The sequence below is a fragment of the Peromyscus eremicus genome, chromosome 15 (genome assembly GCF_949786415.1).
Source record: "Peromyscus eremicus chromosome 15, PerEre_H2_v1, whole genome shotgun sequence".
NCBI lineage: Eukaryota > Metazoa > Chordata > Mammalia > Rodentia > Cricetidae > Peromyscus > Peromyscus eremicus.
Window position 1 is genome coordinate 62012323 of NC_081431.1, and position 133876 is coordinate 62146198.

Here is a 133876-nt window from a genome sequence, read left to right on the forward strand (position 1 = left end):
TCTCGAGTTCTTGGCCAAAGTAGCAGTGCCATGTCTGGGGTCCACCTCATGGAGTGGGCCTTAAATCTGATTTAACAAGAGTGGTTGTTTACTCCGGTGACATTCATGTCACTGTGTACCAGTGTATCCTGCAGGCAGTTCTCTGTTGTAGGTCTCGGAGTTTGTATCTGGGTGGTATTGCTGATCACTTTTCTCCTCCACTAGTGTGCAGAATACCTTCTAGTACCACGAATGCTAGTTAGCAAGGGTGAAGCTTCTAGTTAGGCATGAGCTCATTTTTCTATGTTTGATGACATAAGTGATATTTGGTGGCATAAGATGTCTACTTGGGGCATTGTCTCCCCCATTATATGGTGACTCTACTTAAATTCCTTTCATAAATGTAAATATTTTTAGGAAGCTTCTACAGTAGCATGTTTCCATAGAATTTTTCAAATGGTCCTTAACATTGGTTGTCACTCCCCATATTCCCCCCTGTACCCTGCTTTCCCGTTCCCCTCTCCATTTAGTCCTCCTATTCTAGTTTTCCTTTTGTCTATCCTTAGGACTATGTTGTATAGGTTTGAACATATTGGACTTTCTGAACAGGATGCTGATAGCACAGGCACTAAGACCAACAATTAATAAATAGGACCTCATGATGCTAGAATGCTTCTATATAGCAAAGGGTGCCATTGTTTGGGCAAAGCAGCCCCTATAGAATGAAGAAGAAAAACACCCTCTTTCAGGAATCTTTACCAGTTATACATCGGCTGGAAGGCGAGTATCTAGACTACATGAAGAATTTTAAAAAGCCCTGAGCATCAAGAAAATAAATAATCCAATTAAAAATGGGGTACAGAACTAAGCAAAAAAGTAAGCAGAAAGTTCCCAAAAGATCAAACACAAGTAGTTGAGAAACGAAGAAATGTTCAACGTCTGCAGCCATCAGGAAATGGAAATTGAAACAACTTTGAGGTTTCGTCTTACTCCAATCAGAATGGCCAAGATCAATAAACAAATGGCAGCTCATGCTGGTGAGGATGCCAGGAAAGGGGAAAACTTATTCCTTGCTGGTGGGAGTCCACACAGATACAGCCGTTGTGGAAATCAGTGTGGAGGGTCCTCAAAAACTGAAAACCCATCTACCACAAGATCCTGCTACTCCACTTTTGGGCATACACCCAAAGGACTCGACATCCTTCTGCAGAAATACTTATTCATTTATGTTCATTGCTGCTCTATTGATAATAGCCAGAAATTGGAGATAGCTTAGATGTCCATCAACTGATGAATTAATAGTGAAAATGTGAATCATTTACACAATGCAATATTACTCAGCTGTTAAGGAAGATAACATTATGAAATTCACAGGTAAATAGATGAAGCTAGAAAAAGGAATCATCCTGAACTAAGTAACCTAGACCCCAAAAGACAAATATTGTGTGTTTTCTCTTATATGTGCATACTAGCTCTTCAGTCTTTAATATGTGTGTACATTCTGAATAACCAACAGGGTTAGGTGTCTAGTAAGGGACTAGGAGAGAGGAGGGGGGTCTCTTGATTTGCAAAGTTGAAACACTGTCTTCTGCTCCCAGCTGACCTGAATTTATTCTCTGGCTTCACAAAACACTGCTCAGATATATCCTCCTTTGCAAATTCACTTCCTCTCCCCACTTGGAATGAATTTCTCTTCCCACAGTGGTCTTTGCAGAGGCAAGTCCTTGTTTCTCATGGTAACATCCTTACTCGCTTCTCTTCTTCCCATCTAGGCTGTCACTTCCTTGAAGAGGTGGATATTGTAGCATTTATCCCAACACTTTACGACAAGTAGATTAAACGGTTGCTTATTAAATTCAGGTTTTCTGGCAGAACCACTGTGGGCAAAGCATCCGCAGGCTATGCGCCCCACAAGAGCTCCACATGGGAGGCTTCATAGAAACAGACATGCTGTGGCCTGGCCCTTCTCTAGGCTCTGGAGAGTCTCTGACCCAACTTTGTTCCAAATGACCGTCATTGCTGCTCTCTGGGTTGCTGTTTTTGGTGAGTAGTAGGCAAAAAGTCCAGATGGACAACCAAGAGTTACTTACAAGACTTTGGATGAGATAGTTAAGCTAGTGGAGATCCAGTTTCAGCAACAAAGGATTTATTTTGCCATCTGGAGCTAGGTGTTTCTAGGTTTTGAAATAAACCTATATTGTCTAACAGTGATTAAACGCATTTCATGGCTTGGGATTGGTCTGGAATGGAGAAATGAGGAGAAAACCATTTTTTGGGGGGTGGGGGGGGCGCCACCCAGCTACCAAATAAATCACACATGGAGGCTTATTCTTACTCATAATTGCCCGGCCTTAGCTTGGTTTGTTTCTTTCCAACTTTCCTTAACTTAAATTATTCCATCTATGTTTTGCCTCTGGGCTTCTTACATCTGTAAATCTTTTTTTTTTTTTTGGTTTTTCGAGACAGGGTTTCTCTGTGTAGCTTTGCACCTTTCCTGGAACTCGCTTTGGAGACCAGGCTGGCCTCAAACTCACAGAGATCCACCTGCCTCTGCCTCCCGAGTGCTGGGATTAAAGGCGTGTGCCACCACTGCCTGGCACATCTTACTCTTACTCCACGACTGTTGTATGGCTGGGTGGCTGGCTCCTGGAGTCTTCCTCCTTCTCTGGATACTTCTTATTTTCCTCCCAGACTTCTTCTTTTATATATTCTGTTTGCCTACCAGCCTTGCCTACCCTTTTTCCTGCTTTGTTATTGGCCATTCAGCTCTTTATTAGACCATCAGGTGTTTTAGAGAGGCAAAGTAACACAGATTTCACAGAGTTAAACAAATGCAACATAAACAAAAGTAACACACCTTAAAATAATATTCTACAACATTTCCCCCTTTTGTCTAAACAAAAAGAAAGGTTTTAACTTTAACATGGTAAAACTATACACAACAAAAACAGTTATCAAGTAAGAATTACATTTACAATATTCTGTCCATATTCAGAGAAAATAATGCATTATCTATCCTATCTTAGTGAATCCAAAGTTTTACACCTAACTTACTTTCTATCATAACTAAGAAAAACCGCAACTATAACTATCTAGTCTTCAACTCCATCCAAGACCCAGAAAGATGTAATATTATCTAACAACAGAGACATTTGGCTGCCTGGACAGTCACCCAGTGTTCCTCTGCAATGTTGGGGCATCCATCTTCAGCCTACAGGCCCAGAATATCTGGCAAACTTTTCAGTGAAGCAGGAAATTTGAAGGACAGTTCTGCCTTGTACTGACAAAGTTTGTCAGTTGCTTTCCTCTGTGTCCTGCAGAATATCTGGCAGACTCTTCTGTGAAGCAGGAATTTTGAAGGACTGTCCTGCCTTGTTTGGGCAAAGTTCAACAGTCGTTTTCCTGTGTGTCCTTCACGTTCAGTATGCATAGCACATTGCCAGCAGTCAAAGGCAAGAACAGTTTCTTTGCCCAGGGGCTAACATTGCCACAATAAAAGCAAACTCCATATGGAGTTTCTTCAATGCCCATCATCTCTGAAATAAATTGGTGCTGCCAGGAGCAGATGTTTCTCATTGTCATGAAAAACCTTAGATTAACAAAACATTTTAAATGCCATATTCCATAGGCCTTTGAAGTGTTTGAAAACCACTCATCTATCTAAAATATATCTCTATATGATCTTAAAAACACACCTAACACATCTACAGATTTGATTGTTATAGATGACTAACTACTGACCTGTTTCTTGATTGTTGTAAATAGTTCATAATAATAGCTTTCAAAAACTAGAACTTTACCTTACATTTTTAAATGAACTGCGTAGGTACAATACCTTAAATAAGAGTAGACATATATATATACATTGTAAAAATAACTTTAAATTTGTATCAATATGCTATATACTATACACTATTCATTTTTAATAGGGAAAGTAGGATTAAGATTTTTATGTCTCGCTGGAGAGATGGCTCAGAGGTTAAGAGCACTGCTTGTTCTTCCAAAGGTCCTGAGTTCAATTCCCAGCAACCACATGGTGGCTCACAGCCATCTATAATGAGATCTGGTGCCCTCTTCTGGCCTGCAGGGATATGTGCAGGCAGAACACTGTATACATAATAAATAAATAAATCTTTAAAAAAAAAAAAAAGATTTTTATGTCTCAAGAATTCTATGCTTTCTCTTCTATATCACCCAGGCTAGACTTGAATTCATAATCTTTCTTACACATCACCATGTCTGGCTTATCATGTCAGTTCAAATGAAACAGTATGTTTCTCTTAAGGCAAATTTATAGAAATTTTTGGCTTTTCATAGATGCTTTCTGAGCAGAGATGGGTAATATAGGCTGATGAAATTTATGACTGTCTCCTTTTTAGAAAAATTATTTTATATAGTGGAGAAGAGATAAAATGTATTCCTTTTATCATCATTGTTATTATCATTTATCAACAGCATATGTGTACATCTCTCATGAACTCATGACATAGGAGAATAGTACATTTATGACTTTTTTTCATTAGAGGAGGAAAGAACTGTTTTCCCTCTACAATTATAGCACTGAAACACTAACATGCTGTGTCTTAGGTATGACATTTAGTGTTGCTGTCCTCTTGGTGTCTAGGTAAATGTGGTCCACCTCCTGATTTACCTGATGCCATGCCAGTAAGTGAGATGAACCAGACAGACTTCGAAAGCTCAACTTCCCTGAAATATAGTTGCCGTCCTGGCTACAGTAGAGCGTCTTCAAACCAGAATATTTACTGTAAACCTGATGGGAAATGGCAGATTGATATCGCCTGTGTCAGTAAGTGTCAACATTCATTTTTCTCACCTGCACATTTATCAGTGTCAGAACAGTGTCTCGGGTTATATAATTACTGAATCTTAAGTCACTAAGGAACTAGTGAATTCATCAACTAGCAATTTGAATGTACATATGTATGAATCTTCTGAAAAGCAGAATAAAACAAAACAAAAATAAGAAATAAGCTAATTGCAATGAAGATCACTATACTATGCTGGTTAGTTTTATGTCAACTTGACACAAGCTAGAGTCATCAGAGAAGAGGAAGCCTCAGATGAGAAAACGTCTCCATAAGATCAGACTGTAGACAAGCCTGAAGGGCATTTTATTAATTGGTGATTGATGGGGGAGGGCCCAGTCCACTGTGGGTTGTTCCATCCCTGGGTTGGTGGTCCTGGGTTCTATAACAAAGCAGACTTACTAAGCCATGAGGAGCAGGCCAGTAAGCAGCACTCTTCCACGGCCTCTGCTTCAGCTCCTGCCTCCAGGTCTTGGCCCTGCTTGAGTTCCTGTTCTGACTTCCTTCAATGATGGACTGTGATGTGAAAGCATAAGCTAAATAAATTCTTTCCTCCTCAAGTTGCTTTGGTCATGGTGTTTCATCACAGCAATAGTAACCCTAACTAAGTTTTCAGTAACTCACCAGGTACTTCTTTAAATAAATATTGGGACTAAGGCCTGGTGTGAGATAGTGAACACCTTTAATCCCAGCACTTGGGAAGCAGAGGCAAGCAAGGACCTCTCTGAGCTGGAGGCCAGCCTGGTCTACACAGCCATTTTCAGTCCCACCAGGGCTACCTAGTGACAGACCATGTCTCAAAAACAAAAAAAAAAGAAAAGAAAGAAAAATGTTGGGGCGAGTAGGATGGGTTAGCAGGTGAAGGTGACCTGAGGTTCATCCCTGGAACTTGTGTAAAGGTGGAAGGAGAGAACTGACCCTCCAGAATTGTCCTCTGAGCTCCACATGCAGGCTGTAGCCAACCCCCAAACGGCAATAACAACAACAACAATAAAAATAGTAATGATAATAATAATGATAAAATATTCTGGGGTTAAATGGCCAGAAAGTAGCAATCTTACCTCAAACACATAGTGAGCATTGCTCTTATACACAGAATCTGGAATTAAAAAAATACATGCATATACATACATACATACATACATACATACATACATACACACACACACACATACAATATATAAATACATACATATATTAGGGGAAGGAAGGTGACCACAATGGCTGGTGAATATGATTAAAATAAAATGCTATCCCTACGTGAAAGTGTCATAATGAAACCCACTATTTTGTATACTAATTTAAAAATTACGTAAAATCATGCATAAAATAAAGTATTTTGTGGACTTGGAAGAGGAGCTAATTCACTGTGAGCAGGGCATACATTCTGCACAGTCCCCAAGAATAATGACATACAATGTCTGCTTTCTCTTTTTTGTTCCCTTTTATAATCAAGAAAATGATTCTTGCTAAAATACACCAGGGTGATTAAAAGAGATCAAAATTTGTGTGAATCTTCTCTCCAGAACAAAAATTCAGTGTGTCAGATTCAGAGATAAATGTGACTCTAGACAAGTAGGTCTTTCTGAATGTGGAGGTAGACTTAGGTCTGTTAAGTTTTCAATGGTTGCATCTGTGAATGGTGGGACCACTTAACCATCATTTTAATTTTCCTCTAGAAAAATCATGCAGGAATCCGGGAGACTTACGGAATGGACAAGTGGAAGTCAAGACAGATTTCTCCTTTGGATCACAGGTAGAATTCAGCTGCTCAGAAGGGTGAGTGTAAGGTAATTTAGAAATAATTACAAGTTAACTTTAAAAAATAGCTACATTCAAAATTTAAAGTTTTATTAAGAGTATGTATTAACAATTCTCACTTCTACCCATTCTCCGTGTACCCTATTCTTTCCTATATTTAAACAAAAGAATTCACTTTTATCAATTTCTTTTGTATCTTTGTAGTGTTTCCTCATCCAAATACAAGCCAAGATACTAGCACATGTTCTTATATTTCCCTTTTCTGATAACAAATTTAGTTCGTGTTTAAGCTTTTTACATAGGGAAGGTGGAAGAGGAAACAGCAATGTATAAGACTAGATTTCATTGTATACAATGTGTGTGTGAAATTCTCAAGAAAAAGCAATGTAAAAAAAACCCCTGAATCCTGCTGGGTTTAATGATGCAAACCTTTAATCCTATACTTAGGAGGCAGACACAGGTGGATTTCTGTGAATTTAGGTAGGTGTTAGGGGACATACTCTAGTCTTTTGAAAGGGTTCGTAATCGCTGAGCCATCTTTCAGCCCTCTTACTTGTTTTTATAGGACTTTTTATGCTTGTTTTATATGGTTCAATTTTTCACTGCTATGTAATGTACAATCTTAATGTGCACATTAATTTAAATATGTAGATCATTTGTAACTGTCACTTGAAATGCATTTTGAAGTATTTTCTCCTACAATGTGTGATGATTTTTTAAAAATTGAATTAAGTTTTATTTATTTTTTTCGAGACAGGGTTTCTCTGTGTAGCTTTGCGCTTTTCCTAGAACTCACTCTGTAGACCAGGCTGGCCTCAAACTCACAGAGATCTGCCTGCCTCTGCCTCCCGAGTGCTGGGATTAAAGGCGCACACCACCACTGCTCATCGAATTAAGTTTTAAAGTTAGCATACAGAGTGATGAGTTCCATTATGACATTTTTGTACATGTGTCACTACGCTTTTTGACTTTTAATCTTTAACACACAAGAAATGGGTTCATCAGGCATCCTCAAACATATGGTATTATACTTTGTCCCTCTCTTCCCAAAACCCTCCACGATGACTCCTTAGCTGAGAAAACATTGTTTCTTCATTTTATTATCTGTTTGATCACCTTTACACAACTTTATTTAAAGTGGGAATTCCATTAAAATCTTTGACCTTCTCTTATCTAGATATGTCTTAGTTGGCTCATCCACTAGTTATTGTGAGATTCAAAGTAAAGGAGTTGCCTGGAGCGATCCTCTCCCACAATGTGTAAGTAAGTAAAGAATCTTTTTGACTTGGCTATAAGCAGAACTATGTTAGGGAATGATTCTGTGTGTCCTTCCTGACACTTGTACCCTCCACATACATTTACAAGAATTGTTATCACGCCCATCCCTGAACATTTCTTTCTCTTCTACTGATTTCTCAGTTGTCAAGTGTGGGTCCCCTCCAGACATCAGCAATGGGAGGCACAGTGGTGGTGATGACTTCTACACATATGGCTCCTCCATCACCTATAGGTGCGATCCCCGCTTCAAGCTCCGTGGCAATGCCTCCATTACCTGCACTGTAGTGAACAAAACAGTAGGTGTTTGGAGCTCAAGCCCCCCTACTTGTGAAAGTAAGTCCCAGAGCTAATTCTGCTTTCAATTGTTCACATGTTTTGCTTAGAAGAAAAAAGAAAGGGGAATTTATTGTGGGAAGTAGAACAATTTCAAGATAAATGAATGGGTGTGTGTGTGTGTGTGTTCATCTATTATTTGGCTAAGAGATATTCAATGCATTAGAGTGGCAAATAACACCATATCACAGTGATTTGGTAAAGTAAGAATTTCTCATTCATCTACAGTCTGTTCAAAGGTGTTGGCTACACTCAGACAATCTTCCCTGGAGAGCATCCTAGACATGCCAACAACTTAGAATAGAGCTCAGCAGTCCAGGTTCTTTGGTCACATGGCATTTCCATCTGGAAATGTATTTTTCTAATTTCTTTAGTAGAGGAAAGAAAAATAAATTCTATCCTTTGGCTGGGAGTGACTATATTACCACCTTTTATTCAGAACTAGTAATATGTATGTGTTCTTATATCCTATTTTTGAACTAGAGTATTTATCAGATCTAAGAGTTTTCTGATGAAGTCTTTTTTTAAAAAAAAAAAAATTACAGGGCATGCCATCTGCAAACAGGAATACTTGGACTTTTTCCTTTACTATTTGTATTCCTTTATTTCTTATTCTTGTCTTATTGCTCTAGCTAGGGTTGCAAGCACTGCAATTGAGTAAGAGTAGCAAGAGTAGGCACCTGAGTCTCATTACAGATTTTAGAGGAAATACTCTATTTTTTCCTATTTAGTATGATGTTGGCTATAGTATTGGAAGCATGTAGATACTTATATTCACATATAAGCACTAGGGAAACCAGGAATATCAAATGTGCAGGGTCGTCTCTTCAAAGGGAGACATGTATAACCTGTTTTCCACCCAGAAGGCTGGGAATGGATGCAGTGAATAGCCTGGTGACCTCTGCACTATCTGTATGGCCAGGTCATACCGATTCCCCAAGACTCTTGAGCTTGTTTATTTCAGCCAGTCTATAGCACTATTTCCCCCTAGATCTTTGTCATGAGCATTGTTTACCTTGAGCCTACTTGCTCTGTTAATTCATAGAACCTGTCTTTACGGAAGAAAGCACTTGTACTTTACAAGAGTTTCAGGGCAGTCATGTCCTTGTCTCTGTTGTACATGTGGGATTAAGTTATTTGCCACAAGGAAACTTTTCCCCAAATTGTTCTGTGATTAAATATGCCTAAAATAAATTACCTGGAGTCAACAGCAGTTACTGAGCGTTAAGCCACTCAAGCTATGTAAGTGGCCAGGCCCTTCCCCTGAGGACCTCTAACTGCCAGGTTCCACCCACAGTAACTGTCCTAACTGCTGGATCCAACCCCCACACTACAGAGTAAAAGCCCAATCTTTGGACCTGAAATCCACCAATCTCCACCCTGGAAAGTTCCACCCCCTTCCCAAGAAACCCTGTATAAGCCCCGTATCCTGTTCTGTTTGCTGCTGTTTCTTGCCCCAGCCACCATCCTGGTTTTTTTCCCCTCCCAATAAATCTCTTGTATGAGGTTTGTTGTGTGGTGTGACTTTGTGATATCCCTTGGCTTCTGGCTGCCAGGATACCTTTCTATCAGAGCTGTAACACTTACACTCAGTCCTGTTGAACCGATTGCCCCCTGTGGATTGACACTCTTCTGGCTGTGGTGTTTGCAGATCCCCCCCCTTCCCATCCCCCCCCAGCCGTGTGTGTGTGTGTGTGTGTGTGTGTGTGTCTCTTTCACACACACACACACACACACACACACGTATAGGTTAGTTGTTTATAGCCTTTGTAATGTTGAGGTGTGGGCCTTCTATTCCTACTTTCTTCGGGAATTTTATCATGCAGAGATGGTGGACTTTGTTGAAGGTGTAATCTGTATCAGTTGAGATGATCATGTGATTTCTGTACTTGTCTATTTACATGCTGAATATATTACCTTACTGATTTACTTATGTGGAAACAACATTGGATCTTTGGAATGATACCAACTTGGTTGTGGCATATGATCATTTTAATATGGTTTTGGATTTGGCTTATAAAATTTAATGAGAGGTTTTAAAGTCTGTTTTGATCAGGAAAATTAGTCACCATGTGGGTCTTTGGGATTGAACTCAGGTAGTCAAGGCTTGGCCAGCAAGTGTTTTTAATCCACTGAGCCCCTGACCTTTACCCTTTGGCCATTTTAAACATCTTGACTATGATATGTTTTGGAGGGAGTCCTTCTCTTGGCATGTCTGTTTTGGGTTCTGAATGCCCCTTGTATTTGAAATCTTTTCTCTAGATTTGGGAAATGTTCTGCTATCCTTCCATTGAGTAGATGCTGTCTGCTTTTAGTATTATTTTACTTCTTTCTTCTATGCAGGGGAATCTGAGATTTTTCATCTTGATCTGGGATGATTAGTGTTAACCATCAGCTGGACAGAAGCAGAATCACCTAGAAGACAGCCTCGCAGGCATGCCTGTAGGAAATCCCTTCATTGTGTTAACTGGGGTGGAAGAGTTGTTCGCTCATCCCTCTCTTATCCACAATTGCTGCTCTGGGCTTCTCCTCTCTAGAGACTGCAGCAGACTAAGGCTTCTTAACCTGGGGCTGGTTTTTGTTTGTTTGATTTACCTCAGGCCCATAGGGTAGCTCAGTTGTAGGAACAATTTTCCTTCAAGATTGTATCTGCTCTGCTGCTGCCTCCAAAGTCATATAGTCCTGTGACAAAAGGGACTTTTCTTCATGGCTGGCCCCATCTGCCAGAGGAATCCCTGTCTTACAGCTGGATTTGAGGCTTATGAGGGTTTTCAGCTTGTCTTGAGAGTCAGACTTGCTGATTTTCTGTCTGGCTTAGCTTCTGGGTGCCTTCTGCTCCCCTGCTCCACAGAGAACTGAGTAGCTGAGGCAAGGGTCTCTGTGTCAAGGATCTTTTTCCATCTCTTCTATTTTCTGGCATCCTTTTCAATTATTTTGTGGATATCTAAAGCTCTTTATTTCTAAATAAAGTCTATTTTTTTTTCTTATTCTGACTTCTTCACTGGCTTTTTCAGAGGCATCCCCTGTCTTTTTCAATAAAGTTCCTTCTACTATTTATGTTAATTTTCCAAGATACATTTTTTTTTGTGGTACCCAGGGCCTCATATATGCGTGGCAGGTGCCCTTCCACTAAGCTATATCCCTAGATCTCAAATTATCTGTGGTGTGTGTGTGTGTGTGTGTGTGTGTGTGTGTGTGTGTGTGCGTGTGTGTGTACATGCATGTACGTGCACAGGTGCATGAGTGTCATAGTACGCATGTGGAGGTCAGAGGACAACCTTGGAGGTTAGTGGTGACCTTCGACCTTGAGGCAGCCCCTCTTCCACCCTGAGACAGGGTCTCACTATGTATGCCTCCCAGGGACTGGGATTAAAGATGCACACTACCATGTCTGGCTTTGCTTCAAAGCGGCATACACCAAGATAACTGTCCTTCCAGCATTAGGGAAGTCTCCTCTCTTATTATAGGATCACTGAGCCTACAGATGTATGCTACCATGCTGGATTTTTATATGGGTTCTGGGGATTAGAACTTAGGTCTTTGTGTACACTTTACCCACTGAGCCATTGCCCCAATACCCTTTAACTTTTAAAATCTGCTTGTCTTTTCTCATAATTCTTTAGGAATCACCTGTTCTCCACCAAATATTTCACATGGAACAATTATTTCTGGATTTAGAACTACCTATAAACACAAAGACTCTGTTAGAATTACCTGCGTGAAAGGGTTCATCCTCAGAGGCAGCAGTTTCATTCATTGTGGAGCTGATGGAAACTGGAGTCCTCCCCCCATCTGTGAGCTCAGTAAGTATGGACTATGAAAGACTTTCACTGTCTGAAACCTAAAGAATGTGTGGACATACATTCATGTCTAGAATCATGTCTGAATCACAAAAATGTAAATTTGGTTTAGTAATAGTTACCTTGTTTTCTTGTTGGAAAGAAGGGTGACTTTAGTACTCCTTGCAAGGTCATCTATCATACATGGTTATTCACACTCCGGTCCTAAGGAGAAGCATTGATGTTGTAGACATAGAAGATTAGTATACTTATGTAGTGGTATTTGCTCCACCCATGACCTTGAGCTATACAGTCCAAAGGAGGTGGTGCTTCTTGCCGTTGTATGTGACCTCTTAAAAATTTTCCCCTTTTCCATCTAAATAAGAAGGTTCTAAACCTAATGCAAACTATATACAATAAGAATGATTATCAAGTATTGTCCCGGAAAAACAAAGGGTAATAACATAAACAAAAATGGAACTACAACTAACAAGAACAACATCAAATAAGAAACACATGTAAAAGTCAGAAAAGTTCAGATCATAGGTAAATGGCAAATTACTGAGATTACTCCAATAGCTGTCCTATCCTGAAGATTCTAACTTCAGTATCTAAAATGTTCTTAGCTAAGATATGAGAGGATTATAACTGTAATTATCTAGTCTTCAACCCCATCAAAGACCTGAGAAGGCTATAATATTACCTGAGTAAACAGAAAGTGCAAGTGAGCAACTTCTGAAAACTGCAAGAATTGACAGAGACAGCTGACAGCCTAAACAATCACTGTTGGGGCATTCATTTTTGGCCACAGGCCTAGAAAATGTGACAGACCAATGTCAGAAGCAGGAATTTTGAAAGACCGTCTTACCCTGTATTGGCAAGGTTCAGTAGTTGCTTTTCCTTGTGTTCTATTCATCTGGAAAGGACAGCATTCATACTGTCAGTAGTCAAGGCAAGGGCAGTTCTTTGCCCAGCAGGCCATTTTGTGCCAAGAAGAAAACAAACTTCCAAACGGAGTATCATAGAAGCCCAATATTCTCTTGGAGTGAGGAGAGAGGTGGCTCAGTGGTTAAGAGCACTAACTAATGTTACAGAGGACCTGGGTTGAATTCCCAGGCCACCTAGTGTCTGGTTACATCAGGCCCCCTTTGGGCCATATAGCGCAAGGTCATGGGTGGAGCAAATACCACTACAGACTTATATCATTAATTTTTGGCAGTTAATAGATAATTGGCTAGCAAAATGATTTTTGAAAGACAGGTAATAAAATGTCCCTTTCTAATTTTGTACAAAAGTGCTATATGGCCTAGACACTCTAAAACAATTAACTTGTGGATCTTTTCAATAGTGATAAACGTTCTAATGTTAAGTTGGAACTAGCCTTGGTTCATAAAAAGAATTAAAGCAATCAACCAAGTGTAGGCAATATTATTGCCCTAATTTGGCAGATGAGGAAACATTTTCAGAAGGTAAGTGACTTCTCAAGGTCACACAACTGCTAAGGGGAAGAGGCTTCTGATGCCTTACAAGGATATTCTTAGTGTTACACTCATGAAGCATTATGAGTCTTTATCTTGGAGACCTCTGTAACAGTGGTACAAGTAGTAGGGTAGATCTCTACCCTGGAGAAACATCTATTAAACTGGACAAAATAAATAGAAAAGCCATTCAGTGCATCTTGGAGCGTACTCAAAGGAGTTACAACAAATTGAGAAGCATTTGTGCAGCAAATCCATGGATGCTTGATAGAAATACTGAGAGGCCATTGTCTTGAACTAGCAACAACAACTCTTTGAGCACTCTTTCTGTGAACTCATAAATGGCAGTTCCCATCTGCTGTTGGGTGGGCTAGGCTGTTATTGAATCTTGTGAATTTTCTAAAGTTCCACCCTGTGAAAAGCTTAGGTTAAGCAGATGTCAGCTGCCAGACATCAGGTCTGTTCATCCACCCACCTTCTACTGCATAGGATGGAGACGCCAGGTGAACAGCTCCGTCTTGGAAGAGAAACGTTCTAGTAGGTTAGCCAGCAAACCACCACCTCCAGTTTCCCCATTTTACAGTCTTGGAAACAAACAAATATTGATGGATTTCATTCTCTTGACTCTGGGATGTACACTATGTGTACTTGGTGGTGGGTACAGCGGAATGTAGGACTCCTTACAGACATACCTCTTCTTCCGTTTCACAGCCCCTACACTACAGAAAGGGTTCTGGTGAAGGAACTGACTTAGTCTTTTCAGTTCCTATCTATAGCACAAGATAACCACATTATGGGAATCAAGCCCAATCTCAGAAAGACAAACATCATATGTTTTCTCTCATTTCTGATTTCTAGATTATATATCAATACATAAAATCCCGTGTGAGTATATGCCATAAAAGTAGAAGTGAAATAGGGGGCCAAAGGGGACTAACAGGAGGGTAGGGATGAGAAAAGGGAAGTAGGGGGTTTGAGGGAGTCTGCTCACTGTGTATACTATACACTTGTATGAAAATTCCCTTCTATAACACAGTACTGTGACTAGTTAATATATACAACAAAAATGAAATAAAAAAGAATATTCTAGAGTAGATTTAGAACAGGCTTCAGAGACTTTGAACATCCTACACCCCAGTAGCCGCCTGACTTTAATTGGGCCTGACTATGAAGTAATATATGCCTCCAGGGATTTTTTTAAACCCATACACAGGGACAATCAGATAATATTGAATGCTAGCCATTGTACATACTACTACAGAGGCAGATCAGCTAAAAGTACAATAAGAGAATCAAAGAGAAAAATTAGTTGTTCCAGGTAGGTAGTTAGGAAGAGTATGTGGATGCTCAAGGCTGTGCTTTCTGAGTTATGTCATTAGATGTCACATACTTGAGGGCAATAGATTCAACTTGAGCACTCCAGTCAAGACACAAACAAGGAAAATAACAAGTTCCAGCAGTGATGAGGGGAAAAGAGTATTCAAATCACTATTATTTTATATGTCCAGTTTTCAAGAAATAATGGTCAGATATGAAGAAATCACCAAGAGTAACTCACATGAAGCAAATGGTGGCAATAAAAACTGTCTTGAATTGGCCCAAATGTAAGACTAAACAGAAAATATTTTCAAAATTGCTATTATAAATAAGTTTTAAAACTAGAGGAAACAACCTTTAAAGAATTAAAGGAAAGTATTATGACAATGTCTTATCAAACAGAAACGTCAATAAAGATAAATTATTTTAAGAATGAAATGCAAGTTTGAGAATTGAAAAACACAGTAAATAAATGGAGAATTTACAAGAGGAGCTCAGTAGTAAACCCAAGTAAGATGAAGAGAGAATCGACTTTATAGACAGAAGCAAGAGAGATTGTGAGATTTGCCGCATAGAAAGAAAAAAAGGAGAAAAGAGGAGCAGGGCACAAGAGAAATAGTAACAAGCATTTCAAAAGGAGAAGAGAGACAAAGGAAGAGAAAATTATTCTGAGAAAAAAATGATCAACTAATTCCAAATTTGACGTAAATATTTAATCTGTACATCCAAGAATCTCACTTGAACTGAAGAAGGCTACATTTTCATATATCCTGGAGATACCATGTGAAAATATTGAAAAGTAAAAACAAACAGAAAATGCTTTTGAGAGGAAGCAGCAAGAGAAACACAGAGCATCAACAAAATTAACATCAGGGTTTTCATTTAGAGATGATGGAAGCCACACAGCAGTGAGAAGATAGAGTCAAAGTAAAGAAAAACATGAACCCACAATCCAACAAAACATTCCACATCCATATTGTTGGAAACAAGACAACAGATACGTAGCTGGAGTTTTCCTGTGTCCACCCAGCTCCTGCAGCTGCTCAGATCCAAGTAAACACACAGATGCTTATATTAATTAAAACTGTCTGGCCTAATGGCTCAGGCGTCTTGCTAGCTAGATCTTACAGTTAAATTAACCCATAATTCTTATTTATGTTTAGCCACGTGGCTTGGTACCTTTTCCCAGTTCTGCCTTCATATCTTGCTTTCTCTGTGTCTGGCTGGTGACTCCTGACTCAGCCTTCTTGTTCCCAGAATTCTCTTCTCTGTTTGTCCTGTCTATACTACCTGCCTGGCTACTGGCCAGTCAGCATTTCATTTATTAACAAATCAGAGCAACACATTCACATCATACAGAGCAATGTCCACAGCACAGATAAGATTACTACTTTATAAAATTTTATGTTTCATGTATTTATGATTGTGGAGAGAAAAGCAGAGTGTAACTGTGTATTTATAGCTTGCAGTCTCACTCTAGCTACCTCCTTATTGTTCTTGAGCTGGAGACCAAACCCAGGTCTTTATACACGGTAGGCAATCACTTTTACTACACTCTATCATAGACTTTTCATTTCTTCCTGTAGATTCCAGCTAATGTCTGCTGTTTTTATTGTCAAATATGTCTTTGTCTACAGCTATCACCCTGTGCTGTTATTGTTAACCATAGTACATTTCTACACATGCTCAATTATTTTCATTTTTATAGCATGCTCCTTAAAATCAGTTGTATAGAAGAAATGGGCTTACTTGACTCTTTGTATCCAGTTTCCACATCTGGGAAGTCAATCAACTGTGGGTTTAAAATATTTGAAAAAAAAATGTATCTGTACTAAACATGTATAGACTCTTTCTCTGTTGATAGCTCCTAAACACTCTACTGAAACAGTATTTACTGATATTGACATTATCATAGACAAATCAGTAGCTAAACTATGTGGGAGGAGGAGGTATGTAGGCTATGTGGAGAGACTGTGTTATTTTATACTACAGTCTTAAGCATCTATGAACTAGAGGTCTTTGGAAGTCTTGCAAACCCATCTCCATTGCTAACTAGGGATGGATGATTGTATCATCCTCTTACTTCTTAATTATCTATACAATGACCTTTCTTGTGCTCATGTTTTCCTGTATGCTTCCAGCCAGAGCAAATTGCTCTCTTATTTCTTGTAAAGATTGTCTTTTAGCAATAATAAATAATATCAGAATGGTTCTATAAAAAGCCTGATGTCATTACCAAGATTTGTGGAAAAATTAGAACTTTATACACTGATGGTGGGAATCTAAATTATTACAGACATTTTAGAAAATGATTTCAACAGTTCCTCTAAAGTATGAGCATGCCATTACTGTATGATTCACAGTCATTTTCCTGAGTATCTATCAGATATCAGATACCCACACAGAAGGTTTTACATGAAAGTTCAGAGCAGCATTGTTCTTAACAGCCAGCAACCCAAATACCCATCCATGGGTGATAAATTGGTAAAGCTATACAATGAAATATCATACAGAATAAAAAAGAAGTACTGATAAATGCTGGCATGGATTAATTTTGGAGTATGGTTTCTAGTAAAAGAAACTAGCTACAAAATGGGAAAGAAAACACATTGTGTGATTCCATTTATTTAAAAAGCTCAGTGTAGGAGTAATACTAAAAACATGGGGTTTCTTCATGAGATGATAAAGATATCCTGAAATTGGACAATGTAGAAAGCTGCACAACTCCACGAATATTAAAGACTGTCAATCTGTACTTTCTGAAGGATTTTACTCTATATCCCATGGTGAATGTTTGGAGATACAACATAATGAACATCAACTCCACAGATAAATGTGTATTACTTATAAACTAGCAGTACCAGGCAAGGGGAGAGGAAAGGCCTCAAAGCCTAGGCTCAAAATTGTTAGTGCTCTGTTTGCTCTTGTTCTGAGTTTTCCTGGATGAGGGAAATGACTTTTGTTCAGTTTCCCTAGTCAAGAAACCATACACAGTTATTTTTTGCTGTCTGTGATAGTTTTCCTGCCATGTTCTTTTAACGAGCCTAATGCTTCAATTTAGAAACGAAACTGTCTGAAGTACAACAGAAAGAAGAATTGTTGAGTGCGGTTGGCACAGCACACAGAGAGCAGTTGGTAGTGCCTTTGGTGAGAACCTGTCAGGTGCTGGGCCAATCTTGGCAAACATCCTTATACATTTTCTGGTGTGGTCAACGTGAGCTATGGAAGATTAGTTCCTGTTGGTACCCTTTGATGAGACATGCTCTCTGAGGGCTATGGAGGCCCTATTAACCATGTCTGTAGCATGAATCTTAAAGAGTCTTATTAATAAAATCAAACCTGAGGCCAGTTATTGGGGTGAACGCTGGTCGATCAGATGCAGAACAAGCCATAGCTATCTCACCTTGCCAATTCCTCTGCTGATTCTGTTTTCTCAGACTGGAAGCCTCTCTGAATGGCTTTCAGCTGAACTGTGCTACTCAAAACCTAAAAGCTTAACCAGCCAAATGCTTAACTAGCCAAAATGCTTCTAGTTTCTGGTCCTCATGCCTTAAATACCTTTTTGCTTTCTGCCATCACTCCCTGGGATTAAAGGTGTGAGTCACCATGCTTGGCTGTATCCTTGAACACATGGATTTCTGCCTCTGGAATGCTAGGATTAAAGGCGTGTGCTACCACTGCCTATCCTCTATGTTTAATATTGTGGCTGTTCTGTCTCTGACCCCAGATAAGTTTATTAGAGTGCACAATATTTTGGGGAACACAGTACCACCATACATGTCCTTTTCTCTTGTTCTTGTTTTATGAGCAGATAGTTGCACTAATATACCAGACATTCCACATGCTTCCTGGATACGAAATCCCAAGCCAACAAAAGAAGACTTGTTTCCAGTTGGGACTGTGTTATACTACAATTGCCAGCCTGGCTATGAGCCTGCTATAAGACAGGCTGTGATTTGTCAGAAGGATTTCACCTGGAGCCCGTTCAAAGAATGCAAGGGTGAGTTCTGGTTTCCCAAACGTGTGTGGGTATTAAATATCTAAGTGATTGGACCTTATACCTTATGTGAGTGTAATTTTATCACTTAGAATAAAATTTGAATACACTATTTTAACTAAAGTAGAAGCTATTTAATATCAAAAGTGGTCATAAAGTTTCAGGGGCTAAGATTATAAATCGTTCTGTAGGCCACTTTAGAAATGAACAAAAGAAACAGATATAGAAGCCAGACAGCATGCAGGTTTATGTTTCAATGTCACTGCTGGGGGATCTGGGGTGCAGCACCCAGCTCAACACTTGTCATGATGAGATTCTATAGTCCTTCCTCCCCCATGTGAAGTCTAGGGGTTCTGGCAGATGAAAAAGTTGATGAGACCATTATGAATTCAACAACCTACAAATTGGCATGTGTCTTATAGTTGTTGAGCCACAGGTATGTCAACCTAACAGAGTTCTTGCTTCAGGAAGACTGGTACTAACTCCTGACCCAGAATTCTTACCTCAGCAGTAAGGGGCGTGCTCCTTTTTACCTCTTTTTCTATTTTTGGAACAAAAGAGGGGCTCAGGTGAGTAATTACTATTTTATAGACCTCAGTAAAATTTCTAAGAAAGAAAAATTGCCTCATTTTTTTTCTATCTAGCAGAAGCTTGTCATTTTAGCAGTAAAAACACAGACTCAGACTACAGGGCATTTTTATGCTATGGATCACATTTGGAAAATGTATTAATGGATACAAACAACAATATGAAGTGGTTTTGATTGGCCTGTCAGTGGGGTGTCGCATTTCAGGGCTTGAAGACAAGATAGAAGAATTGGATCATTTGGTTAAAGAAAATGTAAAATAAGAAAAAAAAAAATCAATGACCAATGAATGGAACATGCAGGAACTCTGGAATTACTATAAAAAGATCAAACATACAAACGAAGTCTAGATGAAGAAAAGAAATACACATCAAAGGGACAGAAAATAGTTTCAACAAAATCATAGAAAAAAATTTTCCCAAATCTAAGGAGAGCCTATCAAGGTAGAAGAGGCATATAGAAAACCAATTAGACTGGACCAGAAAATAAACTCCCTTGCCATTTTATAGTTAAAAAAACCCTAAGTACACGAAACAAAGGATATTGGAAACTGCAAAAGAGAAAGGCCAAATCACTTAATAAGGACAGGACCATCAGAATAACAGCTAATTTTTCAATGGAGATTTTAAAATGCAAAAGGGATTGAACTGATGTTCTACAAGTTCAGAAATACAACACGTGCTAACCTAGGCTACTATACCTAGCAAAAGTATCAGTCATAAGAGAAATAAAAACGTCTCATGGCCAAAACACATTACAATGATTTATGGCCACTATACTCTCTCTACAGTGGACATTGGAAGGAATACTTTCATCTCAAGAGAAGGATTAAAAACACCAAGAGGTCATAACGAGTAAATAAATAATTCCAGAATGATTAATCTAAAGAGGTCTAAGAAAACACCACCATCACAACAAAATGTCAAGAATTAAAACACTGTTTACAAACAGCTCTTAATATCAATGATCTTGATTTTCCAATAAAGAGACAGACTAACAGAGGGGGTTAGGAAATGGGACCCATCTTTTTTCTGCCTCCAAGAAACACACTCTACTTCCAATGATAGATACCAACTCAGGGTAAAAAGACAGGAAAGCGTACTCAAGAAAATGGAACTAGAAAACAAGCAGGGCCAGCTATTTTGTTATCTGACAAAATAAACTTCCAACAAAGACTAGTCAGAAGAAATAAAGGGTCATTTCATACCCGTGAAAGGAAAATCTACTAAGGGATTGTTAGAATTCTGACCATGTATGCACCAAATTTAGATACACCCAATTTCATAAAGGAAATACTATCAGACCTAAAACTACAGATTAATCAAAACAGTGATAGTGGATGACTTTACTGCCTCACTCTCACCAATAGACAGTCAACCAGACAAAAACTAAGCAAAGAGACATTAAAATTAAGTGACATAAATAAAACAGACCCAACAGGCATCTATAGAATACATTAAAGAATACCTATTCTTCTCAGCAGGCCATAGAACTTTCTTCAAGAGTAGGAGACAAAGAAAGTCTCAACAAATATAACAAATTGAAATAACGTTCTATGTTGGGCAACAAGAGAATAAAGATGGATGTCAATGGGAATAAAAACTACAGAAACTCACAGAAATTAAAATACACACTAATGAATGATAATTGGGTCAATAAAGAAATTAAGAGAAACTTAAAAATTCCTAGAAGTAAGTGAAAATGGAAACACAATATGTCAAATCTACGGAACACAATAGAAGAAATTTTAAGAGGGTACCTTATAGTACTAAGTGCCTACATGAGTTTTTTTGAGAGCTCTCAAATTAATAACTTAATGCTCCACCTAAAATCCATGGCGAAGTAAGAATAAACCACACACAAAATAGAATGGAAAAGATACACCAGGGTCAAAATTAATAAAATACAGCAAGTAAACATACAACAATACAAAGACTCAATGAACGGAAGAGTTGGTTCTTTGATGAGACTTCTAAGATTGACAAACCTATATCCAAATCAACAAAAAGAAAGAGAGAGGACCCAAATTAACAAAATCATAGATGAAAAGGGAAACATAACAGACACTTAGGAAATTCAAAGGATCATAAAACCACATTTTAAAAACCTATATTCCACTCAATAGCAAAATCTACAGGAAATGGGGTGAATTTCTAGATGCATATCACCAACCAGAGTTGAATCAAGATGAAGCAAATAATTTAAAAAGACCTATTAAAAACCATGAACATAGGATCAATAGTAAAAAAAAAAACAACTCTCAACTGAAAAACAAAACAAACCAAACATAAAACAGGGCCAGGTAGATTCAGCACTGAATTCTTTCTACCAGACCTTCAGAGAATAAGTAATAACAATATTCTCTAAGTTATTCTTATATAATAGAAAATAAAGGAACTCTTCCATTTTTTTTTACTAATTTTCTATTATTCTGATACCAGAACCAGATAAAACCCAACGAAAAAGTAAAATTATAGGTCAATGATGAACATAAATGCAAAATTTCTTAGTAAAATAATTGTAAACTGAATTAAAGATCATATCCACCGTGATCAATCCACCATGATCAAGTTAGCTTCATCCAAAAGATGAGTAGATGGTACAACATATGTAACAATAAATGCAATCCACCAGTAAATAAACTCAAGGCCAGAAACCATGAGGTCATCTCAGTATCTGCAGAAAAGATCTTTGAGGAACTCAACATCTCTTTATGATAAAAGCCCTGGAGAAACTAGAGATTCGCAGGCATATCTCAATATCATAAAGGCATTATACAAGATGCTCACAGTCCACACCATGCTAAATGGAGGTGAACCCAAAGCATTTCCACTAAAATCTGGAAGCAGACCAGGCTTCCTACTGTCTCCATGTATATCCAATGTACACTGGAACTCTTAGCTAAAACAATAAGACAAGTGAAGGAGATAAGGGGCATATGGATGTATCGAGGTCCTTTAGGTACCAGCCCTAAAGGCCTCTTTCAGGGTCCAAAAAAGACATTACAACAAGCAAGGGAAACCTAATGATCTGAGGGCGAAGAAATGAATCTGCTCATACCGTACTTTGTTGCATGTCTCTTTATTCTTCTCCAGCTACTGTAAGGATTGCAGTTTATATACACTCACAATCAGCAATTCTTTGGCAATGATTTTTTTCAAGGTCATAAAAACAGATTAAGAGCTACACCAGGCAGTGACTGTCAGGCTTTCTTTATGACTCAAGGTGGGAGTGACTTGTAAAAGCCTCAGTGAAGTCTTAAAGGGAACAGGGTCAAATGAAGGGAGAGAGTTAAATCAATAGGAAAATCTAAGAAGGGAATTTGTGCTGTTATACTACATTCCTAAGTGTGGCTAGAAAATAAGGTAATTAATAAACTGAGGTGAAAGTAAGTACAAAGAGTTAAGAATTTGTTAGTGTGAGGTTAGTTTGGGGAAGCATTTCCCTTATCTGCTGGCAAGGTGAAACCAGGGTATGCTTGTTCCCTATCTTCTCTAAGGCTGTAAATCAACAATTACAGACATGTTGTAATTCTTGTTCTTAGGCATCTGTGAATGTCTCAAGTAAGGTCCTTTTTCCTGGACACTAATACTGACCAACTGTTTGCCAATAAAAATAATTGCAGGAAGGCAGACTTCTAAGTTTATATTGGGAAATGGAACAAAGATCTGGATGTTAGAAACAAAGGTTTTTTGGCCATGTGACTTACTTTTACACATAGCTGGGGAAAGTCATCCAAATATACCAATGCATAGGGGAAATTGTGCCCAATGAATGATCAATACACTGCTAAGCTGTGGGAATAAATTCCAAAACTGTAACAGATGGGAAGAGCTATGGCTTCACAAGAAATCTTAGAGCAAGAACAGTTGTCAATTCAGAAGGCAATAACTCCAAAATGCCTTGCATGATGGTTTCCTCCATCAGAATTCATGTTTCTGGTTAGTTGGCCTTCTAAATAACAGCTGAGCTCTCACTGCCTAATCTTGTGGCATGCAGCATGGATAGGGTAGGTATAAGTGTCCTTATTTGCAGATGATATGATTCTTATACATAAAAGACTCTAAAGATTCCAGTGAAAACACTTATAGCTGATAAGTGTATTCAGAAAAGTTGTAGGATACAAAACGAACGCACAAAATCAATAGCCTTATATTCCAGTGATAAACATTGAGAAAGAAACTAGGGAAACAATCCCATTCTTAATAGCCTCAAAAATTATCTTGGACTAAATCTAAGGAAAGAATTGAAAGACTCATACAATGAAATCTTTAAAACAGGGAAGAAGTTGAAGAAGACACCTGAAGATGGAAATATATCATTTGCTCATAGAACAGTAAGATTAATATTATTTAAATGTCCATCCTACCAAAAAATCTATTATTCAATATAATCCTTATCAAAATTCCAATTCTTCATAGAAATCAAAAACATAGTCTTAAAATTCATATTGAAATACAGAAGCTCCAGGAAAGCCAAGAATCCTGACCAATAAAAACATCACTGGAGGTATCACAACCCCAATTTCAAATTATACCATGGAGCTATGAGTAGTAAATGCATCGTGGTACTGGCATCAAAACAGACACATTGACCAATAGAGTAGAACTGAAGACTCAAATATAAGATCACACTCCTAAAACCTTTTGATTTTTGACAAAGAGGCCAACAGTACACATTGGCAAAAAGACAGCATCTTCAACAAACTGTGTTGGACAAACTGGATAACTCCATGTCGAGGAATGGCACCAGACCCTTAGTTCTTACTTCCAGATGCATCAAGGATCTCAATAATACCTGATAGCTTGACTCTGTTAAAGGGCAAAACAGTGAATATGTTCCAACTTACATGCATGGAACAGGACTTTCTGAACATTCCTCCAGTGGTATAGGCAGCAACACCAACACTTGACAAATGAGACCTCATGAAACTAGGAAGCTATACAGCAAAGGACACTGTCATTTGGATGAAGAGGCAGCCTATGGAATGGGAAGATAACTTTACCAGCCATTCATCTGACAGAGGGTTAATATCTAGAATATACTAAGAACTAAAAAACAAAACACTGAACACCATAGTTTGCTTTCTGTTGCTGTTATAAATGTTATGATCAATAGAAAACTTGAGGAAAGGGTTTATTTATATCACAGTTCTATGTCACAGTCCATCATTGAAGGAAGTCATGGCAGGAACTGGAGCAGTGACCACAGAGGAATTCTACTTTCCAGCTTGCTCCTCATGGCTTGTTCCACTTGCTTTCTTATATAACCCAAGATTACCTGCCCAGGAGTGGCACTGCCCACAGTGGGCTGGGTCCTCCCACATCAATTATTAATCAAGACAATGCTCCTAGACATGCCCATAAGACAATCTGATGGAGGCAATTCCTCAGCTGAGTTTCCTGTACCAGCATAAACAAATGTAACACATCTTTACACAGTTAAAGTAATATTCCACAACATTTCCCTCTTTTTGTCTAAACAAAAGGGAAGGGTTTTAATTTTGACATAGTAAAACTATATACAACAAGAACAATTATCAACTAAGGATTACATTTACAGTATCCAGTCCATTTGTATTTGGCAAATGCAGAGAAAATACTCCATTATTTACCCTATCTTGATGAGTCCAAAGTTTTGTACCTAATTTATCTTCCATCATAACTAAAGAAAACTGTAACTATAACTATCTAGTCTTCAACTCTATCAAAGACCCCAGAAGGATATGATATTGCCTGAGTAAACAGAAAGTGCAGAGCAAGCCACTTCCAAAACAACAGAGACAGCTGGATACCTGGACAGAAGTCACCCAAGGTTCCTCTGCAATGTTGAAGCATCCAATCTTTAGCCCACAGGTCTAGCATATCTGGCAGACTTCTCTATGAAGTAGGAATTTTGAAGGACTGTCCTGTTTTGTTTTGGAAAAGTTTGACAGTCACTTCCTTTGTGTCCTGCATATATAGTTTAGACAGTATACTGTCAGCAGTCAAGGCAAAGACAGTTTCTTGCCCAAATGACTAGCTTTGCCAAATTGAAAGCAAACTCTAGATGGAAGTTCTTTGATGCCCATCATCCTTTCTGAAGTAAATTGGTGCTGCCAGGAGCAAACGTATCTCACTGTCAATAAAAAGCCCAATGTTAACAAAACATTTTAAATGCCATATTCTGTAGGTCTTGGAAGTGTTTGAAGAGCATCTGTCTATCTAAAATATATCTGTTTAACTTTGAAAACATACCTAACATGACTACAGGTTTGATTATTATAGATGACTAACTACTAACTTACATTTCTTAATTATGCATTACATTTTTTAAATGAGCTGCATAGGTACACTACCCCAAATAAGAGTTAAAACATAAATTCAGTATAACAAAAATAACTTTAAATTTGTATCAACATATCAAAGCCCATACCAATGTGTAGTTGGATGTTTTTACTCTTTACTCTTTGGGGGCCTGCCAAATAATCCCAAATAATCACATACAGAGGCTTATTTTTTCTTATACATGCCTGGACTTAGCTTGGCTAGTTTCTAGCCAGCTTTTCTTAATTTATCCTATCTACCTTTTGCCTCTTGGCTTTTACCTTTCTTTATTTCCATATCTTTTCTTTCCTTCTTATTCCATATCTGGCTGTGTAGCTGGGTGGCTGGCCCCTTCTTTTCTTACTCTTTGATCTTACTCCTCCTAGATTTCTCCTCCTATCTATTCTCTCTGCTTGCCAGCCCCACCTACCCTTTTTCCTGCCTTGCTGTTGGCTGTTCAGCTCTTTATTAGACCAATCAGATATTTTAGACAGGCACAGTAACACAGCTTCATAGAGTTAAATAAATGCAACATAAAATAATGCAACACATCTTTGCATCATTAAATGAATGTTCTACATCATAAACAAATGTAACACATCTTAAATTAATATTCCACAACCTCAGTGTAAAATATTTGAGGTTAATAGTTGTCCTTTTTATCCTATATTCTCTCTAAATAATGACAAACATCTATAGCCTACCAAATGACCAAAAGTCACCCACCCCACCTACTGGGAATGTGGGTATTTTGTTCTCTAAATTGTTTCCTGCTGTCTGTGGGCAATGGCATCTTTAGGGAATCAGAGAAAATTGAGATAATGGTCAAATCCTGGGAAAATTAGCCATAATATTTGTTGTTCAGTCTCTGTGTGATGGGAAAGTGCAAGGCTTATCTGCAATCCTGGCTAGAATAATCTGTGAGGCTGGACTGTCTCAGCCAGCAGTCTTGAAGCCGTTCTGAATGCAGAACTCTGAGGAAACTGCAACAGAGGCACTCTGAGAGGCTGGATCACCTGGGCCACCTGTTTTCATTGGTGTCTGGTCCCCTTGGTCTGAAAATACACAAACTTTAAAAGGTAACATACATATATGCATTAACACAAATATGGACTGTGCATTGCACAGAAGCCAGGCAAAGATGATTTTTCTTTTTTTTCTTTCTTTTTTTTTTGTTGAGCAGGTAAAATATAGGTCACTTGTCTTATAGTTTTCCTAGTTATACTTTTTTATGTCTATAGCCAGAATTTTCAGGGGATCTCCCCCAGTCAAACCTGATTGCTATTAACCTTGAACGAATCCACAGCCTTTTGTTTCTTGTAGAAACAAAAATATAACCTCTCCCCCAACGCAATACATTTTCTGAGTTCCATTTTAAAGTTAAGGCATTCCTACAGTATGTAGGCTGTGTTAATTCTGTAGGCTGGTTAATTCACCAGTCACTCCTAAAATCTCATGTCTCTCAGCAGTTGTCATTTGCTTATTAATATTCAAAAAATTCTAAGTTAACACAACATCATACAGGATCATGACTCTCTGTGTGTTTTTCACCTTTACATGGCTTATCCTTTTCGTATTACTTTACTTTCTTTAAAGACTTTATTATTTTTAAACTATTTAATTTTTTTCTATGACTGTCTATACCCTTTTTCTTAAGCTTATGCACATTTTTTAAAACACGTAACCTGCATAGAGGTTTTCTCTGTCTGAACCTGCTTTCCTAAGTGCCTGCAGCTGTGCACTTGCAGTGTTCTCTGGTGTGTGAGCCAAACTTTAAATTGACAAGGGGTGGCTAGGCCCTGCACCAGTGGCTCTGGTGGCTGGTCCCGCCTCCTACTCGGGTCCATGTCAGACTGGCCCAGAGCCATGTGTTTTAACTGCGAACTGCATTCAATTGTCCCAGCTCTGGGATGCCAGTGCCCACACTGCAGCAGGCATTTTTACTTACCTTGCTGTTTCTACTTAGTGTACTGGCTTCTTTTTTTTTTTTTTTCAGCTATCTCAGGCCTTATGTGGAAATTCTTGCCCCATGTTGAAACACCAAATGTACCAGGCTTTCTTTTGGGCCACCAACCAAATCATGACACAGAGACTTGTTAGTTATGAATGCTCAGGCTTAGCTTAGGCTCCTTTCTTGCTGGCTCTTATAACTTAACCTGTTTTTCTTCATCTATGTTTTGCCTCAGGGCTTTTTACCTTTCTTTCCTTCTGTATATTGTAGATAGACTTTTCTGTCCCATCAGCCCACTCCCCGATAACCACAAAGAGGCTTAATATTAATTAAAAATATTCGGCCAATAGCTTAGGCTTGTCTCTAGCCAGCTCTTACAACTTAAATGAACCCATTCCTATTAATCTATGTGCATCCCCGAGGCTGGTTTACCTCATTTATGAACTTCTCAAGTTGCTTTTTTTGCATTTGGCCTGAGACTCTTTAGACTCTGCCCTTCTTCTTCTTAACATTCTTTCTGCCCTGAAAATTCTGCCTAGCTATCAGTCAATCAGCTTTTTATTAATAATGAGAGCAACACATTTTCACAGTGTACAGAAGGATTATTCCACAGCAGTGTATCTTACTTTCACTGCTGCTTATGTCTGTCTGTTTGGTGGCTGCCTGGCTTCTGGCCCTGATCATGTCCCTCTCTTTTCTCCCGTTCTCTCCTCATTCTCCTTTCATTCTCCTCTCTTCTCCTACTTATTCTCTCTGCCCACCAGCCCCATCTTCCCTCCTGCCTAGCTATTGGCCATTCAGCTATTTATTAGACCAATCAAGTGCCTTAGGCAGGCAAGGTGAAACAAATGCAACACATCTTTACATAATTAAATGCAGCATAAACAAATGTAACATATCTTTACATCATTAACAAAGGCAGCAGAAACAAATGTAACAACATATCTTTACAGAGTAACAATAATATTCCACAACAGGTTCTGTCTTTCCAGCTATGTCTAGGTTTGTGTCAAATTGACAAAAACTAACCAACACATAGGAAAAACAAACAACACAATTAAAAATTTCAACATTGAACTAAGCAGAGTTTCAAAAGAAGAAATACTAATGGCTGAAAAATATTTTTTAGAATGTTCAAAATCCGTAGGGAATTTTAGGCAAATTAAACTAGTTTGTGGTTCCATTTTACCAAAGTCAGAATGGTTAAGATTAGGAATAAGGAATAAGAACAAATGCTACTGTGAACATGGGGAAAGTGGATACTTACTCATTGATTCTTAGAGTCCAAGCTGGTACAGCCACTATTGAAACCAGTGTGGGAATTATTCAATATGCTAGAAATAGTTCTACCATATGATCCAGCTATTCCACTCTTGGGCATATACTCAAAGGGCTCAAGTCCTGCTACAGAGATACTCGCTCATCAGTGTTCATTGATGCTCTATTCATAATTGTCAGGAAATGGAGCTAGCCCAAATGTCCATCAACTGATGGATGGATAATGTAAATGTGATAAGTATATGCAATGCAATATTATTCAGCTGTTATGAAAAATAATTTTTTCAGGTAAATTGCTGGAGCTTGAAATCATTCTGAGTGAGGTAACCTAGACCTAGAGAGACAAGCATTGCATGTTCTCTTTCACATGTGAATGCTGGCTTTGTATCTTTAGATATATGTTTAAATTGTAGTACCCATAGTAGTTAGTAAAATAGGAAGGGTCCACAGCATGATATTTCAATGGAAGGGAGAAAAAAATGCAGTTGATGTAATGAGGGAAATGGGGCATAGTGGAATAGGAAAGGTTAAATGGGAGGGTGAGTGGGGGGCAGGATAGAGGAGAAAGTATGGGGAGAAACGACACTAAAGACTTTTTTTAAAAAGCCATTTGGAAACCCATTACTTTATAATCTTCCTAAAAACATACATACATGCATATATCAAGAGTTTAAATGGAATTACCCTGTAATGGGGGTTGCAGACAACAGTGCCTCTCTCAGGCATCACAGGCTATTAAATAAAAAGCACAGTGCCACATACTTTAATAGGTGTTGGTCGGTGGGGTGCCAAAGACCCCTAACAATTATAGGTTATTGCCATCACTCATACTTCAGTCATAGAATATGGAGAAATGAAGTTTGTATCAACCTAGATGCTTTATCCCTAGTGGCTATCTTTCATTGTATTGTAAGGTGATGTGCACACTACCAGGCAGGGGAGGAGAGAAAGGCAATCATTAGTATTATCCAGCTGTGAACTGTTGCAATACTGGCCTGGCAAGATATGCCCACTGGTGCAATAGAGGTATACATGCTATGGGAGTAACCAACCACCCTCTGCTTGTATTTAGAGACAGGAAACAGAGCTGTTAGCAACTGATGGCTGCTAGGAAATGGAGAGTCAGATTTTTGTTGTTTTGTTGAGGATGCAGCCTCAGAAGGCTACTCATGCTTCAGCAGATGGCCCTACACCTGTGCATGTACTGGAAGCATCAAGCTCACTCATTGTATTGAAAAAAAGAAATATGAATTTGAGAGGGGCTAGGGGAGCAACTGTTGTGGAGAGAATTGGAGTTGAATTGATTAAAACACATTAAATGCATGTTTGAAATTACCAAACAATGAAAGAATGACTTACTTGGAGGAAGTGATTGGACTTGAGATTTGTTTTTTTTTTAGAAATTCTACAGGAGGTAGAAATTGAGTTTTTGGATTTCCTTTTCTGTGCCCCAAACTTCTCTTCGGAGTTGCAGAAATTGAGTCATTAACTGTAAGAAACTCCTTCTTGATGATTTCATTGACCCTTATTCTCCATTTTTGTTTTCTAGAGATATGTTGTCCAGTACCAGACCCAAAGAATGTTAGAGTCATTCAACATACAAGAATGTATCCTGAGAATGGCTGTACTTATTTCTATGATGACACAGTATCATACAAATGCCATGATGGTAACACCTTTTTGGCTACTTGCAAATCAGATGGCACATGGTATCCCAGAACTCCATCATGTGATCAGAGTAAGAATGAATAGAACTATGTTTTGGGGGGACAATTTCTTTTTTTAATTTTTAAAAATGTATTTATTTTATGTGTATTGGTGTGTTACCTACATATGTGTCTGAGGGTGTCAGATCCCCTGGAACTGGGGTTACACACAGTGTGAGCTGCCATGTGAGTGCTGGGAATTGAATCTGGGTCCTCTGGAAGAGCAGCCAGTGACCTCTCCAGCCCCAGAGTTTCTTTATATTAATAGTGTGGAGATTATTAAAGGAAGTTTTATCAAGAGACCAAATGCAGGGAAAATGTAAGGACAAAGCTGGCTTGGGCAGCATAGTGACAAGGATGAGCTACATAGGAAATCCTGTTTTCTTTTTGTTTCATTGTTCCCTCCCACTCAACTAGTGATTTTCTTCATCTCTAATGCAATTTGGCTTTGAAATCTACTTTATCAGATACCAGAATAGCTATTCTCCCTCATTTTTGGTTTCCACTTGCTGGATAGATCTTCTTTCAAACTTTGACTCTCAGTCAGTGAATGTTTCTTGGAGACCACAGAAAGTTGCATCTCATTTTTGCAATCAGTAGTCAGCCAGATTCTGTCCTTCTCTGGATGATTTGAGAACATTTACGTGAAAGGTTATTATTAAGGGACAATGACCAGTTCCTGTGATGTTGGTTGTTTCTCTGGTTGGTTGAGTTACTGTTCATTCTTTGTGTTCTCCTGTATTTGTTTTAGGGGTTTGTTTACTCTGTTGGACATGACAGGTTCCTTCCTAGCTCTCCTGCATTCAGCCATTTCTCTCATGGTGTTTATTGTTTTCTGTGCTCTTGTCATTGAAAAATGTCTTCCTCCTCTGTATAGAGTTCCTTTTTGTGTCTTCTGTGGTAGTAGCGTGGTGGTATTAACTGCCTTCGTTTGTGCTTGACTTGGAATAGCCTTTGTTCTCTGTCAGTTTCAAAAGATAGCTGTTATGGTCAGTTTTAATTGTCAGCAAGAATCACCTGAGAGGAGACTCTCAGACTAGATTAGGTAGGCCTGTTGGTATATATGTCAGGGGTGGTGGTGGGGACTATTTTAATCATGTTAATTGATATGAGAAGACCTAACTTGAGTATGGGTATCATTTCATAGGTTGGGCCCTGGACTGATGAAAAGGTGAGAATGATCTGAGTGTGTATGTGTGTTTTAATCCCCCCTCTGCTTCCTGACTATGGCTGTAATGTGGCTAGCAGCTTCAAGTTACTGCTGCTTACTTCTCCACAGTGATGGACCTGGAACTGTGAACAAAAATAATCCCACTGTGGTAGTTTGAATGTAATTGGCCCCATAATCTCACAGGGAGTGACACTATTAGGAGGTGTGGCTTTGTTGGAGTATGCATGGCCTTGTTGGAGGAAGTGTGTCATTGTGGGGGCAGGCTTTGAAGTTTCCTATGCTCAGGATACTGCCCAGGGTTTCAGTCCATCTCCTGTTGCCTGAAAGATGTAAGACTCTCAGCTACTCCTCCAGCACCACATCTGCCTGCATGATGCCATGCTCTCTGTCATGCTATTAAATGGACTGAACCTTTGAAACTGTAAGTGAGCCACCTCAATGAAATGTTTTCTTTGTAAGAGTTGCCATGGTTGTGGTGTCTCTTCACAGCAATAAAAACCCTGAGACGTCCACCCTAAGTTGCTTTTGTCAGGGTGTTTTATTGCACGAGCAAGAGACACAACAGAAATAATGGCTTTGCTGGTTATAATCATCAGGTACCTATTTCAGGGCTTGAAATATAACATTCCATAGTTTCCCAACTTTTAGACTTGATGAGTGAAAAAAGACCTGATGTTTTTCTGATGCTTCTTTTGTTGTAGGTATGTTGGCATTGTTCCCTTCCAGCTTTTAATATTATCTCTTTGCTCTGTATATTTCATATCGTGAGTATAGTATGTAATAGAAGGGGCCATATCTTATGTTTGAATCTCCGTTTCTTTCTAAATGCCTCTTATTTTAATGCTTTTTTCTTTCTTTAGATCTGAGACCTTTCTGCTTTAACTTCATTGAGTAGATTCTCAACGCCTTCAGCATCTGTCTCCGTTCTTTCTCCTGGCCCGTGGATTCTTAGGTGTGTTCCCTCACTCACATCCCGGAGTTCCTGGATCCTATTGTCACAATCATTTCCTTTTCTTCTCATCGATGTTCATATGTGATACTCCCTCAACCTTGTCCTCTCTTCCTGACATCCTGTCTTCTACTTGTCAAGTGGGAGTTGGTGGTGCCTTCGTTGTTTTTCCTTTCATCCGTGGAGGTTTTCATTTATATTTCTTTGTTTTTCAAAAATCCCAGTTTATTTGCTGAATTTATTTCCATGTTATTGGCTTTTTTATACTGCTGTTTTTTCTCATCCATTTTGCTGACTTTTTCCTCTATTTTGCCTCCTGAATGCTGAGATTAAAGGCGTGTGCCACCACTGGCTGGCTTAGACAGACCCTTAAATGGTTAACACTTTAACTATTGCTAGACGAGTACCCGAGAGAAACAGCTTAAAGAAGGGAAGATTTGTTTTGGCCATGGCAATAGAGGCAGGTTACGCTTAGTTTGACTGGTGTACTAGCTGTAAGGCATTTTCTCAATTAGTGATCAATGCAGGGGGATCCAGTGCATTGTGGGTGATGCCATCCTGGGCTGGTGGTCCTGGGTTCTATAAACATGCTGAGCAAGCCATGTGAAACAAACCAGTAAGCAGCACCCCTCTGTGGAATTCTGCATCGGCTCCTGCCTCCAGTATCTGCCCTGCTTGAATTCCTGTCCTGACTTCCTTCAGTGATGAACAGCAATGTGGAAGTGTAAGCCAAATAAACCCTTTCCTCCCCAACTTGCCTTTTGGTCATGGCATTTCATCACAGCAATAGAAACCCTAACTAAGACAGCTGGTTCAATTCTTTTGAGTCTATGATGAAGGTATAATGGAATATCATGGTGGGGAAGAGCTGAACACTTCATAGTGGCCAGAAAGCAGAGAGCTATTGGAAGGAAGGGGAATAGAACAAGATACATACTTCAAAGTCATGTCCACAGTGTCCCGCCTCCGACAACTAGGCCCTAGTTTCTAACCTTTCCATTACTTCACCCAAATGCCATCAAATTATGAATCTATAAATGGAATTAATCTCTTGAAGAAGTCAGAACCCTCATGATCCAATTGCTTCCTTAAAGTCCCATTTGAACACCATTGTATTGGGAGCCAGAACTTCAAATCCAGCACCTTTTTGAGGGAGACACTTGATGTTCAAACTGCAGCATGTGACTCATATGCCAAATCAACCAGGAACATGACCTCAACTGTTCAAACAAAGGAGATACCTTTAGAAAATGGAGGCAGAGATGCCAGGCTTTATTCTGCTTTAGAATAAAAGGCATCTACCAAGCATCTTTGGGCTCAAGTGAAGAGTCTATTTACCATAAGTTGGAGGTCTATGTGGGGTGTAAAGCTAGTGGAACATCGGGGTTATTTTAGAGAATTTAGTGTATAGGCACATTGCAGCAGCAACAGTCTCCATTTCTGTTGATATTTTCTTGGGCTGGTGCAAGGACGGTATCTTCCTCAAGGGAAATTTTATGGCTTGCTATAGGTGGGAAAATGGCAGTTTAGATAGTCCTCTCTGCAGCTAGTTTCTCAAGTTGCTTTCGTCTCTAAATGATCAATGCAGCAATCATATTTTGGGGTTGCGTGTCCTTAGTCCTCTCATCTTCTAATTGTTTAACCAGTCTACTCTGTAGTCCTTAAAGGAAGTACTTAAGATTGAGGTTGAGCAGTCAAGAAAGGCAAACTCATTCCTGCAATATTTACCTATCAAAACAAATCACAGTCTTCCAGGGTAGAAGGAGTCTGACAATTGCTACTGTGGCTTTTTGATTACTTCCAGCCACAGTGTCATTATCAAGGACATCATTGATGGAATGTTGGAAAGTCCATAATGATGATTGGCCTTGGTGAATGGGAGTCCATGTTGTTGGCCCCTGCGTATCTTCCACTCAACTACCATGAAATGCTTCTCCTATCCCCTGATTCTACTTGTTTGATTGCACGAGTTAAAAAAGACAATGACAGGGGATATCCAACTTTAACTGGTAGATATCTACTCGGTCCTTTAACACCTCTTAATAGGGGATGCGCTGCCATTAACACACACAACGAAAACCTTCAATCTTCCTGCCCACTCTGTGTGGCGACTGCTTCCTTGCCAGTATTCCAGTATTCCAGTATTGTGCCCAGTATTCCCATCTTTCTCCTTACAGATATCTGGCCAGACAAACCCTTCATTCTGTCTCAATAATCCGAATGCAGGCACTTCTTGGGCCACTTCTTTTCAGGCATGCCACCTACAGCTTGGCCTATCAGGAAGGCTCCCCTTTGAGAGGACCCTGACAGGGTTTAATGGAACCCCATTCATTTCAACTTGTACACACAGAGCAAAACACCCATCTATGAATCATGCTGAGACCTTTCCTCATCCTGCCTGTGAGCTAGAGTGGAGAATCCTATAGCCAGAAGTGTGAGCTAAGGCACCCACACAGCAGTAGGGACTGAGATTTCTGGGGTGCATTTTCAGAAATGTCGTCAGACTCTTCCAGTGTCTGATCCTGAATATTTCATTTCTATTTTATAATGGATACTTGTCCGGCTTTATAACTTGATACATTTGACAGATCTCACTCGTGACAAATGATTCTGGCTGTATGGTCAGTTGACCCAAGGTTGGGAGCCTTGTCTAAGGACTAAGTAAAATGGTAAAATGCCAGGACTTGTGTTTCAATCAGCATGTAATTCTTATCTGCAGTGCACATCTTTCCTTCAGGACCTCAGTAGCCTATGATGTGCATTTCCTACCAACATTTGAAGATTTCCCTATTATAGCCAGCTTCAACACACAAAGCCTAATCCTATAGACTAGCATCAGCATGATTTCACTATAGATTCACCCAGATCTGCTAAACATTCCTTTCCAAACAGAAGCACCACTCAAACCTGGCAGTCTCATGTGTCACCTAGTATAGGGCTTAGAGCAATATTCCCAAGTATAGATTATGCTGCCTCTAGAGTCTGGAAAGGACTGCTTGGTGCCTTCCTTATAGTAGGATGTGCAAGTGGCAAATTATGTGACTTTGGCTTCAATGGATACCTAATAGTTACTAAACCTTGAAAGTAAAAAAATTGTCAGTGTGGCAAATCTTGGACGGTTCATATTCTATGCATTGGAGTACCATCATGCTAGCCATTTCATGCTCATCACTAGAATTAGCATGGTGCCATTAATATATTAGACCAGTGTAATGTGCAATGGATATCTGGATTGTCAAGATATCTTTACACCTTCTAATGCCGCGACCCCTTAATACAGTTCCTCATGTTATGGTGACCCCCCCCCCAACCATAAAACTATTCCCACTGCTACTTCATAACTGTAATTTTTCTACTGTTATGAATTGTAATGTAAATATCTGATGTGCAGATGATATTAGGTGACCCCCGTGAAGAGAACTGCTGCTTGACTGTAGGAAAGCGGGAGAATTATCTCAGCCCGAGACCCAAGCTGGAGGTATATGCTCTTGACGTTTCCAAGTGTGCCAATGCTGTTCCTAACCTCTTTTCTGATATGGATGGAGAAAAACAGGCCTTTGCTAAATCAGTGACTTTACTTACTCAAAACTGAATTATTCTTTTATAGTAAATATATCACATTGGATTCAGCTGTTGTTAAGAGAAGACTGAGGTCTCCAAAATTCTAACTTTGGAGTGAAGATGCTGGTGAACTTAATAGAAATATGAAAATGGCCATTTCAACATATTTAGTTATATAAGCATCTTACTGTCTTAGTTGGGATATCTGTTGCTGTGAAGAGACACCATGACCAAGGCAACTCTTATAAAAGAAAACAGTTAATGGAGGGCTTGCTTACAGTTTCAGAGGTTGAATCCACTGCTTTAGACTTGTGTAAAGGTGATGCATCATGGCAAGAGTGTAAGTTGGAGTGAAACTATTTTCCCAGTCATGAGGCAGAGAGGAAAGAAAGAGACGAGAGGGCTGGAGATACACAGTCTCCATAACCAAAAAGCCTCTAGTGACCTAAGAACCTCCCATGAGGCCCCACCCAATAAAGTTTCCAACACCTTCCAATAGTGTCATCTGGGAGCTAAGCCTTTAACTTATTCACCATTCAAATTATACCAGTGGATAGTTTGAGACTTCCAAGTTCCTGAACCTGAGGCTTCCAGGAAGGTCATTCAAGTGCATGGCTTTGCTCCAGGGATCTTCCAGTCAGGGAGGAAAGAAAGACAGAATGAATCAGCCAGGATGCACAGCTCCTGGGAAGTGCTGTTTGACATATTTTACAGGCTCACCTTCTCTCCTGTGTTTTATCATACAGGTTGTAAAATTCCTCCAGACATTGCCCATGGACATTATACCACCACATATCCTAACTTCATCACAACTATGGCAACATATCAGTGTGATAAAGGATACAGACTGGTCGGAGAGGCAAATATCTCCTGCCGGTTTTCACAATGGAGCTCAGCAGCTCCACAGTGTAAAGGTAACTTCTGCCCCCTTCCCACTCCATGGCCACATGGGTAGAATTGTTGTCAGAAATGGAGAGCAAAATTATTCCCTGACAGATTAAGGACAAAACATTTGATTAATTTTTTCTTGTAATTATATGATTTTTCTTTTCTTTCTTTTTCTATTTTTTGCTTTTAATACATTCCAACCTCAGTTTTCCCTTCTTCCATCCCTCCTACCCCCAGTCCTACCTCCCCTACCCTCCAGATCCATTCCTCTTCCATTTTCCTTCAAAAATGAACAGGCCTCCCAGGAATGTCCACTAAATTTGGCATAACAAGATTGGATGAGACTAGGCACAAATTCTCATATCAATGTTGGGTGAAGCAACTCAGTAAGAGGAAATGGATCTCATGAGCAGACAAAAGAGACAGAGAGACCCCTCCTCCCACTGTTAGGAGCCCCACAAAAATATCAAGCTACAACCATAACATATATGCAGAGTTCTTCGTGCAGACCCATGCAGGCCCCATGATTGTCACTTCAGTCTCTGTGAGCCTCTATGAGCCTTGCTAAGTTGATATCTGTCAGCCATTTCTCCTGGTGTCCTTGACCCCTCTGGCTCCTACATTTCTTTCTCCTCCTCTTCCATAGGGTTCCTGGAGCTACAAGGGGAGGAACCTGATGGAGATCTTCAATTTTGGCTCTCTACCTAATGTTTGGCTGTAGGTCTATGTATCTGCTCCCATCATCTGCCAATAGGAGCCTCTTTGATGACTCAATTGGGTCAGGCACCAATTTATGAGCATATAAGAATATGTTTGGGAATCATTTTATTGATTTTTTTCTATCTATCTAGCCTGGACTATCTAGCCTCTATTCCTGCTCATCCAGGCAGTGTCGGCATAGGCTCCCTCTTGTGACATGGGCCTCAAGTTAGACCAGTCATTAGTTGGCTACTCCCACAAGTTCTGTGCCTCCATTGCCCCTGTACAACTTGAAGGCAAGATAGAGTATAGGTTGAAGGTTTTATGGCTGGGTTGGTGTCCCCATCCCACCTCTGGAAGCCTTGCTTGGTTACTGAGGATGGCTGGTTCAGGTTCTGATTCCTCCATTACTAAGAGTCCTCATTAGGGTCACCCTCGTAGATTCCTGAGTTTCTGCTGGATTAGGTTTCCACATCACCTGCCCCCCAAATGTCCTCCAATTCCAGTCATCTCTTCTAGTGTTCCTCCTTCACTCCCTTTTCCTGCTTGATCCTTCCTTGTTCCCGTCCCCACCTGCTCTCCTAGTCCACCCACAAAATCTATTCTATTTCCCCTTCCCAAGGAGACCCATGCATCTCCCTTTAGAGCCTTCCTGGGTCTGTGGATTGTAGCATGATTATCATTGACTTAACAGCTAATATCTACTTATAAGTGAGTACATAATATGTTCGTCTTTCTGGATCTGTCTGGGTTACCTCACTCAGGATGATTTTTTTTCAAGTTTCATTTATTTGCCTGAAAATTTCATGATGTCATTGCTTTTAACAGCTGAGTAATACTCCATTGTGTAAATGTACCACATTTTCTTTATTTATTCTTCTGTTGAATGACATCTAGATTGTTTTCAGTTTCTGGCTATTATGAATAAAGCTACTATGATCATAGTTGAGTAAGTATCTTTGTGATAAGAGGAAGCATCCTTTAAATATATGCCCAAGAGCAGTATTTGGATCTTGAGGTAGGTCGATTAGCAGTTTTCTGAGGAACTGCCATAATGATTTCCATAGTGGTTGTATGAGTTTGTACTCCCACCAGCAATGGAAGAGTGTTCCCCTTGCTCCACATCCTCACCTGCATGAGCTGTCAGTTGTGTTACTGATCTTAGCCATTCTGATAGGTGTAAGATGGAATCTCAAAGTAGCTTTGATTTGCATTTCTCTGATGGCTAAGGATGTTGAACATTTCTTTAAGTGTTTTGAGATTCTTCTGTTAAGAATTCTCTGTTTAATTACATTGGAAGGCCAGCAGCCAGCAGGGCTGAGGGCTTCCCCAAAGCTGCATTAAAAATAAAAATAAAAAAAAAAGAATTCTCTGTTTAGCATTGTACCTCATTTTTTTTAAATTGGATTATTTGGTTTGTTGATGTCTAATTTCTTGAGTTCTTCATGCATTTTAGATAATAGCCCTCTGTCAGATGTGGGGTTGGTGAAAATATTTTCACATTCGGTAGGCTGCTGTTTTGTCCTATTGACAGTGTCCTTTGCCTTATAGAACTTTTCAGTTTAATGAGGTCGCATTTATTGATTGTTGTTCTTGGAGCCCGTTCTCTCAGTGTTCTGTGCAGGAAGTTGTCTCCTGTACACGTGCAAGGCTATTCTCCACTTTCTCTTCTATTAGGTTCAGTGTATTTGGTTTTATGTTAGGGACTTTGATCTACTTGGACTTGACTTTTGTGCAGGGTGATAAATATGGATCTATTTGCATTCTTCTAGATGCAGATATCTAGTTAGACCAGCACCATTTGTTGAAGATGCTTTTTTTTTTCCAATGTGTGTTTCTGGGACATTTATCCAAAATCAGGTATCCATAGGTCTGTAGATGTATGTCTGGGTCTTTGATTAGATTCAATTGATCAACATGACTGTTTTTATGCCAATACCATGTGTTTTTTTTTTTATTATTATAGCTCTGTAATACAGATTGATATCAGTGATGGTGATACCTTCAGAAGTTCTTTTATTGTGTAGGATTGTTTTAGCTATCCTGTTTTTCTTTATTTTTCCATATAAATTTGAGTATTTCCTTTCAAACTCTGTAAAGACTTGTGTTGGAATTTTGGTGAGGATTGTGTTGAATCTGTAGATTGCTTTTGGTAAGATAGCCATTTTTTACTGCATTGATCCTACTGATCTATGAGCATGGGGGCTCTCTCTGTCCTCTGAGGTCTTTTTTGATTTCTTTTTTCAAAGATTTAGAGGCTTTATCATACAAGTCTTTCACTTGCTTGGTTAGTGTTACTCCCAAGATACTTTATATTGTTTGTGGCTATTGTGAAGGGCATTGTTTCCTTTGTTTCTCTCTCAGTTCATTTGTCATTTATACATAGGAGGGCTACTGATGTTTTTGAGTTAATCTTATATCCAACCACTCCACTAAGGTGTTTATCAGCTGTAGGAGTTCCCCTGTAGAATTTTTGGGGTCGCTTATGGATACTATCTCATCGTCTGCAAAAAGCAACATTTGACTTCTTTCTTTCCAATTTGTGTCCCCTTGGTCCTCTTAAGTTCTCTTACTGCTCTAGCTAGAACTTCAAATACTACATTCAATAGATATGGAGAGAGTGGACAACTTTATCTTGTTCCTGATTTTAGTGGGATTACTTTGAGTTTCTCTCCCTTTAATTTGATGTTGGTTATAGGCTTGTTGAAAAATACCTTTGTTACGTTGAGGTATATCCTTTGTATCCTTACTCTTTACAAGACTTTTTTTTTTCATTTTTCTTTATTAAGAAATTTTCTACTCACTCCACATACCATCCACAGATCCCCCCTCCTCCTTCCTCCCACCTCCCAGCCCTCTCTCCCAAGTGACCCCGCATCCTCACATCCCCCAAATCAAGGTCTCCCTTGGGGAGTCAGCAGAGCCTGGCACACTGAGCCTAGGCAGGTCCAAGCCCCTTCCTACTGCACCAAGGCTGTGCAAGACGTCACACCACAGGCACCAGATTCCCAGAAGCCTGCCCATGCACCAGGGACAGATCCCGATCCCCCTGCCTGGGTGCCCCCCAAACAGTTCGAGCCAAACAACCGTCTTCTGTATCCAGAGGGCCTAGTCCAGTTCCATGGGGGCACCACAGCCGCCAGAACACAGTTCATGGGCTTCCACTAGTGTGGCTAGTCATCTCTCTCTACAAGACTTTTATCATGGAGGGGTGTTGAATTTTGCCAAAGGCTTTTTCACCATATAATGAGATGATCATGTGCTTTTCTTTCTTTCAATTTGTTTATATGGTGGATTACATTGACAGATTTTCATATGTTGAACCATTCCTACATCTCTGGGAGGAAGCCTATGTGGTCACGGTGGATGATCTTTTTTGTGTGTTCTTGGATTCAGTTTGCCTGTATTTTATTGAGTATTTTTACATCTATGTTCATAGGAAAATTGACCCGTAATTCTCTTTCTTTATTGCATCTTTGTGTGGTTTGGGTATCAGGATGGCTATGGCTTCATAGAATGAATTTTTGCAATGTTCCTTCTGTTTCTATTTTGTGGAATAATTTGAAGAGTATTGATGTTAGCTCTCCTTTGACTGGTATAATTCTGCACAGAAACTATCTGGTCCCTGATTTATTTATTTATTTATTTATTTATTTATTTATTTATTTATTTATTTATTTAGGGAGACTTTTAATGACTGCTTCTATTTCCTTAGATCTATTTAAATTGTTTCTGTGATCTTGATTTAACTTTGTTAAGTAGTATCTATTGAGAAAATTGTCCATTTCTTTTAGATTTATCAGTTTTGTGGAGTATAGGTTTTTAAAGTATGACCTAATGATTCTTTGGATTTCCTTGGTATCTGTTGTTATGACCCCATTTTTGTTTCTGGTTTTGTTAATTTGGATATTATTTCTCCATCTTTTAGTTAGTTTGGATAAGAGTTTGTCTGTCTTGTTAACTTTCTCAAAGAAGCAAATCTTTGTTTCATTGATTCTTTGTATTGCTCTTTTTTTCTATTCTGTTGATTTCAGCCCTCAGTTTGATTATTCCCTGCCATCTACTCCTCTTGGGTGCATTTGCTTCTTCTTGTTATAGAGTTTTCAGTGTGTTGTATGAGATCTCCCCAATTTTCTTTATGCAGGTACTTAGTGCTATGAACTTTCCTTTTAGAAGAGCTTTCACTGTGTCCCATAAGATTGGGTGTGTTGTGTATTCATTTTCACTGAATTCTAGAAACTTTTTAATTTATTTTTTTATTTCTGCCTTGACCCACTAGTCATTGAGTAGAGTTGTTCAGTTTCCATGAGTTTTAGGCTTTCTGTTATTTATCTTGTTATTGAAATCCAGCTTTAATATGTGGCGGTCTGATATGATCCAGGGGGTTATTTCAATTTTCTTTTATCTGTTTCGATTTTTTTTTGCGGCACAGTATGTGGTCAATTTTGGAGAAAGTTCCATGAAGTGCTGAGAAGAAGGTATATTCTTTTGTGTTTGGGTAAAATGTTCTGTAGATATCTGTTAGGTCCATTTTGTTTATAACATCTGTTAACTCCAGTATTTTTCTGTTTATTTTATGTCTGGGTGACCTATCTGTTGGTGAGAGTGGGGTATTGAAATCTCTCACTATCAATGTGTGAGGGTCAGTGTGTGATTTAAGCTTTTACAAAAGTGGGTTCCCTTGCATTTAGGGCATAGATATTAAAAATTGAAATACCATCTTGGATTTTTCCTTTGATAAGTCCTTCCCTATCCTTCTTGACTAATTTTGGTTTGAAGTCTATTTTGTTAGATATTAGAAGGGCTACACCAACTTGTTTCTTAGGCCCATTTGCTTGAAAATTTTTTTCCAACCCTTTCCTCTGAGGTAATGTCTATCTTTGATATTGAGGTGTATTTCTTGTATACATAGGAGAAGGATGAATCCTGTTTTCACATCTACTCTGTTAGTCTGTGTCTTTTTATTGGGGAATTTAACTCATTAATATCAAGAGATATCAATGACCAATGATTTTTTTGCTGTTGTTGATGATGGTATACGAGTGAATGAGTGAGTGAATGAGTGAATGTGTGTGTGTGTGTATGCTTCTCTCTCTCTCTCTTTTTTTGTTTTGCTGGTGTGAGATTATTTCCCATGGCTTCCAGTATATAGTTATCCTCCTCAGGTTGGAGTTTTCCTTCTAGTACCCTCTGTAGGGCTGGATTTGTGGATAGATATTGTTGAAATTTGACTTTATTATGGAATATCTTGTTTTCTCCATCTATGATGATTGAACGTTTTGCTAGGTATAATAATCTGGGCTTGCATCTGTTTTCTCTTAGAGTCTGCAGGACATCTGTCCAGGTCTTTCTGGCTTTTAGAGTCTCCATTGAGAAGTCAGGTGTAATTCTAATAGGTTTGCCTTTATATATTACTTGCTCTTTTTCTCTTGCAGCTTTTAGTATTCTTTCTTTGTTCTGTATATTTAGTATTTTATTATGTGGTGAGGGGATTTCCTTTTCTGGTCTAATCTATTTGGTGTTCTGTAAGCTTCTTGTACATATATATATATATATGTACAAGAAGATATATATATATCTTAAAGTTAGGAAATTTTTCTGCTATGATTTTGTTGAAAATATTTTCTGGGCCTTTGAACTGAGATTCTTCTCCTTCTTGTATTCCTATTAATCTTAGTCTTGGTCTTTACATAGTGTCCCAGATTTCCCAGTGTTTTGTGTCAGGAACTTTTTAGATTTAACGTTTTCTTTGACCTATGTATATATTTCTTCTATTGTATATTCTATGCCTGGGATTCTCTCTTACATGTCTTATAGTCTGTTGGTGATGCTTGCATCTGTGGTTACTGTTCACTTACCTAGATTTCTCATTTCCAGAATTCCCTCATTTTGTATTTTCTTTATTGCTTCCATTTCCATTTTCAGGTCTTGAACAGTTTTATTCATTTCCTTGAACTGTTTGTTTGTTTTTCCCTAGCTTTCTTTAAGGGATTTATTCATTTCCTTTTTAAGGACCTCAATCATCTTCATAAAGTTTGTTTTCAGGCCCTTTTCCCTGTGCTTGAGCTGTGTTGGAGTACTTAGGGATTGCTGTAATAGGATAGCTGGGCTCTGGTCATGACATACTGCTTGGCTGTTATTGATTGTGTTCTGACATCTAGGCATCCGGGGTTGGGGTGATTGTAGATCTAGGTAACAATTTCTGAATTAGTCCTTGCTGGATGGATGTTTTGTTCCTTAGTTTCTATTTCTTCTCTTGTCTTCTGGTAAATGTGGCCTGTAGCTGAGCAGGGGCTGGAGTGGAGGCTGGACTTCTGGCAGCAACTGTGGTCTCTGGTAGAGTGGGGAGTCTCTTCCCCAGTTGGGGGATGGAACACAGTGATTAGAAAGGCTTATGAATGGAGATAGAGTGGGGAGACACCAAGAGGGTGAGAAAGTAGGGGAGTTTGGCTGGCTGGCAGCTTACCTGGACTTCTTGCTTCAGTCTGTATGGTATCTGGTAGAGAGGGGAGTTTTTGCCCCGATTGGAGGCTGTGGCAAGGCAGCTAGGAGGGTGCTGGACTGGGGATAAGGTGGGAGGATGCTGAGATAGTGGGGGAGTTTGGAGGAGGGCAGCCTACCCAGATGTCTTGCAGTCAGCAGGGTCTCTGGTAGAGTCAATTTTGCTTATTTTAAATCACTAATATAAACAGATGATATTCCATACAAAACTACAGAAAAATATGCACAATATTACTTCCTTCTACTTCTTCCTCATAGTCACAGTATCACCCTTCTTGAGGCAGCTCATATTCTCAGTTTCTTATATATGTTTTAAGAACTATTATAGAAGCAAAACATGTTATAATTACACCTGTGGGCCTGTAAAAAGTTCAACAGAACTTGTTCTGGTATCAGCACAGTCTCTGTTGGGCTAATTTCAAACAGAGTGACAGGTTTTGCCCTCAGAACTTTTGCCAAGGCTCCACCTACCATGATGTAGATGTGGTGTGTTGAGAAAACACAGTGCCAATGGTTATAGGGAGCAGGAGGAGTCAGGATTAGGTCTTAGGTTACGTTCATGTAATATTAGTATAACTATATTCATGGTAACTTGTGATTTATTTGGCATAATTGTCCCCTCTGCTCACAGAAGATCAAAACTTCATGATTAGAGTCTTGCAGAATTATTTACAGTAAGAGTTAATGTGTCAAGAGAGAATCTGGTGTCATATACACTGTTACAAATATCCTGTCATGTTATTTGAACATATTATAGCCATGGAAAAAGTTCTTACCTTCTTTGTATCTGAGTTCTCTTCTTCACAAAAATGGGAAAATAATAGACTCACTCAGCAGGAGAATCATGAGACTTAAAGTCAAAGTCGTATAGTATATATACATAGACTATTATGCTCAAGAAAAATGCTCATCAATATTTTGCTAACAAAATGAATGAAAAGCAGAATAAGCTACACACAGGATCAGTTGTTTCTCTTTGCTACAGACTATTATGTTTTTCTCCTCAGACACAATTATCTAAAACATGTTTTCATTATAGCTCTGTGCCAGAAACCAGAGATAAGGAATGGATTGCTGTCTGCCAATAAAGATCAATATGTTGAATCTGAAAATATCACCGTCCAGTGTCACTTTGGCTTTGCCATGCTAGGTTCCCAAAGTATCACTTGTTCAGAGAATGGAACCTGGTACCCAGAGCTGCCCAAATGTGAGCAGGTAAGTGGCGCAAATCAAGAAGTTCTGTGCCATCAAACACCAAGATGACTTCCCAGCCAATAGTGCTGACCTAGGACTTGTGAATCATTTCTAAGTCGTTCAGAGAACCTGTGTTTTCCTCAAAGTCATTTGGTAAGTTGGCACAGCACATTTTCCTATTTTCCTTTGAGGACATGAACTACTGAATCCTGTCAAGAGTGAGGTTCCATAGACCTAGGAGTACCACCTCCTATTTTTTTTTAAGACCGTGTAACGTAATGCTGCTCTATTTCTTAACGATCATCTGGAGCCACTCACTGCTACCCCGAACCTCCATCTCTTTCAGGAGGCCTCCAAAGACTGTGAGCGTGTGTTCGCCGGCAAGAAGTTGATGCAATGTCTGCCAAATCCCAATGATGTGAAAATGGCGCTGGAGATTTACAAGCTGTCTCGGGAGATTGAGCTATTGGAGCTACAGATACGCGAGCAAACACAGACTACCCTGGAGTGATGACTGGAAGCTCCTCAAGAAGGAGGAAGAAGCACGGCATTGTCTTTCTGACTTCAGTGCCAAAACAGGTCACCTGCACTTAGCACCTTTGGTCGCTGTGGCACTAATGTTCATGATAATAAATATCTGGTTAGGATAATTCATTAAAGCATAATGTTTTAAGTTCATGAAATTAATCATCTTGTGGCTCGTAAATTTGCTTTTTCTGAATGCAACGTGCACATATTTTCAATTCAAAATCAATTTTGCTCTTGTATTCATTTACTACTATATAAAACTAACCCATTTATTTAAAAATATGAGGTACGAAATTCATTTTAGTGCACTCACACTACTGTGTCCGTGGACTGCCTCATCTCACAGTCTTAGGTGTGCACAGCAGCCAGCCCCTTAGTGTTCCGAGCAACTGCCAACATCCCCCATTCCCACCTCCTACAACCAGCCTGGTCCAGGCTACCCCCTGAAGGCTACCCAGTCTCCTCTGAACTGTGAAAAGTCCCTCTTTCATTCAGGCTGCATGTTAGCCACCACCCTCCTTGAAGGGAACTCACGTAGATTCTCTCAGACCTTACTCTAGCCCCAGAGAAGGAAGTTCCAAGGATTGATGACTATGAAGACGACATCAGCCATCTCTACATTCTCAAGTCTTTTGTCTGATTTGATCACTGTTTTCGTTGATATTGAATGAACATGGCTGGAGCCACTTCCCTAACACCGGAAGAGAAACCCTATTCATGATAGTTTGTATCTGAGTTCTCTGGGGGCACCACATATTCCAGGCACCAACTCCTGCTCCCTCTAAGCCTTTCTCATTCTTGTCTCCGTGCCTCATGTCTCTTCCTATGGGATTCTGTGGGTAACTTTAGTCTTTTTGTTGACTTTCCCCAAACATTCCACAGGAGGCCAAGGTACATAGCACGTTTTCACTGGGCCTTAGATGAGACAGATGTGCCTGAACGGCTAGATAGGCACATGTGATGCGGAAAGCTCCCATCTGCCATCATCAAAGCCATTAGCCAATACTAAGAGGTGACTTGAAGTTCTTCCTTGGATGACTGTTTTTGTTCATCCTCAGATACAAGCATGTGTGGCAGCTGATTTACTTAGAAGGTGGTTCTGGTGAGCACTAAGAGGGGATGCTGGCAAGACAAGAAAAGAAAAGAGAGCACAAGAAGGACCGTTTTAAAGGGTGTTGTTGCTGTGGCTCCCAGGGGCTCAGTCAGGCTGATAGCTCTCTGTGGACCTATGGAATGTGAATCTGAGCTAGCCTCCTCCTGGAGAGGACCTGGGGTGTACATCCACTTGCTCACTCCAGCAACATTGACTTCCAGAGGCAGCAAAGCATACTGCAAAGAAAGGGACCACTCTCAAGGAGGTGTTTGTAGTGGACTTCAGGGTAGACCAAGGATGCAGGAGCAGATTTCACCTTGTCTAGTCACCTATCAGCTGGCACGTTGTAGTTAACCACTCTCTATGCATCTGCCATCGGTCCTGTCTGGTCCCGTCTGGTCCCTGGGTTGTTCTGCCTTCTATTCCTGCTGACACAATTCCCACCCAGTTTTGAGAGTGGGTTGCCTCTCCCTACAGACTGGCATATACTGATTCCACCTGTTACATTCTCACAAATCAGACATTTGCTGAACCCCCCTGAAAAACTACTTAGTTAACACTTATTAATTGGCCAGGGCTTTGGAGCCAAATATTAATAACTATATGGCAGGGTTTTTTTTCCCCACACCTGCTTTTGCTAATTCATTTTCTGTATTTTGCCATCAACATTTGAGACCACATCTCCCTCCTCTTGGCACCAAATGTCACCGCAAAATATCTTCATTCATTAGATAATTATTTTAGAAACATGAGTTTTTTTTTAGTTTATTAGGTGCTAGTCAAATAATAATATTTTAAAATTTTATTGTCACTTACTACTTGTGTTACATTTTATTACATGTATTCAATAGTCCAGAGTAGATTATGATTATAATTAGTTTGTGTACTATACATACTACACTTAAATTATTAGTAAGTTTCTAGAATATTGGGAAGCTGATTGACATATTAAATGTACTATATGTATAAATCCTCACTGGTTATTTGTAGCTTAATAAAGTGGTTGGAAAAGGGGGATTAAATCGGAAATAGTATTTTTTCACTCCCAAAATTAATTCCATAATTTTATAAGTGAAATTAAAATTGCCCTCTCTGAAAAACCACCTCCCACCCCGTCTTACTGCTGTCTTAGAATAGACACTGAGCACACGTCTGCCTTCCTGCTAGGAATGTGCTCAAGTGTCATGTGCCAGCAGCCATAGCCTTTAAGGCAGAGAAGGAATACGTGAGGCCTTTGCTTCCTGCTTTCTTCTTTCCTCACAACCTTCACAGATACACATGTTCACTACAGAGTTGTTTTCACACTCCTGCGATTAGCCTTCCATTTAAAGATGTATTCTTTTAGCCGGGCGGTGGTGGCGCACGCCTTTAATCCCAGCACTCGGGAGGCAGAGGCAGGCGGATCTCTGTGAGTTCGAGGCCAGCCTGGTCTCCAAAGTGAGTTCCGGGAAAGGCGCCAAGCTACACAGAGAAACCCTGTCTCGAAAAACAAAAAACAAAAAACAAAAAACAAAAAAACAAAAAAACAAAAAACAAAAAAACAAAAAACAAAAAAACAAAAAAACAAAAAACAAAAAAACAAAAAAACAAAAAACAAAAAACAAAAAAACAAAAAAACAAAAAAACAAAAAAACAAAAAAACAAAAAAACAAAAAAACAAAAAAACAAAAAAACAAAAAAACAAAAAAACAAAAAAACAAAAAAACAAAAAAACAAAAAAACAAAAAAACAAAAAAACAAAAAAACAAAAAAACAAAAAAACAAAAAAACAAAAAAACAAAAAAACAAAAAAACAAAAAAACAAAAAAACAAAAAAACATGTATTCTTTTATTTAAACAACTCAAAAATGATCTAAAATAAATATGGCATATCTAAAATATTTTTTCTTTCCTTGCATTTTAAATGTAAACTTTGTATTTACATTTTCACTTCTGTAAGCAATTCAATAAATTATACACCAGAATACAAACACACCTATTTCTTGACTTTAAAATATTTTAAAATAAACTATATCCATGTTTAAAGAAATCTTTCCTGTCTGAATCCACTAAAAATTTCCATTTTCTTACTCCCACAGGACAAGTTTCAGCTCTTATTACATTTCCTCTGGATTTATATTCATGTTTTCAGAAAACACATTTTTTTTCTCTTTTCTTTTTTCTTTTTGTCTCTTCAAGCAAGTAAAAATGGGACCTGCAATGGTTACATGTTCTTTTCGGTAGGTAAAAAGAAACATAGTTTTGAATGGAAATGTATTTGCTCCTAGTAAAATAGAAAAAAATCAATTTGAGGCTTGAAACATCATGGTCTATTTTGTAAGAAGCAGGAAAAAACATATGGAGAATGTCAGTAGCAGACATCCACAAGTTTAGCCTTCAAATGTATACATCAACAGTCTACATGTACTGTTGACTTATTGAAACAGACTTAAAATCTATGCTCTCTGCAAGGAGTGAGGCAACCAGAGCTATCCAAGCACGGCCACATACACCCTGTTTGAAATAAAAGATCCTGGAAGACAAAGAAAATTGAGTGGATAGCATCCTCGTGGCAGACTCCTTAACTGTGGTACAAGAAAGTGGCACGTTTACAAACTATTCAGGCCTTGAAGACTGAGTAGATGCGCTTGATCAGAGGGTGCACCCCTGGAATCTGTGTTTTTAATAAACACAAAGTGTTTTTGTCTCATTTAAGGTGGCCTTCTTGTCCTCTGATTGGTTGATGCAGGGATGCAAGTGTTCAGTTTGATCAACTAGGGACACCTTATAGGGACAGTTTAAAACAGTGCTTCTCAACCTTCCTGATGCTGCAACCCTTTAATACAGTTCATCATGCCGTGGTGACCCCCAACCACAACATTATTGTAGACGGAAGTTTCTGTCCCGCCTGGTCCTGCAGCTGTTCAGTCCCAAATAAACACACAGAGGCTTATATTAATAATAAACTGCTTGGCCTTTGGCTCAGGCTTATCATTAACTAGCTCTTACAACTTAATTCAACCCATTTCTATTAATCTATGTTTTGCCACATGTTCTGTAGTTTTACCTGTACCTCATCACATCTTGCTTCCCGGGTAGTGGCTCACAGTGTCTCCTCTGACTCTGCCTTCTTCTCCCTGCCTCTCTGCTTGGATTCCTCAATTGGCTCTATTCAGCCTTGACACAGGCCATAGCAGCTTCTTTATTAACCAGTGGTAGCAACACATATTCCCAGCGCACAGAAAGACCGTCCCATAGCACATTATTTTCATTGCTACTTCATAACTGTAATTTTACTACTGTTATGAATCTCAATGTAAATGTCTGTGTTTTCTGATGGTCTTAGGCAACCCCTGTTTGCCTAAGGGGCAAACCATTTGACCTAGAAGGGGGTCATGACCCACAAGGTGAGAAACCAACGTTTAGAGTATCTGGAGTGCTTGATTTCCAGATCAGTTTATTTCTGCTCAGCCCTGGTCCTCCCATATGGATACTGTTCCTCATGGCAGCCTCAGATAAGCAAGTCACAGGCAAACCTCCATCTCAGAGCTATTGTCCAGGGAACCCAATTCATGCAATATTTCCTAGAAATGAGCATTTTCATTTCTTCTCTTTCTATCTGCTTATTTGTTCATTGTTTTATTTGATATTTCTATTTTTGAATAGTTTCCAAAGAAGTTTTTTATATTTTAGGCATAAAATCTTTGTTTTAAGTTGTAATTATTTTATATCTTTATTTCCACATTCCTTAAAATTTATATTAAAATTAAACATTTTATCCCCCTCTTTAAAAATTTTTTTTGGAGGGGGGGTTTGAAATAAGGTTTCTCTGTGTAGCTTTAGAGCTTGTTCTGGAACACATTCTGTAGACCAGACTGGCCTTGAACTCACAGAGATCCGCCTGCCTTTGCCTCCCAAGTGCTGGGATTAAAGCATGAGCCACCACTGCCTGGCCAACATTATTATTATTTTTTTTTTGATGTGTATGTTGTGGAGGGTGCACGCATGCCACAGCACATGTGTGGAGGCCAGAGGGCAACTTGTGGGAGACAGTTCTCTTCTTTTGACACAGAGGACCCAGGGATTGAACAGAGGGCATCGGGCTTGGCAGCAAGCACCTTTACCAGCTGAGCCGTCTCTGCCAGCCCTTTTCTTTTCCTTTGTCTCCTTGATGTCATACCCAAAGGCATTATCTTAAAAAAAAAATTATGTGATTCTCCTTAGAAATGTATAGTACTCCCAAAAATTTACTTAAAAATAGGAAATCAATAGGTGGAAGTCAATCCTTGGAGGTTGGCCAGAGTCAGTTCTGTGAGAGAGGAAGGACCAGGAAAGTACGGACAGGGAGGCTGTTTTTATGATGGGGTCACACAGCATATTCTGCATTGTATGAGACTTCTTTAGGTTGTGAGATTGTTCATGTCATAGAGAGCTTCATTCATCTTGCTGTGCTTTATTATTTCCTCATGCAGACATACTATGATTTATCTTTTTCTTTTCTTTTTTTTTTGGGGGGGGCAGGTTTCGAGACAGGGTTTTTCTGTGTAGCTTTGCGCCTTTCCTGGAACTCGCTTTGTAGACCAAGCTGGCCTCGAACTCACAGAGATTCCCCTGCCTCTGCCTCCCGAGTGCTGTGATTAAAGGCGTGCGCCACCACCGCCCGGCGATTTATCTTTTTCTTTAAGGGAGGAATTTAGAGCTTGTTTCACTTCCTTTGTTTATTTTTTTATTAAGAAAATTTCTAATCACTTTACATACCAACCATAGGTCCGCTCTCCTCCCTCCTCCTGCCCCCTAGCCTTCCTCCCCACCCCACCCCCATTCCCACCTCCTCCATCAGTTCCTTTGTGATTACACTACTATGAACACTACCACACATCTTGGTGAACTTACTGACTGTAACACGTTTTGTTTTCATAGATTTTATTTTCATAGATACATTTTCAAACCCAGGTTTGCCTCTTGGTTATGCTATGTAAGAATTATATTTAAAAAGTTCTTTGTTGCTTGATTTTCTTTCTGAGAAAATGGCAAGAATGAAGGAAAGCTTCTAGGAGAACAAGCAAGTTAATCTTGAACACGTCAATTACATGTAAACCAGACCAGTGACTGGCATAGTAACAAAATTATGAATAAGAATGGCTAGAAACAGTCCTCGGTATCTAAGGATAATTTCTTGTTATTATTTCTCCATCCTTAAAACATAAAGTGTCCCCAAACATTTTTTTGATTTATTTTTAATTGTCCTGTTTTTAAGTGTTTGTAACATTTAATTTTTGGATTTTTTTATTTTATTATTCCATGTATATGAAAGTTTTGTGTGCATATATGTCTATGCACCTGGTGTCTGAGGAGTCAGAAGAAGGCACCGGATCCCTTGGGACTGGAGCTGCAGGCTGCTGTGAGCCACCATGTGGGTGCTAGGAATTGAATCCAGGACTTCTGGGAAAGCAGCCAATGGTTTTAACTGTTGAGCTGAGGCTCCAGGCCCCTTAAATAGATTTTTTTTAACATAATTGTATGTTTCACAAAAGAGAATGATTTATTAAGTGTTATTATGTACTATTATATCCAATTTTTGAGCTCTGGAGGATTGCTAGGCAAAGCCTATGCTCGTGGATACGCATGTGTGAATGCTAAGGGGCAAGGTAAAATATTGTTATTATTTTCCAATACTGTAGAACTAGTTTGCCAGCAAGAGCTGGCAGAATGAGTATACTATCATTCTTCAATAAAAAGCTGAAGACTACAGGACAGGAAAAGCATCTATACCCAGTTCGTCAGGCTTCACTCTTCACTACATAAAGCTTTTCTTCAGTGCCACAGTGGGCTGAGATTCGGTTCAAATTCATTAGATACTAATGGATCATGTGACTAAAATTCCCCCAAAGACACTGAACATTCTAAGAAGACTGATAAGAACTGCAGTGATTGCCCAGAGTTTGGGGGTACTGCAGGTCTAGAGCCTGGTTACATTTTGGGGGGAGTATCTTTAGCCTCCTTAATTTCTATTCCTTGCCCACTTTTGTCTTTCACCTAACGTCTTCGTGATTTGTGCGAAACCTTTTGGGGTAGGCTAACTTAACAGGTCCCAGGACTGCATCAATCCAGGAGACGAGAATGTCCACAGACAGCATCGGAGCCCCAGAGCAGGGTGCCCTGCTTTGCAGCAACCCACTGGAGTGTCTACCAAGATATTTGAAAAGTGTTGATTTTTAACTTTCTTGGTTACTATAAAAGTTTCATGAAACCATGGCCACACAGAATCATGAAATTTGAGAAACCTGGCTCTATGCTCCTGGGCCATGGTCACTAATATTTGGCTCCAGAATAAATGATCTCTTATTGCCTTTGAAGTAGAAGCTGTGTTTTTGTTTTGTTTTGTTTATCTTCATCCAACAGTGTTTATGGATTACTCTCATACATTCTCTTGTATATTCTGTATTACTGATAATGTATACAAGATGTAAATACTATGAAAATTCTTTTTGCATGGTATTGTTTAGGGAATAATGTATAACAGCTTGTGCATGTTCAGTACAGACACAACCACTACGTCCCTACCTACACAATCTACCAGTCTACCATAGGCAGACTGTCTTGTGGGTACATCAGGAGAACCACCCTCCCAGTTGCCTCTCATGGGCAGGCAAGACAAAACCAAGCGCTAGTATATTTTATCACATTTGAAGATTAACTGAGAGTAAGGAGTGTTTTTTCTGCAGTTGATTATTTACAAGAATAATGACTGACATGATAGCTACTTGAACTCATCCCCACTTGACCAGCCAACCACTAACCACATCACTGGAACTTCAGATTTTGAGCAGAACATTTGCTTGAAAGGAAAGAATGTTACAGTAATTCTGTTCCAGGGAGGGGCAAGAATGTCAGTGAGAGGGGAAAAAAACCAAGGCAACGCTGGAGTCTTCCTCCGTCTTATTCAGATACCTGCAGGTCAGTCATTTACTAAACACTCAGACTACCTTGGGGAAAGGGTAGAGTTTCACCACCTCGAGGAGTACAGAACTGGGGAAATAGTAATGCCTAACAAGGAAATAAGTCGCATAGTAGATTAGGAATGTATGGCATCGTTTTTCTGATTGTGAAACACAATGTGTTGGTTTGTTTGTCTGCTCCCTGGATTTGGGAGTAGAAGTAGCAAATGGTATTGGTCACCCAGTGAAGTGAAAGGACTGGGAGGAGCAAGCATACCCCAGCATAGGAGGGCCTGGAGTCGGCAATGCCGCCAGCCTTCTCTATTCAGAGACTCCATCTGGCCACAGACCATTAGAGGGAAGAGCAGTAGACTGATAAGAGGACACCTGTTACCCTCTATGCCACCTCTCAAGAGAGAGTTTAGTCTTCCGTGTGTCTCCTCCTGTTCCTCACTTTTCCAGAATTAGCATTGTGCTCTGGCTTTTAAAAAATAAAATACCTTTAACTTAAACATAAAAGCTAGACCAGTCGGGCAGACTCTATAATTTAACTTTGACAAAGTTATTGTAGTTGTTTTACTAATATCTTATGGAGAAAGACATAGAGGTAGTGGTGCACGCCTTTAATCCTAGCACCTGGGAGGCAGAAGCAAGTGGGTCTCTGTGAGTTCGAGGCTACCCTGGTCTACAGCGTGAGTTCTAAGACAGTCAAGGCTACACAGAGAAACCCTGTCTTGGGAAAAAAAAAAGCCTGACCATAAAACTCCTATGAGAAGACACAAGAGTGAATCTTTACTCCCTATTTATGCTGTGGTTTTCTTATATATTACCTTAAAAACATGAGCAACAACAGAAAGAGAAAAGTTGGGCTACATTAAATAATAATAATAATAATTATTATTATAATAAACCTCTTGTGTTTAGAGAGATACTATCAAGGATGACTAGAAAGCTTGGACATGATGGCAGACACCTGAAATGCCAGCCCTTGGGAAGTAGAGGCTAGGAGACAGGGAATTTAAGGCTAGTTTGGGCTATCAGTACCTCAGAAGAACAGGTTTTCTCCATAAGTAAAGAAAAGGTAAAGAAGTAACTTTCACTGGTTATCAACAAAAGGCAGTGTGTTGAATTAAAAATAGTCATTTGAATGCACGTTTCTCCAAACAAGCTGCAAACAAGTGCATGAAAATATCATCAGTATCACTTTTCATTAGGGAAAGTTAGATCAAACAGTGAGACATTATGTCCACAACAGACAGGGCTATTGTATCTCAAACAAACAAACAAGAACAAAAAAAAAAACCATAGTAAACACAAGCTTATAGGGAAGATGTCAAAAACAGAATCTTCCTGAGTTATGGGTGTGAATGTAAAACAGTGCAGTAACTTTGGAACAGTTTACTATTGCTAAGAACGATGACAGCATTGCTGTTGATCCAGGAGTCTCTTGCCTGGTTATAGATGCCCTAGAAAAAAAATGAAAAAAAAAATGTCCACACAGAAAAATGTACACGAATGTTCATGGCAGCATTGTTTATAGCATAAATGATCTCTAACATGACAGATTTTCCTGTCATTCTCAGATGTTATTATTGTCAGATATGAATGCTACAGAAACCAGACTTGGAGTTTTGAAGTTTGGTGTTTTCCTGAGCTAGCAATATACACAATGCAACGTGCTCAGGAGAAGCTGAGCAGAGATGGGAACCTTTAGCTCCCAGTCACACATGGAAGTGGGAGGAAAATGATTGATAATTTGTAATGAACTGTGCTACCAGTGGGGTTCCGGGGTGTTGTGTTTTATGATTCTGATCCTGTAATGTTTACAAAATGCCCAGTTTGTGTACATGAGATTTTTAGCCCTTTATTACAAGGTAGGCTTTGTATTAGATAGTTTTGTCTTAGTGTTCTGAATATGTTTAATGAGATTAGGCTAAGGCATGCTACTTGGTGGGTTTGTATCAACTTGACAGGATCTGGAATCTCCTAGGAAACAAGCCTCTAGGCACATCCATGAGGGGTTATCTCAATTAGACTAGCCACTAGTCATGCCTGTGAGGGATTATCTAGATTAGACTAGCCTCTAGTCATGTCCGTGAGGGTTTATCTCAATTAGACTAGCCTCTAGTCATGCCTGTGAGGGTTACCTTGATTAGACTAGCCTATAGTCATGCCTGTAAGGGTTATCTTGACTAGACTAGCCTCTAGTTATGCCTGTGAGGGTTATCTTGATTAGACTAGCCTATAGTCATGCCTGTAAGGGTTATCTTGACTAGACTAGCCTCTAGTTATGCCTGTGAGGGTTATCTTGATTAGACTAGCCTATAGTCATGCCTGTAAGGGTTATCTTGATTAGACTAGCCTATAGTCACGCCTGTGAGAGGTGAAGTATGTTAATGCAAGGGAGAAGACCCACCCTAAGGAAGGGTGGCACCATTCTTTGGGCTAGGGTCCTGTGCTAAATAAAACAGAGAGAACTAGCAGTGCACAAAGATTCATTGCTCCCTTCTTCCTAATTATGGCTACAACTTGGTGCTTTCCCCAACTCTTGCGGCTGGCACTTTCCACCTGAGAGACTGTGCTCTCAAACTGTGAGCTAAACTAAACCCTTTCTCACTTACATTGCTATTGTTAGGGTATGTTATCACATATCACAGCAACAGGGAAAGCTAAACCGAGACAGCAAGTTAGCTCCAGTAAAGGCACTTTTTATTTGTGACAACAGTTTTCAGTGGGACAATGAGCCACCAAGGAACATCTTTAGTTTACTACATCAACAACCGACATGTCCATCGGTTGAACAGAATATGGGATGGTGACCAAATGCAATTGTATTAATGGTAATGAGCCATTAAAAGTCATGAAGCACCAATGCACATTTTAGTAGAGATTAATTAAAAAATATATACTAAGTGGAGAAAAATCCAGTCGCAGTGCGCCACACATTGTAGCACATCAATTATATGAAATATCTAAAACAGGAAGATCTAGAAACACAGAATTTGGCTAGTGGTTGCTAGGTTTGGGGAAGAGAGAAAAGAAATGCTTACTGATGAGAGTGTGACTTTGGAAGACGTGATAAAAAATGCCCTGAAGTTCAGTGAAATACAAAACATCCCAGAGCTGTGCACTTTAACTGGACAAGCTCTCCTCAGTAGTCACACGTGGGAAGGAATATGACCGAATAAGATTATTACCAATTGAACCCAGTGGTCTGTGAGCAATTTATAGATGTGGACAGGGCTATGGGAATGCATGAATTCTAAGGAGACAGTGAGTGGGAGATGAGGCAGAGACAGGCATGACAGCCCTGTCTATCTGCTCTGCATATAAACTGGCTCTTACAGAGGCCACTGGACACCAGACCAAGGGCCTCTGGTACCACTGCTATGGGGTGTTTTTTGCACTGGAGCACACGTAATTAAAGTGTTCCAGTGATGCAACCACCCATTATTATATTTTAAATCATTATAATGATGTTTTGATTTCTAAGAGTTCTAGTTTTGGCAGAGTCATATTCTAATCTCAATTCTGGGACTGTCTTCCAAAATATTTTCTAACGTAATGGATTTCCATTTTGCGAGCATTGTGCCAGTTCCTTTTCAGAGGACATCAGTATTAAAGTCTGTCAATAATTCTAACAGACATATACAACCGATGTTCTAGCTTTATAAAAGGAAAAATTCTCCGAGGGCACAGTGGCCTTTGTGATCCCAGCTCTCTCTCTCTAGCTGTGGCCTCAATGTGAGGCTATGGTAAATGAAGGATGTGACATGGCTTCTTTACCACCAAGCAAGTGTGCCTGGCAGCCGTCTGCTGCCAGGACTGAAATCAGCAGCTGTGAGCGGTGATTTAGTGACTGGTGCTGAGAGCGCTAGGTTCACCCTGCTCTCCCACCCTCCACTGGTGCCTCCTCACAGAGGTCAGTTTCTTCCAGGTGAGCCTGCCTTTAAAATAGGCGGAAGCTCTGGGCAGGTAACCAGGCAGCCAGACCGAGATTCTCCTATTTTAGTTTCCCTAGTGTGAGAATGATGAAATACTGTTTTTTTAAAGAATGCATATTTACTTATTGATTTGCGGGGGTGAGGGGAGGCAGGGATTATGTGTTGCGGTGCACATATATGGAGGTCAGAGGAAAGCTTGTGACAGTCAGTTTCCTCATTCCATGGTGTGGGCTTAATAAGACTCCACTGTATACATATAATTCATTTTCTTATCCTTCCCATCACTCGGTCATTATGAATAGTGCCGCAACAAACATGTACAAGCGGGTTTGTGGTGTGCCAACATATACTCTTTCAGGCATTTTCCCAGGAGTGTCACAGCCAGGGCATATGGCAACTCTAGTTCTAGCTTTCTTTAGAAAGCTCTGTACTTATGTCCATAGTGGCTGGGTTGGTTTTAATTACCATCAGCAGTGTCTAAGGGTTTCCATATCCTCACCATCCGTGGTTGCTATTTGTTCTTTCCTTCTTTCTTTCTCTTTCTTTCTTTCTTTCTTCCTTCCTTCCTTCCTTCCTTCCTTCCTTCCTTCCTTTTTTTTTTTTTTAAAGATTTATTTATTTATTATGTGTACATGTATCCTGCATGCCAGAAGAGGGCACCAGATCTCATTACAGGTTTACAGATGGTTGTGAGCTACCATGTGATTGCTGGGAATGGAACTCAGGACCTCTGGAAGAGCAGCAGCCAGTGTCATAACTGCTGAGCCGTCTTTCTAGCCCCGCTATTTGTTTTCTTAATGATAGCCTTTCCATGAGGATGGGATGGCATCTTCATGTAGTTTGAAATTGTATTTCCTTGGTGGCTAAGGATGGTGGACAAGTTTTCATATATCTGTCTATTATTTGTGCTTCAACAGTTGTCTGTTCATCAGCCCATGTCTTGTTGGGGGGTTGGTATTTGACTGTTTTAGTTCTTTATAGAATCTGGGTACTAATCTACTAGATGTAGGGTTGGCAGGCTCTTCCTGTTCTGTTACTGGCCCAGTTCTGCTGGCTGTCGCCATTACTGTTTTTGTTTGTTTTCAATGGCTTTTGTTTGTTTTCAGTTTCATGCAATCCCATTGGTCAGTTCTTGCAATCTGTTCCTGTGACATTAGAGTCCTTTTCAAGTAGTCCTTGTCTCTGTCCACACCTTGGGGCATTTTGCCTTTCCTTTCCTCTAGCAGTGTCAGCTTCCTATCTTAAAAATAAAGTCTTCAATCCATTTCGAAATGACTCTTGTGAAGCATTAGGCAGAGGGACCCAGTTTCATTCTTCCGACGTGTGTGTGTGTGTGTGTGTGTGTGTGTGTGTGTGTGTGTGTGTGTCTGTTTGTTAAAGAGGTTGCCTTTTCTTCAGGGTCTATTTTTGGTTCCTTTGTTGAAACTCTGGTGAGTGGATGTATGGAGTATTGATTCTGGGGCTTCAGTTCTGCTCCCTTAGTTCGCATGTCTAACTTTGTGCCAGCACCATGCTGTTTTCGTCACTGGGGCTGTCTAGTATAATTTGAAATCAGATATTATGATGCATCTTGCATTGCTCTTTTTGCTCAATTGCTTTTTTACTATCTGGGGCCTTTTGTGCTTCCATGTGAATTTTAGGATTTTTTTCACATTATTATTGTTCTATGAAGAATGTCTTTGGAATTTTTATGGGGATTCCTATTCTGCTGATACATGAGCATGGAAAGTCTTTCAGTCTTCTAATATTTTATTCAATTTTTTCCCTAGGGTTTTAAAGTTTTCATTGTAGAGCTTTTCACCTCCTTGGTTAGGTTTATTGCTAAGTACTTTTGAAGCTGCTGTGAATGGATGGTTTTCCTGATTTTCTTGGCATGTTTGTTCTTGGCATTCAGGAACGTGCTGGTGTTATATGTTGATTCTGTATCCCATTACATTTCTGGAGTGCTTATCTGGTCTAAGAATTTTTGGGTGGAGTATTAAAGCCTCTTATTTATAGGCTTATATCATCACAAATAGGGATAAGATGGCTTCTTTTGCTATTTGAATTTCTTTTTTTATCTATTGCTTTGGCAATATATTATTTTTGCTTATTTCTTCAAGTGCTCTAATGAACATGAGTGGAGAAAGCGGATGCCCTGGTCTTGTCCAGGGTTCCAGGAAACGGTCTCAGTTTTTCCCTCCTAGGTGAAATGTGGCTGTATGTTTGCTGGATATAGCATTTATTATGTTGAGATGCATCCCTGCTGTTCTCAGTTCCTCTGGGGCGTTTATCATGATAGTGTGTTGAACTTGTCAAAGGCTTTTATTCCTGCATCTTTGAGACAGTTGTGTGATGTCTGTCCTTAAGTCAATCTGTCTTCTGCCTTTCTTGACTGATTTGTGTACGTTGAACCATCCTTGCATCCTTGGAATAAAGACAAGTTGACCACTGTAAGTTATCATTGTTAGATATTGCTGAATTGAGTTTCTAAGTTTTTTTTATTATTATTATTGAGAATTTATTCATTCACATTCTTCAGGGAGACTGACCTCTCATGCTACCCTCTGCCCTCACATCTCCGTATCTGGTCATGGTGTCGGTGTAACACTGGGTCTGTAAAATGCATTCGGTGGTTTCTTTCTGTTTCTATTTTATGGTGAAATTTGGGAGCGCTGCTGCTAGTGCTTCTTTAAGGATAAGGTAGAAATCATTCGGACCCGTGCTTCTTTATGAATGGGAGACTTTTGAATTACAGTTTTACTCTTTTTGACTGTTAAAGGTCTGCTTGTGTGATTTAGAGTCTCTTGACTTAGCAGGCCTGATGTGTCTAGAAATGTAACTGTATTTTGTAGATTTTTCCAATTCATTGCTAATTGACCATTTTCGCAATATTAATTCTGCTGACCTATGAGAGGTGAGATATTTCCATATTATAGTGTCTTCTTCAGTATTTTAAAGTGTTCAAAGTGTGTCCTCTGAAAATGAAAACCTCTGGATTTCATTGCTACTGTTTCCTCTTTATTCATTTGGGTTCTTTCTCTCTTACTCTTTGCATCTCTGTCCCTCCGTCGCTCTCTTTCCTCCCTTTACCTAGCTGGCCATCTGTGTCACCGATTCTTTTCTTTGTATTGTTCTTTGTATTTCTGTTTTCTTAACTTCTTCCCTTCTCTTCATTATTTTTCATTTACTGATTTGAGGTTTGGGGTGTCCTGTTATTCTAATATGTGTGGGCATATCATCAAGTTGTGTATTGATAATCTCTGGTTTTTATGTAGGCAATTTTAGATATACATTTCCTTCTTGTCACTATTTTGTTTGTATCCCACAGATTGTGGCACAATGTGTTCTCATTTTCATTTGATTATAGGAATTTGTCATTTCCACCCCGATTTCTTCAATGACCCATTGACCATTTGATATTATATTGGTTGATTTCCATGAGTTCATTGATTTTCTGCATTTCTCATGCTGTTGGACTTTAGGGTTTTTGTTTGTTTGTTTGTGTTTGTTTTTGTTTTATACCATCACTGTGGTAAGATGGTATATAAAGTTATTTCAGTTTTCTTGCATGTGTTAAGCCTTGTTTTCTGGTGTAAAGCATGTTCTATGTTAGAGAATATTTTGTGGGCTGCTGAGAATAATGTACATCCTATAGCTGGTAGTGGAATATTTTGTAGATGCCTGTTATCTACAATGACATTGAACTCTAATGTTTCTTCACAGTTCATTGTATAGATATCTGGTAGTGAGAATAGTATTAAATCACCCACTAACATTGTGTGAGGCTTATCTATGCGTGTATATTAGGTAGTTCTTGTTTCATTAAACTGGGTGTGTTGATGCTCAGTGCATACATGTTTTAAATAAACCTCCCTGCACCTTCTCTCTCTTTGACACTACCTTGTAAACACATGCAATCGTGATCTTAGGAAAGCACGGTCATTGTGTCACTCTTTAACAGCAGAGAGGTTTGTCCATTCACTGAGGACAAACTCCTAATCCTGGCACTGAAAACCCAGTCCAGTCGACTGCTAATCTGTCTCTGCCTTTAACCGACACTTTCCTGTTAAAATTCTTACCTTCTAACTATTCAAAGTGATGACTATAGTTTCCTGGAGATTGACTCCTATTTCTCACTTGTTACTGCTTTGACCACACTTAATTTTCATTTTAATATAAAGTGTTCTGTACCTACCATTTTGGATTTGAGAGCAATATTTACCACATAGGAAGCCACTTCCGGAAGACCCACTCTTATCTCTCTGTATAGAATTAACTGGTCTTCTGAGTAAGTTCCTGGGGTATATTATGCCAATAGAAGCTGCCATGTGTTGTAAATATTTGTATTCAATATGTTTTCTTATACACTCAGTTATAACCCCTTTGAAGATAGTTCCTATGTTATTTTAAGTGCTTGATGACAAGCATAAGACCAATGACTATTGAGTCTTATGGTAGAAACATATTGGAAAGGCATCAGATCATGTGCTCTCCAAGGTCTTCTCATGTACTCACCAAGAGCTCCGTCCTCCACAGAAAAGGGGTAATGACAGCCTGGTCCTTCCTTGAGCTGTGGAAAACCTCTCATTCAACTCTGTTCCAAATGACCTTGGCCACTGTTCTGATGGCTCCTGTTCTTGGTAAGTAATGGGTGTGGGAGGGGGCGCTGGTAGAGATAAGCCATAAGTCACCACACTATGAGTCCATCACTTGCCTGCCTTAAGCAACGGCTAGTGGATATCTATTGTTTACATTGTAGGGTAGATTTAGGAAAATTTGCTAAACTACTGACTAAAGATAAGGTTTCATAGGTATTGAAATTTTGATATTAGTTTAGATCTACAAATAATCTAAATTCAAAGCAACTATGACCAGGAATAAATATATATTATCTGTCAGCCTGACCATGAAAATTTCCTATCGTTTAAGTGATTATTTATATAGAATAGATACAAACAATTCCACTGAGCCATGTGAAAGGTATTTAGTATTTTATTTAATAATTCTTACTAGGGAAGTAGAATTGAGTTTTTCTCTGAAGGGTTTAATGTAGTCTCCACATTGTGATGATGTAGAAGAGCATTTTTAAAGCAGGCAATTCATACAAATTTCAAAACCTCCAAGAAAACATAAATGAAATGCTTCCTTCCCGTCCCTGTTCTCTGAGACAGCTGATCTTCCATAATGAAATACATTTTTACAAAGGCAGGAAGAAATATTATTTGACATGACACAGATGACTATATTTTGAGTAGGCAGATGTAAGCAATGAGAAAATAATGAAGTTGACCTACGTTACTGAGCAGGAAAGAGTAGGCGAAATGTCTATCTGCGTTATCATCATCGTTACTATCGTCAGAGAGCACGTGTCAGTGATCCTCTGTTGTGTTCAATGAGATTTGGGGTAGTGAGAGTCACGATGACACAGAAGCCTGGTCCTTGCTTTGTAAATATCACCACTCAACGCGGAGGTTCTGTCTCTGAAGATACAGCCCGTGGTGTTCTTTGTAATTCGGTGTCCAGGTGATTGTGGACCGCCACCCAGTTTGCCATTTGCTTCTCCAATCAACCAGCTGTACGAGACAACCTTCTCCTCTGGGACTGTTCTGAAATACGCCTGCCATCACGGCTTCAAGAAGGTCAACACAAGCCATCTTGTGTGTGACGAAAATGGTTCGTGGATCTATACTATCTTTTGTGCCAGTGAGTATCAACCTGTGTCCTCACCTGTACTTTCTCTTCTCAGAAAGTGCTCACAGAAATGTAACAAACCCCCCGAGGCCAAAGAAATCCTTTGAACAACATTGTGTTACAAATTAATATTACCTGGGCATGGAGAACGGTAGAGCTGTTGACAGGATCAGGGTTGCATCCCAGCACCCATGGAACAAGCCTGGTGTCCAGTTAATATCTGTAACTCTAGTTCCTGGGACTCCGATGCCTTCTCTTAGCCTCCACATTCATTGTTGTGTGCACTATGCACACACATGCACACATACACACACACACATACACACACTGACTGAAATAAATATTTTTTTTTTTTGAGACAGGGTTTCTCTGTGTAGCTTTGCACCTTTTCCTGGATCTCGCTCTGTAGACCAGGCTGGCCTCGAACTCACAAAGATCTGCCTGCCTCTGCCTCCTGAGTGCTGGGATTAAAGGCGTGTGCCATCACTGCCCGGCTGAAATAAATATTTTTAAAGATTAACATTAACTATGCTATTTGGAAGAAGGAAGTTGGGAGTGTATCATATCCTATTTTTAAAACACTTAGGATTTCAAAATTTATTTTCTATTTTCTTCTGTGAACAAGGTTAAACATTTAAAATATGTATTTAGAAATAAAACCCACCCATATGTTATATTCTATATTACATTATTGGTTTGCTTAATCAAATAAAACTGGATATAGCATTTTTTCTCTTTTCAAAGTGTTTTATAAAAATTGGCAATGTATTTATTTTTATTTTCCCCCAAAATAACAATTCAATGAGTCAGGAAAAGAAACCAGCATTGGAATATATCGTCAGGGCTATCTGGAAGCAGGAGCTGAAACTAATGAAGTGGCCTTTTATATTTATTTTATTCTTTAAATTTTGTACATGGATACACTGTGTCTTGGTCACATCCACTCCAGGCCCTCCCTAGAGCTCCCTTTCCCCTCCCAGAGCTCATGTGCTCTCTTTCTCTCAGCTTAATGTCATCTTTTCTTTTCTATAACCCATGGAGTCCAATTATCTGCATGTGTGTGCATCTGAGTCATGACTGGTGCACGAGAACTTCCCAGTGGTCACCACCCAAAGTAAAATGATTCTCCTTGCCTCAGCAGCCATCAACTGCTTCCGCCAGGGTGGAGCACAGAGAGTCCCTCCCCAACTCCATCCTGGGATTTTTTTTTTTTTAAAAAACTGGCTTAATCTTGTGCGGGTAGCCACAGCTGCTGTAAGGTCATGTGTGCAGCCGCTGTGAGGTCACGTGTGCAACCGCTGTCATGTCCGGAAGACAGACTTTCACAGCCCTCTTCCCTGTCCACCAGCTCTTACATTCTTTTTAGCCTCTCTTCCCTAATGTCCTCTAAGCCTTAAGGGGTGAGGCTGTGGGTTGACATAAATGATCCGTCTATCACTGAGCACTCGCATTCACATATCCTCAGCACTTTAAACAGTTATGAGTCTCTGTATAAACCACTACCCTCTTCAATAAGAAGCTTCTGCGATCAAGGTGGAGAGTAGCCCAGGTTCATGGGCATAAACATAGCTATTTAGAAAGCAGTTTGACAGCATGACCATTTAGCCAAAGAATAATAGTAAGTTCTACCCTCGGGCCTGTGACCCGTTTTCCCCCTCCACCCCCAATCTATGGACCTTTGACCAAGTTTACAGTACCAGGAATGAATTCTTTTCTGGGAGCAGGCCTCAGATCCACTTTATTCAGGTTACCCCATAACAGTTATGCTAGTATCATACCAGTGGGCAAATCTTGCCTACTGTAAGGCCAGTCCTGCAGCATGCAGAGTCCAGTGCTGGGTAAGACCACGTATGTCTTTTCTCTTCCAGTAGCCTGTGTAGCACATTCTGGCACCATGAAAGCTAGCCAGCAGGGGGGACGTTTCCTGCTTTTTTTTTTTTTTTTTTTTTTGAGATTGATTTCTTTTATGTCCTGTAGCCAATGTGTGTGGTGTCTTCAGCAGTAAGGTCTTACCTACTATGGTTATGGTGGTCAGCCAAGAGCAATGACAGTGGCCTATGCTGTTTTGGGTGCCTCTGGGGAATCTTCTGACCAATAACTCACAGGAAGCTTCACTGAGCCTGGCCTTGAGATGGTCACTTAATAACCCATGTGTTCTGGGAGCAGCATTGTTCACCCGCTTGGGCTAATTCTGTTTAAGCTCCTTTTAAAATTATGTTCACCTACAAATTAGTGGGGTTTTGGAAAGCTTCTCCATACACCCTTAGTTATGGTTAACCCACTCCTTATCCCTCCTTCCCCCACCCACTTGTTACCATCCCCACTGAAACCTTCAGCTCCCAGCATACCTGTTCTTTCCTATCACGTGTGTTAGACTATTTCCTTTTATTATATTTTTACTTGAGTTGCAAGATCATAGTTTCCCGTATAACTTCTCCATGCACACTTCATTTTGGTTACCCTTCCTCCCCCACTTCCCCACTCCCGTCACTCGCTAGCTACTTGAGCCTTTCTGTTCCTATTACTACCCATTTCTTTCATCACCTAAGTTCTATTATCATCGTCCCTAAATGCATCCCCCAGTGGCCTGTTTCTAGTTTCCCGGCTTCCACATGTACTTAGACTAAACACCTATGATAGAACATTTGAAGCTAGCACACACATTTGAGAGAAGACATGCATTGCTTATTTTGGGGAGGCCTGGGCAACTTCACTCAATATAATTTTTCCCAGTTCTATACATTTAACTGCAAATTTCATGACTTCCTTCTTGATCTACAGCCAAGTAATATTCCTTGGTGTATATGTACGACACTTTCATCATCCTGTCAGTAGTTGGTGGACATCAGGGTTGATTCCAATTCCTTGCTACTGTGAATAGAGTGACAATGAATGTGTTTATCCAAGTATCTCTGCAGTAAGATAGAGGATGCTTTGGGTGTGTGCCTACGAGTGGTATAGCTGAGTCATTTAGTCATCCTATTTCCAGTTCTGTGACAAAATCCAACACTGATGTCCAAAACTAAGCACTCCCCTTCCCTTAATTTTATATCTTGCGAGTATTTCAAACCACTAATCATCAGCTTAATTTTCCTGCAGAGAAACGATGCAGAAACCCGGGCGAGTTGGTCAATGGGAAAATAGATATTACGACTGATCTTTTCTTAGGTTCAACCATAGAGTTCAGCTGTGCGAAGGGGTAAGTGAGAATAAGGCAAGTTGGAAGCAATACTTTTCTTTGAATTAATTTTATAAGGAGTTAACACATTCATGTTCATGTTTTCACAATAAAACTCTGTAAGTGTATATAACTAGAAAGTTCTTGCCTCTACTCAGTCCCATTTACCCATTCTTCTCTGTCTTCTGACAAGACATGACATTGGCCCATTTATGACTGTCTTTTTGGTATTTATTACATGAGTATTTATTATACCAACACAACTGAGGACAAATGTTTCCACCAATGTCTTACCCCCCTTTTATGCATGATTACTTGACTTCTCACGCTGGTTTGAACTTTGATTTTTTTTTCCCCTCTCAACTGCATTGCTTTGTGCTGAACATGGTTTTAGTTACCCAAATCCGTATCTTTATTTATAAGGTACCTGGAGATGAGCCCTTTTAGGTGTGTGCCCCTCCCCTCTTAAAAGAAGATGTATGTGAGAACTTGTTTCCTCTGCATCTTTCTGTAACCTGGGAAGCCTCTAGAACTCAACCATAGAGGCACCCCAGCCTTGAAGCTTCCAGACTCCAGAACCATGAGAATGAAATATTTGTTAAGTCATAGAGCATATTATGACGATAAATATGTACCCAAAATCCTTGATCTTCCTGTTCCTACCGTTTGCTCATTCCACATCTGTATTGTGTGTTTACGAGGACTGCATTAGTTTTCCATTGTTGTGATAGAATACCTGTGATTAACAATTTGAAAGGAGGAAAGATCTATTTTGGCCATGACTTTAGAGGCTTCAGTTTACAGTCTCTACGCACTATAATCAAGGTGTGTGGAGGAAAGCTGTTCGCCCCTGGTGTCTTGGAAGCAAAAAAGAGTGAGAAGGGGCAGGTTTTAACATATCCTTCTAGGGCCTGGCACCCCAGCCCTACATACTCACACTAGATTCTAAATTTTCTTCTAAATCTAAATCTTCTAATTCTAAATCTCTCTAGTAGATCTACCAGCATGGGACCACACCTACCACACCTGAGTCTTGGAGGGGAGTTCCATAACCATACTACAGCAGATCAAGTTTTTCAATGTGTGTCAGAGCTTAGCATAATTTATTCAGTGGTCCTGAAAACAGATGTCTGTGCATTTCTAATCTCATGTTATTACATATTATGCTTGAATTCACTATTCTCTAGATATATTCTCTGACAGATGTATATAGATTTTTCTAAAGGTTGCAGCTCCAGGAATAGCTTGGTTGTTCTATACCAGTGGTTCTCAATCCCTGGGTCTTGACCTTTGGAGGTTGAACAACCCTTTCACAGGGGTCACCTAAGGCTGTTGGAAAGCACAGATACTTACAATATGATTCATAACAGTAGCAAAATTACAGCTATGAAGGGGCAAAGAAAATAATTTTATATCTGAGGGTCACCACAACATGAGGAACTGGATTAAAGGGCCACAGCATTAGAAAGGTTGAAAACCACTGTATCAACCCAAAAGACACACTGACATTTTGATAAAGTTTGTCAGGTGACTCTTCATAGACTGTTAAAATTTTTATAATGAAAATGAATGTCTATTTCTAGGACAAACTTCCACTCCACGTCTCAGAGTGAACATTTCATCAAAGTTTAGAATGTTTGCTTATTAAGGTGATAAAATCAAACAAACACTCACTGCAGTTTTTTAAACTATTTGTTTTTATAAGAAATGATAGTAAGAAATTTCTGTATACTGTTTCACTGCCTCCCAAAGTTACATTTTGTAGGATATAGTTCCATATCACAACAAGAAAATAAACATTCACTGGGTGGTGGTGGCGCTTGTCTTTAATCTCAGCACTCCAGAGGCAGAGGCAGGCAGATCTCTGTGAGTTTGAGGCCAGCCTGGTCTACAGAGCGAGTTCCAGGACAGCCAGGACTGTTTCACAGAGAAACACAGAAGAAAAGAAAAACAGAAGAAAAGAAAGAGAAAGAAGAATTAATATAATCTATTGGCTACACTGAGTTCACTTGCTTTACATACACTCCTCTGGGAGAACATGCGCTTACTCTATATAAGCTTCGACAAATCTGTGCGTTCATGTAACCATTGCCACAGTCAAGAGATGGATGGCTCCGTCGTACCTGTTAACCCTTTGTCTCCAGCACTCTCCCTCCTCTCTCCTCTTCCTGACTTTTGTCATCTTCTGAAGTCTGTGTCTGCAACTGTACCATTTCAAGACCATTGTATACATAGAATCACACGTGTGTAACCTTTTGAGATTGCTTTTAGTATGAAGGATAATCCTCTGGACACCCACCAAGGCTATTATGTGCATCCACAATTTCCCCTGTCCCACTGCTGAGGCAGACCATTCCATGGTCTAGAATGTGCTTCACTACTTGACCATTGAAGGACACTTGAGGTGTTTTCCCCTTGTCTTCATGAAGAACACTTTGTAACACTCATACCCAGAGTTTTTTTGTGGCGGGGGTGGGTGGTGGTGGAGTTTGAACTTTGGTGTTTTATTTCTTGAATGCAATTACTAGATTAACAATGTAATATTTAACCTTAAAGTCACCTTTATTATCGACATCAGCATTTATTGGTGCCTCGGCATTTTATCGTTACCAAATCAGTGACGTCATTGGGCTTTAAGCATGTATTTCTGTAGGAGGCAATGATCTTGATCTTGTTTTCTTCTGCTCCTTCCCATGTGTATATTTCACCAAAGTATCTGTTCACCCTTTTTTCCATTTTCCAATGGGATTATTTGGTGTTTTCCTTTTATCCTTAGAATTCTTGGCATATTCTAGATTCTAGTCATTCACTGAATATGTAAACTGTGAAGTTTCCTTCCAGACAGCAAATGTTTTCATCTTCTTCACAAGATCTTTTACAAGGAAAAAGATTTTAATTTTGGTGAGATCCAGTTCAGCCATGTTTCTTTCATGAAACATTATCTTGGTGTCAGTTATGAATTCTCCCCTCAGACGTACCTTCCCCACTAGATCCTGAGGCACAAGCCGCCTGTCTTTTGAGCCATACTGAGAACCTTGCACAGGAAACCAGGAATACTTCTGGCACCATGTGGATAAAAAAGTACCATGTAACTCAGGGGGCTGCCACTCCCAAGCAGGTCTGCAAAAACAGCTCTGGCCTGCCATCTTCTGGGTCCAAAGGTGCACTATGGCTCTCCATAAGTGTTTCTAGCTTTTCCTAAACATTCTGTAGGTTTAAATTTTATATTTAACTTTATGATGATAATTTTTGGAGAAGTTGGTGTTATAGAGTAATAGATTTCATTATGATATTTTCATGTATAGTTGTATCTATACCTTCTTCTAATATGTCTGCAAGACCAACATGGTAGTAGGACAGAACTTGTTCCTGCAAGCTGTCCTCTTGACTCCAGATACGCATGCATTACCCCCGCCCAATGAATAAAATGTAGTCAAATGTTTTCTAAAAGTCAACATTTATTCTAATAATATAAGGTAAAATCTTTTAAGATAATATTTTAACTTTCAGATATATCTGCATCTACTTAGAGGCTTTCTATTCAGTGATTTTAGTGTGTTTATATATATTCACACAATAAGTTCCTTGTTTTTTATTTTTATTTTGTATTTTCATAATTCTTGTTTTCATGCTCATTTCATCCTACTCTTCCTCATACCCACCCTTCAACTATAATTTATACAAATCTTAATTCAGAACATAAGAGAAAACATGGCATATATGTGTTTCTGAGGCTAGCTTATATGCTTAACACGATGCTCTTCATTTCAACCTAATTTCCTGCAAATGAGATAATTCTGACCATTAGGACTGAATAAAACTCAGTTGTTTACACACCACACACACACACACACACACACACACACACACACACTTCCTCACTAGCATTCATTGTTGGTTTTCTTGATAGTAGGCATTCTGACTGGGATGTGGTGGAATCTTAGTGTAGTTTTAATTGGTGTTTCTCTGACGGCTAAGGATGCTGAACATGCTTTCTAAGAGCTATTGGTTATTTGGACTTCATCGTTTGAAGAGTAATTTATTTGCCCATTTATAGACATGAATCCCATATTGGATGTACAATTGCCCAAGATTTTCTCCCATCCTATCTTTTCAGTCAGCTGATTGTACTGTACTGCCCTGTACAGACACTCTTTAACTTCATGCAATTCCATTGGTCAGTTTGTGGGATTGTTCTATGAGTCATTAGGGTAATTTTGCAGAAAGTCTTCATCTATTCTCATGTCTTGAAGTGTGTTTTACCTATTTGCCCTAGCAGTTTAAGGGTTCCGGGTCTTCCATTTCTTGAATTTCATAAGAGTAAGTAGGGATGTAGTTTCATTTTTCTGTAAATGGGGACACAATTTCCCCCGTACCCTTGGTTGAAGAGCCTGTCTTTTCTCCATGTTTTTTTTTTCAACTCTGTCAAGCATTGAGCAGCTGAAGCTGTGTAGGTTTATGTGTGCACTACTTCATTCTTGGTTCGTTACTATGGCTCTAAGACCAGTTATTGTGACGTCCTTAGTGTTACTCTTTCTGTTTAGGATGGCTTTGACTACTTGGTTTTTTTGTTTTGTATGAATTTTAGTATTCATCTACTTCTGTGATGAGTAGTGTTTTTGATGGGAATCACATTCTACTTTGTCTTAGTTACTTTTTTATTGCTGTTATAAGACACCATGACCAAAGCAACTTAAGAAGAAAGAATTTATGGAGGGCTTACAATTTCCAAGGATGAGTCTATGTCCATTATGTCAGGAAGTTTGACAGCAGGCAGGCAGGCATGGTGTTGGAGCAGTAGCTGAAAGCTCACATCTTGCTCTCCAAATGCAAGGCAGAAGGAGCTGGCTGAGAATGGCATTCCCCCACTAACCACCTCTTACAACGAAGCCACACCCCCTAATCCTTCCCAAACAATTCCCCCGGCTGGGCATCAATTAGTCAAACATATGAGCCTATGGGTGCTATTCTCATTTAAACCACCATGTACTTGTAAATGACCATTTCAACAGTATTAAATCTGCCACCATGAGCATGGAAGGTCTTTACGTTGTTGGTTTATCCTCAGTTTCTTTCTTCACCATTTTCAAAATTCCATCCCACTGGTCTTTTACTTCCTTTGGTAAGCTTATTCCTAGGATAAAAAAAAAAAGCTGTCCCAAATGGGACTTCTTTCCTGGCAAATTTATTATTTGTCTATAGGAAACCTCCTGATTTTTGCAATTTGATCTTGTATTCTGCTGCTTACTGAAAGTCCTGGTTAGGTCTAAGAGTCTTCTGGTTGGAGTTGGTGGTGTCTTTTAAGTACAAGATCATGTTATCTGCAAACAGGGATACTTCTTCACTTGTTTTGTTTATATCCCTTTTAACTTGTCTTGAGTTGTTGCGGTAGCTAGCACGTTAAGCACCATATTGAAAATAATGAAGAGTGTATTCTTTTGTCTTGCTTTTGATTTTAAAAGACATGCTTTCAGTTTTCTCCCATTTAGTACGCTGTTGGCTACAAATCTCCCATATTCAGACTTTGTTCACTGAAATATGTTCTCTGTATTCTTAGTTTCTTTTGAGGCTTTTATTATGAAGGGATGTCAAGAACATTTTTTGCATCTTTTGAGATAATCACATGACTTCTGCTCTTAGATTCCCATCTGTATCTAATCACATGTATTGATTTGTGCATGTTGAACCAGCCTTTAATTTCTGAAATGAAACCAATGTGGCCATGGTGTTGAATATTTAATGTGTTCTTTAATTTCATTTATGAATGTTTTATTGAGAAAAATTTCATCTATGTCCTGTAGCTTGAGTTTTCCTGCCTGGCCCACAGTCAGGACAAATCTCTGTCACCCGCCAGTCCCACAGCCACTCAGACCCAACCAAGCAAACACAGAGACTTATATTGCTTACAAACTGTATGGCCGTGGCAGGCTTCTTGCTAACTGTTCTTACAGCTTAAATTAATCCATTTCCATTAATCTATGCCTTGCCACATGGCTCGTGGCTTACTGGCATCTTCACATGCTGGTTGTCATGGTGGCGGCTGGCAGTGTCTCTCTGACTCAGCCTTCCACTTCCCAGCTTTATTCTCCTCCTTGCCCCGCCTACACTTCCTGCCTAGCCAACGGCCAATCAGTGTTTTATTGATTAATCAGTAACACATTTGCCATACATCACACAGCAATGTCCAACAAGGGAATTGGTCCCTAGATTCTTTTATGTGTCTTTTGCTGGTTTTAAGATCCCATCTTTTAAGTTTTCTTGCGTGGTACTTGTCAGTATGCCTTTAGAAGTAATTTACTTTTTTTTTTCCCATACAACTTTGATTTGTTTTTGTTTTTTTGATGGTTTTTTTGTTTTTGTTTTTTGTTTGTTTTTTGTTTTTTCGAGACGGGGTTTCTCTTTGTTGTTTTGGTGCCTGTCCTAGATCTCGTTCTGTAGACCAGGTTGGCCTTGAACTCACAGAGATCCGCCTGGCTCTGCCTCCAGAGTGCTGGGATTAAAAGCATGCACCACCACCGTCCAGCTCATACAGCTTTTAAATTGGTTGCTTTCTTCTGCCAAGAGTCATGACAATCCATGGCAGATAGAAACTAATATTCATCAGGTCAACCCTCCAGTTGAATAATTCTCTGATGGTGAGCCCCGGTAGACAAGGACCACAGGGTCATAGACTATGAATACTGTTTGCTTCTGTCTGTAATTTCTCATATGCTAGTACAATTCTTCCCTAAACAGCTGTGAGATTTTCCTACAGCCTGTATTTAGTAGTGTGCTTTCCTCATGAATACATATCCCAAAATAAATTTGGCACATTTATTTCTGTGGATTATCAGGAAGATGATTTCTTCTTAAACTGTGTAATTTTTATGAATAAAAGTACGTTTTTATAGCTAAGTCTATTATCGTAAGAGACTTAGAAACCCGTTTTAGATCAGAGCTCACTCAGGCTGACATAGGAAAATTACGGTATCTCTCCAGCTGTAAGACAATTGTATACCGTTAGCTGATTTAAAACCTCAAAGTAAGTTCAGATTAGACCAGGTGTCCCTGCTAAATGGATTGTAAGATAAACCTCCCCAGGAAATAGCCCTGTTCTTAAGGACAGATAGCCAGCTGCAGTCCAGTTTACAAGGACAAAGTTGCCAGCTGATTTGTTGAGCCAAAGCTATAGGTACAAAGAAACTTTATCATAGCATCAGCCTCTCCCTTAGTCTGGCTAGTTATCTAGGACAGCAATTAACTTCCTACATAAATTCCTCAGCAATTAAATCTCTGCACAAACTCCTAATCTCAGTTTTATGATATGAGACTTAAAGTGCAGCCAACTAACTGTTCTTTATGATGGGCTTCAGAACAGTTTTTCCATAAAGGGGATAGAATGAAGGGGGACAAGGAAAGTCTTCAGTGCAGTCAGAGGACAGGATAGAGGAGGGAGTTTGGGAGAGGACACCCACCACTGAAGACCTTTGAAACCCACTATTATGGAAGTTTCCTGAAATGTACACACATGTTGGAAGAGTTTAGGCGGAGTTGCCCTATGACAGGGTAGCAATGCCCTGCTAGACAGTACAGGCTAACAAATAGGAAGGCCCAGAATAGTTTTAATTTTTTTTTGAATGTTGGTTAGTGGGATCCCATTAAACCCCCCAAAACAACACATGCAATTGACACGGAGAAACTATGTAATATTTATATTTCTAAGCCTGACCTAATCATTCAATCTGATAATCTCTGGTTACATTTCATTTCCCTGAAAATGAACTAATTTTAGTCTTTATTGCTGAAAAACTTCTATTAAGTACATGTAGCAGTTTCTATTTATCCATTCTGCATTTTTTAGATACTTATGTTGGTTCTGTAACTTAGTTGTTAGGAATAGTGAAGCACTAAACATCGATGTGAATGCATCACTGTGATACGTTGATTTAGAGACTTTTGGATAAATACCCAGTAGTGGTATAGCTGGGTCATGTGATAGTTTGAGGAACATTCACACTGATTGTCATGGTGGCTGGAGCAGCTTGCATTTCCACTGATGTATTAAGGTCTTTTATTCTTTGTATCTTCATCCACAATGGTTTTATTTCTCTTCTTGATGATACCCCTTCTGAGTGGGATGAGATGAAATCTCAATGGAGTTTTAATTTGCATTTCCATGATTGCTAGTGATGTTGGACATTTCTTCACATGTTTATTGGCTTGGCTTCTTTTCTTATAAAGACTTTTAATCTTCCTGGTTTCAGGCTCCATTCCATCCTCATGAATCAAGATGACTTCTTTATACAGATTCACAAATAAATGGCTGCTCCATGTGACTATGAGGGGCAGGCACATACATTCAGTTTATAATGCTGTAATACAGAATTCTCTTTCCTACCTTTAAATCTTCCTTTCATTCTCAAAATAAACCCATTTGGTCATAGTATGCTTTTCTTTCAAAACATTTCTTCATTCTGACAAATAATATTTTATTCACAAGATTTCATTGATATTCAGGGTAAATGGACATTTTTCAGTGTCTTGGAAGGAGCAGGAATTGTTGAGAGCAAACGTGATGTGATAATAACTATAAAGTAAATGGTTTATAAGGGTATGCCAAGCTTTAAAACCAGAAGATTCAAATCAAGTGTCAAAATAGTTGATGGCATATGACAAGGACAGTACTTAACAAACACAGCTGAACCATGCATCTATTGTACACCATTTGATTTGTAGCTTGTTCTTAAACAAATGTATGATGAGCAAAGTATGAAGATTGCATGTAGGTGCAGGCCATACAGACACCACCAACCGCCTAGTCTTCAGCTTGGACAGCAGCCTAGTGGCTACTGTCCCCAAGAACAACTGTATGAGCATCTGGGACACCAAGAACACGTGGTCCTGCATGAAAGACGACGAAAGCTCCTCAGGCAAAGCTCATGGACCTGTCAGACAGGCAACAGCCTGAGCATGCACTTGATGGCCTGCAATTGCCTCTGAGGGCTAGGCTCACACAAGAACACGAGGAACACTACGTTTTCATCGAGGTGGCAGAGTGAAGAGGGCAAAGGCCTCTGGGCACAGCCCAAACTGTTCTCAGACTGGAGCACTTCCTGCAAGAGAGCTCCTCACTGCTACCTCCTCCGGGATGTTTGCTTTGTTCTGCCCTCCAGGGATCCCAGTGTACAGGACACCTGGTGAGAAGCAGGGTGCCTCTAAAGAACACATAAACTACTCTGAGCATCCACCGAGCCTCACATACAAACTCCCTCCTAGAGCACCAGTCTTTCCTCCCAGACGGTCAGCCCCAGCTGCTTCAGGGCTTTCCAAAGTCAGACACCATGGTGTCATCTGGGCAGAGAAGCAGGATGAAAGTCTGGAAAGGAAGGAGTAATCTCCTAGGATTTCCTCCTTGTAATGACAGAATCAGGATTTTAAACAGCAGCAACAATAATGATGATCAGAATGGAAACTGCCCTGGCAGGGGGGACCTTTCTTGTTTTGTTTCAGTTTTGACCCCTAACAGGATCACTAGAATTGTGTGGAGTCCCTTTGTGGTTTCTAGATTATACAGGGGAAATTGGGGTTCCCTTTTGGGAACCTTAATCTCATTAATAAAATAATTTAAGAATGCACTCAACTGGAAGTTCAAGGACAGTTTCATTGGAGTTTAAGGGAAAAGCAGACCAGGGCAGCCAAGCTTTAAATCTCAGCAAAACCCAGGGGAGGAAGATGGAGGAGATGCTGTCTAAGTCTGTCTGGAGGTCAGACACATCACAGACCAACAGCCACCTGTTGAGTAGAGAAGCTTTAGAGAAATAGTAAGGAAGTCCAAAATATCAGGGAAGCCCCAAAATGTTAATGAAGGCATGCCCACAGCACAACAGATCGAAAGGAAAGGAAAGCTATCCTTTTCTGAGTAGTTCAGACAAGTGGGCAAGCCTACAAACCAGCAAGGTTGTGGTCTGCAAGAGGCTGTGCAAGGGATGGGAACTGTGGAAGGAAAAGCAGCACCTCACTAAAGGACTAATTATCCCGCCCACCTCTTTAGTATGCCTTAAGATGAGCCCACCTTCCTAGAGGTGGTCCATTGACCAGGTGGTTGACCTGTCCCATGGTTGGACTCTACCCACGTTAGAGATTCCATTTTCTTAACCAGAAGTTTTTTCTTCATGGGCCTTTGTTATCTATCACTCTGGGAAGTAGTACTTTGTTATCCATAGCATGGATGTGATACTTGAGGTTTTGAAATCCAGGGAATGCAGAGATTTTGGTAGTTTATCACACTGGGAGAAGGGCTTCAGGGTTAATCCAGTGGAGAGTGTTTGTGAAAGTCTGTGGGTGGGCTGGCTGAACTTTAGGGTGTTGCCGTCATGGTGGGAAAGATTTTTTTTTATTAGCTACAATTATCTTTATGCTTTTTTCAGGAAAGGATGATAATGATGGGGTTGTCATGAGGCTCCCTGGCAGATCACTACATTTGCATGTGTTAGGCCCTGAGTTCCATTTTCAGCACAACAATAAATAAATAAGAAAGGAAGGGAGGGAGGGAGGGAGGGAGGGAGGAAGGAAGGAAGGAAGGAAGGAAGGAAGGAAGGAAGGAAGGAAAAGAAAGAAAGAACAGAAGTCACAAGATGGATAGGGCAAGTTTTGAACTTCTGGTGCGTGGTGTGGCTTTTTTGGTGATTTTGCTCCCGCCTTTCACTACAGTGTAATGAAACCGTGAGGGAATCAAGACCATGTGCACATGCATATCAAACTATGCTCTGAGGACAAAGTACTTTCTAATGTGTGGGGAAAGTTTCAAATATTTGTTTTGAGAAAAGAGTTACGTCATTTTTAAGGTTCTAGTAAGTTGTATTTAGTTTAAAAACAATTAGAGCTTCAAAGCTTATATGTGTTTTTTTCTTTGGTTGCATTATACAACACTTAGAAAAATTAATAAATTATCATAAATGGATGAAAGAAATTTTAATATGAGAAAATGTGCTCCTGCTCCATATGATGAAATTGAACTCCAAGATGGTTCTAATGGTAATTACTGGTCAATAGAACATCAATTGTTTTATTTTAAAATGATGAATAAAATTGTATTTGTTCAAAACCTTGAGTCCAGTTGCTGTTAGAGTAAACTAAAGTAAGATTCCAGATAAACCTTAGCTCCGTCTTTCAGGTATCTTCTGATTGGCTCAACAACTAGTCGGTGTGAGGTCCAAGGTAAAGGAGTAGACTGGAGTGATTCTCTCCCAGAATGTGTAAGTAAGTAAAGATTTTTTTTCTGACATGATAATATGAAACTTACACCGCATTGTATACTAACCACTTGTGTCTCTATTGCCTCCCGGACCCTCCATTTACAACTGACAGAATTTTAGATTTACGATGATACCCTTCCTGATTGCTCCTTTCTCTCCCCTTATTCATCTAAGTTGTCACGTGTGAGTCCCCTCCAGAAATCAGCAATGGGAAGCACAGTGGTAGAGAGGAAGATCTTTATACATACGGCTCCTCAGTCATCTACAGCTGTGACACTGGCTTCACGCTCCTTGGCAATGCCTCCGTCATCTGCACTGTGGTGAACAGAACAGTAGGTGTTTGGAGCCCAAGCCCTCCTGCCTGTGGAAGTAAGTCCCAGTGATGAATTCTGCTTTCAATTGTTTGCATTTACTCATAAGAATAAGATGTGGCCGGGCGGTGGTGGCGCACGCCTTTAATCCCAGCACTCGGGAGGCAGAGGCAGGTGGATCTCTGTGAGTTCAAGGCCAGCCTGGGCTACCAAGTGAGTTCCAGGAAAGGCGCAAAGCTACACAGAGAAACCCTGTCTTGAAAAAAAACCAAAAAAAAAAAAAAAAGAATAAGATGTGTGTCCTGGAGGTAGCGACAGCAGTTAAATACAAGTGAATGATTGCAATAATGGAGCAATTCATTTGTTCAGCCATTACGCTACATTCATTAGACTCGTCTAGAGTATATGATAATCTACATTATAATCCTGTGCATTTTATAGAAAAAGCTTTCTGCAAGATCTCTCTTACTGCATTGTTACCCCAGGAAACTTCTTACACAAGCTCACATTTACATGGTAGCCAGCCTTCTTTAGATGATCCTCATGCCTCTGTGGCAAGACTTGCACAATCAAACACAACAGAAGACTGCAGAAGGAGAACAGACAGAAGCTGAGGCTGGAAGTGTTGGCAGTATTGGCAAGAGTCAGATGAGGAAACGCCTGGTGTGTGACAGAGTTGTACAAACAAATGTCTGTTCACCCCAGACATTGGTGTCTGATGGGTGCCAATGGACAGAGCAAAATATGACTTTACCAACATCCAACTTGGGGGGGACCAATATGAGCTTATTAGGCATGCTTGCAGAGTGGTTTCAGAGCACTGGGAAGAAGCTATTTATAGAGTGCCAGTGACTCCATAACAGCTGTATTTCTACAAAGCTCCACCCCATTCTGGATGACGACTTCCCAGAAGCTGAATCATGCAGTACTGTTTTCAATTAATCTTTCACTTCCTATATATCCTATTATATCCCTAAGATCACGTGCAGCTGGGGAGGGGACCCAGGAACAACAGCTGGAGTCTCTAGTGAGAGTCTTGTGACCTTCTACTTGAGTATGTCAATAGCTCCATCACTACTCCCACTGTGTGTCCTGCTCCAGCTGTCATGGCTGCCATGGGATGCAAAGTCAAGAGTGGTATCGTGTTGTGTCAGTAGCAAAACATCTCTGTATAACACACTCAGAAGGTGAAGGGAAGGGACTAAAGAGACAGTTTGAAGTGGGACAGAATACAGCTGACAGGCATCTATCACCATCACCTAAAAGTGAAGGGGCTTCAGCTGCATCCCTGTAGTGGTATGGAGAGGAGTCCGGAGGAATAGGTGGTGGGAATGACAGGATCGGGTTGGGTGGGGGCTGGATCATAGGCGGTGTTTGTCCTCTGCTGTGAGGGGCAGGTCTCTGATGACCACCACATCATCACTATAGGTTGTTGATCCACAACCAAAAACGTTCTGGAAACTAGACCACAGTAGTAGAAGGATTTGGAGACTTGGAGTTTAGGCTTCAAGATTTAGATATTGCTAGGCTTGGGTTTTTGTTGTTGTTGTTTGTTTGTTTGTTTTGTTTGTTTGTAATTGGCAAAGTCAACTCTATTACATTAACTAGCAGGATGGGCTTTCAACTTTTTTGAGGTGCCTAGAGAATATATAATTTTTAAATGTTTTCCTTGTACATACCTGACATGAACTTACGTTTAGAACTGAGTTAGAACGTTACAGAACAGAGTCCTATTATCTTGACTATCTTTAGTCCTTTGAAAGGCATCCATTGCCCACCCTGTGTCTGACCTAACGTCCTTGCGACCATCAGAATCTTAGTATTCTTAGCAAACAACTAGCTTTCATAACTTTAAAATCCAAGAAATTCACCAGATAGTATTGAAACTCTATAGCAGTGTTTTCCCACTGTAACCCACCTACCTGTGGGCCCACCAATATATTTCGCAAGTACGTTGATCCATGGCTTTCTTGGTCTGTCAGTAATGAAATCTGTAACCACTTACACAGTGGAGCATGTTGTTTGGGGAGGCCTGAATCTATGTTCCCAGGGCATATTCACTCATAATGGGTTCCAGAGAGAAACGGTTTTTAATTTCTTTTAAGGTGAGAACTAGATCAACCACTTTTCCTGGAAATGTAACAATCCCCTTGCCACCTCTAAACTGTTTTCTCTTTTACAACTCAGATATCTTTTCCTGGGCTTCTCTAGAAATCGTCTATAAACAGCCACAGCTTCCAATGGGGGACTTAGTCCCTGGATTTCGACAGTTCTATACTTACAAAGACTCTGTTGAGATCAGATGCAAAAAGGGTTATGTCCTCAGAGGCAGCATCTTAACCCAATGTGAAGCTAATAGTCAGTGGTACCCTCTGTCCTTACTTGTGAATCCAGTGAGTATGGACTATGAAGGAGCCTCAGTATTTTCATCTACGGTTATCCAGAATACAGATAGGATATGTTTATAGGCACAAGCCCATTTTAAACTTCATGTATTTATTTTGTGTGTGACTGTTTACATGCATGTGCACACACGCACGCACACACACACACACACACACACACACACCACTGCACATGTGATGGTCAGAGAACAATTTCCTGGAGCTTGTTTTCTTCTGTCATGTGAGTCTAGGGAATGGAACTCAGGTTTTCAGGCTTAATAGCAAGCACCTTTACCCACTGAGTCATCCCGCTGACTCCCGAAATCCACTTTAATGTAATAATCGCACAAGTTAAATTTCTATTATACTTTTTTCTTCAACTTTTTTGCTAGAAGGAAGATATTCTTATCAGTAATCTTTTACTGTTTTTTAAACTACTTCATGTGTATCACGTAGTTTTCATGCCATGATTCTGTTGGCAATGTGGATTATATAATTACTAAAAAAATCTTCCTGTAGGACATGCCAGTGTGGTAGGTAGCTCAGTGAGTAGATGTGCTTACGACCAAGCATGAGGACCAGAGTCTGATCCTCAGGACCCACTTGCTGGAAGGTGTTCATGAAAGAAACAGCCCTCATCTCAAAGGAACACAAAAGATGGTTTATTCTAGGGCTGTCTATAAGTGACCATGGCCTGAGAACAGATTTAGGTTTCCTCAAATCCCATGTTCCAATGAGGCAACAGTTCCATAAGGTTTTTATAGAAATGGAAGGGCATAAATCATGTTGGTGGTTACATCTGGTAATCCAGTTCCAGCAAAGTGGGAAACCTCTGTTGCCTGCCTCAGATGCTGTAGGATTACATTCCCAGCCCTTTAGTTGGTATGTAACTAGGGATCTGTTGAGCTGTGGAGTTGACACATGATTGCCCTGCAGGAATCAGCTTTATAAAGAGAAAGGGACTTTAGGGGAGAGAGTATTAGAAAGGGACAGTATAATCAATTTAAAACAGTGTGACATGACCTTAAAGGACAGAAAAGGTTTCCTGTTAAAACTAGAGTGATGCTTCTTTAAGAGGGATAGTGGAGACAGACAGACAGACAGACAGACAGACACACACACACACACACACACACACACACACACACACACACACAGAGAGAGAGAGAGAGAGAGAGAGAGAGAGAGAGAGAGAGAAATAGAGAGATAGACACAGAGATAGATGATAGATATATTGAGATAGATGATAGATATATTGAGATAGATGATAGAGAGACGATAGATGATAGATGATAGAGATATAGATAATAGATGATGATAGATACAGATAGATGATAGATAGGTAGGTAGGTAGGTAGCTTTGATGACAGGGATGGTATAGCGAGGCACAGATGCACTTTTTATAAGTCCTAGGGATCTTGTGGGAAGTCTTACACCATGTGATTTAGTCTGGGACCCTTTGTCTGACAAGGAGCATACGGAGCCAGGCACTGCTTGGGACCAAAAATTAGGAATTGTAAAATCATAGCACAGCAAGGTCTCTGAACTCTTCATCCTAAAGAGAGAGAGCTGCCATGGGTGAAGAACAGGCATGATTTCTCAGGTTGTGGGATCAGACTTTTTAGAGTGACCAGCCTCTAACAGGAGCAGGCCACAACATAGTATTTCAAGTCTTTTGGTTTAAATTTTAAAAAGAAGAATGAATTTATAGGTAAAGAAATCAGAGGATGAGACATGAAGAATAATGGACATCAAATGTGAGTCTCTGGCTTCCTCAAGCTGACTAAAAACAGAGGACTGGAGTGCAGCCTCATCCATCAAGCTGGTAGTCAGGGGTGGGCTCCGGGGCCGAGGCTGACCTCTAGATTCATGCATCAGGACGACATAGCCCATGTAAGTGTGTGTAGTGTGTCAACCAGTAGTCTGGGTGAATGAGCTGGCAGGCAGACTACAGAGAAGGATACAAACATAAGGAGACCAGGTCTAGAGGTCTATGAAGAGCTTTGAAATACATTTCTTAAATGAATTTGATAAGATGAGCTCCATAGCAGACCACAGAGCAGACACTGTGAAGCGTATAGTTTTGATATGTTAAGGCAGGTTAGGGAAGGCAGTTGAGAAGGCATCGGAGGGTAAAGGTAGGCTTTAATATAATTGTGCTTGTTACAGATGTGTCTAATGTTAATTTTACTGAGTAGTTTTAAAGCCTCAGTCACAGGAATACTGTCACACACAGAGGAAGGTAATAGATCGATTACTATTTTTCAAAAAGGATAAAATATCTATCCCAGGATAATTTGGCTTTGGATCTGTAATGTTGTAACTCTTACGGATGTCTGTTGGAGACATTCTGACTGCACAGGTATAACTTGTTGGCACTTCGCCACAGATGTGATTTCTAATTGGTAACATCCCATTTTTCTGTGCATAGCACTAGCATCTCATATCTCACACGGCTAGGAGCTGACCCCAGGCCTCATGAATGAGGCTGAGGAACCAGGAAGGTCTTCAGAAAGAGAAGCAATTACCAGAACCACTGAGAAAGAAATTCCTGGCTCATATGAATCTGTTCATCACTATCACCTGGTGTGATTTTTCTTTTGTCCTTTTCCTTTCAAATAACATCTTATATGTGAAGTTTTAAAATTTGAATAATGGAAGCAGGTGGATCTCTGTGAATTCGAGGCCAGCCTGGGCTACAGAGTGAATTCCAGGAAAGGCGCAAAGCTACACAGGGAAACCCTGTCTCCAAAAATAAAAACAAAAACAAAAACAAAAAATTAAAAAGAAATTTGAATAATCCAGAACTCAGTATGTCCTAAAGAAGTAACCAAAGAAGGAAACAGGTATTGGGAATTAAGTATAGAAGAGATCTAATCTAATTGTTTGGGCCAAGTAATATAGGAAGTTTGGTAAGCAGTTGTATATATGAATGTCCCAGGGAGGATTAATTCTGTAAATAAAACTTTCTGCTGTCCACAAGGCAAAGGCTATACAGCAGGTGTTTTTACTCTGTAAAAAGACATATAAAAATTCATCTAGATGTTATGAGGGCACAGCTCAACTCTTTTAAAAAACCGATAACCTTTGTGTGGCACGTAGATATAGCTCAGACACAAAGCCCAGGAAGTTTTCAATGGATCTCAATTTTGACAATTTCCCAGGAAGTCATCGTGAATGAACTGAATCGGATCCTCTAAACTAGCATTTGTCAGTTACAATGATCAAATCCAAACAACCTTCAATTATCTAACGTACTTCATCTCCGCCTCAGTTTTTGCATTGTGGACCTTCCACAGCTTGCTTGGGTTTTCTAACTCTGTCTTAGCCATCTGGCTTGGCGTAACGTCTTACCACGTTCTTTCTCTAACAATTTCTTTATTTTTACACATTGCTCACCTATTTTCCTACTTCCTGGTTTTGCTTTGCTTTTTAACATCATGAGATATTAAAAATATAATCTACTAACCTAGTGAGAGAGAATTATGCCCAAATTACATTTGTAGCCAGAGCTGTAAGACAGCTGTTAAACAGTTTTTGGATCATAAATTATCCTGTTACCAAGAAAGGCAGAAAACTTAGTCTGTTAACCCTTTGATTGCTGATTACTTTTAATATACTGAAAACAACTTTTGTGAATAAAACCACTACGTTCAAAGGGAAACCCAGGAAGTTGGTTCTGAAACACCCACAGGTGCAGGTCATCTCAGTAAGTTACTTTTGCTACATAAAGCTGCGACAGTCATGTTAAATACCATTCTCACGGTTCCCATGCCAGTTCCAATAACATATTTCTTCATGGTTTTTTTTTTTCATGGTCAGGTGGTTGTACTGGCGTACCAGACATTCCCTATGCTTCCTGGGAGGGCAACAAGCTTGCTTTAAGAAATTTTCAAATGTTTGAAATTGGGACCAAACTGAAATTCCAGTGCAAACCTGGCTACCAATCGCCTCCCAACGACCCCCAGACTGTGACTTGTCAAGAGAATCTGATGTGGACACCTACCAAGGGCTGTGAACGTAAGTGACCTCAAACTTGAAAAAGCTATCGATTGTACACGTCTTTTAAATTATTTGTTGAATGTATTGAGCACAATCTTTGAAATTTACTGAGGCCTGTTTCATAATATAGGATATGATTAGTTTTTGTAAAAATTCAGCACACATTTGAAAATATGCATTATTTTGTGATTATTGTTAAAGTGTTCTATATTTGTCAATTAGCTCTAATTCTATGATTGTGATGTTAGAATTTAAATCTCTCTCTCTGTGTATATATATATATATATATATGCATGTATATATGTCTGTATATATATATATATATATATTTGTCATTTAGTTCTAATTCTGTGATTGTGATGTTAGAATTTAAATCTCTCTCTGTGTATATATATATATATACATATATATGCATGTATATATGTATGTATATATATATTTGTCATTTAGTTATGATTCTGTGATTGTGATGTTAGTATTTTAATCTCTCTATGTATATATATATATGTACATTATATATATATATATATATTTTTGTCATTTAGTTCTAATTCTGTGATTGTGATGTTAAGATTTAAGTCTATATATCAGTCTCCACTGAAGGACTGATGACAGGTTTATGTTTTATCTTTTATTTTTTAAAACATTTATTTTCCTTTTTGGTATCTTGAGATGACATTAATAGATATGTACATGTTTGAAATGACATATGTTACTGATGTTTTTCTCATTTTATTATTATGAAATGACTCTTTATTGCTGTAGTTATTTTGTCTTTAAGTTATATTTTCGTGTCAATATAGCTCACAGCTTATTTAAGTTTGTGTTGTGTGACTTAGTTTTAAGCTTTCTGTTGTTCAATATTTTAAGTATGTTTTAAAATCAGGTTAATGTGTAATTAATGTAGTTAGTAATGCACTTGAAATTATAACATATAATCATATTACATAACATAGTATATTACGTTTTCTGCCTTTTTGTATTGTTATCTCCTTGACTTCTTTTGAGTTTATCATTTCTTTACTTTTCTGTCTGTGTGTCTCCTCCTTCGTCTCTTTTTCTACACACACACACACACACACACACACACACACACACACACACACACACCCCTACCTTTTATTTGCTTTAGTATACAATAAAAATTATAGTATGCATTTTTATTTTTTTGCTGTACCACAAGTTAATGCCTTCACCTCTTTCAAGGCTTAGGAAGACTTAGAACCCTAATTTACTTCCACTTAAGTGCTATGACTTCTTTGTACATGTCAATTCTATGTAAGTTTTAAATGACACATAACTGCTCTCACTGATACCTGCTGTTGAGTCTCTTCTGATTCTTTAGACTCAGGCTAGCTGCCATGTCCCTTTCCCCAATAGATACTCTGGTCTCCTTTAGTGAGGGTCTGCTGATGATAAAACGTCCTTTGTCTGTCTCCTGCTGTGTATTCATCTTAATGTTTGGGGATACGTTCTGTAGATAGCCAAGTCTAGACAGACAAGGGTTTTCTTTGGTCACATATTTTATTCCATCTTGGTTTATTTCTGTCATGAATTTTACTATTGTTTACTCTGATTATTATTTGTGGGGGACCATTCCACCCCCACTTTTCCCCAGGGTATTCTTGAGCAGGAGCAGCAGGAAATACAAGATAGAAATATAGTTAGAGAGAAACAGACAGAAACACAGAATAGGCTCAGGAGGGCCTGGATCCTTATCTATCGGACCCTGACTGTCTCTGCCAAAGGGTTTTTAAAGGAATGCCAAGGGGTGGAGCAAAAGACATCCTCCCAGTCACAGACAAGTGCAGATCCTTCCAACCACCTGGCAACCTTGCCCGTGGTCAAATCACCCCCTTATGCAGCTCTGCTCTGTCAGGCAAACTCAGATCTCACAAGGAAACTTCTGTGCGTGCATGCATGTAAAAACAATTAATGAGAAAACAGGTCTCATACTTGAAAGAGAGCAAGGAAGGGTATATGGGAGGGTTTGGAGGGAGAAAAGAGAAGAAAAGGGAGAAATGATGCAATTAGAATCTCAAAAATAAAAGAAAAAATCCCATCATCTTTAACAGTTTCAACTTCAACACTGTTTAAAAGTCCAAGTGCAGAGTTCAGGCAGTCCATTAACTGTGAGCCTCTGTACAATAAAATATCAGTTACATGGTTCTAATATTCAATGGCATATAATAATAATTTCTACTTTAAATGGAACAGAGATGATGTAGAAAGAATTTTTTTTTTTTTCCTGAGAGAAGGTTTCTCTGTGCAGTTTTGCTGCCTGTCCTGGAGCTTGCTCTGTAGATCAGGCTGGCCTCGAACTCACAGAGAGTCTGCCTGGCTCTGCCTCCCAAGTGCTGGGACTAAAGGTGTGCACCACCACTGCTGGGCTGAAAGAAATTATTAAAGTGAGACTGAAACCCAGTATTGAAAACGCTAAATCTTGCAGCTTTCTGTCTGGCATCTGGGGCACACAATGGAATCATCTGGGCTCCAAGGGGCATAATCTTTACAGTTTCACACAAGGGCCTCTTAGGAATTCCTCCTAGAGACTCCAACCCTATGACATGCTGACTGGTCTTAGTGACTCCCTGAAACTTCTGAACAAATCTTGCATCTTTCATGTTTTTGAAACAAGTGCCATGTGGATGCTGCTGCTAAGTTCTACTGTCAGTCAAGGATGGAGGCTGGCCCTGTGGACCACAGCTGCTGTGGGCTGAGCTACAGAGGAGCCACTTTCCTAAGCAGTCATTTGTAGCTAAAGTTTTCCTGCCTGGCCCACAGTCAGGACAAATCTCTCTCACCCACCAGTCCCACAGCCACTCAGACCCGACCAAGTAAACACAGAGACTTATATTGGTTACAAACTGTATGGCCGTGGCAGGCTTCTTGCTAACTGTTCTTATAGCTTAAATTAATCCATTTCTATTAATCTATACCTTGCCACATGGCTCGTGGCTTACCAGCATCTTCACATGCTGTTTGTCATTGTGGCGGCTGGCAGTGTCTCTCTGACTCAGCCTTCCACTTCCCAGCTTTATTCTCCTCCTTGTCCCGCCTATACTTCCTGCCTGGCCACCGGCCAATCAGTGATTTATTTATTGACCAATCAGCAACACACTTGACATACAGACCATCCCACAGCAGTCATTTTAGATCAGGGAACCCTGCAGCTGCCCTGTTGTGTTGGCCATCTCCTCTTACATAAATTTGTGTTTTCATAAATTGGCTCCTGGGATGGGTGGGGTCTTGCTTCCAAGGAGCCTTTCTTGTTGTCCAGTGAAAAGAGTGGGTTTCTTTTAGACATTTGTAGGTAGGCACTTCCCCTGCCCGAAATTTTAAATTTGTATGTACAGCTTTCCTTGCTGCATTTCATATTCTTTTTAATATTTTTGCTTCATTCTCTCTCTCTCTCTTCCTCTCTCTCTCTCTTTCTCTCTCTCTGAAGAATTAATCATATCTTAGATTGAATATTAGGATGTCTTGACATTTCCTCTGCCAAAGATATTAGTTGCTTACTTATGAGTTCAACATCACTCAAGTTCTCAGGACACAGGCAGAATGAAGCCAGATTCTTGGCCAGAATAGCAAAAATGGCCTCTTGACCAGTTCCCAATAGAGTTGTTAATTGTTCCTCTCTGAAACTTCATAAACTGGCTTCCAGAGTCTGCTTTTGATGTTCTGGTTTTACAAGCCCCACCACAATGGGTCTTTAAATTCTGTTTACAGGGCTCTGGGTCTGATGGTCCAAACTCTTCCATGTTCCTCCCTAAACCAGTTCCAAAACCCAAAGTATCATATGTTCACATTATAACAGCAAATACCCCACTTCTTAGCACCATACAAGGTTAGGAAAGGTTTGTTTTGACTTGGGGGAAGTCCACCACATTGCATGCATAGTCAGGAACCAGACAATCTTGAATGCTAGAACTCAACCTATTTCCCTTTTATGCAGCCCAGAACCCAGGGCATAGAATGGTGTTGCCCATATTCACTTTATGTCTTTCCATCTCAATTAACCTAATCTAGATAATTTCTCACAGACACACCCAGAAGCTAGCCTTATCTATTAACTTAATCTAGATAGTCTCTCACAGGTATGAGCAGAGATTTATCTCCTAGGGGGTTACAGAGCCCATCAAGTTGACAGTATTAACCATTATAATTTGCCTAATATTCCTAATACTTTCTGAATAGAGTCATTGGGCTTTTCCTGTAAAAATGATAATGTCATCGGTGAAAAGTGATGATGACTTCCTCTTACGACTTTACATTTAAAATTTTTCTTTCATTTGCTTGCTTGCTGTGGGTAGATCTTCCAGTACTATCTTGACTCAAAGTAGTGAATGTTGGCATTTTGTCTTATTCCAGATCCTGTAGAGAAATACTTCAGCTTTACTCATTTAGGATAATGTTGACTACAGGTGTATTGCATATGGCATATGGTTTTTATACCTACTTTGCTCAAAGGTTTTTTTTTTTTTTTTTTTTTTTTTTTTTTTTTTTTTTAGTTTTTTCGAGACAGGGTTTCTCTGTGTAGCTTTGTGCCTTTCCTGGATCTTGCTCTGTAGACTAGGCTGGCCTCGAACTCACAAAGATCTGCCTGCTTCTGCCTCCTGAATGCTGGGATTAAAGGCATGCACCACCACCGCCTGGCTGATCAGAGATTTTTACATGAAAGTATTTTGAGTTCTATAAAAAACACTTTTCATTTATTATCAGATTTATTTATTTTATTCTATTAATTAGTGTATTACATTTATTGATTTGCCTGTGTTAAACCATCTTTGGGTTAACTCTCAATGGTAAAACATCTTTTTAACATGCTGTTGGATGTGGCTTGATAGCATTTTGAGGATTTTTGTGTTTCTTTTTTCAGGGCTATTGGCCTATAACATTCGTGTTGTTGTTGTGCCTTTGTCTGACTCTGGAATGAGCATCTTATAAAGAGTTTAAAAGAACTCCTTTGGTTTCAGTTCTCTTATATAATCCAAAAACTGGTATTAGTGAAATCCCTGGATCTGTTCCCACCTTTGATAGGAGAGTTTTTATTCCTGGCTCAGTATCATTATTTATCAGTGTTCTCTCTCTTCTTGACTCAATCTTTGCAAGGCACATGTATTCAGAACTGTATCTCTGTATGTGCACATTTCTTCTGTATCTATTTTCCCTGCTAAGGCAGGAAGATCACAAGTTTAAAGCCTTCTTGAACTACAGAGCAAGCTCAAGACATTTATGATGTTCTTTGAGTCCGTGGTTACCACTGATATTTCAGCACAAGTTAACATCCCAGGTCAAGGTTTGCCATAAGTTGTGAACTGAGTCTTTATCAGTGTTTTAGCAGCCAGAGGTACTCCAAGCCCAAACTTGTCACAAATCTACAGTTAGTGTGATGCTCGGGATGGGTGATGAGGATGCTAAAGAGGGTATTCCATTCATATTGGGTCCTGAAGACTTTTATTTTTGCTGGGGCAGACCTAGAATCCTCATTCATGATCACTGGCTTGTAGTTAGGTGCCACAGTTTATGCCTGAGGTGGGCAGTCCTATGATCACCTGGCTAATGGATCACTGGATCATCCTGGAGTCTATTGCTTGCCATGACCAGCAGAGCACAACACAAGATCAGGACCAAAGACCAAGACTCATCTTCTATGACTGCCTGCTATTCCTCATTTTTGGTCAGAGAGTATAGCAGCCTGATAGAAATGAGCTGTACTGTATATTCTAACCAAGCTTTGTTTGTGTCTCCACCTGTTACCTCAGCAGTAGTGGGTGTAGCAATGGGCACTAGCTTTGGATCAAGGGTTACTGTGTTCTGCCCATATTGAGTTTTATTATAGCTACAAAGTCGAATTTTGATCTTACTTCCCTTATCCTACCTTCAGCAGATGGAGTCTGTCATGATTGAAGGTTAAGGTAGGTCAAGGCTGAGAAAGGAAATTAAAAATGATCCCTGGTCACTAAATCTGATACTAATCTAGTCCACACTGGAAGTTTACACCTGAACAGACCCCTGAGAGAATGTCCTTAGGCTCATACTATGGCAGACAAAAGAAAGAAAATTCTGTTCATCCCTAACTCTATCAATAGCTCCTATGCATGCGTTTGTCCTTTAGAAGCCTCAGATTTTCTTTTGTCTATGGGGATTCTGTCCACAGACACTGACTTAGACAGAGGGGCCATGGAGCTCTGTCCAGTAGTGGCCACTGAGGTAAACCTGGTGCTGGGTGTAGGGCATATGTCTAGTTCCCTCTCTTTATTCCAAGTAAAAGATGTCTCTCTCCCTATTGCAGTACTTAGAGTTGGGAACAGGGGGGAGTTGGGAGTGACTGGCTATGATACCTGTAATTCTTTCCTCCTTTCCTTCTTCAATGCATCTTTTCTTTTTAACTAGGCTCAAACTTATTATAATGCCCTCGTGCCAGAGTCTCCTAACTTTTGGGAAGGTACTTTTTATGCATGGCTAGTGGTTCCAGGTATACATGTAGTGATTTGAATAAGAATAGTCCCCAAAGGCATATATGCTTAAATACTTGATCCCTGGTTGCTGGAACTGTTTGGGAACAATTAGGAGGTGTGGCTTTGTCGGAAGAGGTGCATCACTGGGGGAAGGCTTTGAGGTTTCAAAAGACTCACACCATTCCCAGTGAGCTCTCTGCCTTCTGCTTATGAATCAAAGTATGAGTTCTCACCTGCTGCTCCAATCACCTGTCACCATGCCCTCACTCTACCATCAAGGTCTCTAACCCCATGGAGCCATAAGTCCATTAAACTCTTTAAGTTGAGTTCATCATGGTATCTCATCACAGAAACAGAAAAGTAACCAACAATACATTTTAAAGGGGGAAGTGATCAAATAAAGACTTATTCTTCCATCTTGATACAGCCCTTTCTTTCTTTTTCTTCTGAGTCATGATTATAAACACTAAAAGTTAAGTATACTCTATTGATCAGCCCCTAGTGTTGTAATTGTTGACTATGTTGCTGTATTGCTTTGTGTTGGACGTTTCTAGAATTTATTCAACTGAAACTTTATACCTATTGAGCAATTCTTCCTCTCCTCTGAAAGCAACATTCTATCCTGTTACCATGAGTTTGATTATTAATGTCTTTCATAAAGTAGAGCAAAAGCTTCAAAGGTGTCTTTCCCATATGATGAAGTATGCCCATTTCTTCGTATCTTCCAGGGATATGTTGCCCAATACCAAATATGGAGAAAATCAAAATTGTAAGTGAAAGGAGAGATTTCACTGGTATGTGCACCTATGCCTATGGAGACTATGTTTTCTATGTTTGTGGTGAAGGTGCTTCCCCTACGTCTACTGATGGAAGGAGTGCATGTCAGGAAAATGGAAAGTGGGACCCTGCAATACCATCATGTCAGGCAGGTAAGAATATTGAGGGAACTTGTCATCATCATTTCCCAGATATCCCTAGTGATTCTGTGCAGTTTTATGAAGAATAATCTTCTTAAAAATCTGTGAGTTTGGGATTGTTCTTCCAATAAGTATTATGCAGAAGATCACAGATATTTGCCCTAGCACCACCAAAGCTATCGATAGAGTTACGGATCAAGATATACTGACAGGGTTTACAAAAGTTTTTGTCAAAGAACATAGCATGTTGAATAAAATCCTTCAGTGTTGCAGTTTGTTAATGTTCTTGCATATATTATCTGTTAACATTATGGCCAATATTGTAGTAATATAAAAGACTATTCCGTGAGTCTCTGTATTTGTACATCAAGGGGAAAAGAATGGCTTATATAATTATTAAACAATGAGAGAGTTTGTTTTGAAGGGGAAGATTGGGTCCTAGTGACTGACATCAACTTTTCATTTCCTTGTTCTGATTCAGGCCTGCAAAACAGTCCTGCTGTTACTTTACCAAGCTTTGCAGAAACAAACTCAAGCATTAAATTTATATCTGAAAATGGTAAGATGCTGAAAATATCATTGAAGAGCAATGTGAATCTTAATGATTATCTTAACTCTGAATGATTCCTTAATTCAACCTGACAGTCTAGTGCACGCCATAGTTTGGGTTAACATAAAAGCAAAGTTTAAGAAGATAACTTGGGATCTAGCAGCTAATTTTGTAGAACATCATAGGAATTAGGGGTGGGGGGTGAGAATCATGGGGAAAATGGTGTCCATCCATAGTCTTAAAGATCACTGTAAAGGAGAGTTAAAAGTAAGTTATCTCTGCTCTGGGGGTTGTAATTGATATAACTAATCTTCTTTCACTACTGCCCATTCTATTTCCTTCAGTCAGCACTCAAGTAGGCTTGGACTTTTTGACAGATGCGATAGCTCTAGCTGTTACTCCTGGTGAACAGAATTTCTTCATGTCTCATAATTGCCTACTCAGTATAAACCCTATGGGTGCGACTCAAGAGATACTCCAGTGGTTATCTTGGGCTCCAGATATACTATTTCCTGAACCAATATGTACCAGACATCCTGGCTCTTCATCATGACCGCAGCCTATTACCGCACAGTATGGTAGCATTTCTCCTCATGCAAGCTGTCCCAGCAGGTGAAAAAGCCAAGAGGAATTTGCTGAGAGCTATAGCTTAACTATCAGTGGACAGCTTCAGTGTCCACTGGTTGGATTGTTTTGTCTCTGGCCTTAGAAAGCGTGATATCTGGTCTACTGATCTAAAGATACAAGTAGAAAAGTAAATTATGCCAATATTATGCAAATGGTTTGGTAGGGTTAATTTTGAGTGGCCTGAACCATACTGGCCCTATGTTTTCCACCTAGTAGTCACATAGCTGCACAGAGATACTGGCCAACATCCTGGAAGGTAGCATCTCTATTCTGTTAAATGTGTATGTGTGTGTGCGCGCGCGCGCGTGTTGTATGTTTATATGTATGTATGTGTATGTTTCCTGTTTTATTTAATATTTGAGGTTAGCATGCAAATCAATGAGTTTTATTATGGAGCTTTTATACATTGTGTCATTATGCTTTGTCCTAATTTGCTCCCCTCTCCTACTGTTCTCTGCCTCCTGCCTACTTTCCTTGGGCTGGTTCTGTTTTTTCCCTGAGAGTATCCTTGCTTTGCTTTCATGTCACAAATGTTATGTCTTTTCCTCTTTACCCCTACCATAAGAACTCTCCCTCCCCTCTCGTGACTTCCTTTCTAGTTGCACAACTTACACACACACACACACACACACACACACACACACACACACACACTTAAATAAAAGAAAGTCAAGATAAAAACCACCAATGTAGAAACCAGAGAAAATAGGAATAAGCTTACATTGACTTTGTTTACAGAGAAGCTAGCTAGCATATGCCATGCCAAGCGGTGTGTGTGTGGAGAAGGATTCTACCAGGGAAGTGTCCTGAAAGACTCAAAGCATCTGGTGCAAGGAGAGCTTCAGAGCTGCAGACAGTCTGTGCTACTGAAAACCCACACCAGAGGACAAATAGTGCAGCCACAGAAGGAAGAGAGCAGACACACACTGTAAAGGATGTGGGAGAGTCTGAAACCGGAAGATGGCCAATGTCCAAATTCCCCCATCCTTGTTATTGCATGGAAGAGCAGGTGCTTGGATTGTAGGACCATGGAAAAAAGCACTTGACAAAGGCTAAACACAGCCTGTTGGAAGCCACCAAACAGAGAACAGTGCCACAGCAACCCATAGACACAGCCCAGAGTTGAGAGATCTGCAGTGCTAATCATCGTCCCTATCCCAGTATTGTCCCATGGAGCAGGGGATCCATCCTAGTGCATCAGCACTCAGAAGATCATGTATCATCCTGATACAACAGACCTCAAGCTGTACGGACAGTGGAGGTGCAGCAGAGGTGTGAGCAGCTGATACTCAGAGACTTTCGGCACCCCCACCCCTGCCATGGCATGGAGGAACCAGACAGATGACAGAGGTTTTTATGCAGTGTCCTGATGGACAAAACCAAGGTAAAAGCGGGCACTGAACTTTCCCCCAACCATCAAGAAATGTTGACAGAGAACATAATACTCTTTAAAATTAAAGCTTTATTAATTTATAATAAGAACTCCCCCCAAAAGTACACACCCATATTGACCAGACCCAGAAACTGTGCATTTCAATGAACTTCTATACACGTAGAATAGCTGTTTTGAAGCTGTGAAACCTCACCTGTGACTTATACTTTCATTATCAAATACATTTTCTGCACTTATCCACCAACAGAAATTGAAATCAGTAGCTTTTCTGTCTACTAGTAATGAGCTTTCTGACAAATTATATAAAATATCCCATTCACAATAGAAATAATATCTAGGAACATGGAGCTAAAGAGATGGGCCAATGGTTAAGAGCCCTGTTGCTTTCTTACAGTATCTGGGTTCAGTTCCCAGCACCCTCCATAACTCTAGGTTGAGGGGGATACAAGATGTCCTCTTTTGACCTGCAGGTACCAGGCAAAGCACGTGGTTCACATACATCCATGCACACATATGAAGTAAATTAGTTCATTAAAAATAAAATTGAAAATATATAGGAATACACCTAACCAAGAAGATGAAAAACTTAAAACACTGAAAAAGGAAATTGAAGAAGACATTAGATGTTGGGGGAAAAAAAAAAAACAACTTTGCTCCTGGGCTCACAGAATTAACACTGTGAAAATAGCTAGCCTCTCCAAATAAATTTATAGATTCAGTGCAATCTTCATTAAAATTTCAATGACATTTTTTTCACAGGACTTTAAAAAAATCTAAAATTTATATGGAAACACATATGGAAATCTTACAGATAGTCAAAGTAATCCTAAACAGACCGAACACAGCCAGAGGTGTATTATCTGATCTCAAACTGGACTACAGAGCCTTAGAGATAAATACAGCAGATGTGGTACCAGTACAAAAACAGACACATAGACCAAGGGAACATAATGGGCCCAGAAGTCAACTCATACAGATATGCACACCTCATTTCTGACAGAAGAGTTAAAATTTATCAAGAAAAAAAATCCCATTCAAGAAATGGTACTAGCAGGCAAAACTGGGCAAGTACCTGTGGAAGAATGAAATTAGGCCCATATTTCTCACCCTGTACAAAAGTTAATCCAACGTGGAGCAAATACCTTAACACCAGAAATGTTTAGGCAATTATAGAAAATGATGCTGAAAATATTTCAGAATATAGATGTTGGAATTCTCCAGGAAATAGCCACAGTTGTTGACAAATGAGGTTCCATGAAAATGAAAGCCTTCTGCTCAGCAAAGGAAACCATCAGCATAGTAAACAAACAGCCAACAAAATAGTAGAAAAGCCTTTCCAGCCACACTTCAGATAAAGGGTTAATTTAGAGAGTATTTTAAAAAATGCAAGAATTAAACACCGATAAAACAAACTTCCGTTCAACAAGTAGGCCAATGAACTGAGCAGACGGCTCTCAAAAGAAGAAATACAAAGGATCAATATGTATTTTTAAAAGTGTTCAGCATCCTTAGCCATCCGGGAAATACAAATTAAAAGTATTTTGAGATTTGAGCTCACTCATCAGAATGGCTGTCATCAAGAAAACATGAAAACTAATGCTAGTGAGGCCGGCCATAGAGAAAGAGGAAACCTTGTTTACTATTGGTGGGTGTATAAACTACTGCGATCATCATGGCAGTATGGAGGTTCTTAAAAATTAAAAATATAACTAACATATGTCCCAGCTAAGCCACTTCTGAGCATACACTCAAAGGAGTCCATATCTTACCACAGAGATACTTGCACATCCACATTTATTGATTCCCATGGAAACAGAATCAGCCTAGATGGCCCTCAACAGATGAATGGGTAGTGAACATGCGGTACATACACACAAAGACATTTTATTTGGCCATAAAAAAAGATGAAATTTACACATCAACGTCTAGAGCTAGAAAAAGTGCTCGGAGGAAACAGGCTAAGGGAAACACATTCTGTGTGTGCTCTCTCGCATGGGGCTTTAATGTGGACTTTGTATATTTATGTGGGAGTGAGCCTGCGGAGAGGCCAGGGCAGTGGTAAGGTGCCCAGCAGGAGAGAACGGGCTTCAAGGGAGGAGGTAGGGAAGATCACAGGACACACGTGACATGACGTGACGCAGCCGAGGCTTCAAATGGGAGGGGAGGAGCGAGACGGAGGAGAGTGGACAGGGGAAGATCAATGAAAACTATGTGAAAATGCCGGAAGGAAACCTTCTCCTTTGTATGGTCGTTGGGGAAAGGAAAAAAAAAAAGGTTCAATGCATTTCCCCTACTGAAGTTGAGTTTTCCTTTGGCCCCATGTCTCCTTTTTCATACCTGTTTCTCCCTTTCGTTTGAGAATGTCTTCACTCTGTTGGTCCTACACACCGCGTTTGAAGTAGAGAAACAGATTTCACAAGCTCACAGATGGAGGGATTTGCCTCAGGCTGTGTGATGCCTTGAGTCTCATGAAGATGAGACTCCGAACTTTGTATTTTTTAGGTTGGAACAAGTAAGACTTTGTAGTTGTTAGCATGGAATGGAATTTATTCTTCAGTGGGAAAGACATGAACTTAATGTTCAGGGGCAGGAGGGTATTATTTGATCGAATATATCTCCTGTACTAAAGTCTCTGTGCTTGAAACATGGCCTGATGCAACAGCACTACAAAGTAAGAGGTGACTGAGCCCTGAATCGCTCACGTGCTTTTCCTGGGGATGGAGCAGCTGTGCCAGTGTGAGCTGTAGTACATGTGAGCTGTTTGCTCTGCTCTTTCTGGATCCTTTATCACACTCCCCACGGAGTCATGAAGGAACCAAATCCAAACCTTATTCCTTTAGATGTGCATAAATAGACTCTAAATAAACTCACTTCTCTGTAGATTACCCAGAGTACAGTGTGCTGCTATAGGAAGAGACAATAGACAGACACCTCCTTACTTTGAAGCATGTATGTCTGAATGTGTTGGAGGGTATGTTTTGGTTGGACTTTCTGTGTGTCTTGTATGTCTTTTCATTGGGTACATTTGCCTCCTCAATGTAACACCAGGTCCACTAGCAATGCATGGAAGACAGAGTTCAAAAGAATAACAGCAATATTTTCTGTGGATCAAAGCCTACCTAAATTTTACCTTTTACCTATTTATTTGATAACATTTAAGATATGAATGGTAAACTTAAAAAAACTGGCAAAAAATAAACATTAAAATGAACACTAGTTTTCTTTCCTTCCTGAGCCTTAAAAGCACAGATAAGCACCGTTGCCACAAGCAGCCACTACTATTCAGTTGTTCTGTCTTTCTAGAATACTTAGAGGCTAGACTTGATAACTTTGATCTAAGAATCTACTTGTGCCTCTAGTAAACTTTCCACGACAACCTTCATTTCTTTCCAAGTATCCAAGAAAGAGGAATCTCAAGGGTTAACACATAGTTCATAAAGTGTTGCAAATTTCCATTGAAACCTTATGATGGCCACCATCTTTTCACTGGCCTTTCTGTGTCTGTGAGCCGATGATGCTCCTGGTCAGTAAGCTGATATAAAGTGAGGATGAGGTAAGAACCTGACTGCCTCTTCAGTGTCCTTGGTTCCTGCATCATTTTTGTTAGCGACCAAAAGCCACTGTTCTGTTGAACCCTGCAACATTAAAAGGTGAGGACAATGAAAAGCACATCCTTAGCATCATGCATTCAATCAATGCTGTGAGACAGAAATGCAAACATTGGTTCTAACACTTAAAAGCTACATGAGACTTAGAGAATTAACTTTCTCAGTTTCATGGTTGGTAAAATGTTAATAACAATAGAAACTAATTCATAGAGGTATTATAACAAAATTTATAAGGCAACGAAAATTTAGCAAATAGATATACATAGTACTTTTCTCAATAGGTGTCAGGACTATTATAATTATTATTGAAATCAGTAAGTTTTGCAGAACTTGAATGCAAGTATATACAAAGTTCCTCATTTTCATTGTCTAAATTTGACACCACTTAGAAGAAGAAAGCACAAGGTATGTTCCCGTTAAAGCTGTGTGCCCCAAACCAGTGATCTCACATGGAAACCTGTCTGTGGATAAAGCTCAGTATGCTGAAATGGAAAACATCACTGTTCGTTGTGATACTGGATATACCATAGTTGGTCCCCCAAACATCATTTGTTCGGAAAACAGAACATGGTACCCTGAGATACCCAACTGTAAAATGGTGAGTGGCACAATTTGGGGACCTTCTACGATGTCACCCTTAAATATAGTAATCTCTTCCCAAGGCTCTGTCCCAGATTATGATGGTGTCACTTGACATCTACCAGATACCTGGTTTACCAGATATACACTTATAACCTTGAAGCATCATGGTGAGATTGAAGGAGTAGGTTTTTCTGCTCTATGGCTGGATCCAGAACTTTAGAATTGAGGATTTCCTAGACCTAGTGCCCTGACCATAGCTTCCCATGTTTGGGGTCTGTATACTTTTGCTTTGCTTCTGGAGCATTTCAGGACTCCCCCTCACCTATCCTTATGGGGCTTCTCTGGATCCTTGGAGCTGTGTCTTTTCTTCAACTACACTCTTCTGCTCTTCAAGAGCCAGATGTAGTGGCATATACCTATAATCCTAGCAGCAAGGAGGTGGGCATAGAAGGGTCCTAACTTCAAGTCTGTCTTAGGCTGCAAAATCCTATCTGAAAACACACACACACACACACACACACACACACACACACACACACACACCTCCTTCGTAGTGTGGCCTGCATGTGAACACCTACTAAGGATGCAAAGTCTCCTGATTTTCTTATGTCCATCAATTATATTAACCTCTCTTTTGCCAAGAATCCCCCTCAGGCTGCACCCTCTCCCAACTTCTTTCCTTACATTCCTTGTAGACGGTCCTTGAACACTGCAGACCAGTGACTGAAGGCAGAAAACGCTTGCAGTGCTTCTCAAACCCAGAAGATGTGAAAAACGCCCTGGAGGTGTACAAACTGTTCCTGGAGATCGAAATACTAGAAAGGGAGAAAGAGAAGTGGACACGAACCCACAGGAAACCTTCGAAATATGTGAAAATTAAGGGGCCATTCAGGCCTTTTGGTTAATGTACAGAATCTCCATGCAGTGGCTGTTCTGATTGTTAAGCACCACCACTCCTGTTAAAGTTTCTGAGCCAGAAGAACTTAGGTGGTTTTTATTTATTTTTTTTTTGAAGCTATGTCAATGATGATTATTGGCTAGCCATTGTGGTTCAATTGTCCACTTGGCTTGGCTTGACTCCCTGTAATGGTTAAATATAAACTATTAAATACCAAATATTTGTGTTATCATTCTGTTTAGTATGTTACATAATTATGACATACCCGGGACACAAATTCACTAACATGTCTGTAGGTAATTTTATCTCTTCTTTATTTTCTACATTGCAGAGAAAGCAGCTCAGACTATCCTAACCCCATTCCTGCTGAATTGTCACTGAATGCCATGACACTGTGTCTCATGAGCCCAGCACCTGCCAGTTCTGAACTTGCAGAACTAGATCTGAATTTAAGGAACATTATTCTGCAAGAAGAGAACCTTACCCAGCTGCAGAGATTCTTTGGTGCCCCCTTCTGGTCACTTTCCACACTAACAAGGACTTGTAGTTTCCCTTGAAAGCAAATTGGTTTTGTGTGTTCCTCCACATTATAGAAATGAAATCAGATATATATCATATATGTCCTGGTTTGTTTGTTTGTTTTTGTTTTGTTGAATTGACACCAGTGAGAATTATCTTAGAAGAGGGAACCACAGTTGAGAAAATGCTTCTGTAAGACTGACCTGCAGGCCAGCCTGTGGGTATTTTCTTGATAAATGATTGAGGTGGGAAGGCTCAGTGCATTGTGGATGGTGTCACCCCTGGATGGGTAATTCTGTGGTATATAAGAAAGGAAACTGAGAAAACCAGGAGAGAAAGCAAGTCAGCAACATTCCTTCTCTGTATCAGTTCCTGCCTCTGGTTCTGCCTTGAGCTCCTGCCCTGACTTCCATGGACTTAGAGTAATAAGATGAAATAAAAACGGTCTCCTTCCCAAGTTGCATTTGGTCATGGTGTTTTATCACAGCAATAGAAACCCTAACTAAGACAGACACAATAAATTAACTCTATCTCACCTTTGTTCATAAACATTTGTGTACATATGTGAATTTTGCGTTTAGTTGAAGTTCATTTACTTTCAATGCTATTTAGTTTTATATCACTCTGTGACTATGCCACATTTTACTTGTTTCAAGTAGACAGACATTTGGGTTATTTTCCATTTGAGATATTATGAGTTAATTCAGAATATTTTTGCATGTGTCTTCTATATGGATTTTTTATTCCATGAGGAGCTAAGGGTGAAATTGATGGTTCACCATGCATATGCATGCATTTTCTCAGCAGCTTTCCAAAATGATTCCACCAAAGGGTGTTTCCACCCTTTGCTCTTTCTTCTTGGAAAATTCTGCAAGGCACCAAGTTGAGCTTCTAACTTGTTCTTTTCTAAAGATTAATGAGCTTGAATAACATGTTCACTGAAGGGAACTCCCCTCAGTCCACTTAAGTGCACAGCGGGGTCTCCCTCCTAGTCCCAGGATTAGGCACAAACCACACCCACACATTTGTTTTCACATAGAGATCCTTTATTAAGCAGGGAAGGAAAGTTAAAATGACTCCTTTCTGACTTGGCAGAAAAACAGCAGCAAATGACCTTGCAGGTGTAATTTTTAAGAAGAGAGAGGGGAGGTCTGTGTTAGAATGGGCTAGGATGGTGGTAAAGGAGATGGGCTGGAAGGGGAGGGGGAAGGGGTACGGGTATTTATCCCAGCGGGACACAGACTGCCTCTGGATAGAGGGGAGACAGACGTGGCACATAGGCAAATGGTGGTTTATAAAGGTAAAGGGGGAACCCCGTGTTAGGATGAAGTGTTTAATTTTAATTGAGCATGTTAATTTGGTGAACCAAAGGGGGCTTCTGATAGCTGGACTTTGGTAGTCAGCCTCAGGAGGAGGAAGTGGCCAAATAGGGACTAGACCTTGGTGGCTAGCTTTAGGAAAGCTGGCCAGAGTCCTTTCATTCACTGTACTTTCAGATTTTCTTTTTTTATGAAGTCTTAATGTGAGACCAAAATGAGCCATCTTAGAAATAAGACCAAAATGCTTTCACCCTAAAACTAAGGCCTGAGATATCTCCTTTTAGGTACAGGCCATGAGTTACTAAAACCAGTCAGTTCAGATTCCAGAAACCAGGAAATGTAAAAGTACAGAGTCAGAAGGTAGTCGCGAGGTAATGCCTGCCAGACTATGGAATGACCTCTCCCTGGTTTCCAGGGTAACTGACCACAGAAATGCCCCCACCTGAGGGCAGCCAATGAGAAATGGTGGCGGGCAACCACTCCCTTAGAAGTAAGATTAAGCCATGATTTCTAGAAAGCCCCTAGAAGCGAGTCAATCAGAATTGTATCCATACTAGCACCCCTAAATGATGTAACCTTGTGATTTTTCCCTTTAAAAACTGAGCTTGCAGACAGGCGGGCACTTCCTCCAGCCTCCACTGTGTTGGATGCATTGGACGAAGTCCCTGCCTAGACTTTTATTGCTTTTGGATATCCAGAATTAAACCTTGCTTTTGCATTCCGGCATGCTCGTCTTTGGTGGTCTCTCTGGGGGTCACGATCTGGGCACAACATTAATTAGAATGTTTCATCCATTTTTCCATTGGCTTATTCATTTAATTGTGATTTAGTGTCCAGATGTTAATAAATTCCAGTCTGTTCTGGGATGGGCATTAAGGCACCTGTTTCCACACTATGATGTGCCTTTTTTCCCCCCACAAGGTTTTATATATATAAACATAAACTCAGAATGTAAGTATAACGCAATGCAGTGAACCCTACACATTTGTAGTTTTCTGACTTGTAGACTCAACCAGCTGGAGTTGAGAACTATTTTTCCCACCCAAAAACTTGTACCTGTAATGAACACATGCAGATTTCTTTTTTTTTGTCATTCTTCCCCAAACAATATAACAATTTTTTATATAACATTTAATTGTGTTAGATATTCTAAGAAATGTAGAAAATTTAATATTTAAATTTAACAAGAATATGTGCATAGCTCATACACAAACATTTTGTGATCATGTAATAATCATAAGTTATTTGAGTTGATTTTTTTGGTGTCTGTGAGGAATCCCACAAGTATCACAAAACACCTGTATTTCACTTTAGACCAGAGTTTTCTTGTATCTTGTTAGAGAAATATACCCAAGAATATACTAGTTATGGACAAAAAAAATATACCCCAAGGTTATAAAATATAATTTTCACATGTTTATTTTAGGATATAGTGGTGGTTTGAATGAGAATGGCCCCATAGGGTCACATATTTGAATGCTTAGTTTCCAGTTGGACTGTTTAGGAAGGATTAGGAGGTGAGGCCTTGTTGGAGGAGGTGTGTCACTAAGGGTGGACTTTGAGGTTTTGAAAGCCCACACCAGGCCCAATCTAAGTCCATCTCTGCCTGCTATCTGCAGATCAGGATGTGAGCTCTCAGCTACTTCTCCAGTGCCATGTCTGCTTGCCTCCCACCACATTCTCCACCATGATGGTCATGGGCTAATCCTCTGAAACTCTAAGGAAGGCCTTGATGAAATGCTTTCTTTTAAAAGTTGCCTTGGTCATGATGTTTTATCACAGCCATAGTAACTAAGATAGAAATGTGTAATTTTATTTTCACATTTATACCTATGATTCTGAAGTCATTTCGATACAAACAAGTCGACCACATGTATTTTGATTTGTTATTTGGTTTTTGGTTAGTGATGCTTGGCATGTTTGGCTGACCACAGCAATACCACACTGTATTATCTACTACAGCATTATGATGTTGTGATGGAATGCTAGTTAGGACCAGTGAAGCTCCACATTATCAGTCTATTGGTGTTCCTTTTTCTTGATGTCAGCTGAGTTTCCATGGTGTTGTGTAGCAGTTTCCTTGGAGATTGAAACATTCCATCTCTCAGAGAAGCTCCTTAAGACAGAAGGTAAACAATACTAAGTGGCTTCAGGAAGTCCCTGAAACTGACCAGATTCACTAGGCCTCCTTCCCTCCCAGAGTAAATAATAAAGACCACTGAGGGTCACTTTCAGATAAGCCATGTTGCAAAGAAGATTCTGAGATCATACCAGCTACCCAGAAGAAGCAGAAAGCAGCTGAGCTCCCTGGAAGAGGTTTATGCCTACAGAAAGGACTTGGAAAGGACTTTCCAACCTGTTGAGCTGCCTGTAGAGTGTTCGGAGACTACAGGTTCCCAGCTTTATGACCTGTTACCAGTGCTAGAGTGGGCTTTGGTCATGCGCCTACCTTTGAGTCATTTCTGCTCCTGTAAGTAACCCCTCACCCATATTCCTGAAAGGAACTCCAATAAAACTCATTGGTTCACCAAGTTGGACTTTAGTGGTATCCATACTTTGGTCTGCTGTGGATTCCCTATTTTGGGCAAGCAGACATGTGTGTTGTGTCTCCCCAGGAAAAGTCTTGTCATACGACAATAGTGTATCCTATTATGACAGAGAATCTGTTTCTCAGTAACTCCACAGATGATATATGTGGAAAAAGCCTGACCAACCACAAGCGTATGATCCAAATGCAGATGGGAATCTATTACTGTAAAGGCCAATTACTGTGTCCTCCATGATGGGAAGTCAAGTGATTGACTGGCCTCCCTGGGACATGGTCTTATAACGGGTGTTGGTAGATAAAAATGTTGGTTCTCATTTTCTTGTAGATAAATAGAATGTTTCCATCTGAGGTTCCCTAAGGTATATATAGCTCAGTCTACAGGTAATTGATCACCAATGTAAACTCTATTTCCTTCTCTTCCGTTTTCATTCCTTTTGTCCATAACTAGTATATTCTGGGTTGCTTTTCATGGTATCTTTTTTTTTGCACTCAATTTTAAGGACTTCTTGGTAAACTAAGCAGACCAGCAAGCTACTTTTCCATTTACATATAGATATTTTAAGAAATCATTTTGTTTTTTTAATGTTTTTAAACATTGAATGCACACACATTTATATACTTTTTATTTATTTAATGTGTGTGGGGGGTGGTGGTGAGTGGGTGAGTGAGTGTGTGCCGTGGCACACAGGTGGAGGTGAGAAGACAACTTGTGGGAATTGGTTCTCTCCTTGTACTCTGTGGGTCCTACAGACCAAGCTCAGGTTCTTAGGCCTGACAGCAGACACCTTTACCGGATAAACAATCTCACAGAACCTTTGCCTATTTACCTTTCTCATTCAGTAGATACTGATATGATCATTTGGGCCGGGGTGCACAGGAGAGGGATTCCGTCCATGGAAATCTCAACTCTTTTGTGTACTTTAAGGAAATGAACCTATTATTATTTACAATTTTCCCCTTAGCATAAAACTTAGACTTTCTGAACTGAAAAACATCACAGAGCTTATTTTACTTTCAAACTCCTTTCAACACACATGTAGATAAAGGCCTGAGTGACTAGGACTCATGATTCATAGTAGGTTTTATGGGGATTTGGTCTCCTGATAAAGTCACAGTCTGTGGTCATTCCTACCCCAGTAGAAGTGTGAGGTTTCTAGGAACACTGACCCAAGTGGCTGTCTCAGGGATCCACCCAGGAAATGTTTGTAAATTAGTTCCACATAGTGTGAAAAACTTGAAGCAGATGAGTTTAAGATCGGACTTGGCAAGTCATAAGAAAGTTAAGCTGGGCATTCTGTCTTTCTCCCCTGTCTGCAAAACATGCTACTAATACTCATGATGTAACTTCCCAGGAAACCAAATGTAGTAATTTATGGAAACCTGATTAATAAGCAGAATCGGCAACTTGTTGAAATTATCCTGGTTCTTCCTTGGAAGAGGAAGTGATCACGTGGCAGCTTTATTCACCTTTCTCTTGAGGAAGGCTGACATTTAATCACTGATATTTCAGGGAGGAGGGCCAACTCACTGACTTCTGGGCAGTGTTCCTCTTTGTTTCTGGGAGCTATACACATGGTTGTTAGGATTGTATTGTACTTGTGACGGCTCAGCTTGATGGTAAAAGCTATTATTTTGCATGTTCCCCCAGTGTTCACCGTTGTCTCTGGAATGTCAGGTAACAAATACTCACTGCTGGTCCAAATGGCAAATCATAAGAAATACAGGTTCATAATGCCCTGCTCCCCTTCAAGCAGGCACAAATATATGGTCTGGACATAAGATACTTGGCCGGTATTAATGGACCAGCTTTAACTCAGATAGTGACCACTGAATTAAGCTTGGGGGCTAACAAATAAGCCCTCTAAAGCTTTTCTCTTAGTGCATTTTTGAGAGGTTTAATATTGGGATAAAAAGATCTTCATTATGATCTAGCCACCACCAAACATTACTGTAAGTTGGCATGCTCCTGTCTACGGTAACGGTGTGCTGTTCATTACCATTTAATGCCCATGTGTAGTGTACCGGGATTTTAAACAGAATCACAACCTATCCCTTTAGTTTTCTCCTGAGGTATCCCCAGTGTCAGTTACTTTGATGTCACAGACGCATCAAGAATACACACTATCCCTGAAGATCTGCCAGGTCTGGATGTTGGTGGAGATCACGCCAGAGATGCATAGAGGGGAAGGGGCCAGTAAGTGTCCCTGTTGTGAGGAGGAGGGAACAGTGAGAAAGTCTTGGAATTGGGTCTGTGATATGGCTCAGTGGGGAAAGGTATCTTCAGCCAAGCCTGGGGAGAGGACCTGAGTTTGAACCCCAGGACCCACATGGTGGAAGGAGAGAATCCATTCCTGTCTCCACACCCCGGCTCTTAGGCAACCTCATGTCTTCTGCCAGATTTGGAGTGTCGTGGGATGACCGTATCCAGCTCTGTTCTGTACCTGACCTGTTGAACTCTGCTCTTCTCCTTCAGTGACTTAAAATGCTGGCCATACTAAGTTTTAGCCACCCGGGGTCAGCATCAACTCGTTGATAATTTAGAGTTTCACCTTTAACCTGATCCAGGGTATCTGAGAATGCTTTCTCTCCGACACTCTGCAGCACGCCCTGGAAATTACAGGTAGTTTTCCCAACATCGTAGTTCCTCAGAGCCTTGTCTCTACTCTGGTGTCCTCCTGTCCTTTATGGTTGAGTAGGAAGGTATGGGAAAGAGTAAATAGTTTAAATTAAGGAATGAAGAAAGAACTCTTAAGAAGTAGTTAGCCAGTGGCTATAATTCAGCTCCATGTTAAGTACAATGAAATATGTTTTTAAGGAATACGTTTAACTATATAATTATAGAATCACTGGAAGCTAAATATAATCATTAAAGTACTTATCTAGCAGAAACAATTTTATATTAATATGATATTTAGATGAATACTTCCAAATGATTAAAAGTTAATTCTTCTGGGCTGGAGAGATGGCTCAGAGGTTAAAAACACTGACTATTCTTCCAGAGGTCCTGATTTCAATTCCCAGCACCCATATGGTAGCTCACAACCATCTGTAATGAGATCTGGTACCCTCTTCTGTGTACATAATAAATAAATAAATCTTTAAAAAAAAGTTAATTCTTCTATAGGCCTTATTTTTCTCTAGTGTAATAGTCATTAAGTAGAACATTTTTTTCTATTAACATGGTAAATTGCCACATTATTATAAAAATAAATAATGCAGTAGTGTAAAATTATAAATCACTGTATAAATAGAAGACATTTCATAATGCATTGCTTTATAATTTGCAGAATAATTGTCTGCTGTCCACAGGCAATTGTCTAATAGTTTGTAAGAATCAACATGTCCCACTAGGATACAGCTAGTTATAAATACAGATGTGAGTTATTGTTTTAATTTAAAAATCGGGTGATATTTCAAGAATGTTGCTCATTTTTCCCCAAACAGCCTTATGGGGGTGAGCTTTGTAAATATTTGTTAGGTTAATTTTAAAAAAGTATTTTCCCAATGAATGTGTTTAATTTTATATTTCAAGCCTTGGAGTAGCACATAAGTTAATGTTTATTTGAGGCCTATAACTTCAAGAGCGAAGGCTTCATAGTGTTTGACACTTATCCCTGCTCATACAACAGAAAGGTTTTATCAAATGGACAAGCCGGCCGCCATGACTTATTAGCTGCCATGGGGTGACTGGGTCCACGAAGAGTGAGAGTTCGTCTTACCTGTCATCACTGTTTACATTATATCTCTGTGTGTGAAGCCAGAGACGGGAAACAGAAAGCTGTCTGTTGTTGGATATTTGTACACTGTGTGAAGATGTGTTACTGTGATTGGTGAAATAAAGAGCTGAATGGCCAATATCTAGGCAGGAGAGGATAGGTGGGATTTCCGGGGAGAGAAACTGGGAGGAGGACTCTAGGCACGCAATTCGCCAGCAGACTGGGAGCAAGTCAGATGTGCCACACTAAGAAGAGGTAATAGAGCCATGTGGCAGAACATAGATGGGTTAATTAAGTTATAAGCACTAGTTGAGAATAAGCCTAAGCTAAGGCCAAGCTTTCATAATTAATAAGTCTCCATGTCGCTATTTGGGGGCTGGGAATTCAAAGATAGTCCGACAAGAAAGCTTGTTACAGCTATCTGTGGATAAGTATGTTGATTCTGAAAATGTCACCATCCTGTGTGATTCTGGCTTTGCTGTGCGGGGTCCCCAAACTGTCCCCTGCTCAGAGAATAACTGATATACAGAGGTTTCTAAGTCATCAAATTAGGATTCATTTGTGAGTCATGGTCTCAAAGCACTAAGGTGAGTTGAGGGTGGCAAGTTACCTACTCTCAATGAGAACAGGGAAATCTGATGCCCTTAGAGAGCAGGATCCTATATACATGAGAATACTGACTCCAAACTTCAAATAAACCATACAGTACACTGCTGTTCTAAATGGTCACCAGAAATACCATGTCTCCAGTGTGGTGGTACAGGCCCATAATCTGGGAGGCTCAGGCTAGAGCACTGTGAATTCAACTCTATTCAGGATCGTATAGTGAGTTCCAGGGCAGCCTGGGTTTAAGATCTCCTCTCTCTCTCTCTCTCTCTCTCTCTCTCTCTCTCTCTCTCTCTCCTCTCTCTCCCTGCTTACTCTACTGTGGTAACAGAAATAACAGCAGCAAATACATATTAAATTTGTTAGTAAAAAATGGGTGTGTGATGCAACTCTAGAAGCCTGTAAAATTAGATCCAGACCCAGTTTGGCTCTTGTCTCTAAACAGGCTGCAAAGTAGAAGTCTTTCACACACCCCACAGATATAAATATTTGTCACTCTATACTGTTTGGAATTGAGAATGAGAAAGAGAGAGAGAGAGAGAGAGAGAGAGAGAGAGAGAGAGAGAGAGAGAGAGTTCCATCCCCACATAGGTATCCCCGGACAGAACTATGATTTATGGTCATCTGGGGGAAACTCTGGCTGCCACCAACAGGTCTTTATATGTTCTCTGCTCAGCCACTGGTATGAGGCTATTCTAGGTCCTGAGCTGCAGTTCTACCATGCAGGTATGTAATTTCCTGTCACTGGAGAGAATCTATTCTGTATCACCTGGCATCACCATGTGCTCACATGCAGGAAACTTATGAGCCCAGGGGAGGTGAAAATGACTTTGAAGGTGTCTTAGTTTGGGTTTTTACTGCTGTTTAGAGACACCATGACCACAATAACTCCTATAAAGAAAACATTTAATTGGGGTGGCTCGCTTACAGTTTTAGAGGTTCAGTCCATTATCATCATGACAGGGAGCATGGCAGCCTGCAGGCAGACATGGTCCTACATCTAGCGGGCAACAGGAAGTCAACTGATAGTCATGCCAAGGGAAGCTTGAGCATAAGAGACCTCAAAGCCTGCCCCCACAGTGACACACTTCCTCCAACAAGCCCACACCTCCTAATAGTGCCATTCCCTTTGGGGGCCATTTTCTTTCAAACCACCACAAAAGGTATACAAGCATTCCCTGGAGATTTAACTAGTAGAGTTACAGAGACGAGGCAAGATGACTTGTCCTTTAGCAATCACTATAATTTTCCCAAAGAAGGAAAGAAGATGTGCCTGGCTTGCTCATTGCTCTGTTTAATATGGGTCACTTTGGCCTAACATCTCTGTGGTATCCTTTGCACCAATATACATGATAATAAACTAACTACTCCCTATGGTCACTTAAGATCCCCACAAAGGATATTACATGAGTTAACATGTGCTTCCTGTGCATAACTAATGTTTGCTCAGTGTTTCCCATGACCAAGAATGACCACACCCTTTCCTCTCTCTAGTTTCTACCACATCTCACTCTGGCAAGTCTCAAATCACTAAATAATAATTCATAAAAAATAATTTTTAGTCTTTACTTTTATACCTTCATGAAGCTACTTTATTACGCACTTACAGTAGAATATATTTTAAAGAATAGATTGGAAACCTAATCTGTAGCTTAGATTGTGCCGTGTTTTTGCACACAAAATCACACTCATGAGTGTAATGAGGTTGGGCAAGTGGATAATTAGTATTGTAAACATTCTTTGCATTCAGACTTCCATAGTTGGCTTCCATATCTGTATTCAATACTGTCTTTAGGATAATGAGTGAGACGGTCAAGAAGAAACACAGTGTTGGACCACCTACCACGTGGGACACTAGGGCTTGGTCCTAGTGTGAAGACAAGTGGTGGCGTACGCCTGTAATCCCAGCACTCGAGAGGCAGAGGCAGGTGGATCTCTGTGAGTTTGAGGCCAGCCTGGTCTACAGAGCTAGTCCAGGACAGGCTCCAAAGCTACAGAGAAACCCTGTCTCGAACCCCCCCCCCCAAAAAAAAAAGACAAGTCAACACGTTCATGAGATCATCCCACAGGCGTAAGGGAGCATCACCAGGACACAGCAGTTTCTGCCACTCATGGAAACTGAGCTCTGTTTCAGGAGGTGTGAAGTGTTTGATTTTCTGGCCTTTGAGAATTTCACAACATAGTTGTTCTTTGATTTTCTTCTATTTTTTTTTAAATTTTTTTGTATTAATTTAAAAATGAAATTTACTGTGTTTATTTAAGGTTTTGGCACATAAACAAATGTGTGGTGATATTGTGTCCCCCAATATATTGTGCACCCTAATAAACTTATCTGAGTGTAGAGAACAGAACAGCCACTATATTAAACACAGGTTTAGGCAGTGGTAGCACATGCCTTTAATCCTAGCATTCTGGAGGCAGAGATCTGTCTGGATCTCTGTGAGTTCAAAGCCACATTGGAAACAGCCAGGCATATGTCTTTAATCCCAGGAAGGGATGGCAGGAAGAAGAAAGGTATATCAGGCGTGAGGAACAGGAACTAGAGTCTTTTTTAGGCTTTTAAGCTTTTAGCAGCAGTTCAGCTGAGATCAATTCGATGAGGACTCAGAGGCTTTCAGTCTGAGGAAACAGGATTGGCTGAGAAGACAGCAAGGTGAGGTTAGCTGTGGCCTGTTCTGTCCCTCCGATCTTTCAGCGTTCGCCCCAATATCTTGTTCCAGGTTTGTTTTTATTAATAAGACCTTTTAAGATTCATGCTACACAAATGCTTCAATGGATAGTATGGTGAGGCAGATCAATGCATCTTTCACCATTCATAGTTATCTGTGTGTGCATAATTAGAATAGCTAAAAATCGTATTTACTTAATTAAGAAGCCATGATTTCCTTAACCCTGGTTTGTGTGGCCCATTCTTTCTACAGAACTGGTGACTCTAGGTGTCATCTAGTCTGTGTCATTTGACTTATGTCTCTCCATTTCCTGTGGGCTCCCCATGCTAACTGCAGTTCATATGTGCATGTGCTGTCCACAAATATGTGAGGTCATGAACCACTTTATGTTTTAAAAAGGATGTCCTATATTAGCTGACACCATGGAAGTAGAAATTCACAAATTCCCTGAAATATGATTCCAAACTGATCTTAAGGAAACACAGTAAGAGAAGAAAACCCAGATAGTAACTCAATGAAATCATAAAAGAAATCATGGTTTCAATGAAAAATTCAACAATCAAATATAACAATGATGAAAAGATCATCAGAACAAAAATTCTGGAGCTGAAAGCTTCAGTGAATGAAATTTTTAAAAATATGATCCAGACCCTCAGCAGCAGAAAAAAAGAACATCTGAATTCAAAGATAGTTTTCTTTTTTTTTTAAAAAAAAAAAAAAAAAGTATTTAAGCAGAGATAAAAACTAGAAATAGTAAAAAGAGTAAATAAAGCTTGTTGGATAAGCTTTATTAATCAAAGATTCACAGTTTGAGAGTTTTGGAGGAAGAATAGATGATGAGAAAAGTCACAGCAAGCATTTGTTATGGAACAGTTGTAGAAGATGTCTGAAGTCTTGGGAGAGATACAAATATTTAAGTCTAGGAACATCATAGTTCTCCAGGCAGATGCACCGCCCGTCAATGTTATAGGGTACACAAGAAAGATGTTGAAAAACAAAAGACAAAGAAAAATCACAACAGAAGGAAGAGACAAGCAGGGAATTATCTACAGACTCCCATTGTGCTACCAGTGAAGGTCTCAAGAGAAGCCCAGGATGGGAGAAAGTGGATTTATATGTCCAGAGTAAAAAAAAAAAAAATTAAGAGTTGGCAGCCTCAATGTTATACCCAGGTATGATGGCTTTCAGAAATAAATGGGAAATGAAGTCTTTCAAAAATAAGCAAAAACTGAAGGACTTCATCACAACTTGCCCAGCCTCCCATGAACCCATAGGCTATGCTTCAATCTGAAGTAAAAGTGTGCTACTTACTTCCTTATAAACATGAAAATATAGAATACTACCAGAGATAAATTCATAGTCATATTGAGAAAACTTCCCTACTAGTATAGTAGCTTGTAATATTCCAGATTTGTAGTACGAAGTATAAACCTCTAGTATAAAGGTTAAAAGTCAAAATGGTCAAATGTAATTATAACTACATAAGTTATGATAGAAAGTACAATATTGGACCAGTGACATGGCTCAACGGATAAAGGCACTTGCTGCCAACTCTGACATTCTGAGTTTGATCCCTGGGATCTATATGGTGGAAGGAGAGAACCTATTCTTTCAAGTTGTCATTTGACACCACACACACACACACACACACACACACACACACACACACACACACCGTACCCACCCTTCTACAAGAGTAAAAAACAAAATCTTTTATTTAAAAAAAGAATATACAATATAGACTGATATAAATTGTAGAGACATAAATATAAATTGTGGAGATATGTAAATAGTATAAAATATGCATACACAGTTAGAAGGAGGTACTACATTTACATAGTTTATTTTAAGGTGTGCTGAATTTTAAGGCGGCAAGAATATGAAACAGAGATTCAGCTGTATATGGTAAAGCTATACCTAGAAGGATCAAGGAATCCTTCTGGAGGAAGTCAAATATCAAGGAATATTTGATGTTATTCAGCTTTTAATATATCAGCTGTTTCCTGATATCAATTTCTTGTGCACTCATATACTCCTAGGCCACAATGGCAAACAGAATAAGCTCTCAGACCTACTACTGATCTGAACTAGGCAACACCCCTACAGAGACAACACCTGTCTTCCTAGGCCTGGGAGGCAAGTGGATGTGTAGATGCATAGCTTTGTTTCTTGTGCAAATGAAGGTCCTTCTCCTCACAGGCCAAATAGTATTCCATAGCAATTGACTCAGAACAAAAGAGGTTTTTTTGCATACCAGGTGGAGGATTGAGGCAGAATTCCTAGCTCAGATCAGAGTGGCATGGCCACAGAAGAAAGAACAAGGCAGAGAGTTTTTGCAGATGAGAGGTGGATTGGGTCAGGTCAGGAGAGTAGGAAAGGAAGGAACAAGCATGGATGGAGGAACTGAGGATGAAGATGAGATTGATAGCAGAAGAGTTTAGTTAGGGCTGTGAGAGGACAGGGAGAGAAGGGACAGAGAGGAGCTAAATTTAAGAATAGTATTAAAGCTGTGTAGATAGAATTTAACTCAGAAAAATAAAGTAAATAGACGAAAGAACCCGGTGTACTTAGATTCTTTTCCCTCAGGTTACCCACCCCCCCTTTACCCACATGATGCTTTCTGTGCTATCAATAAAAGAGAAGATCAATAAAAGAAAGACCAAAGCCCTTTACCAGCGACAGATTCACAAGACAGCATTAGGCAGGCAAGATTCAGACTCATACAGCAGACAGATAGGCCTAGAACCGTAAACTACAGACACAGGGCAAGAAGTGGAGAACTCAGTCTTGGGCAAGGAAGTGCTTGGTTTCCTTCCCACCACATTATGGTGCCTCTGAGCTTTTCTCTAATATGTTTATCCCACACAGTTGTCAATTTGGAAATTCTTTTGAGGACATTTCGATTTCTATTGTGCTCTTTTGGTGCCTGTCTTACAACAGGGAAGGTAGAAGTCTGTATGTCTTTGTGTCTTCCCTGAACCAGTAAGGTTCTGTTGAGCATTTAACAGTTGAGATCTCTGCTGTGGATTGGTGTAACCATGGAAAACATTGTGTTATCTTGGTGGCCCTAGATGTAGAATTAATTCTAGCTGATGAGGCTTTTGTAAGCTTACCTAAGTTCACCTAGCAGTTCACCCTGAATTAATGTTATTGTGTTTATGTCTTGTTGTGTTTAAGCAGCACGAAGTAAAACTTAGTCTCCACTTAGAGCCCAGAAATAACTCATTAACTAACCTCTCAACACTCACTTTTGAATTTTAAAAAAATTTACTCTATGATGAAATTACTATTGTTAACACACAAACTTTGGGTGTGTGAGTGTGTGTGTGTGTGTGTGTGTGTGGTGTGTGTGTGTATGTATGTTTTGAAGATGGTTTTTGGACTTCATCATTATGTAGGAGTTGTTGCCTCTGTCCATTTTTTCTATCTTCATTTAAAAAGATGGGGTAAAATGAAGGAATTTAATGGTTAAGTATAGAATTAGAGACTAAAGAAACACAGGTAACATAAGGCTTTACAGAAGTTAGGCCTAACTACAATGGCAAATAACAGAAATGATTTTTAGCTTTTTTTTTTCTGGTAGAATGGTTTGGGTTTGGCCCTTTCAAGTGTCAATTTTGGAAAGTAATCCCAAGAAAAAAATTTTTTACAATATTTATAAATGACATATGAGTCCCTAAACCAAGTATTTCAGAGAGATAATGCATACCTGAAATATTTTACTAGAAGTGCAGTTTATTTACTTAAAACAACATACATTTTATTCATAAGATGAAAGGTTTTTTTTAAGTTAAAACATTTGTATTGACTTCATAGATTTTGATAAGGAGTTTTTTTTCCAAAATAGATCCTAGCAAGAAGTTAAATTTATATTTTTAATAGCCAAAGGCAACAGAAAACAAGAACACAAAAAATACTTTTGTTGATCAAAATATCTCTGAACAGTGAGCATTATAATATTTTTTGTTAGAATATTATTATGAGTTTGTTTTTCAGGAATATTCTCAATGTGTATGCAAGTGATGAACTAAGAATTTTTTAAGTTTTGATAAATATGAAATGACAGATGTATATGTTTATTAAAGGTCATTATGTTAAATTTCTTTCTCATAAGGTGAACAATTTCACAGGTAATGCAATCTCTGTGAAAAGTTTTGTTCAGGATCCGGTTACCTTAGTCTGTGCGAATGATAATTCCTGGACAGAAGACATGCCTGCTTGAGGATTTTGTACAGGCTAACTAGAGTTTCAATTCATGCAGAAAAATTGAAATGTTTCAAGTCTTTGGCCTAATTACAAATTATCTTGGGTCATCCCGGCCTCTTGAATAGTCACTGTTCTCTGCTAGTGACCTAAAGTTCTTGTGACTGTCACAGGAACACTTGGGGAAGCATTAACAGACCCCTAGTGTCCACCACTGCAAAGCCAAGAATGCCCTCAGGTTGCATCTGAGGCCTCCAGCATTAGTTTCCCTGCTTTGCCATAACCCACCTATCTGATGCGCCACCAATGAATTTGAAAACTGCATTGAATTATGATTTTTCCTTGCTCTATTACTATAAATACTCCCTGAAATTGGCACTGTTTTGGGACATGGTATTTGGGGAAACCTCAATCTGTATTCCTGGGATGTAGTCACTCATATTTGGCTCTAGAGTAACCCTTCTCTTTTTACCTTTGAGATGGGAGCTGTGTTTTTACATTGATAACTGTATATAATGGGGAAAGAACTGTGCTGTTAAATCTTACCAAACAAGAAAGATGAAGAATATCTTGTATTTAAAAGGAGATTAAATTGTTAGAGATGCTTTGTTAAACATCCAGACTTTTCTAAACTGCTTTTTGTTAGCAAACTGAAAATGTAAATTTTAAATATTTATTGTAGGAATTAGATATTTGTGCATGGTTTAGAAGGTTTTGTTTCAATGTATCTGTATATTATATATACTATATATACTTATATATAGCATATACAACAATTTTATATAATATCTATATTATGTACTATACAATATCTATGTATTATATAGATGTTATATAATATATCAAATATACATACCTAAACATATATGTTTGACAGTTTTGATATGGGGCAGTTTGTCATTTGGATAATAACATTATCAATCAACAATTCATTATTAGTAGACAACACATTTTGTTATAAAGTTATAAAATTGGATATTTTATTGTGATTGGGCAGGAGAGTGTAGAGGTTCCTCCATTCTTGTATTCTTGCTGAGGCCATTTCTGGGCTTGACTAGAATCTGCTCTCCTTGATGGAGAATCCCATGGAAAATTATCCAGCTCTATTCTGGGAACCCAAGATCAAGATGTCCCAGCTAGCTTATCTTAGCTTTGTTCAACTTCCTGCTTGTGCAGAACTTCCCCCTCCAGCTAACTGCTTATCTTCTGTTATACTGCTTGTTTCCAAGAAGACACCCCCCTCCCCATTGACCTGCACCTCCACACAGTTGTCAAGCAAGATGCCAGGATGTGTGTTTTTTGCCTTCAAACACCCTGTGCTCTGGACACTTGGGGCTACACTTAGGTCCCCGAATACCTAAGTGTAGTTCCAGCCAGCTGGAATAAAAACTTTCACTTGCCTCTAAACTGTGTTTGAGTGATCATCTCTGGTGGACTCCCTGTAACATTATTGCATTTATACTTTTTCATGTGTCTATATGTGTGTGGACATGTGCATACTATGGCCATGCATGTGGAGGTCAGAGGCCAACTTGCAGGAGTCTGTTTTCTCCTTCCACTATGTAAGTCCCAGGGATCAAACTCAGGTCATCAGACTTGGAAGCAGATACCTTTACCAGTTGAGCTATCTCACTATCCCCAAACTGAATATTTTTGTATTGAATTTGATATGTATGTGCCTTGTGGAATTACCAAGTTGTTATGTTTTACTGAGACAATCGTTTATATCTTGTGCTGAACTTCTCAGGCTTTGGGCTTCTTTGAAACTATCTTACCTAAGTAAAATGAAATTTTATTTAAGTGTCTGTCTATGCTAGAGTCTTTTAGATGACCACTTTATGAGCAATTATTTTAAAGAAAGTTTAATATATTTAATTTCCTGTCTATCTGATCAGAAATGTGTATAGCTACATCTGAAGTTTATGTATAGGTTTGTAAAGGTAAATTCACATAAGTTTAATACATGCAAAGTGACCAGTAAGTAATCTCAGTTATATAAAATGTACTATGGCCACTGAAATTCTTTTGACAGTTCTATTATTTTTAATTAGTACTATTCAGATTGAAAGAAAAGATAGCCCTACTATTTAGGAAGTCCTGCTGTTTGAGACACTGGCCCATATGTATTTGCCTCAATTAAATAAATATTACTGTATACAACAGATGCATTTGTACATCACAAAGTAGTCTGCCCATGGTCACTTGCACTATTTTTAAATTTGTAAGAGGTCTACTATTTTAGTTTTTGTCAGTGATATTAATCTATTACCCTACTGGGATCAAGATTCTAAATTTCCCTCCAAAAGTTGAAGCTAAATTAATATGTGAAGCATTTCTGAGTCACTCATCTGCATAATGGTGCTAATTAGTGCCGGCTCCTCAATTCACTAAGTGCATCCGTGTTTCCTTCATATTGCATAAATCCTGTCAGATGCAAAACTTAGGAGAATACTTTACCAAGCTGGTGTCTTCCAAACAAGAATTGCTATAAGCACTAACTGTTCTGTGTTCCTAATTGTACCACAGCCAGTCTCATTAGGCAAAGGTAATTAGACCTACCTAACACTGTGAACTCCCAGCAGGGCCTCCGAATAATTAAAAAAAAATGCATTCGACATTGTTCACCAAACAAGCATATCTGTAAACAAATACTATTTTTAAACTAATTTTATTTAAATATTTGCTCTTGTTGGTTGTTGTTTTGCCAAGCTTTATAGTTGTTGCCTGTTGAGACTCCTTTATTTCTCTTAGCTACTTAAAATTCATCCCAAAGGGTTTGATCAACACCAAGTCCTTCACATCTATTACTTACACATCTCTGCACTGCAGAATCTAGTCAGACCCACAAAGACAGATTGCGTAGTGGTAATGAGGGATAGGCAAGACAGAACAACCAGATGGTTGATCAGTGATGTCTTTGGAGAATGTTATTCAGAGACAAGAAGGGAAATTATCAAAATCAAAAAGAAGTCACACTTGGGACTTGCTTATAATGCCATTACTTGGGAGTTCAAAGCAGGAGAATTATGAGTTTGAGGCTAACCTAGGCTTTATAGTGAGACCTCATCTTAACAACAACAGATTGGAGTCACTTATGCTACTCATTTCAAAAGTAATGAAAACTAAGGCATTATAGAGACATGGTTCTTATGCACAATTACCAGACACTCACCTGGCTCTACTTGTATTCTGGTTATAATATTTATTTCAGACATACTGTGGATATCACTCTATATAAATAAAACACTGATTGGGCAGTAGCCAGACTGTAAGTATGGGTGGGATTAGGAGAGAGGAGAGAGGAAAAGGATAGGAAGGTAGAGGAGGAGACACCAGCTGCCGTTCAGGGAGCATCATGTAGAGGCAACAGGTAAAGCCATGGAACACGTGGCGACATATAGATTAACAGAAATGGGCTTAGTATAAGAGTAAGAGCTAGACAATGGTAGGCCTGAGCTAATGGCTGAGCAGTTTAAGTAATATAAGAGTCGGTGTGTTTATTTTATAAGTGGTCTCCAGGACTGGCAGGGCTTGGTGGGAGCTGGAGAGAAATTCTCCAGCTACACAGACACAAGATTATTTTCAGAAAATTCCACACCAAATTTCTCAAGAAATGAGATCTGAAACGGTGTTAATAATTATAACGGTTTGGCTATAATATTCTAAGATATTCTAAACAAAGACACATATGCCCTTCCTTTTGGCTACCAGACTATTGAAACAATGGTCTTTAAGAAATTCAAATGTCGTTCTGTTAAACTAAATCTTTATGAAATAGCTTCCACGTTGGAACATGGAGCTGGGGTAACTAACCTAAGTGTGTGTTCCTGTGCTGTGGTCACTCAAAATGACTCTAGAATAAACTATCTCTGTTCCCTTAAAGATGAGGGTTGTAGCTTTTGCATGATCAACTTTGAGGGATTAGACTCACAGGAGCAGATTTAAGTCCACTGTACATGGGACAATTAGCCAGTAAGCTATTTGGTGTTTCTTGGGGGGACTGTAACAGAGACTACTCACTGTTTTCCAGTATTGAGTTCCTCCCGCTTGCTCTTAGGAACTGGGCTTTCCCTTGTTCCTTCATGCCAGGAAGAAACATACTCGGCTGGCCGCTTAGCTAGACTGACCCTTCAAATATCTTCCAGTGTGTGCGATTTCAATGCCCCTTTCTTAGAAAGAAATAGCCACTAGCTACTTCCTTTTTGTGATGACCGAGAGCTAATAAAATGATGACGATGCTAGTGAACTGGCTTCCATATTGCTGATGAGGGCAGTGCCCTTGGGAATGTTGAAGTGTCAGACAGGAAGGGGTAGGGCCCCTGGTTGACATTATGTTCTGAGTCATAGATTAACCTGCATATACTGCTGTCTCTGCATTGTCTGAGAGGCATTAGTTTCTTCCTAGTAGACCATGGTGTTTAGTGTGTGTGGAAGGGGGTGGTGATCGTTTCAGCAGGCCACTATATACCCTAAGTGTATACATCCCATTATATACTAAATATCTGTTTTTATTGGTAGCTCTTTGTTGCTGTCTAGTTTCTTCAGAAGATTCTCCAGTATTTATTATGCTTATTTGTTTACTTGAATTTCTGATTCTATATCATTTTTTTAAAGTTTTTAATCTGATTTAATTTAATGTGTAAAGGTGTGTCTTAGTTGGGGTTTCTATTGCTGCAATGAAACACCATGATCAAAAAGCAAGTTGGGGAGAAAAGGGTTTATTTGGCTTACACTTCCACATCATAGTCCATCACTGGAAGAAGTCAGAACAGGAACTCAAGCAGGGCAGGAAACTGGGAGCAGGAGCTGATGCAGAAGCCATGGATGGGTGCTACTTACTGGGCTTGCCCCTCATGGCTTGCTCAGCCTGCTTTCTTATAGAACCCAGGACCACCAGCCCAGAGATGGCACCACCCACCCACCATGGGCTGGGCCCTCCCCCATTGATCACTAATTGAGAAAATTTCCTTACAGCTGGATCTCATGGAGTCATTTCCTCAACTGAGGCTCCTTTCTCTCTGATGACTCTAGCTTGTGTCAAGTTGATACACAAAACCAGCCAGGAAAGGGTCTTTTGCCTCAGTGTATGTCTGTGCACCATGTGTGTGTCTAGTATCCTCTGACACAATAAAGGGCATCTGATCCCTAGGAACTGCAGATACAGATGGTTGTGGGTGGCCTTGTGGGTGCTAGGAATCAATCTGGGTCCTCTGGAAGAACAGCCAGTGCTCTTAACTTCTGAGCCATCTCTCCATCCCTGTTTCTGTATTCTTATTTAAACAAAGTGTTGTGGCATCTATGTGTAATTCCTGAATTCAGGAGTCTGAGGTTTGGAAGGTCACGAGTTTGAGGCTACATAGCAAATCTATTATATTCATTCTTTTTTATTTAGACTTGCTTTGAGGCCTAGAATGTGGTCTGTTTTAAGGATGAAAATAATGTGAATTCCTTTTGTATTGGATAGAGTGTTCTCTATACATCATTTTAAGTTTGATTTTGGGGATAGTTTGTATCTGGGGTTTCTTTGTTGTACTTAGATAACCCATTTAGAGTTTGGATAACCCATGTAGAGTTAAGAGCTGGGTACCAAAGTCACCAATTATTATTTTATCAGGTTAGATCAATGGGTTGCCCAGTAGGATGTATATTTACTTACGTATTTGGTGGAATATTCTGTATGCATCTATTCAATTAATTTGCTTGGTGGCATGTAAAATTTTAGAGTTTTTTTGCTAGTTAATTTTGAGTTTGAATGACTTATCTAAAGATGAGAGTGAGGTATTTAAATCTCTTACTTTTGTGTTTGTGTTTGTTTTATGGAATTGGGAGCCACAATATTCGGTAGATGTCTTAGTCACTGCTCTACTGCTATGAAGAGAGACCACAACCAAGGTGACTCTTATAAAAGGAAGCATGAATTGGGGGCTTGACTACAGTTTCAGAGGGTTGGTCCATGATCATCATGGTGGGGAACATGATGATGTGGTGATATTTTATTTGTGCACCCTAATAAAATTTATCTGGGGATCAGAGAACAGAGCCAGCCACCAAATTAGACATAGAAGTCAGACATCATGGCACACACCTTTATTCCTGTCCCTCTGGGAGGCAGAAATCCATCTGGATCTCTGTGAGTTCAAGGCCACACTGGAAACAGAGCCAGGCATGGTGGCACACACCTTTAATGCCAGCACTAGGAAGGAATTAAGATGGCAGGGCACAGAAAGGTATATAAGGCATGAGTAAACAGGAAGTCTTGCTCTGGAGGCTGAGGAGTTCGTGAGGTTGGCTGTGTTTGTTGTTTCTTTGATCCTCCAGCTTTTACCCCAATATCTGGCTCCGTTTTTTTTTTTTTTTTTTTTTTTTTTAGTTAATAAGACCATTTAGCAATTCGTATTACATGATGATATGGAGGCAGGTGCTAGAGCAGTAGCTGAGAACTAATAACTGATCCATAGGCAGAGAGAGAGAGACTGGACTTGGCATCAGCTTTGTGAAATCTCAGAGCCCACCTCCAGTGACACACTTCCTCCAACAAGGCCATGTCTTCTAATCCTTCTCCTCCTTCTCCTTCTCCTTCTCCTTCTCCTTCTCCTCCTCCTCCTCCTCCTCCTCCTCCTCCTCCTCCTCCTTCTCCTTCTTCTTTTTTAACTTTGTATTGATTTGTGGATTTCACATCATGCATCCTGATCCCATTCATCTCCCCATCCCTTCGCATCTTCCCTCTGCCCTTGCAACCTCCCCCAAAATAAAATAAAATAAAATAAAATAAAATAAAATAAAATAAAATAAAATAAAATAAAATAAAATAAAGCTTAAAAGAAAAAAATCTCATTGTGGAAGCTGTGGTGTGACACAGTGAGTTACACAGTATACATACCCTTTAGTTCATACATCTTTACTTGCAAGTGTTCATTGCAATGAGTTGGTCCAAAGCCTCTGGTTTCTGCTACATAATCGATGCAGGACCCTCATTGGGACTCTTCTTGGATATCCTGTTGTTGCCCTGTGTCATGGAGATACTGCAGATTTGGATCTGTAGGATGGGCCCCTTCACAGGCTCCAACAATTCACAGATGGTGTGGATGTTGGGGTAGGCCAACTCACAGCCCTGGTTCTGGGCCTGGGTGGCAGCTGGGTTCGTCAGCCCACCAGCCCTCCCTCATCCTCACCACCAGGGTGAGCTCTCCAGCACTCTCACCCCCAGCTAACTCAACCAATGCCGTAGGCAGCAAGGGGCAGGGCCAATTATCCTACTCTCAGGCCCTTGGGGTGGCTCACCCACATCCACACTACCAGGGCTAGCTCTACTGTGTTGCCCAGGCGAGGTGCAGGGCCTGCTCTCCCAAGTGCTGCAGATGGTGAGGGCAGGACCAGCTTTCCTATTCTCATACCCCTGAGAGCAGCTCTCCCACCTGCTGCAGGTGGCAAGAGGTGAGGGGTAAAGGGCAAGGGGTGAGGGGGGCATCTCTCCCTCACGCACACCAGTGCATGGCAGATGAAGGGAAGGACCACATCCCCCATGCTCCCATTCTTGGCCCGGCTCACCAATGCCCCTGTCAACAGGTCAACTCTACTACTGTGCTGCTCAGGTGAGGTACAGGGTCTGCTCTCCTGAATGCCCTGCACCTTGCCTAGGCACCACAGTAGTAGAGTTGATCCCATGGGGGCTCAGGCGAGCTGGCCCTGAGGGCATGAGAGCTAGAGAGCTGGCCTTGACCCCCTTCATCTGCCATATATGAGTCATGGCATGGGCAAGGGAAAGATGTCCTTTCCCCTCCACCCCTCCACCTACAGCACGAAGGGGAGCTGGCCCTGTCCTTCACCAGCTGAAGCACCCTGGAGAGCAGGCCCTTCTAATCCTATCGAAGAGCTCCACCCCTTGGTGACTAAGGATACAAATATATGATCCTATGGGGGCCATTCTTATTCAGACCACCAAAGCAGACATATTATTTGTGTCTCATACTCTTTTCATGTTCATGTGTATGGGCACCATCCTATGTGTGTGGGCAAACTTGAGTACATGCGTGTGTGTGTGTGTGTGTGTGTGTGTGTGTGTGTGTGTGTTTGTGTGTATGTGTGTACATCTGAGAGTGATGATAGGATTGTACCTCAGTTGCTCTTCCATCTTATTCTTTGTGGCTGGATCTCTCAATCAAATCTAGATCATATCAGAACTGGCTATCTCACTAGCCAGCTTACTCTAGGGGTCCCCCATCTCCTCCTTCCTAGACTGGAATTGCAGTTAGCCTTCCAGGCCCATCCAGGATTTCTATAGGTGCTGAGGATCTCTGGTCCTCTTACTTAAACTGGCAAGTCCCTTAACAGTTGAGCCATCCCCCCAGCCCAGGTTCACATAGATTTAAGAGTTTATATTTTTCTTGATTCATATTCAGTGACCTTCATTACCTCTTCTGGATTTATTTTAAAGTCTGCTTTATGAGGTCCCGGACTAGCTATGACAACTTATTTTCATTGTTTATTCACTAGGTAGTTGGACTTCCATCCTTAGACTCTTGGTCTGTATGTGTTCTTGCCAATGACTGGTGGACCTTGGAGACAATAGATGGCCGGATCTTATATCCAGTCCAGGCCCGCGCAGTTGGTGAGTTGAGGACATTTACACTTAAGGTTGTGATTGGGAGAGGTGTGCTGCTCTATGTATGTACAGGGTCTCTCTGTGTAACCCTGGCTGTTCTGGAACTCACTCTGTAGACCAGGCTGGCCTCGAACTCAGAGATCCACCTGCCTCTGCCTCCTGAGTGCTGGGATTAATGGCATGGACCACCACAGCCTGGTTCCTTTCTTCTCTTTATCAGCATTAGCCATTTGCTGTTCATTATGGTAGGCGTTACGAATTTTTATCAGTCCTCATTCTATTCTATTCTATTCTATTCTATTCTATTCTATTCTATTCTATTCTATTCTATTCTATTCTATTCTATTCTATTCTATTCTATTCCTTTAAATGAATGTATTTATTCCTACAAGACTTGTCCCTCCTCTGTGTACAGTGTTCCTTTAAGTATCTTCCAAGTGCTTGACTGGTGGTGATGAGCTACCATTTCTGCTAAGTTATAAATAATTCCAGTGATCTCATTGATTTTCCAAGATAACTTCTCTGAACACAGCAATCGTGGTTGGCTGTTACTTTCAAGGCTTTCCATTAGTATCTCAAGTTTTCTCGTTAGGGGCCGGAAGTTATTCTGATGCATAGGTGAGTCAGCAGTTTTCTCTTAGAATTTTCAGAGTCGTCTCTCTTCCTGGTTTCCTGGTATTCTTTCTTCAGCTTGTTCTCGCTGATGATTTCCACGGTTTGAAGTCCGATTCATCCCCTTGCCCAGTGTCCAAGCCTAGCTTCCTGTTTTCCCGCAGCCTTGGCTTCTTCCCTGCATTTCTCCTCTGACTGCATTTCCTTGCTGACTCTGTAAGTCACGCTGCTGGCCTCTTTTCCAAGTTACTAACTTCCCTTCTGGGCTGCTGGCTTTCCGGTGAGGTCCTGGGTTAAACTCACAGGCTTGCTTTCCATTGTGGGGGACTCTGAGAATTTATACTGGTGAACCTTTGAAGTCCTTGGCATTTTATGTATTTCAATAGCTTTCAACTGAAGTAGTTGAAGAGACGGTTTTGGGGGAGAGTCACGATGCCTTGTGTTTTCATGTTTTTCTTTTCTTGTTGTTGTTGTTTAATTTTCTATGCATCTCTTCTGTTTTTTGGGGGGAATCTTCTTGTGAGCAGCCTACTTTTTTATTTTTATTTATTCTTAAGCATCTACTATTTATTCTTTGACAATTTCATTCATACATACAATGTACCTTGATCATATCGACCTCCAACTCGCCCTCCCATCCTCCTAGACACCCCCAACACATCCCTCTCCTATCTTCATGTCTTCTCTGCCTTTGGAAATGTTCGTATTTTTGTAACCCACTGATTCCCATTATTATTGTCTGTTGGCACAGCACCTGATCTTTTGGGCTTGATCTTGTACAGGTCACCCTGGCTGCTGTGAGGTCACGAGTGAACCATGTCATATCCAGAAGAAGACAGTCACAGCCTCCTTTCCATCCACTGGCTCCCACATCCTTCCTGTCACCCTTCCATGGTATTACCGGAACCATGGCGGGGTAGGTGTAGATGCCTCAGCAGTGTGGGTACTCAGCCGACACTCATTCTCATGGCCAGTTATGAGTCTCTACACGAACTGCTTCCCGGTGCAGAAAAAAGCATCTTTGATCAAGGCTGAGAGCAGAACCAACCAAAAGGTGTAAGTAAATTCTAGAAGGCAGTTTTACAATGTGTAGCCTCCACATGCACCTGTACCCACTGCACATACCCAGCCACATACACATGATTGAAAATAAATCTAAAATCTTACTTAGGATAAATGTGGAAATAGGAACTCAATAAAATGAGGAAAGGGGGGAGGGAAAAGCAAAGGAAAAAAGGAAGAAGATTAGATGAAACACAAGGAAAAAGAACAGAGTAATGTTTTAGAAAGAAAGAGAAAACAGAAAAATTAAAAATATTTTTAAAGAAAAGAAAGACAAAAGCAGTATTTCAATAATGAAATTGTTTTGATACAAAATTTGATAAGTATAAGAAGGAGAATAAAAAACACAAGCCAAATATCCCCCAAAACAGAAAGGTAAGTTCAAAACTCTACGAAAAGTATAGCAGAAAGAATAAAAGTGGGAACAGGGCACAAAATGGTTGCCCAACGATGAAAAGATGCGTAAACAAAATTAAGTGGGTACACAGTTACTAACGTACATTAATGTCAAATTACTACTTAAAAAGCCGAAACATGGGGGTCTTTAAAAAGAAGAAAAGAGAATAGTCTGAAGTGTTGGAGAGACACAGACACTTTGTAGGTTTGAAAACAGGCGTCTGTTGTGTCGTATGGCGGGGGTAGCTTAGTGGAACTCAACAAATTTCCATGGTTTACGCTGGTGCCAAGCCTGTATCAGACTTGTCCTATGGAGGGAGCAACGGTTTATTGGCCTCCATCCTTTGTGTTCTGGCGTCCTCTGCTGGCCACAATTAGCTTTGCAGTCTGCGGCACAATTTTCCTACATCGGTTTAGTTCTCATGCAGAGAGCCGGTCTGTTTCATGTGAAGAACAGCTGACCAGACCAGTTAAACGCGACCCCTTAAACACAGCTTTTTATATGGCGAGAGAGAGGAGGGATTGTGTGAGCGAGAATTGTTGAGACCAAGATTGGCAAAAGCACAGGGACAAATAGCCAAATGAATGGAAACACATGAACTATGAACCAATAGCTGAGGAGCCCCCAACTGGATCAGGCCTTCTGGATAAGTGAGACAGTTGATTAGCTTGAACGGTTTGGGAGGCCCCCAGGCAGTGGGACAGGGACCTGTCCTTGGTCATGAGCTGGCTTTTTGGAACCTAGGGCTTATGCAGGGACACTTCGCTCAGCGTGGGAGGAGGGGACTGGACCTGCCTGGACTGGATCTACCAGGTTGAGCTGAATCCTCAGGGGAGTTTTTGCCCTGGAGGAGATGGGAATAGGGGGTGGGCTGGGGGGAGGCAGGGGGTGGGGTGGGGAGGACAGGGGAATCCGTGGCTGATATGTAAAATTAAATTAAATTATAAAATAAAAAAAAATTAAAAAAAAAAACCTGATAGAGCTTTCCAGAAGACCTGCAGAGTATTCTCCATTATGCTAAAGAGTAAGATGAAGCACTGTCAGCTAGTCCGTGAATGAGGAAGCTCATCACCTCTCTCTTTGTTCTCCTGCAGAATGGAGCGCAAGTGAGCCCCAAATAGTTGTGTTTATGATTTGTGTTCTGTAGCATGCTGAACCCCATGACAAGGGTGAGGCAAGTGAGGCACGTACGGTGGGCAGCAAACCTAGGAAGGAAAGTAAACATCCCCAATGACCACGAAAAAGAGAATTTTAGTGCACTTTTTCATGTATTGTCTTTTGACAATTTCATACGTACACGCTCAGTTTCCAGCCCTCACCACACCCTTCTCCCCACCACTGAAATCCTCCTTCCTTGGAGCAAGCTCCCCACTACTTTGATATCTTTTTAAAAACCACATGCATTCAATTATATTTATTTGCACGAGCATGGGGCGGGAGAGGAGTGGGGGGTGGGGGTGGGTGAGGAGTGGGGAGAGTTGTTTACTGGAATGTAGGCAGCTTATCAGTGGTTACACACTAAAGAAAGTGACTTCCTTTCCCTGAGCGCTCATTAACTGCGGGGTGAGGCCTGATCAGCCTTGCCCCATGTGTGATGAAATGGAGACAGTCCCATTCTTGGATGGGCCTTGTGCAGATGTCCCTAGTTCAGTGGGTTGGTGAGTACAGGGCTGTGTGTTCAGAAGACACCATTCCTCAGCACTCCTTCCCAGCCTCTGGCCGGTACATTCATTCTGCCCCTCTTCCATGATGTTCTCTGAGGCTTGAAGGTCATAATATAGCATGCCACCATGCTTTGCTTGCTTCACTATGACCAGTTGGGTCTCTGCATTAACCTCCACCCATGAAAATCTTTGTTCATGGATGTTGTGGAATATTATTTTAAGATGTGTTACATTTGTTTATGCTGTGGAACATTTGTTTAATGATGCAAAGAGGTGCTGCATTCTTTTATGTTGCATTTGTTTAACTCTGTGAAGCTGTGATACTGTGCCTGTTTAAAACACCTGATTGGTCTAATGAACAGCCAATAGTAAAGCAGGAGAAGGGATAGGCAGGGCTGGCAGACAGAGAGAATAAATAGAAGGAGAAATCCAGGGAGAGAGGATTGAGGATTGAGAAAAAGAAGAAGGAGAGGATGACATCAGGGTCCAGCCACTCAGCCATGCAGCAAGGCACAGAGTAAGAAGTTAAGAAAGGTACAGAAATAGAGAAAGATAAAAGCCCAGAGGCAATAGATGGTCAGGATAATTCAAGAAAAGCTGGCTAGAAACAAGCTAAGCTAAGGCTGGGCATTCATAAAAAAGAATAAGCCTCAGTGTGATTTATTTGGGAGCTGGGTGGCGGGCCCCCCAAAGAGTGAAGAGTTAAAACAAACAAACAAACAACAACAACAAATAACAACTATACATGGAGACTGAGAGCAGCACTAACCTGTGAGTGTCAACGGGAAGTATTTCGAAGGCAGTTTGATCCTACACCCTTGAGCAGAACAATGGCAGGAGGTTCTTCCTTGGGGCCTGTGACCACAGCCTGCTCACCAGGTTCAAGGTGCAGGCATGGGTTTCCTACTGTGGAGCAGGCTTCAAATCAAATGAATGAATGAATGAATGAATGAATGAATGAACAGTCTTTGTTACCCTGGTGATTTTCATGCCATTTTTGACTGGTGGGCATATCAGGAGCTGGGTAAGATTGTTGAGGATTTTTCTCCCCCAGCAGCTTCTACGGCACCTTCTAACACCATGAAAGCTAGCCAACAAAGAGGGAATTTCCACCTCAGATTCAGCTTGATTTCTCTACATCTTACAACTCACCATCCTGCAAGCTCACTGTTTGGGGCAGTAGGTCTTATGATCCAGTTATGCTGGGCAACCAAGGCTATTGGCAGTAGCCAGTAATGTTGGGGAGCCTCTGAGGCCTCATTGGCCAACAGTTTGTAGGAAGGTACCTCACACTTGGTACTGAGATTTTCATCTAATAACCCTTGGCTTCTTGGAGGAGCAAAGTCCACCTATGTTGGGTACTTCCACTCCTTTTTTTTTTTTTTTTTTTTGTTTTGTTTTTTGTTTTTTCGAGACAGGGTTTCTTTGTGTAGCTTTGCGCCTTTCCTGGGACTCACTTGGTAGCCCAGGCTGGCCTCGAACTCACAGAGATCCTCCTGGCTCTGCCTCCCAAGTGCTGGGATTAAAGGCGTGCGCCACCACCGCCTGGCCCACTCCATTTTTTAAAAGTCAATTTAAATAGACTCACAAAATAGTAGGGCCTTTTCATCCATCCTTGGTATTGGTTAACTCCCCCCGCCATCTTCTTTCTCCCATCCACCTCTCACAACACCCAGCTCCTCCCCATCCACCTTCCTATCTTATGTCTTCTGCTATGACCTTGTCAGAGTCTCTGTAAACACCAGGCCAGGCAAGGGAATGATCTGCATGGGGCAAGAAGGAAATGTGGTTCAACGTTACTTAGCCGGTGTTGGATCAAACTTCTAGAGTCTGACACCAGACAGTCTATTTTAGCCATATTTAAGCACTGCACAACTTGGACAAAAAGTTCCCTGGTGATAACTAGCTCAGTCCTGTGTGTACAACAAAGCTTGAGACACGTTTACAATGAAACTCTTCACAAAGTACAGATGGCCTCTTCCAACAAGATGGGTTCTGTTGACTCAGAAACTGCTCAAGATATGAGTGTAGAGAGAATGGCTGAGGTAAACATAACGGCCTCGGGAGTCAGGACTGGCCTGGCCCTACAGGTAACATAGAAATGACAAGTCTCACGAGAATGGGTTGTGTTGACTTGAGAAGCAGTGCTCAGGATCTAGGGAGGGAGAGCCTGGGATAAACAAACAGTTGTCTGGGGGGTTCTGAAGAAGCCTGGCCTGGCCCTACTGATAGTGAGAACATCGGGTTGTAAACTACATCCATTCCCAGCATTCCAAGTGGAAAACAGGTAATATCTCCATCCTTTGAAGAGATAAGCCTATGTATTTAACCTTCCTGGTTTCTCTAGTGCTTCTCTGTGTGCACAAGGACCTCATACCCTCTACTACCCTCCCTTACAGTGGCTTCCTCACCTCATCTATTGGCCCCTTTCTGTCTTCCTGGCCTTGAGAGGTATTTTGGTTCAAAAACAAAAACCAACAAAGTGGCCTTAGAATTCAAAGCTAGGGTCAGCATATTAAAGAGGATGTCTGACATTTGTCTAGCTGGGCCCAAGTCACCTCATTCAGAATAACTTCTGCCACTTCCTTCCATTGACCATTGACCTTCATATTTCATAACTTTGTTTTACTCTAGAGCTGAGTAAAATTCCATCATGTGGATGTATGAACTTTTAATTATTCATTCATCAGTTAATGACACTGTGGTGATTCCATTTCCTAGCTACTGTGAATAGGGCGTCAGTGAGCATGGATGTGTAAGTATCTCTATAGTAAGACATAGTATGGGGGTATATGCCCAGGAATGGAATACTTGGGTCAGAGAGTAGACTTGTTTTTAGCTTTCTGAGTCAGTGAAACAAACACTGACTAGTTTATACTCCTGCCAACAGTGAATAAGGGCATCTCATTGCCGGATCCTTGCTGGCATCTGTTATATTTAATAATAGTCATTCTCTCTTGGGCAGATGTAATCTCAAAGTGGTTTGAATTTTTCCTGATTAAACATTTGCATTTTTTCTTCTAAGAACTCTGTTCAGTCCTGCAGCTCATTTTAGAGTTGGGTTGTTTTCATGATTACATTTTTTAGTTTTTTGCATGTTCTAGATATTAATCTTCTGTCAGATGTAAAGTTAGCCAAGATTTTCTCCCATTCAGTCCAGAAGGTTTTTTTTGTTTTTAATTTCATGAGGTCCTATTTTTGTCCTCTTTATTTCCTGAGTAATTGGTATCCTGTCCAGAAATTCCTTATCTATGTCTATGCCTACATATTGAAAGACACTCCATATTTTTTCCCCAGGCAGGTTCAGAGTCTCAAGTCTTATGTTGAGGGTTCTTGATCCATTTGGAGTTGGTTCTTGTACAGCGTGAGAGAAAAGGACACACTTTCATTGCTTTACAGGGGGTACCCAGTCCCCAGGACTATTTGTTCACAATGCTACCTTTCCTTTCGTGAGTATTTATGGTGTTTTGGACAAAAACAAGGTGGCTATGTTGTGTGGACTTATATCTAGATTATATATTCTATGCATTCATTTGTATTTCCTTTTACCAATACCATCCTGTTTTTATTACCATAACTCTGTTGTGTAACTTGAATCAGTTATGGTGGCATTGCCTTTGTTCAGGATTGCTTTAGGTATTTGGGTCTTTTGTATTGCCATAAAAATTTTAGGATTCTATTTCTGTGAAGGATAGCACTGGGGTTTTGATTGATGCTGCACTAAATCCAGGAATTGCTTTTGGTATGGTGGCCATTTTCATAATATTATCCCCACTAACCCGTGAACATGGGAGGTCTTTCCAATTTCTAGTATCTTCTTCAATTCCTCTCTTCAGTGTCTTAAAGCTTTCATTGTCAAGATCTCCTTCCGTGGAAGATTTACTCCAAGGTATTTTTGTGAGGCTGTTGTGAGTGGAGCTGTTTCTCTGACTTCTTCCCCGGCATGTTTGGAATTACTCTGTGGGAAGGCTATTTGTTCTTGGATTTGATATACAGGAGAGCTACCTGCTTCTCTGCATTACTGTTGCATGCCGCCACATTGCTGAAAGTCACTATTGGGTCTATAACTTTTCTGGTGGAGTTTGAAGGTCTTTTCTGTGCATCCTGTTGTCTTCAAGTAAGGATTATTGGATTTCTTTCTTTCCTATCTGTATCTTCTTTATCTCCCCCTTTTGTCTTGCGGTTCTAGCTAAGACTTCACACACTATATTGAATAGAAACAGAGAGAGTAGGTGTCCTTGTCTTGTTCTTGATCTTGGTGACAGTAGTAAGAATTTTTCTCCATTTAGCATGAGGTCAGCTTCAGATTCATCACATAAAGCCTTTTATTAAATAAAAAAAAAACAGCAAGCAGGCATTACTATTCTACTATGTGACAAAAATACACTTCAAGCCAAAACTAATCAGAAGAGTTGAAGAAAGATCTTTCATTCTGATTAGGTGAACAATTTGCAAAAAAGAGCATTACAATTCTCAATACCTATACATTGCATAAAACTAGAACCTGTCTCTCATCATGCACAAAAATTGTTTCCAACTATATCCAAAACCTCACTGTAAAGCTTAAAAGTTGAAAGTGCTAGATGAGAAGTCAGGGAGTGTGCTACAACATACAGTAGGGCAACGGCTTTATATATAGAACTCTGGTTGCTCAGGAACTAAAGCCAACAAGTGGCAAGTGGGACCTCATAAAACTAAGAAGTCTCCTGTCCAGAAGAGCAAATAGTTGCTTGAGAGAAGTAATCTACTGAATCAGAGAAACTCTTTGCCAGCTATACATCTGACTGAGGATGAACATCTAGAAGACACAAAGATCTCAAAAAGTCAAAACGTCAAGAAAATAAAAACTATCCAGAAAAAAAAAGTCTACAGATCTTAACAAAGAATTCCCCAAAGAAGAAATAAAATGGCCAATTAAAAAATTAGAAAGTGTTCAATCTCATTAGTCATCAGGTAAAGACAAATTAAAACTACTTTGAGATGCTATCTCAGCCCAGTTGGAGTGGTTACTATCAAGAAATCAGATGACAACAAATTCTGGCAAAGATGTGAGGACCAAGCGTCCTAGTCATTGTTGGTGAGAGTGAAAACCGGTTCGGCCACTGTGAATATCAGCATGGCATCTCCTCAAAAATTTAGAAGTAGATTACTGTATGAGTCAGCTATTCCACTGCAGAGCATATACCCAAAGGCCTCTTTATTCCACTAGACAGATGAGATACTACATGGATATTGCCCATCCACACTCATTGCTGTTCTCTTCACAGCAAACAGCAAGTGGAATCAGTGCAGATGTCCATCAACAGATGGATAATGAAAATGTGGTACATACACAGAATAGAATTTTATTCAACAGTAAAAGAATTAAATTACAGATGTCAGTACAAAAAACATAGCTCTCACCTTAAAGAGGATAAAAGATAGTTTATTCTGGAGCCATTTTTAAGTGGCCATGGCTCAGGAACACAGACTTAGGTTACCCCAAATTCCATGTTCTAATGTGGAAGCAGATTCATGAAGTTTTATGGTTTTACAGAACAAAGAAAGTCATACATCAAGGCAAGTTTAAAATACATCGGTGGGCACATCAGAGAGGTGGTTACCTCTCTGATAAGATGAGGGAAGCTTTCCTGTAGGGTTCAGATGTCATCTGATGATATCCTTAGATAGGAGATGCTAGAAGCTAGTGATCTGCTAAGTTAAAATATTCCAAAGGCTTTTATCTATTAATCGTAGAATGGTAGTTCTGATACAGGGGTGGGCAACTAATGGCTTTTCCAAGGTATGAAAATTAGGAAATTAGCATTTGGACCTGTAACGTTCCAATCTTTCTCCAGTACTGTGATTCCAATAAATCAGTCTAAGCAGACACAGCTTCTTTCCAGGCATTTTTGTTTGCACAGACAAATGGATTGAATTATAAAACCCTGTATTCAGTGAGATAATGCATGCACTCAAAATTAATATACCGTGTTCTCCATCAAGAGTGGATCCTAGCTTTGAATCCCCGAGTTTGTGTTCAACTTAGAGTACCTAGAGAAGCCAGGAAACTAGAAATAAGTCAGTGTGAGGGATGGGGTACAGTGAAACATGGGTAATACGTAAGTAGAGATGGGGAATAT

The 133876-nt window shown here is 39.9% G+C and overlaps 2 protein-coding genes and 1 long non-coding RNA gene across 4 annotated transcripts; 2 read left to right on the top strand and 1 right to left on the bottom strand.

Annotated features, from left to right (window-relative positions):
* The first annotated feature begins 1862 nt into the window (after positions 1-1862).
* Positions 1863-46189, top strand: LOC131924895 (C4b-binding protein alpha chain-like). The gene is made up of 11 exons (XM_059280140.1): positions 1863-2022; positions 4604-4786; positions 6485-6584; positions 7744-7829; positions 7986-8177; positions 11801-11980; positions 18563-18751; positions 30418-30606; positions 37002-37169; positions 45383-45558; positions 45884-46189. Exons 1-11 carry the CDS (start codon positions 1881-1883, stop codon positions 46046-46048), a joined length of 1770 nt encoding a protein of 589 aa, XP_059136123.1. The 5' UTR covers positions 1863-1880; the 3' UTR covers positions 46049-46189.
* Positions 2941-9548, bottom strand: LOC131924896 (uncharacterized). The gene is made up of 3 exons (XR_009383111.1): positions 9376-9548; positions 4631-4750; positions 2941-3568 (listed from the first exon to the last, which is right to left on the bottom strand). It is a non-coding gene; the product is annotated as an uncharacterized LOC131924896 (long non-coding RNA).
* A 7817-nt stretch (positions 46190-54006) lies between the features above and the next one.
* LOC131925418 (zona pellucida sperm-binding protein 3 receptor-like) lies at positions 54007-100055 on the top strand. Of its 2 annotated transcripts, XM_059280736.1 has the most exons (11): positions 54007-54094; positions 62538-62641; positions 63525-63704; positions 66792-66891; positions 78023-78108; positions 78279-78473; positions 84622-84819; positions 91991-92191; positions 92661-92738; positions 98747-98955; positions 99635-100055. In XM_059280736.1, the coding sequence occupies exons 2-11, from the start codon at positions 62548-62550 to the stop codon at positions 99842-99844; spliced, it is 1551 nt and encodes a 516-aa protein (XP_059136719.1). In that variant the 5' UTR covers positions 54007-54094; positions 62538-62547; the 3' UTR covers positions 99845-100055. The 2 variants fall into 2 exon arrangements, with proteins under 2 accessions (XP_059136719.1, XP_059136717.1); XM_059280734.1 differs by lacking the exon at positions 54007-54094 and having other exon boundaries at positions 62485-62641.
* Positions 100056-133876: the final 33821 nt, after the last annotated feature.

Bases quoted from the DNA above. Each gene is read 5' to 3' on its own strand.
- LOC131924895 (XM_059280140.1), top strand. From the start codon at position 1,881: ATGCGCCCCACAAGAGCTCCACATGGGAGGCTTCATAGAAACAGACAT. The intron at 4,787-6,484 runs GTAAGTGTCAAC...ATTTTCCTCTAG, and splicing joins GATTGATATCGCCTGTGTCA to AAAAATCATGCAGGAATCCG. The intron at 30,607-37,001 runs GTAAGAATGAAT...TTTATCATACAG, and splicing joins AACTCCATCATGTGATCAGA to GTTGTAAAATTCCTCCAGAC.
- LOC131925418 (XM_059280734.1), top strand. From the start codon at position 62,485: ATGTGCTCTCCAAGGTCTTCTCATGTACTCACCAAGAGCTCCGTCCTC. The intron at 84,820-91,990 runs GTAAGTGACCTC...CGTATCTTCCAG, and splicing joins ACCTACCAAGGGCTGTGAAC to GGATATGTTGCCCAATACCA. The intron at 92,739-98,746 runs GTAAGATGCTGA...GACACCACTTAG, and splicing joins TAAATTTATATCTGAAAATG to AAGAAGAAAGCACAAGGTAT.